Genomic DNA, 139,535 nt, shown 5'->3' with positions numbered 1-139,535 from the left:
TCATCTCTGCTTTCCCAGCCCCTAGACCAGAGACAGTCATGCAGTAGGCGCTCAGAAGCCGTTTAGCATGGCTAAACGGTGCTGCTGAGGCGAGCAGCTAGAGAAAGGGGTGAGCAAATGTGTGAGTGAAGGAAGGACTCAGCATCGCACCCTGGAGGTGTAGACAATCAGACGGGCCCGGGCCAGCTCTGCCCCTTGGCTTCAATCCCCAGAACCTCAGTTTCCCCCATGTAGAGCACCGCTGATCATCCTTAACATGCGGCCTGAGGAGTAAGTTTGGACCCCAAGAAGCAGCCTCGCTGGGCTGAAGGTCCTCAGCAAAGTGGAGAACAGTGCTGCCCTCAGAGGATTGTTTAGAGGCTCGGAGGAGGAGTTGGGGGCAGTGTGCTCGTAGCACAGTGCAGCGGGTAGTGGCGCCAGGTGTGTGCCCGCTTCATCCGGTGGCACAGAAAGAGCCTGTGGGTGCCTGAGCAGGCAAGTGTCCTGTTCTCCTGTTCTGCAGCCCAGCGGGGCACTGTGGGGACAGAGGGGGTCTGATTCACTGCCGCAGCCAAGGCCTCTCTGTAGAAATATCAGTGGGGTGAACATGCAAGATCTGCTGTTTTTCCTAACACAAAATCCCTTATAGACACAAACTAACCTCCCACGTCAGCAGTAATGGCGTGTGCTTCAGAACCTTTGGTGGAGGAGGAAAGTATAAAGCAAGTCATGCTGCCTGCGCGGGGACTTCAGCTTAATGGATTCCAACCTCTGAGCTCTGCTCCAAGGAGCCTTCTTAACATGTTCCTTTTAAGTTCTGAATCAAAGTGCTCCCTTCCACTCAGCAAGGTCGATATTGCTACGAGCATGGTTATTTCAGTTTTGTTTTGTTTTTGTTTTTGTTTTTTGAGCTCTAAGTACTAGGCAATTTGTCCAAATTATATGGTTTAATCCCTTTTAGCCCCATGACCATCTGACAGTCTCATCATTTCTGATGGAAGGAGACAGGCTAAGAGAGGTTGCCGAACAAGCCCAAGGTCGCCCAGCATGAAAGCAGAGTCAGGGTTTGAGTCTACATGAGTCTGTCTCCAAAGTCAGTGCTCTTAACACTGGTGTACAGTAGCATCAACAAGGGAGCTTTGAAAATGCTGATTCTGGGGTACAGGCTGGGACCTGGGTTTTAGAGAGCCCCCCAAGAAATCCACCAGGCAGCCAGGTTGGCAGGACAGGCCCAAGGCTCAAAGGAGCAAGTCTAGGGCAGACACATCAGACAGAAGAGGCTCAATCCATGTGGCATCTCCACTGCCCCACCCTAGTCCAGGCCCCCACTGCTACTCATTTCCTCTCCCCACCTTGCCTCCAGGCTCAGGCCCCTGAGTGGATTCCCCACCTACCTGAAGTCATGCATATCTTTTACAAACCCTCTGAGGCTCCTCCAGCGTCCTTCAGAGACCTGATCACCCCCAGCTCCGTCATAAGCAACCCGCCCAGCGCCTCCTGGAGCTGCCCAGATACTCAGGGGTTCTCCGGCCAATGAGCAAGCACAGGCCGCAGCCCCCTCCTCTGGCGACCCACTCCTGCTCCTCTTTCTGCCTAAGGCCTGGGGCCTTAAACCTCTTCCACGTGGGTCTCCACACACGACTCAAGCTTCCTCAGCATGCTGGCTGGACTCCAAGAGCAAGAGTCCTAAAGAACAGATGGGAGGCATGTTGCCTCCGTAACCAGCAGTGGAAGTAGCACCACATCACTCTGTCTCTGTCACAGGCCCCCCCATACTCCAGGGGAGAGCACATGTAGACCTCATTGTCAAAGCAAAAACATCAAGGTCACTCATAAGCAGAGCCTGGGAACACACCAGGAGGGTCTGGAGAGGGGAGAACCAGGGCACTGAGTATGGATACAGACTGCCCAGTGGCCTCCCTGCCAGCCATCAAGCCCTGGTAGCCGGTGGGGCCTGAACGGGCCAGGAGCACCGCTGGGTTCATCCAGTGTGTGAGGTGTATGCAGCTTTGATTTAGAAAGTCCTAAAAATCAGTGCTCATGAAAATTCCCCTGTGGTGCTGGGAGAGATTCGGGCCACTAAAAACTCCAAGAGGTTTGGGGCAGGAAAGATGGGGGGATTTTCCACATCTGTATTGGTCCATTAGGGGTCACGTCCTCTGAAGGTTATCAGGGAAAAAAAATCTGCCTGATACGCCTCTTCTGACCACAGCGAGGCTGGAATATTCTGAGAAGGTGTTGCCTGGGATCTGGCATGCCTACGCTCCCTGCAGAGACCAGCGAGGGGTGGGGGCAAGGGTGTTGGCCTACGCACATTCCCTCCTCTTTTTTTTTAAATTTTTTTTTTCTGGACCCTGCCTTCCTTTCCCCTCTAGCCAGCTGGGCCGAATAACCCAGATTTCCAGATTGTGGAGTCTCCTTCAGACCCCATGGTTTAGCCAACGACACCTTATTTGGCAGTGAGAGCTGTAGGGACCCCCACTGACTCTTGGGCACCATGTGGATACTCCCTGGCCTCAGGCTGCCGGAAAAGGGGAAGCTGTGTGACCTGGAGCACTTCTGCCTACCTCTCTGAGTCCCACCTATTTACACCCTGAGCTCCCGGACTCACACTCGAAAGTGCTTCCTGTCGGTGACCTGTGCTCTTAGCGCCGCTGACCAGAGGGCTCCTCTGCCCAGGCAGAGCAGGGCTGTGGGAAGAGAGAGGGACTTAGGGTCAGAAGGCATGGATCCTTCACCATCCCACTTGCAAGTGTGAGCCCATCTTGCATTGAGCACTTGTGGAGCCCCTACTGTATGCCAAACCTGGGCAGCACCAGGGACACACAGGCACACATCCGGCAGTGGCCCTGCCCTTGAGGGCACCGTCTGGACTGTCCCAGAAATGGGGACCCTTGGAGGAAGCCTCCAAGCAGGACTTGGAAGATGAAGAACTAGCCAGTCAGGGTGGCTGGGATGCTGGGAGCTATGCTTGGGAGAACCCAGGGGTCAAGGACCACGGGGCTTCTAGGGATGGTGGTGGAGGCGTAGGGTCTGAGGATGGAAGTGGAGCTAGAGGGAGAGTAAATAATAAGAAAAATAGATCAATAAAATTCCAGCACATTAGGAAGCGGTCAGGGCTAATGAGAAGTAAGAAGCAGAGGGAGCTGAGCGCCCGGGTGGACGTGGGGCTGTGTTTAGCCTGAGGGAGGCCACACTGACTGCAGGACTTTGGAATCAAGGCCCAGGAACCCAGGAAGTGAGTCCTGTGAGCATGCGAGGGAAGAACATTCCAGAGTGGGGTGCAAGTCTGAGAAGAGGCGCTCCCACAATCAAAGGGACATCCTGAGGCCTGTGCTACCAGAGCAGGAGCAGAGTAGGGGGGTGGGGAGCAGCAAGGTCCTGGAGGTGATGGAGGGGTCAGAGAGTAGTAGCTTCAGGGGCCATGATGAGGATTTTGGCTTTCACCCCAGTGAGAGAAGTAGGAGTCAGGAGGGGCATGCTGTTGAAGGGGTGACAAGAGTCAACTTAGGGTTTCACAGGATCCCTCTGGGCCCTATGAGAACCTAAAAAGGCAAAGTGAGGAAGGGAGAGGAGTGACCGTGGCTGCACCGTGGTAGCAGCAGCTGTAGGAAGAGGTAACTGGTTTCTGGATGTATTTTGCGAGTGGAGCCAACAGCAAGTGGAGAAAGAGAGGGGAGGGGAGTCGAGGGAGAGGTGGAGAGTAGGGGAGGGTACGGGAGGGGAAGGGAGAGGAACGGCAAAGCCAGGGCACACACCTCTGTCCTCTCCTGGGCCCACGACAGACATCATTGACTGAGCCGCCTTCCCACTAATCCCAGACTGATCCTCAGAATCCGCCTCGACCTCAGCCTACCAGCCATTGTTCCCACTAATCAGGATCACATACCCGGTGGGGCTGAAAAGAGGTCTGAGTTCACATAGGGATAGAAACCACTACTTGTGGGCATCTAGCTAGTTGCTTTTCTTCTAAGTCATTTTTAAAATTCATTTCTTTTCCAGTTTTTGTGAGATAAAGCTGATATGTGCTAGTTGATTTTCAAATTCTCTCATTTCAGAAAGTGCTCATTTCAGTGCAATATAAATTGTGAGGTTGGCATCAGCACCCCCGTTTCATAGATGAGGAAACGGAGGTTTAAGAAGTCCAGAGACTCGCCCAGAACTTCTCCGTTAGGGAGTTTGACACCAGAATTCAAACAGTTACTTATCCCTGTGCTGCCCTGGTTTCCTATAGGAGACCCCCTCCCCACCTTGCTCAGGTCTCACCCACCACACTGGGTGTCCTGGCCTTGCCAGGGCTGTACATTCCAAGAGGTTGGCAAAGGCAGGTGTAGGCAGAGCATACCTGGAGACTGAGAACTCTGCCCACCAAGCCCCAGGCATCACCAGGCAGGGTGGCCGGGAGGGGTGCCTGTGCCAACACTGGGAGCCAGGCGCTGGCTAAAGGCTGGTGCCGCCTAGTCCAGGGACTGCCAGCCAAGCCTGGCCAAGGTCGTCAGTCTCTTCTCTCCTCTGATGCACCTATGAGTGTAGGGCCAGGAGTTACTAAGGAAAGATACAAGAGAGAACATAGCATCATAAATGGCTGGAGGTGCCCCAGTCACCAGGAGGTGGTACTGGCCATTGTCACCTGAGCTACTGTCTTCCATTGAGGCTCCTTTCATGTAGTTAGAGAGTTAGATTTTTGTCTTTCCTGGTGGATTGTGGGCGTCTCTAAGAGCTTATGTGTCTCCCTCCCAAACATGGGCTCCTCCAGTACTGGCCTTGTCTCACTGACCGTCCTAGGGGATTCCAGAGCCAGGCAGCCTGAGCTCAGATCCCAGCCCTGCCACTTACCTACTGCGGGGCCTTGGGCCTCTACCTCCTGGCTTCTTTCCAGGTGGAAAGAGAATAGCAATACTATTCACCTCACAAGATGTTTATGAGGATTGTGGGTGGTAACACAAGTGAAACAATCAGCACCGGAGGTTTTCAGGAAGGTTAGCTACCATCACCATCATCATCATGGTCATCACCACCATTAGCTTTGTCATCATTCCTGACTCTGCAGAGTCTACCTGGGCCTCATCAAATGTCCAGTTCATCTGCAGAGAAGCAGTGACAGCCAACTTCCTCGAGGCTGTGCTTGGGGTGGGAATGAAGACTAGAGGGGAAGGGGAAGCTGGGCATGAACCATGTCAGCCACCACTGTGCTGTGCGAACTTGGGCAAGTCTGGCCCTCTCTGACCTCCACCTGCATCTTATTCAGATGCAGATGTGCCTACAGGCCCTGCAGTTCTGTGGCTTCTGTGGCACCCAGGGCCAAGTGTTTGATGAGGCCTTGAGATTGGACTTGGAGGAACCTTGGGACTTCCTAAGCTTCCCGCTCCTTGGCAGGGATGCTGGTTTTCCAGGAGGGAAAACTGGGTCCTGCTGGTTATTTGATCCTCCTCCCCCCATGCATGTGTCCCCTACCCCCTAGTAGGTTGAAGTTAGGGGGGTAAGCCATGCTCTCTCTCAGTGTTCTGAGCTCCAGCCTCTTGGTACCAGGACAGCTCCTCCTCCTTCCATATTCAGGTTGTCTCCTCCAAGAAGCCTTCCTTGATTGAGGTTGAGTTTACTGTCTCCCTGGGCTTCCCCCTCCTGTTAGATGGTCTGGTTTGGGGTCTACCTCCCTACCAGACAGCTGTCTCAAAGGGCAGGGGCTGTGTCTAACCCTTTGTTGTGTCCCTGGCACAGATAATGCCAGCCACAGTAAGCACAGAAGTCATGATGAGTGAATGGATGAGTGAATGAAGGCCAGGCCTGTCTCGCCCACCCAGGCAGTTCTGGCCCCAGCCATGAGAGAGGGCTGTCGCAGGTTGGCCTGGAATGGGTGGATCTGACCAAGTGCTGGGGTCTGAGCAGAAAAACAAGAGGCCAGGCCGCGCCTTGTCTGGCCAGTGACCAGCACCTCGGAGCCTCCTCTCATCACCAGTTAAGTGGGGACTCTCAGCGCCATCTTGAAGATTAAGAGTTGATAGAAGCAGAGTCGGGGACAGCCCTAAAGAAAACAGTCTCCTGCACGAGCTCTTTCCTTGGCAAACGGCTTCCTGCAGGGCTGGGGGCCTGGTGTCCCTGCCACTGCTCTTCTGTCCTTTCAACAAACAAAAAGAGGGTCTCTGGTCCTGAACTCTCCCAGGTAACGGCGTCTAGAAAAGTCAGTAAGCTGTGTTCCATTTTTTTTTTTATCCATGTTTTTGTAGTACCTTCTGTTTATAGCCATCATTTCTCAGGTATAAAATAACTCTTCCTTTTAGCTGCCCTGTGCACCGGTGTCAGGTAGCAGAGGGGTTAAGCCCAGGGACGCTGGGTGGTCTAGGTTCAAATCCCAGCTCTGCCTCTTTGCTGCTCTGTACACTCAGGCAGTTCTCATTGCCTCAGTTTCTACCTATACAGTATCAGGGTAGGTTCAGGACCCTCTCTGACCTTATGTGGCTTTTGCCCAGGGTATGCTCTGGGCCACCTATTACTGTGTTTTTTTAAAAGTGAGTTGACACCGAGCATGCATGTGAGTAAACCTGTTGACTTGCAGACTTCACGACCTGGGAAGCGCTGGCCTGGCCACCTGCTCCCCCCACCCCCCCTTCTCCAGGAGGCTTGCTGCTACCTGCCTGCCTTCCTGGTAAGCCCCGCAGCATCACCCTAATCTCCAGTCTGGTAAACAGGTGATCAGGTTTCCCGGCCTTTGTCCTGTTCCTTGGAGCAGTTTTCAGGCCCTGCTCCCACCAGCACCTACCCCCACCCCCCTGACTCAAACATCCTCAGGGCCCAACTCCAAGTCCTTTCCTGTCCCATTCCTCAGTGTCCTCATCTGTGAAATGGGCATGACGCCATTCTCCTATCACTGTTCTGATAAGAGACGGATCTGTTCATACGCCACAGACGTACACCCTGATTATTCCTGCTGACTGGCTCCAACATTTGCCTGCACAGCTCCAGAAGATTCTGCTGTATCTGCACCCCCTCTGCCCACTCGCACCTCTCAGTTTTCCCCAGCTGGGACCCACCCCTGTAATGCCCTCCCATCCTTTGCTGTTCACCTGTCTTCCCCAACCCTCCGAACAGCCCACTGAGGTGGAATTAAGGTGTCCCTGCTGTGCCAGGCAAGTAAGGAGAGCACAGGCCCGCCAGACCTGGTGACCCACTCGTGGCCTTGGGAAGCTCACCGGACTCTCCCGGCATCCTTTTCAGTGTCTTGAAAATGAGAACATTGCGCAGCCATGGTGGCTTCACTGATCATGAGCGTGGGGCTGGGTCAGCCTCCATGGCTGTGTTCACTGTCGTCCGCATGAGACTGAAACAGGCAGGACCTGCCTTCTGTGGGGGGGTTCCTGGCACCGTATTTGGCCTTAGCCTGTGTGGGAAAACCCACCTCCTCCCTCTCCTCTCGCACTCTCCACACACAGAGAGTAAGGGGATGTGGGGGCTCCGGGCAAGTCACACCCCCCTAAGCTCCACAGCCCTTGAGCCACCAACTCAGTCCCCCTGCACCGTGGCCAGCACATGGCTTCCAAACCGCATGTGGGGCCAGCTCTTCCCTCACCCTCGCCCCTTCGCAGCTGCTGCCTGGTGCCCACACTGGTGCCCTGGTCAAGCCACATGCTGTGTGAGCCTACAGATATAAGCATGCTTTCCCGACCGGGCCTCCAGCCCAGAGGCCTCTTGGACTAGCCCCATCCTGTCACCTGCTGAAATCTTACCCACATTCAGGCCACCTTCCTGGACAGAGCCTGAGTCCGGGTCAGCCAGGCCTGCGGGCACCACATGTTCACCCCTTCTGTGCTGGCGGATCTTGGCTAAATCACCTTTCCTCTCAGAACCTCAGTTTCCCTACCTGGAAAACAGGATCGTGTTGGCGATTAAGGGTAATATCATTTGTCAAGCGGCTCCACTGCTCCAGGCACCCAGCCAAGCATTTACCAGCGTGATTTCATTTTCTCTTCCCAGCTGCGCTGTGATGCGGTTAATGACTGACATTTATGAGCAATGACTGTGCCGAGCACTTTATAGGCTTTCACTCACTTAATCCTCAAAACAATCCATAGGAGAGGGGCTGGCTTCACCCCCATTTTACATGTGGGGGAAAGGAAGGCATGGGCTGGTGAGGTGACAGCCCAAGGTCACGCCCTAACAAAGGGCCAGGCGGCGCAGGCTGAGCCCAGAACACGGACTTAGCCACTTGGTGATGAGATCTCCAGACATACCCATCTCAGACGTGGCGCTGGGGACCCAGAGCAGAAGGCGACTTGTGAATCCACAGCTGGGAAGTAGCAGAGCTGAGCCCAAAGTTGATTCACTGCGAGCCAGCCACTGCCCTGCCCGGGCGAGCACCCCAGGCACACGGCAGATCCTCTGCAGGAGGGACAGAGCGGCCGCGACTAGGGGAGATTGTTCTCCTCGGGAAGCCGCAGGCTGTTCTTCGGAGCCCCTGAGTCTTTCCACCCGGGGTAGAAGTGAATTGCGAATAAGGACAATTCCCCTACCCACCTGGGAGCATCTTGACAAGACTTTGCCTCATTCAATCACCTGCCTACCTGCCCACTCCTCCTTCCATCCACCCACACTCAACAGGGCAGAGGGAGGGGCACCCCGCACCGCCAAACCTGCGCTTTCTCAACCGGTTCTGCCATCCACCACTTCAAGACCTTCACTAGAAAAGAATTTTAATACAATGAATGCTCAATAATTGGTGTGCAATGTTGAGAAGAGAGAGAAAGAACATAGGTTCCAAATCAAGCACCACGGCTACCCATCTCCTCGCGGGCAAATGCCCAGCCAAACAGGGTTTGCCTGAAGCAGGGCATCTAAGACACAAAATCCTGCCACAAATCTAAGGCACATTCTGGTGGGGGCCCATAAAGAAGCAGCTGAAGGGGTCAGGCAAGTCTGGAGGGAAAAGAGCAAAATCAAAATCAAGATAAAGGCTGTTTCTTTCAAGTGTCTCCTTCTATGTCCCCAACTCCCTGGTATGAGTCCAGGGCCAAGAAGCAAACATGGTTTCTTCTTCCAATGTCTTTCTGCTCCATGTACCTCCTCTAGTCTCCTACCTTCATCTCCCCCCACTTCTGCTGCTCCCTCAGTCCTTTTCCCCAGTCTCTTTCCTAGCTCCCCCCACGCCACCCTCATCCTCCCTTCCTTAGGGTGGAGGAAAGAACACGATTACACATCATCCATCCACCCATCCGTCCACCCTTCCTCTCACCTCTCCATCCATTCACTCACCCATCCCCCTGCCCATCACTGTACCTTCCTTTCTTCCTCCTTCCGTCATGTATCCAGCCTTCCACCCATCAGGCACCCACCAGACCTCTCTTGCACCAGGTCCTGTGCTGGCTGTGCTGAGGACTTGGGTCAATTGTCTCTAGTCCCTGTTATCCAGGACTCACTTCCCAATAAAGATCAACTCATAATTCAGTGGGATATGATGTGAAAAATGCCTTGTAACTGAGGGTCTATGTTAGACCAGAGAAAGTGAAGGACTCCTTCTAGGGATCAGGAAAGACTTCCTGAAGGAGGTGCCCTTTGAAGGTCCTCTGTATTAGTCAACACTCTCCAGAGAAACAGAAGCAATAGAAAATACATGTATAGAAAGAAAGATTGACTTTAAGGAAATGACACACAATTACAGAAGCTGGCAAGTCCAAAACCTACAGAGTGGACTGGCAGGCTGCAGACCCAGGAAGAGCTGATATGACAGTTCAAGTCAAAGGCCACCTGCTGCAGAAATCCCTCTCTTTCAGGGAAAGCCAGTCAGGTCTTCAACTGATTGGAGGAGGCCCACCCATATTATAGAGGGCAATCTGCTTTACTCAAAGTCCACTGATTGCAATGTTAACCTCTTTCAAAACTCTCACCGGAATATTGTTTGACCGTATATTTGAGCACTGCGGCCCAATGAAATTGACACATCAAAATGAAGGCCCATAGCATCTTACGGGAGAAGGAGGAACAAGGGTTAAAAACATTCCAGGCATTTGAACTTCTTCAAAGAAGTGTTCTGGGCTGCCCGCCCCATGGCCATTCCCCTCCCTTACCTCTCTCCATCCTTTCCCTCTCAGCTTCTCTGGCTGGTTGGCCCTTTTGCAGTTCCCTGTCTCTTTCTCTCTATCCTGCTGCTCTCTAGCTCCCACTCTGCCATCCCCTTGCCCAGGCACTGCACAGCCATGCCCAGCAGAGCACCACCCAGGGCCCTGGCCTCCCTTCTCCAGCAGTCAGCTGTTTGTCCTAGGGTCATTGGTGTGAGCCCCTCCAGTCTAGGCTAGGTCACACCCACCTCCTCCTGACCTCTCATCACTCACCCACCAGGCATCTCTTTTGTGCCAGGCTCCCTGCAGGGCCCCGCCCTCTCCCTCATCCAGTGGGATCCTACACCAGAGCGCAGACAGGATGCAGCATGCTCACGGGTGCACAGTTGGAGAGTGGCTATGCCAGGATGTCTAACTCAATTCCCAGTTGAGTTGAATGGCATTTCTCCATCAAGGATGGGTCCCATGTTCAGCCTGAATCTTCCTGAAGGCAGCGGGCATGTGGGAGGTAGGAAAAAGGCAGGCTGAAATACATACACCAATGGGGGCAGGGGTGGAAGGGACCAGCAGGGCCCTTGGCACTTGGCAACACCCTGGATAAGCTTCCCCAGCAGCGCCTGCTGTGCTCTGAGCCCTAGACCGTCTCTGAGGGTGACCTGAGCTGGCTCTTCCTGCCAAGTTCCAGTCTGTGTCAAGCCGATGCCTCGTGCCTGAGCAACGACGTGAGGGTGGGCAGGCTCCCCTGGCAGCCGTAGCTCTTGGCAAGATGGGTGGGGGCCGTGCCAGGCCCCAAGGGCTGATGGTCTTTGGTGGTGGGCAGGCGGGGCAGTTATGGAAACTCTGAGAAGCAGCTGCCTCTCCCAGGGGAGTGGGAGGGGAGAGGTGCGAAGGGGGAGGAGGAGAACACAGGAGGAGGAGGGGTTTTCCTTGGTCCTGTCCTTGGGGTGACACGCCTGCATGTCTGGGGCATGAGCTGACTGCCCAATTGTGTCTATGGCCGGCCGCAACCCAGGGCCTGCCCAGTGCAGGGACCATGCCAGTAGCCAACAGCTTGGGCCCCAGGATACTCACTGGTGGCCTCGAAAGCTTGCCTCTGCTGGGGCCTGGGGCTGTGTTCTGCCCAGGCCTGGGCAGGAAGGCGCGGTCATCTTCCTGTGGCCATTCGAAGGTCTAGGTACCTTACAAAGCCCATCCTACTAGGGGGAGGGGAGAGGCAGAGGTGCCCAGGGTTGAACAGTCAGTTCCCCATCTGTGACTGGAGCCCCACCAGCCACAGTCTGTGACTGTGTCCCCTGCCCTGTGCCAACTCCTAACTCGCAGTCACTGTGGGTCCTCAGTGCCCCATTTGGCATTTGATTCACAGCTGATGCTTAGGACATGCCTGATGAACAGATGAACAAATGAATGCACATATGCATGAATGAATCTGGACAACTGGAACAGAAGCACTTCAGGATCATTAAATCTCCGATGCTGTGAACACTGCTCGAGCCTTCCTCTGAGCAGGGCCAGTGAGTGTCCCCAAGTTACATATGAGGAGACTGAGGCTTAGAATGGAGTCTGGCTCAGGACTCCTGTTCAGCACCCAGGACAGGAGACATCTTCTGGAGCTACAGTCCACTCTGGCCTGTGTATTATGTCTCTGGAGTGGAGAGGCCCACAGATGAACGGGGCTGAGGTAGTTTCCAATCCCTGGGTCACTTTCCAGCTTGATGCCAGGTCAACGCCCCTCTCCTGGCTCTGAGAGCTGAGATGACCTCAAGGCTAGCCTAGCTACATGGTATCCTCTTTGTGCTCATGGAGTTTAATATAAAGAGATATGTGAGTCATATCATTTGGGGCACAGTAGGTTTTTTTCTGCCAAGTAGAAGCTGGCTGATCCCAAACAAGCTCCTTAACCTTTGAGTCCTTTTCCCCATCTATAATATGGGGGCCATATTATGCACATCTGGGCCAGTGAGAACAAAACACAGAACCAAAAGATTGAGTTGGAGACTTTCTGTGGAGTACTATACAGCTGTGAAAACTGAACAAATGCATCGACTTAATGAACCTCAGAAACATACTGCAGAGAGAGAAAAGGCAAGTTCCAAAAGAACTGTTGTGGTTCTCTTTATGAAAAGTGTAAAAACACACACAATTGGTGTATATTCTTATAACTACTACATATGCAAGTTTGTTAGTCAAATAATTGAAATAGACTGTGGGTAAGAAAAGCCAGTTCAAGACCTGGTTACCTCTGTGAAGCCTGAGAGGTACTGAGGTGTGTGTGTGTGTGCGCGCGCGTGTGTGTATATGTGTGCGTGTGTGTGTTTTCAGCTTTTCCAGGGTACAGGTTTGCTAAAATTTGACCTTCCTCAGCATCACTGTCCTAACTATATGTTTCCTGCTCAGTGATAAAGCTTCCAGGGACCAATGCGGTGAGAAAGGAAAGGGCGAGCAGGGCATTTTGAAGGTATATTTTGACAGGAACTTGCTTTGGGATTGCATATGTCTTTGGAAACTGACTTGACCTCACTGAACCTCATTTTCCTCATCGGTGAAGCAGGAAGTGCCCCAGACAGCAGTGCATGCAAAATACTCAGCCCAGTCAGTGCCTGGCTCATTCAACAGTGCGTGGCCTTAACCCCTGTGGTCCTCACCAGCTGGGGACTGGTGAGGGGAGGGGCCACTTTGGGCAGCTGGGCCTTGGGGCCCCCAAACTGGGGGATTCCCCCATTAACCCAAAGTAGACCAGGGCCTCTACAGCTCCCCCTATGGAGGGAGGTCAGGCCCAGAGTCACTTTACTCCAGAGAAATGCCTCCCCATGCCAACCATGGGCCCCACTGAAAGGGCAGTGGTTGGCCTTAAGCATAAAGGCAGAAGCATGCAAGTCTACACCACCTTCCCACTGCTGTGAAGCTCTGGGAGGAGGTGGGACTGTCTCCTGTGGATAGAAAAGAGAAGCCCAGACAGCACCTGCAACACAGAACATTCCAGAGAGCCAGGTTGAGGGCCACTGCATCCATGTCTGGCTGGGCTCCGGGTGCCACTTATGGGGCCTGGGAACAGGCCTGGCTCTGGGACCTTGGCCAATCCTTCCAGTTCTGAACCTCAGCTTACTCATCTGTCAGATGGGGTGTGATGCTGCCCAGTGTAGGAAGGTGATGCAGATGCACTGCTTGGCTGGAACGGAGCCTCCTTTATGGTTAGCATTACTCTGCAGTCATTTCCAGGCTCTGGTCCTGGCCCAGGGCCAGTTTTAAGCCCGTGATGTCTATTTCATGCTCTACTAGACAGCACAGGTCACATGGTGGGTGCATCTCAAGAAGTCCCCGGCATGGGCCTGAGCCCCATATCTGCCCTGCATCCTGTGTGATGGTGTCCCCCACCTGTCTGGTGCTCCTAGATGTCCAAACCACTCCCTGGGGCTTTCCACAGTTCCTTCCAGGCCAGGGAGCTTTCTCCTTCTAAGTCCTGCTGTCCTTCACCCCAATGTTCCCGGCATAGCCCGCTGTGTGTTGGCAGCTCTGGGTGTGTGCGATGCCCTTGATAAGGAATTACCATCAGACTTCAGGGGCTTTGCTCTTCCCTGCAGGGCCACAGGGCTCTGCACCCCTAATGCAGCCTCCGAAGAGATGGAGCTCTTTCTCTGCTTGGATTGAGGCCAGGCCTGCCTCCTTCATTCGGGCACCCAAGGCCTGGCACGGTGCCTGACACAGGATGACTGGGGTGGCGAGACCAGAGAGCTGTTCCCGTCATTGTGTTTTGTCAGCAGCTTCCAAGAGGGGTCCCAGTGGTATCACTTCTGATCTCACACCCTGTGCAGTTCCCTCCCACACCAAACAGGGCTGGCTGCGTAACCGATAGGATATTGCAGAAATGACAGTGTGTGACTTCTGAGGTTAAGTCATATGGCATTGCAGCTTCCGCCCTCCTCTCTGAGACTGCTTCCTCTGAGGGAGGCTGCCACCATGGGGGCCGCAGCCTTGCAGAGGGACTGAGGTCTCCTACCAAGAGCTGGCACCCACCTGCTGGCCCTGGAAATGGGCCACCTCAAAAGCAGAGCTTTCAAATCCAGTCAGGTTTGCCCAAGACAGCAGTCACAGCTGACAGACAGTCACCCCATGGGAGATACCCCCAATCAAGAAGCACCCACCTAAGCTGTTCTCAAATTCCTGGCCCACAGAAAACAAGAGACATAAACATGGGCTGTTTGTTATTTTGGGGTGACTTGTTACACAGGGCAGGTTGCTGACAGGCAACCTGGACTCCTGGGGGCCAGCAGGACTTTAGGCTTGAGCTTCCCCTGGGGGCCAGCAGGACTTTAGGCTTGAGCTTGATAGGCTTGGGGACAGCCTATCAGTTGTAGAGGACATACAGGGACTGACCCTCACTCCATGGACCACAGTGGGGAGGTATGAGCCCAAATCCTGGCTGGGGTGGCAGGGTCTATCTGTCCTTATCCCCAAACTGGATACATTCTGTCCCCAGGAGGCAGCTGAGACTGTTCCTGACATTGCTTGTCATGCTAGAGCCATGTGAACGGTGCTCCTAGCAGCGGTGGGGCCTCCCTGGTGATTCACACTGTTCAGGTAGGAGGGTTGCGTATGTGATTAATCAGAAACTGATGCAAGGCCTGCTGGGTAATCAGGTCAGGCTCTTGTTCTGTTTCTTTATTTTTATTGAGCATCAAACCTGAAAACTCACAGTTTCCCTGAATTCAGGCACACCCAGCCATGCTATGACATCCTCTCTGCCAGGCCCCGGGCTGAGCACGGGACTGTGGGCACACAACTGAGCCAGCCCTGGCTCTGCCTTCGGAACTCTGCTCAGCCTCCAAGGTGGATTGAGCACCTCTGTGTGGGGGTGGGGATCCCACAACTCCTGCTCCCTCCTTCACCACAGCTCCCGCAGACCTCGCTGTTTTCCCTACTTCCGCCCTGCCCCGGTGGCCCACTGTCCAATGGGACTCCGGGTGGTCTGCACACAGCAGATCTCATGGCTCCCATGCTCAAAAACCTCCACTGTAGAAACAGAAATTTACTAACAGTGGAAAGACCTGGGGCGATCCCCTGACCGAGGTGACATCGTGAATAGTGGGGCCACAGGGCACTTGGGGCCTCCTAGAGGGATATGAGCTGAGGAGCATAGACGTACCTGTGAAGACTCCACTCAGCTGGGCTCAAATCCCATTTTACAGATGGGCAAGTGGAGGATCAGAGGCAGAAGGACTCACTCTGTCCTGGCTGCTCTCTCCCTGCGCAGAGGCTGCAAGAGCAGGGCAGGCAAAATGCTGCCCTGGAGGGGAAGGGCCCATCAGGCTGGTAAGTGCACTGGCATTTCATGGAGGGGTCGCAGCCCTCGCCTGAGAGTGGAGGGGTTGCAGTAGCTGCTGGGCCTGGACAAGGTCAGGTATAGGGAGCAGGTGAGTGAGGACAGGAGGGGCAGCGGCTGAGGGCATCTGGGCAAGGAGAATGGAGCAGAGTGGAGGACAGGCTAGATTTCGAGGCCACAGGAGGTGGCAGAGGAGGCCTGAGTTTTGTTCGGCGGCAAAGTGCTGCTGAAGGTCCTGGGGGCAGGAGCACCAGGAGAGGGGGAAGGCTGGAGGGGTGAGGCTTGGCCATGAATCTTGGAAGGCTGGTGCAGGGCTGTTGGGGGAGAGAGGAGACTTGGTAGTGACTGGGGTGCCAGGGGCTTGTGGGGCCATTTCTTTAGGGAGAAATTTTTTACCTTCTGGCCTGTGAGGCCTCATCTGTAGCTGGCAGCTTAGTGACACCACCACCTTGTGGAGCTGGTGTGGGACTGAAGTCCTTAGCACAGCACCTGTTGAAGGGGTCTCTTCTTCCCTCGTACCTTTGAAGGTGCTGAGGGTCTTGCGTGGAGAGCTGTACTTCATGTGGCCCCGAGTGGACCTTCTGAGGGCTGTGCTATTTGAAGGGCCTTGTCCATGGCACACAACTCCAAGAAGGTCCAGCAGTGTCCTGGAAACCCAGCGCCTTTGTACCAACTGCCTTTGACCTCCTGGCCCACAGCCTCAGAGCCAGACCCGCCAGCCCACAGGTCACTGGGACCTGCAGCACTGCCTCGGATGACCCCTTCTCACCTCCAGCCCACCTCTGGGGCTCTCCTTCAGGACCCCATCCCTGCCTCTGCCAGGTGCTGACCCCCACCCCCCTCCTGACAGTGCTGCCACCTTCGAGCTGGGTACATGCACCTGCACCTCCTGGGGGTCAAGAAAATAAGCCCAATGCCAGGGGGAGGGCTGGCAGTCTCACCTGAGAGGGAGCACTGGGAGACCTGAGGGATTTGACCATTCATAGAGCAACAGGGCGCCGCCAAAAATGTTTTAGCAGGAGCGTGACATGATGAGCTGGCTTTCCCCAGAGGCCCAGGTGGAGGTGAAGCCAGTGAGGAGAGTCCTGCCTCGGCTTGGGCAGAATGCAGGGTCTAAGATAGGGACAGGGCTCTGGGTACACCCTATTAGACAAGGTTCTTTTGGGGTGCTGTGTGCTTGGGGCCAGGAACTGTTTTGGGTCTGACCAAAAGTGTTATTTAAATCCCAGAGAGGAAGAGGCCAAAAGACCCATCTTCTGGGTGTATTGAGAAAGCGGGGATGAACCCCCATTCGCACAGGGTAACCATGGTCCTGAGAGCACCAGGGCCCCAGACAAGTGTGTGGCCCCTCCCCAGACTGCAGTCCCCTGATGCTGGGCTCCGTGTGCCCAGGCAGGCCCCTCCCCCCGCCCCCCTGCTCTGCAGTCAGCTCGCAGGCTTCCACCCCTGCTTCTCCTCCCTGGTTCTGTCACGTGGGGGTTAGGTGGCTTCCTTTCCCTGTTCACAAATTGGGGGTGATCCCAGCACCCGCATCCCTGGGCTGCTGTGAAGTTGAGAGTACTGACAGAGCTCAGTAACTAAGACTGGGGACCCAGCCTTCCCTCCTCCTCCTAATCTTCCTTCCTGCTCCCACTCTCGCACACAGCACTTTCCACCACTTTCTTTTTCCCTCCTAAAAAAATACAGGCCTTCACCTGGTCAGGTGTGTTTTATGAAAACAAAAGGGATCAAACCTACAACTCCCTAGGATTTCGGGGGCCTGGGGAAGCCGCTCACGCCCACACCACCACCTCCAAGTGCTCCCTCCGGGGACCCTCTCAGCTCCTCTCACCAAAGAGCCTGAAGTATTGGCAACTATCACAGCTCCACGTATGGGTGAAGATGCCAAAGCCCGAGATGGGGGTCGCTTGCTCATGCTTGCACAGCTTAGAAGTAGCAGAGCTGGGGAATCCCACCCCAGAGTACATGTGCTGGGTCCCTATGCTATGTTGGTTGGGGAAGGCTAGCCTGTGGGGCTATGTAAGGAGATTTTCCTCTTTCATTTGTTCATTTATTCATCCATCCACTTTTTTTTTAAAGATTTATTTTTATATATTTATGCACACACTGGGGTACAGGCCAGAGGTGCGGGGGCTGAGAGGATTCACCAGAGACCGAGTGGGGAGCAGAACATACAGATCTACTGAAACACACTGCTGAGGGGAACAACAGGTGAGACAGAAGAGGTCTGCTGTGCCCTGTGGTTCACCTCCCTGGCTGGGGATTGAATTCATGCTGTAGTGGCTGTCAACAGCTTGATCATGCTAAGACTTAACCGCTTGCACCACCAGGGAGGCCCTCATCCACTAGCTGTATGTCCTCATGGATTTCATATTTCTTAACCATGTAGACTATTGTGCTTATGTCTGTGACCTCCAGGCCCTAGCTTAGGAGGTGCTCCTGGATGGAAGCTGAAGAAATGCGTACACAAAAGAACATGGCAAATGTACTATGTCCACACTCCTTGCCTTCACTTGCTCATCCTGCTCACTCCTTGAGCCACTGTGTTCAGGCTTCTATCCCCTGCGTGCCAGGGAATCCCATCTTTCCAGGTCACTGACAACTGATCCAGCGGTCACTTGTCAAACTTCTCCCATTGACATTTGCTTTTCTCCTCCTCAGTGACGCCCATGCTCTTCTCTTGGCTCCCCTGCCACCCTTTCTGTTTTCCTTCGACTCCCACCATTCCTTTTCAGGACCCTTTATGAGCTCCTCTTCTGAGACTCACTCCTTCAAAGTTGGGTTTTTTTCTCTCTTAACACACACTCACTTTCTGGGTGTTCTCATGAACTTCCTGGGATTTAAAATGCTGGTCAAGGAAGGCTTTTATGAAGAGCACTTAACTCCAAATTCCCAGCAGGAATCCCTCTATACCTAAGGCATGGAGAGGTTGCCAATCTCTGGTGAGATGAAAATGGTGGTCAAAACAACAAGAGGCATCACCTTCCTTGTTTTACCTTTGATCACTAAGCAGCATTTTGACACAGGAGTTGAAGAACTGCATTTAGTTGGGCACACTCTCTGTGGCAGGCAATTTCCAAACTGTAATCTTATCTACCCCTCACTAGCCAGAAAGGATTGAATGCGGGCCTCCCCGGGGGCGCAGCGGTTGAGCGCTGGGTTGCAAAGCTGCCCGTCAGCCTCTGCAGCGCCGGTTCGATCCCCGGTTCCCGGCGAGGGTCCCACATGGCGCGCAGACCTCTCCTGCCGCCCGCTGCTCCCCTCAGCAGTGTACTTCGGTCCTTCTGCCTGCTCTGCTCCCCGCTCTGGCTCTGGTGAATTCTCTCACCCTCCCGCACTTCTGACTGTACCCCAGTGCTTGTACAAATAAATAAAAATTTTAAAAAAAAAAAAAAAAGAAAGGATTGAACGGAATGTATTAGTTAGCTTTGCATGACTTTGCACAGCTGTTGCATAACAAACATCCCCAATATGAAGTGACTCAAAGTCTTAAAATAATGACAGGATTTGGGGCCTCTCTGGTGGCACAAGGGATTGAGCACCACATTGTGAAGAGGTCCACAGCCTCTGCAGCATGAGTTCAATCTCTTGCCAGCCAGGGGGCAACCCACATGGCGCAGCGGACCTCCCCTCAGCAATGTATTTCAGTGGATGCGCCTGTTCTGTTCCCTACTCTGTCTCTGGTGAATCCTCTCACCACCACCCCTACACCTCTGGCCTGTACCCCAGCTCTTTTGTGCATAAATAGATAAATCTTTAAAAAAAAAGATTTATCTATGTATCTGGGGTACAGCGGTCACTTGTCAAACTTCTTGCATTGACATTTGCTTTGACTTCTCCTCCTTGGTGACATCCATGCTCTTCTCTTGGCTTCCCTGACACCCCTTCACTTGCAGGATGAGCAAGTGAAGGCAGGGAGTGTGGACATAGTATGTTTGCCATGTTCTTTTGTGTATGCATTTCTTCAGCTTCCATCCAGGATTAATCTACTTATTTATGTATCTGGGGTACAGGCCAGAGATGTGGGGGGGGGGTGAGAGGATTCACCAGAGACAGAGTGGGAAACAGAAAAGGCAGAAAGACCCAAATACATTGCTGAGGGGAGCAGCAGGAGAGACAGGAGAGGTCTGCTTCGCCATGTATGTTGCCCTCTGGCCCGCCAGGGATCAAACTGTGCTGCAGAGACTGCAGATTGCTTCATAGTGTGGTGCTTTACCCCTTCGCCACCAGGGAGGCCCTACATAGATTAATCTTAAACACACACACACACACACACACACACACACACACACAATGACAGGATTTGGCTGACTATTCTGTGGCTTGGCGATTTGGGCTTGGCTCTGCTGGGTAGTTCTTCTGCTGGCTTGACTGGGCTCCCTTGAGACTCTGTGGTCAGTTGGTGGGCCTCTCTCCACTTGGTATCTCATCCCCACACCCAGCCTCCTTTGTAAAAGGGAGCTCATCCATACAGAGATTGGGAAATGGCCTTGATACTTTATAGCCTCCCCGTCAAGGAGTAGGGTTTGTGTCTACTGCCCCAAATAAGGGGTGACCTGTGACTTGCTTGGGCTGATCACATATGGTGGGAGTGACTGTGGATTTTCAAACCTGGGTCACCAGGTTTGAATACAGCCCTTCCATAGACCTGTGTGCCTTTGAACTCGGAAAAGCAGGCCTCACCCAAGAGGCTGCTCTGAGGGGTCTGAGGTAGGCCGGTGACAAGCAGGGGCTTTACTCAAGAGGAGGATTAAGGACACTAAATCCGTCCTTCGGGCTTGAAAGATGGCCAGAACAGCAGGGCACCACTCCAAGCGCAGCCTCTGTGGGGAGGGGAGACTAGCACAGTGCCTCCCCACCCTGGTACCTGGCTCCAGCCTTGCCAGCCTGTCCCTCTAGACTCTGCACACCCCCATGTATTGGGCCCAGCCCTGTCCCCAGAGATCCCAGCACTGGGCATGGGCAGGTACTTGCCAGTCTGAGCCTCAGTTTTCTTCTCTGTGAAATGGGATTGGCGACTCTGCTTGCCTCACAGGAATGTGATGGAGAGGAAGGAAGACCAGTACTTGGCAGGGCAGTTGTGACATGGTCTAGAAATGTCACTTCATTAACGATGGTCTAGAGTTCACAGCCCCCTCTCCTAATGGGATGGGGGGGTAGCAAAGCAAGATGATATATTACATGTCACCCCAAAGGGAGCAGCCCCCGGTTAATCAAATTGATATTTCTATAGCAAAGACAATGACTGTTCACAGTGCACAGGGCACATGAAACTTCTGTGTGGCATCACAGAATCTCTAGTTTACTCACCAAAGGAGTTTTTTTTATATATATTGTATATTTTAAAATATTATTGACTATGGGAACGACTGATAAATATTTAGTTGGATCTTTGTAGTTAATAGTGATTCTCAACTTGGGCTGCACATTAGGCTGAGCTGGGAAGCCGGGTTTAAGCAGACTCATGGGCCTCACAGCAGACCAAAGAAGTCAGAAACTCAAGAGGTGAGCCCTGGGGAATGGGTTTTTTATTTAAGAAAAAACATCAACAAAACCCAAAGTGAGGGCCTCCCTGATGGCACAGGCGGTTGAGTGCAGCGCTGTGAAGCTGTCCGCAACCTCTGCAGTATGGGTTCGATTCTGGCCAGCCGGAGAGAATCCCACATGGTGCGGCAGACCTCTCCTGTCTCCCCCGCTGCTCCCCACAGTCCGTCTGCCTGTTCTGCTCCCCACTCTGTCTCTGGTGAATCCTTTCACTCCCCACACCTCTGGTCTACACCCCAGTTCTTGTATGCATAAATAAATAAAATAAGTCTTTTTTAAAAAAGTGATTCACAATAGATAACAAATCCACAAAGGGATGAACCCCTCCAAAAGAAGACAGCTATGTGGGCACAGCCTCGACCCCTGGAGAGGCGGCGCCCCTGCCGACCCATGACCGTGCAGGCATTTCTTTCCATACCCTGCCCCTTTGCAAGGCAGCAGCAGCGGCAGCTCTCTGCCCACCTGTGTCCATGCAGGTGACTCTCTTCCTTCTCCTTTTCCTGACAAACCTGTCCTTTTAAAATGTAACCTTTGTCTGCCTGTGCCTGTGCAAACATCTTTGTCTCCCAGGTAAACTTGACATGTGCCGCCAAAAGGGGACCCCCAGTGAAAATTTTCTCAGAGGGCAGCCAAGGCCCCTGCTTCCTGAACCCCACATCTCATCCACACATCAGGTTGAATTGTGTCCCCCTCATCCCCCAAGTTCTGTTGAAGTCCTAATCCCAGGACCTATGCACACATCCACAATCATGACAGAGGGACCTTATTCACCAACGCTGGTGTCCTGGTCCCAGAGGCAATGGCTATGTGGAGTCAGGGCCAAAACGGGCCAGGCCGTGAGAACACAGGGCCATGATGGGGGTGCTGCAGCTGGGTTGGTGGAAACCACCAGAAGCTAGAAAGAGGCGAGGAAGAAAGCTACCCAGAGCCTCAGAGGGAGCTGGGCCCTGCTGATACCTGGATCTCAGACTCCCAGCTTCTGGAACCCTGAGGAGACACGGTTGTGCTGTTTTCAGCAACCCAGCCTGTGCTTTGTTGGCGCAGCGCTAGTGAAGGAGTGTATCTTCTAAATCATTTTTCCCCATCAAATAGACTCATTTTTAAACAACTTGCACACATTTTGTTAAAAAATCTCCCATCTCTGCTATAAATGGAAGACCATGATCCTTTCTATAAATAAAAGGCGCCTTAAAAAGAAAGTCAGTGAAAACCAGCCAATCTAGCTGGAGAAAGTGGCCTGGTGGCTTTGGTTTGGGGACATCTTTGTCAGGAAAGCAAGTGACAAGGGGGGTGGATGAGAACACACACCAGCAGAGACTCCTTGATCTGTTGGAGAAATGTCCGAACTGAAAAGAGAAAACGCTCTTGTCATCTGAAGATGTCCCATTCCGAGGTGTGCCCAGTGGCTGGGGTTTCAGGGGTGCCCTCCTCCATATCCATCCTCCTCTTATGTGTAAGGAAGTCAAGACACAGAAAGGTTCAGTGACTTGCCCTAGGTCACACAGCATCAGTGGCCAAGACTGTATTTGAGCATAACTCCTATGTGCTTTCCAGCAAGCCGCACTTGGGAGACTTCTCAAGCCAGTCCGCAGCCCTGGGTCATCACCGCACAGCCGTTACAGCCAAGCGAAGCCAGTGCCAAGTCATTACTGTGTGGCAAGGCAACCAGACCTGGGCAAAATTGGGCTCACATATCCTGTCCCTATAAGTGACGTGTGTAGTCACGTGGTAGACCTCAGAGGCCCTGGGCGCACCTCCCAGATCAGGCATCTCCTCATTCCAACCAGGCGGCCATCTTCTTTCTCCCTCCACTTCTCTCTTCTCTTCTTAGCTCCCGTTGCCTGCTTACCCCAGGTTAGGCCAACACCCTCTATATTCCCTTGCCCATCTGTTTAGATTTGCTCATTCCAGCTGCATTTGCCACCTTAGCAAAAATAATCAGAATAATTATGAGCACTCTGAGCAAGCCCTAATCCTCTCAGCAGCCCTAGAGGGGGCTCCAGCACTAGCCTCACTTACAGATGGACAAACTGAGGCTCAGCTGGGAATTGGTCTCGATCCTAAGGTCACAGCTTCAAGAAGCTGAGTCTGGAACCCAACAAACATCTCCCTGACCCCCGCACACCTGCCCCAGAGGAGGGGGGAGCCAGAGATGAGAGGGGCCTTCTTGACACTGCTATGTGCAAGGACAAGTCACTTTTCTGTGGAAGTGGCCTCAGAGGGCCCCTGGGGTTACCTAGAGCTGAAAAGTTCTGGGGTTCCAGGAAAGGAGCTGGGGGTGTCTGCAAGCCCAACCCATCTGCCCTGCTTAACTGACCAGTCCCCAGGGCCCAATCAGGCCAACCTTAGATCAGGCCATAAGTGGGAACAGAACAGTCAGGGAGCGCCTCCCTGGCTTTGTTTATTGTCTGGGAGCTGGGAATACTTTGAATTGTTGTGTTTGGGGAGGGAGGGAGAAATAACCAAATATAAGAAGTCAGCCCGTGAGTGGCCAGGCAAGCATGCAGAGGAATGAAGCCTGCTGGGGTAGGTCTAAGAGATGGGGGTGCTCCCAGCAGCCCAGCACCCCCTGGGCCAAGGAATCTCCACTCTGATGAGACATTCATTTGTCTGGAGAACCTTTTTTTAAAGTCTCATGTCCAATTAATTTAGGACTTCTGTGAGAATGGACACAAAAGGGAGGGTGCTAAAGCTTCTGGGTGACTCCATGGGCAGCCCAGGCTGAGAACTGGGACCTCCTCCAGCAGGGCTCAGGAGCCGCGGAAGGCCTATGAGACATGGTTGGGGTGCTCAGGGTTTGGGGATCCAGTCATCTAGGTGGGGCTTGGGACTGAGCATTTCTTACAGGTTCCCAGGTGCTGCTGTTGCTGCCACCCCCACCACGGCCATGCCACCGTCAGCACCTGCACAGAGACCACACTCTGAGACTCTCTCCTCCATACGCAGACTCAGTTTAGTGTGAGAACTGAGGGCACTATCTGGGGAGCTAATCAGAAATTCAGAATGCGGGGTCTCCCCCAGGATCTCTGGAGTTGAGGTTACAGGTGAACACCCCAGGGGGCCACTTGCACTGTGCAGTGGCGGGAAGGCTGAGCCAGATGACATCGCTAGCCTTTCCTGTTACAGATGGGGAAATTGAGGCCCCGAGAAGTGGCCCCTTAGGGTTACAGACCCCTGAAGGAACCTTCGAGATTGGCTCCAGGTGGGGAAGGGGGTGCTCCCATGGGTAGGACTGAGTGTGTAGTCTGGGAGAAAACTGGTCCCTTCACCTTCCCCGCCCAAGGACAGAATATTTAGTTTTGCAGTTTGTGGACACAATGCAGAAGGAGGTGCCCCAGAGGGGGAGGCAACTGCAGCTGCAGTCCATTCAACCAGCAGACACTGGCACCGCCCAGGGGCCAGGCCCTTCTCCCAGCCTGGGGTTGTGGCCCTGAGCTCCATGACACTGTCCATAGGAAGCGGGCAGCCTTGTGGAAGAGCAGAAGCAGGTCAACATAGATATGATCAAGACTTGATAGTTATCTGCGTGAGGGTGCAAATAAAGCAGGTGATGGCACATGCTGGGTGTGGGGGGTTCTCTGACATAGAAGAGGATGTGAAGGGCTGAGGGGAAAGTTCTCTGGGCTGGGGAACAACCAGAGCAAAGGCCCTGTGGTGGAAGGACCTTGGAGTTGGAAGGCAACCAGGAGACCAGGTGACGAGGGCGGGGATGGGGGACATGGGGAGCAGAAATGGGGTGAGGAGTCTTGGAGCAGTGAGGCCTACAGGCTCAGCGCCAGGGGGGTGGTAGTGGGGTTTAAATCAGGAAGGAGGGCCTCCCCTGGTAGCGCAGTGGTTGAACGCTGGGTTGCGAGGCTGCCCGCGACCTCTGCAGCGCTGGTTCGTTCCCCGGCTGCCAGCGAGGGTCCCACAAAAAATCAATAAATCAATAAATCAGGAAGGAGCTCTGAGGGTCTTCTTTTGATTTTTATAGAGGGCTAAGCCACAGCGTATTAAGCGAAGTACAGAGCTTGCAGGGCGTTTGCAGATGTGTGCACCTACCCGCAGGTACCTTCCTACCCCTCAGAAGGGCCTCTCAGGCTTTCCACCCTCCCCCCCACCGCCCAAGGCAATTGCCACTTCCAAGGCTATGAATAGACTTCTTGGCTTTGTCAGTCTCAGTGGAAGGTGCCCCCTCCCTGGGCCTGGAGTTTCGGGAAGGCCCCATGGTTTTGTGCAGCTCAAGGTTTCCAGTCTCCTGGGAGGGTCTCCCCGGGCTGTTTCCATGGTATGGCTGTCAGGAATAGTGCGGCCATTCAAATCCTGCCCAAGTTTTCACGAGGGCCTGTTTTCTCATTTCCCTTCAGCTGCTACCTGGGCAGATAGGCTAAGTGGATGTTTAACCATCAAGAGATGGTCGACTCTCTTCTGCAGTAGCTGTGCCTTCATGCACCCCACCAGACGGGGTACTGAATGGAGTTGGAGTGGGGCCGGGAGATGGGGAGAGGAAAACAGAAAACCAGGGAGGAGACCCCTGCTGTCACCAGAGGGAGGTGACTGCAGTCTGGCCTGGGGAGGCAGTGGCCTGGGGCCATTGTTGCAAAGCTGGAGAGCTCCTGCAGTGTTAGGGAGTAAACAAGGGAGCCTGGTCCCCCGGCCCCCCCCAAGCAGGTCGGGACCCCACTGCGTGTGACACCCTCCGTCCCTGGAGCAGACCTGCTGTTCCCTCCAGGCATGGAGGGTGGGCGAATGCAAGTTCCACGCCCACATGCCACGTCTGAGCAGGGCTTCCGGCTCCTCTGCTCTGCAGGCTCTGTGCTGGGCACTTGCTGGACTCTGGGTGCTGTCAGTTTGGAACTCCAAGTTTGGCTGAAATCCAGGCTGCTGGAGGGCAAGGAGCGCAAAGGGTTTGGGGGAGGGAACAGTGTGGGCAAAGGGCGAGGGGGGAAAGCCCAGGCACGCGTGTGGGGATGTCCGAGTGGTCACGTTAACGGAAGGTTAAACTCTGCCAGGCACCAGGCTCAGTGCTTGGCATCAGTCATTTCCATTTAATCCTCACAACAACCAGGGCAGAGGGTGACGACTAGTCTGGCTTTACAAATTAGAACTGAGGCACAGAGCAGTCGCACAATTCCCTCTAGGTCACACAGCCCAGGAGAGATGAAGAGGGGGTTTGCAAGCAGGCAAGAGGAGGGCAGGTAGGTGGGCAGCAGATTCCTGAAGGTTCAGGTGTTCCCATAAGCCTCTGGCACAGTCATCCATGTGCACACACTCAGAGCTCAGAGACCTGGCTACGTGGGGTGTGGCCAGGAGACGGTGATGGGACCAGACCCATCATTTGCTCTGTCACCGTCCGTCCCTTCGTCTCTCCTCAGGGAAGGGCTGGCCTGACAGTTGTCAATTCTCAGTGGGGCTTCCCTGCACTGCCCGATGGCCCAGTACAAGCAGCCCTTGGCAGGCACTGCCACAGGTCCTGTTGGTCAGATGAGACAGGCTATTCCCTGGCAAGGGACAGAGGGTTTTGTTCAAAGTCCTGGATCGATTTTATGTTATTGATGCCAGCTGCTGAAAAAAGCATCAAGTAGCCTTTTCAAACTCTCACTCACCCTCTTTAAGTTAAGAGCTGCAGACTGAAGCCTGAAACCTGGCCCTCTCTCCCCGCGCCCTCATGTGCTCTCCCTGACAATTGATTTTCATTCTTGAAATTGGAAGGGTTAGTCCCAGTGGAATTTCAGGCTAGTGGTTTTGGAAGGAAACCTCTGCCTGGGTTTCCTTGAAGTTCCCTCCTGGTTGCCAAGGTTCTCCATTCCCTGGTGCTCCGCTGTCTTCCTGGAGCTTCTGCCCCTGACTGCTGGCCAGTGGGCAGGGACAGGGCATGGACAACACCGAGGGTCTCCAACTCGCTCCCCTAAAGTGGCTTTGTAGGTGGCATAAATGAGTGAAGTAGCCAGGTGGGCACTGTGGCATTCCGGGGAGCCTGTGTCCCCCAACGTGAGGGCTGGCATTTGCCACTCAGCTCAATTGATGGTAGAGAGGCAAATAATGGGTTCCATCTTGCCACCTTTTTCCCAGAGAAACCAGACATTCAGGTTTCTAAAATGTGAGCTCTCCCAAGTTTTATGCGTGGTGGTGAGCTCAATGTATAGTGGTGCCAAAGAGCACAGCTGCGAGCTGGAAACAGCCCAGTCCCCCACCCCCCACCCCACTGGAGACCTCACAAGGGCTCGGTGACTCGGAACATATGATCACATATTACAGATGAGGAAACTGAGGCTCAGAGAGCTGACCAAGGCCAGGTCACACAGCTGGGAAGCTTCAGGGCTGGAAACACAGGGAAGGAGGAAGATCACTTCTACAGCCCCCTGCGCTGCCGGCCCTTGCCCCACCCCAGCTGCACACACTCCACCTCTCAGGCTGCCTCTGCTTGGGGTTGAGGTTGGAACACGTGCTGGCTTCTCTCCTCTCTATATTCTGTTCCCCGGGGTTTGGTTTTTGTCCCTGGTCTCCCCTCATTTAAAAGTGAGGCCTCTGAAGCCAGACAGCCGAGTTTGAATTCCACGTTATACTATGCGCAGGCTGAGTGACGCGGACAAGTTACTTAATTTCTCTGTGGCCCAGTATTGCTTTCTGTAAAATGGGGACAATTGGGCCTCCCTGGTGGCGCAAGGGGTTAAGACGCAACCTGTGAAGCTGTCCACAGCCTCTGCAGCACGAGTTTGATCCCCGGCCAACCAGGGAGAAACCCACAGCAGACCTCTCCTGACTGGCCCGCTGCTCCCCTCAGCAGTGTACCTCGATCAATCTGCCTGTTCTGTCCCCCACTCTGTCTCTGGTGAATCCTCTCACCCCCCACTCCTCTGGCCTGTACCCCAGCTCTTGTATGCATAAATAAATAAATCTTAAAAAAAAGTAAAATGGGGAAAATTAATAGTACTATTAAAAAAATAAAAGTGGAGTCACTCCAGCTAAGTTCATGTCTCCAAGCCAAGCTTTAATATCTAACTTAATTGTAGTTTCAACTCCTCCCAGGACCGGGACCAGTGGGGGTTGACAATGGCAGGTAATCTGCATGAAAAGACCTCCTGCCTTCCAAAAGGGAGCGTAGCCTGGCCTCAATCAATCTTTTCTTTTGCTAATAACCTCGTCCCACAGATGCCAAAATCTTCTGCTTGCACAGCTTCTCACAGTGCCTGCCTGCTTGCTGGGAGGGATGCTGCCCAATTCAATTGGGGACGCACTTCATAAAGTCAGCTAGATCTCTGTGTTTATTTGGGTGAATTTTGTTTTTTAACAGTATCAACCTCCTAAGGTTGTTGTGAGTTGACATAATAAATACACTGCATTGTGCTGGTATATTGCTAAGTCCGATCTCAGTAGAAGGGGTTTGTTAGAGAAAATAAATGCAACGATAAGGTAGCATATGCACATGTTGATTTTTAATGAAGTACACCTGAAACTTAGATAATATCACAATGCAATGTTACTTTAATTGAAAATTAGTAAAAATTAATAATGCAACAAGCATTTATTGCGTACCTACTGTGTGCCAGACCCTGCGATGGACCCCAGGACTAAGGGGGCACGAAGGGCAAGGTGCTGTCTCATGGGGCCAAGGGCGTAGAGGAGAAGCTGGCACAGATGATGGGATAAGCCTCGTCCTGCCGGTGCTGCCGCCATCTGCAGACACTCGCCTGCCTGAGGGTCAAGCATCCAATAGGTCTTTCCAAACAGTAGCCCTGCATTTCCCCCTCACTCTTCCAGTGGCCTTCACTGCCCGAACCCTGTCAGTGACATCACCTTTGCTTAGGGTCCCCACACCCTGGCCAAGGGGCCTTTCTTTGCACAGCAATTTCCTGTGCCTCCACACACTCCCTCACCCTTGCCCTCAGTCACTCAGTCAGAGCCTCCTGGTGGTTCCAACCTCAACCCGTCACTTCCCTGCACTATGGCCTGCCCCCTGGGCTCTGGGTGCAGTGATCTCCATGTTGGGAATCTGGAAAGTTTTTGCTTGGCCTCCGCTTCTCCAGCTCAGGGAGGACATTCCTTAAGCAGAAGGGCAGGGGTGTGGGCATGCACCCCTCCCCCCAGCTCTGGTTTCTTTATCTATAAAATGGGAGCAGTGACTCTGAACTTGTAGAGAAGCTGAGGTCCACAGAAGTGGATGTCATCTGGGGCAGTTAGGACCCCAGGGGTGCTGCCAGCTTCTGGGTGCTTCCTGAGGAAGGAACACAGTAAGGACCAGCAGAGAAGGGTGAGGGAAGCACCAAAGAAGGACTTGTCCCAGGAATGGTCTTAGTCTGGCCAGGCACGAGCCCAGTCAGGAGCAGGTAGGAGGTCTGGCTGGAGCCGGACAGAAGGTGTCCTTTTTTTTTTAAAAAAAAAAAACAAAAACCTATTTATTTATTTATTTATACAAGCACTGGGCAGTCAGAAGCGCGGGCGGATGAGAGAACTCACCAGAGCCAGAGCCGGGAACAGGACAGGCAGAAGGACTGAAGTACACTGGTGAGGGGAGCAGCGGGCAGCAGGAGAGGTCTGTGCACCATGTGGGACCCATGTGGGACCCTTGCCGGCGGCCGGGGATTGAACCGGCGATGCAGAGGCTGCGGGCAGGCTCGCAGCCCAGCGCTCAACCGCTGCACCACCAGGGGAGGCCCCAGAAGGTGTCCTTGACGTGGAAAACCGGGAGAGATAAAGTGTCACCTCTGAAATCCTGCTTCTTAGCATCCTGGTCCTCCCTGAGGCTGTCGGGAAGAGGGGGTTATGGAGTTCTCCAGGTGAAGATTTATTTATTTATTCACGCAAGAACTGGGGTATAGGCCAGAGGTGCGGGGGGGGGGGTGAGAGGAGTCACCAGAGACAGAGTGGGGAACAGAACAGGGAGATCTGCTGAAATACACTGCTGAGGGGAGCAGTGGGCTAGACAGAATCGAACTCGTGCTGCAGAGGCTGGGGATAGCTTCATAGTGCTGTGCTTAACCCTTGCGCCACCAGGGAGGCCATCTTTGATTCTTGGCCTGAAAGGTGGACGCCTCCCTGTATCCACAACAGCCTCCCAGAGGCAGGGAGGGAATAGGAGAGAGAGTGGGAAACTGGGGTTCAGAGAGGAGAAGGCCTCCCTGGAAGTCACACAGCACTTCCCCCTCAGGTTCAGCCTGGATGTGGATTAAAAAAATGGTCTCCAGGACCCACTAATGCAAATAAGGACAAGAATAATGGCACATTCCCCATTTTCATTTAAAAATAGTTCCAGTAGCTGACACTCACTTAGCACCTCCTCAGTGCGGGGTGCTGTTCTGAGCTCTTTGCACTGTTGACCTGGGATCTTCAGAGCAGTCAGAGGAGCTAAATTCTACTTTTGTTTCCATATTACGGATGAGGAAACTGAGGTACAGAGGGCCCGGTCCAAGCCCAGGTCACCCATTCAGCCGGGTCCAAGCCAAGCTTCACATCAGTCTCAGGTCACCCTCAGGCCTCCAGGGAGGCGGGGGTAGGGTGGGAGGCAGGTGTAGGGTTGCTGTGCCCATTTTTGGAAGGAGCATAATAGCAAGGCGCAGAGAACCTGGACGAAGGCCCAAAGGGTGCGTGCAGGGGAGGGTCTGAAGCTCCTCACTGCAGCCGCCCGGGGCCCTCCTGGGGGCCAGGTGGATTGTCAGTGGTGGGCTGGGTGGCTCGCAAGGAGAGGGAGCACGTGGGGTGGGCGGCTCTCCGGTGCTTCCTCCGGCGGCAGGAGGAGGCGGGGCGCGCTCTAGCCCGGCGCCGGGGTCTGGGGGCGCAGGCGCCGGGGTCTGGGGGCGCCGGGGTCCAAACGCGCCTGCTCCTGGGCGAGCCGCGGGCCGAGCGCTCGCCTGCGGCGTGAGGGCGTGTGCGCGCGCGCTCGGCGAGGCCGGGCTCTTTGTGTGTCCGAGCCCGTGCGCGCGTGCGTGTGAGCGTGTGTGCGTGCGTGTGTGTGCGCGTGTGTGTCTGTGTCCGCGTGTGGGGCGGGGCTGGGGGGCCCGGCCCCGCCCCGGCCCCGCCCCCGGCCCGGCCAAGCTGGTATTTTTCCACCCTGCAGGATGGGTGATGCTGAGCGCTGCCTGCTCAGACAACAGACACGCGAGGTCAGGAAGAAGCCGCTTATAAATTACCGCTTCCTCCGCGCCGCCGCCCGCGCCGAGCTCCGCGTCCCGGCCGCAGCGCCGCTCCCCCGCCGGCCCCGAGCCTCGAGGGCCGCGAGCCCAGACGCCGCGCCGCGCCGAGAAGGAGCCTGGAGCGCGAGCCCCGCGGGCCGGAGAGCGAGCCGGCGGGCCGCCCCGGGCGAGTGGAGCCGAGCGCAGCCGAGCGCCGGGCGGGCTGCGCCGCGGCCACCCCAGGTACCTGCGGGCGCGGGAGCCGGGCGCGCGGAGCCCCCTCCCCGGGCGCGCGGGGCCCCCTCCCTGCTCCGCGCCGCGGCCGCCCCGGGCGCCGCCGGCCCCGACCCTCTCCCCGCCGCGTCCCGGCGCCCCTTCCCCCGCGGGGCGGCACGGGGGGTCGCGCGCCCGGGCCCCCTGGCCGGCGGTTATTGTTCCCCGCGGAGGGCTCGGCTGCCCGTGCGGGCGGCAGGTGTGCGCGTCTGGCGGCGGCGGCGTCTCGGCCCCGTGTCTCGCGTGCCGCAGGGCTCTGTGCCGCGAGGCGGCTGCTTCTGCAGGTCCCCGGCAGCGTGCACGCCGTCCGGGCGCTGCTGCCGCTCCGCGCGCCTGCACCGTGCCGGCTCCGTGCCGGCTCCGTGTCCGCGGCTCCCGAGAGTCGCCGTCTTCGCATGTGTGCACCGTGTGCCCTGGTGTGCGGGGTGCGTGTGACTCTGTGTGTGTGTGTGACAGAGATCATGTCTCTGAGTACCTGCCTGTGCACGTGTGTGTTTCCCCGAGGGTGGCTGCGCCTCCAGCTCTTGGGTTGCAGGCGCCGGGGCGGTGTGTCCTCCGCCGTGCAGAGGGAGTGTCCCCGGTGCCTCGAGGGTCCCCAGGCCAGGGCTGGATCCTCGGGCAGACGCCGGCTGGGAGAGGTGATAGGGCGGTGGGGCTTCCAGAGGGATGCCCGTGCAGGGCGTGCAGGTGGCAGTGCCAGCTCCCAGCCATTCTGAGTGGTACAGCAGAGGCCCAGAGGGACAGCTGGGGGCCGGTGGGCAGGAATAGCAGGACACATCCCCTTCTAGACTTCTCCCTTTCCTTCTGGGGGTTCCTCTTTTGGGCAGGACCTTCTCATCCCCTCCCATCGGAGAAGTCAGAATCTCAGGGACCTCTTCCTGCAACCTCAAAGCTTTAGCTTGGACTGGAGGGGGACCTGTGGGCCGCCTTCCCGGGCAGTCAGAGGGAGGTGTGTGCTGGGCAGGGCCACGGGCTTGGCTATTTTGGTCACTGCCCAGCCTCTGCCAGATCCTGGCCTCCCCCAGGACCAGCCCCAAAGTCTTGGGAGGCAGCCGGCGCCCCCGTTTCCTGCCTGGGGAAATAAATCAGCTCAGTAACCTGCCCAGACACTTGAAGCGAGGGTCTCTGGGCCGAGGCTTAGTGGCACGTGGCTCCATTTGGACTGGGGCAGATTGGCCCACGCTTTGGCACTGCTCATGTTCAAATAAATGTCATGGAGGAGATCTTTTTAAAATTTCTTTTTAATTTTTTTCTTGGCTGGAAGGGAGGGGATCTCATCCAGAGTCTCCCAGCCAGAAGGAGTTTATTTTTATGAGAGAGAGCGGGTGAGCGCTTAGCAACCGCCTGCCTCTCTCTCTCGACCAGGGAGTCATCCTGGGGAGTGGGGTGGGCATGAGGAGGTGTGGGGGTGGAGTGGGGGGAAGAATTTCATCTGGATGGTGCTGGGGGGGCGGGCTCGGGTGGCCCAAAAGCACCAGCTGAGGACCCACGATGGGGTAATTGATGGAAGGGCTTGAGATTTAAGCCTGACTCAGCCCCCAGTTGACCTTGGGCAACCTCAGTTTCCTCATCTGTAAAATGGGCAGGGCAGTCTGGTTTGGGGGTCAGCAGGAGCTGGGAAGCAGGAGTTTGTCCTGCGGGAGCTGAGTTCAAGCACTGGGCCTCTGTCTTGGCAGTCGACCTTGGGCCATTCTTTCAGTCTCTTTCAACCTCTGCTTTGGCTGCCTGGCCGGCAAGGACACCAGGGCTGGCCTTACTGCGTCCTTGAGGGGATTGAGGGAAATGAGGCTGAATAAGCCTGTGGTAAGCTGTAAAACCAGGCTCAGCTTCAGAGCTGCCGATTAAAGGGTGTCATGAGGTCCCACCCAGGTCACTGTGGTATGTGGCAGTGGCCAAGGTGCACTCTCAAGCTCTTGTCCTTCGGGGATATTCTTGTAATGACCGGTGGTGCAGCTGAAATCGGCCTCCCTCCTACCTCACCTGCAGTGACTGTGTTATGTCCGCTTTGCAGGGCCAGGAGGCCCTGGTGGTAGTGCCCATTGTATAGATGGACAAACTGAGAGCCACTCAGAGGACTTTGCTTTATCCACTGGTGGTAGGATTGGACTTCAATGGCCTCCCTGGGCCAGCTGTGAGTTTTAGCCCCATGGAGCTTTAGTCACTGATGTCTTGGGAGTTGAAATTGGACCAGGACCTAGGTGGTAAACAAGTGACACGGGTGCTCCGGTCCTCAGGGTTGGAGGCTGAGTGTGGGGCACCTCATTTCTGTATCTGGGTGCCTATTTGCCCTTCTCTGGGGATGTTGTTTTCTAACTCTGATTTATCTGCCCGTCAGTCTGTCAAAGGATTTGGGAGCTGTGCCTCTGAAAGTCTTTCCAAAGGCCTCGGAATGATAAGAATAGTAAATGGGATGCACTGCGTGGAGTGCAGCATGGCTACACCTGGAGGGGTCTGGGCAGGAGTTTGGGCAGGCTTTGAAACCCCAGGGTCACCCTGGCAGGGGCCTGAGATCCGCCACTTCTGCAGGTCACACGCCAGATCAGAGTCTTTGGGGCTGCATCTCCCTCCACGTGAGACTCCTTGGCCAGAGCTCCGGTTTGAATCTGTGGGTCCCTCTGAGGAGCTGTGAATGTGCAGGGCCCAGGTGGCCTTTGAGTGTGAACAGAGCCCCATTAAGTTGGTTAGTAAACCTCGCTAAGGTTGGTATCGGCCTGCACTGGGTTGAGGTAGAATATTGGCTTTTGAGATAGGATAGAGTGGCCACTGCCTGACCGTGCTGTCCGTGGTGTGCTGCGAAGACTGGAACCGGGTGTGTGTGTTGACAGCTGAGTTAGAGGCAGGAGGCACTTCAGCTTCTTAGGCGAGGTGCTCTGGCAGTTGGCGTCTTCCGTCAGTGAAGGAACAGATTGTGTGGGTAGGGGGCATTGCAGGTGCAAAGGCATGAAATAGCCAAGTGTGGCATGAAATAGCCAAGTGTGTTTGTGGAACAAGCCTCCCTGGGGCTAGCTCGAGAGGAACCAGAGCCAGGTGGTGGAGGGCCTTGAGTGCCAAGTAAATGGGCATCGGCTTTATTCTGAGGGCAACATCGAGTAGTCAGTGTTGTCAGGCTGGGTCTGAGGGCAGTGGTGGGGAAGCCAGATGAGCCTGGGAGCCTGGGAGAGCCTTGCTGGTGGGTGAGGAACTACGCTGGGGTCCAGTAGATCGGCCAGGCCACTGCCGATCAGGGCACAGAACATTTCCAGGCCAGCGAGTCTTGCCTCGAGCTCTCTGTGTACACGAGGTGAGGGCTTGCACATGCTGTTCAACAGGCACACAGGCCATCAACTTCCCGACTCCCACCTCCCTGGGCGCACGCTCTGCCCTGGCCTTTTTCAGGTGAATTATGTGTGTCCGGAACAGGGCTGTGGGGTTTCCCTTCCCGCCTCACCTGGTCAGAGGCTTCATTTGGAAACCCAAGCTGAGGGGCAGGGCTGGAGAGGGGGGAGGGCAGAGAATGAAAATTTGTTTTTCCGTTTTTAAAGCTCTGTGAGTCAACCAACTCTTATAAAAACCCGGCATACAAACAACAAGTCACCCAAAAAAAGAAAAGGGGGGAGGGCCAGAGAGCAGGGGGTAGGCAGCATTAATAACTCTTGTCAGACATCAGAATTTGTTGAGTTACTCGACAAATTCAGATTCCCAGGCCCAGCCTGGATAGACTGAATTGGAATCACCAGGACGTGTCGCTTCCCCATGTGATTTTTTTTAAAAGAAGATAGCTTATAATTGAGGTAATTTACATAGTGAATGCAAAGATTCTGTTACAGTTTGACGAGTTTGGACCAATTTCTAGACCTGTGTAACCACCACCCAGCTCAGGTACAGAACATTTCCAGCATCTCCCTCCCAAGTTGTCTAGCTCCCATCCCCACCCCAAGGCAATGACTTTCTGACTTCTGCCGCTATACCTTAGTTTGGCTCAAGCTAGAATTTCATATAAGTGGATGTGTATAGCCTACACTCTTCACTTCTTTCTCCCAGATGTTTTGGAGATCTACGCATGCCACTGAGTGTATCAACAGTTCATTCCTTACATTGCTGAGTAATATTCCATTGCAGGGGTGCACCAGTCTAGTTTGGGCTACCAAATAAAGCGCCGATGAGTATTCATGTGCACATTGTTTTGTGGACATATATTTTCATTTCTTTTGGAATAGAATGGAATAGAATTGCTGTGTTGTAGGGAGGCTACTGTTAACTTTATGTAAAGTAGCCCAAGAGTTCTCTTTTAATTCCCAAAGTAATGGCAAGTCAAGTCATACAAAACTGTATCTTTTCAGGTTATTTAAAAAAAAAAAAGTGGTATCTACTCATTGGTCTGTCCATCTGACTGATAATCTGCTTATATCTCTTTTCTGTAATAAATGGTAGTAAAAATGATAAAGTCCTTTAAGGTTATACATTTCCCTCTGTATGCAGCTTTAGCTGTATCCCTTAGATGCTACATGGACATATATACTTTGTGTTACTTTCTAGAATGGTTTTAATTTCCTTTTTTATTTTCTCTCTGATGTTAGGATCTATTTAGGAAGCTAGCGGCAGTTTTGTTTGGTTGTCAGTGAAAACGGCATCACACTGTTCTTGGTTCTGCCACTTACTCTATTCAAACAACAGGCCACTGTGGAACCAGCACTTGTGAGAACAGACAGATCTGCCAGCCTTTCTGAACAGCTCATCTGTATTTAGGGATGACTGACCCAGTCTGGCCTGTCTTAATCAGCCTGAGTGCTGCCAGCTCAGGGAATGAACCTCTCCACCCCACTGACTTTGAACTTGCTCTGAAGGTGGGCAGAAAAGCAGCACCTGCTGGGGGGTTCTTTACCTATTAGATGAGTTCATCCAGGGTCAGAAAAATGACTTGGCCTCCAGCTCACCCAGCTGGGACGTGGGAAGGTGGTTGAAACCAGAGCCCCCCATCCCCTGGTTCCACTGACCTCAGTGCACATGTTTGTTGAGCACGGATGGCAGGTGTAGTGCCCAGGCCAGGAGGGCAGGACAAATAAACAACAGCCCCTGTGTTCAGGTAGCTCCCAGCCTTGCGGGAGGGGAGAAATAGCTGTATCAGGAAGAGGTTGGTGAACAACCTCAGATGGTCTATGCCAAGGGCTGGCAAGTCATCCAGACAGGAAGGTCTGTGGGGAGGGTTGCCCATTGGCAGTAGGCTGCAGGGACTTTGGGATTCCTGCCCACCCACTATTGGGAGAGCAGACTGAGGTCTGAGTGAGGCACAAGTGAACACAGGAAGATAAAGCCTTCAAAACGGCGATTATCACCAACTTGTGGCTTCCCCCATCCCACCTGCATAAATGATGATGTAAAACAGGTGAATTTAAGGACAGCTTCCCCAAGCTTTGGGTGATGGAAGCCAGCAGTACTCAGATGCTGATTTTAACACGACTTGTGAGGGGGTGAGAGTGCAAAGAGCTCCTGATTGGAAGGCTTCCTTAGTGTTTGGCTGCTTAGGAGACACCCTGGAATCAATGGGGGTTCTTGGGAAGCAGGACCCTCTGCTGGGCAGAGCACAGCCTGGGTCCTGGGACAGTGCTGGCAGCTCTGGAATAAACAGCTGCAGGGGTGGAAGAGCGAGGGCTGGCTGAGCAGTCCTGGACTGCAGGGCAAGAGTTCTGGTTCTGCTCACCTTGATCCTCTTGGTTCCCCGCTCCCCAAACTTCAGCCTCCCTATTGAATAGAGGTTCAGTCCACATCTCCGTGAGGTCCCTGCTGCTGGCTGAGCCCTGCCTTGCTCTCAACTCTCACATTATACACAAGTGCTAAGCCACTCACCCCATGCTCCCCCAAGTCTTTCCAGCAGAAAGTCCTTAACCCCTCGTGGCCTGTTGCCTGGTGGGGGTTTAGGGGTGCAGGGGTGTGGTTGGTCTGCAGATTTCAGCAGAGTCATGCTTAGTGGGTGAAGGGCACCCAAAAGGGGAGGTTCTGAGGGCTCTGCCCTCTTACCCCGTTGTCAGTCAGAATCTGGAGCTGGCTGCTCAACCCTGGTGGACTTGGCTCATGATTTCAAGGACATTCTATCACCAGAGGGCACCTCGTATCGCCTCTCTGGGTGGACTGCACCATAGCTCAAGACAGTAGCCTCCTCACCAGCCTCTCATCCAGGGGCCAACTCTCAACCTGTCACTCTCCTCTTCAAAAGCCTTCAGTGGCTCCCTAGTGCTTCCTAAGGCTTTGTGAAATCAGTCTAAACTTCTTAGCCTGGCATTCAGATCTCTCCATGAGCTGCCTCCTGGCCAGCATTTACCCACATCTGCTCTTTTTTTTTTTTTTAAAGATTGATTGATTGATTTATACATACATGCATACAAGCACTGGGTACAGTCAGAAGTGCGGGAGGGTGAGAGAATTCACCAGAGCCAGAGCGGGGAGCAGAGCAGGCAGAAGAACCAAAGTACACTGCTGAGGGGAGCAGTGGGCAACAGGAGAGGTCTGCTCGCCATGCGGGACCCTCCTCCGGTGGCCTGGGAGCAGCCGGGGATCGAACCGGTGCTGCAGAGGCTGCGGGCAGCTTTGCAACCCAGTGCTCAACTGCTGCGCCACCGGGGAGGCCCCATCTGCTAACTCTTTCTCCTTATGATCTGGCTGGCTTCTGCCCTGCACAGCCTCGGGCGTCCTTGGTCTTGCCTGTGCCCATGGGCCTGCACATGCCTCCACCCACAAGGCCCCTTCCTCTTTTCTCTGACGAGCCACCTTGAAGCTACCTGCTTCAGGAGCTCTCCTTGAGCCCCTTAATGGTGCCTGGAACATAGTAAGTCCTCAGGATTATCCGCGTCAAAGTGGACTTAATCCCAGCCTGGCTCTGAGCCCTGAAGCCCTTTGCTTCAGCTAAAGCCCAGACCTTTGTGGTATGCCCTTTTATCCATCCCACCTGACTGGGGTTGCTTGGAGGGAGCCGACAGATCTTGGCATCGAGTTCAGGCCTGCCACATAGTAGGTCCTCAGTGCACAGATGCAGGCTGTATGATTCCCTCTGCCTCGAAATGAGAGCCGATAGTTCGAACTTTTGTGTGGGTCCAGGTTTGGAAATTCTACACACCTATCACCATCCAGCCACCCAATAAATATTTGTCCTGCATCACTGGATGTGGCAGGTCAACAAGACACCCAGTCAGACCCTTAAGGAGCTGAATTGTCACTGACTCCCTTGGCCCCCAACTTGCTTGTATGATCTCAGCCATGCTTTTCCTCTCTGGTCTTCAGTCTTTAACCTATAAGGAAAATTTGTGTCTCAGTCAATCCCTTTTTTTCCTATAGGGGAGTGCATGCTGTGACACGCGCCCCCCATGGGGTGCTGCTCCAGTGGGCCCTTTTAAGGATGCTACAGGGGAGCAAAAATTGCATTTCCCAAGTAATTCTTTTTGGCCATAGGCCTGCTTCTTATGGGAGGGCTCTAAAGGCTGGGAGGGGGTGACCCTTGTGTAAGAAGTTCTCCCCTAGCAGGGCTATGGGTGGCTCCCTCACTTCACCTGGGAGACCTAAGTGCCTTACTTTTCAGTGGAGAAGGCCCAGCCAAAGTGCGCTATCTCCTGGTTGTTTGCTTGTTTGCTGCGCCTTCCCTGGTGACCCCCTGAAATCACCTTCCCCTTCCCCGCCCAGCCTTTGTCTTAGCTGCCTCATTTCAGTGGCCTCTGAAGCCTCTTTGCCACTTTTACTGGGTTTCTCCCGTGCATCCAGAGGTTGCATTACTTTTAAACTTGCTTTTGGCTTTTTTTCTTTTATCAGTCTGTCTGGTGCTTGTTTGATTATTTGTCAGCTTGGAACTGAGTAGGGTACAGGATGATTTCCTTTGCGCCCCAACAGTGTAGTGTTATTCTGTTGGCATTCAGGATGTCTTGGTCCTAGTGCTAAAAGGAGGCACCCCAGTTTGGGGCTGGAGTTCCGCAGAGCTATAGCAACAAGCTTTTACTAAAAAAACATTTCCTCGGGAACAATGTGGGCTTTTCCTCCACCCTTGGTAGAGGAATACAAATGAAAACAGACCTTAGGGGGAAAAAAGAGGACTTGGAGGAACAGATAAATAAAGTTTATTCACTATATGAAAAAGAGGAAAGAAAAACAAGACACTCCCTCCAAACCCGCCAGCCTCTGCTCCACAGTGCCAAGCGGAGTCTGTTTCCTCCTCTGTGCTCACCAGAGGAAGATGTTGAGTATAGTTTTAAAAGGAATCATGTACCAGGTCTGAAACAACAACAGAACAGCACCAAATGGTCTGGGATGGGGGGCGGGGAGCTCCAGCTACAGGTGTGTTTGTGTTGTGCACAGAGTTTTATAAATTTGAACCAATATTTTTTCAATGTGGCTTTTTTTTTAACCTGCAACAGGATGCCCTGGGATAATGTCATGAGCCCTGGGCTGGTGACCATCAGGGATGCTGGGAGCAGCACCTCCCAATACCCCTCCTTCACTCACCGCCCCACCGGCTACTTCCTCATTTGGGCCCCTGTCCAGCTCTGGAACCAAGCTGGGGAGGCGTTCCCGTCGGAGAATTCCTAACCTGAGCCCGCACTTTGCAGCATGAGAGGAGTGGAGAGCTTCCGTGTTACAGGCTTTGCACTGACAGCCCTTGCGTGAGGCCTTGGGCTTTCACAGGGGCAGTTCCAGGTAGAGCAGAGGAAATCCAAGGTGCCCCCCTTTAACAGGGTAGTCCCCAGGAAAAGGGAAGGTTCTAGGGTCCCTGCTTCACCCAAAGAGGGTGGAGCTGAACAGAGAAGAGAAGCTGGAAAGGAGACTGGAGAAGGAAGGAGCAGGATGGAGAGCCAGAGGAGGCCTGGAAGAGGCACATGCGGCAGGCACAAGCTGCACTGGCTTCCTGGTGCTGGACTGGGTGAAACAGATGTGGGTGAGAGACCCGTGGGGAGGTTAACAATAGCAGCTTTTACCTTGATTTTGCTTTTTCTCCCAGACTTGTCTGGCTGTTTTTGATCCTTTTCCATGGATCCCCGCCCGAAGGTGCTTTAGATTTGCAGCAGGCTTTCAGGCCTTGCTATGGGCCAGTCCTGTTTGGCTGGACATTTAGTCACGAGGGGATGGGTAGCTTCGGGTGCTAGGTTTGGAAACTATATTCTTTTTTTTTTTTTTTTTTTAAGATTTATTTATTTATACAAGAACCAGGTACAGACTAGATGCGCGGAAGGGTGAGAAGATTCACCAGAGACCGAACCTGGAACAGAACAGGCAGTCTGGTGAAATACACTGCTGAGGGGAGCAGTGGGCAAGACAGGAGAGGTCTGCTTCACTCTGTGGGATTCTCGCCGGCTGGCCGGGATAGAACTTGCGCTGCAGAGGCTGCAGACAGCTTCACAGTGTGGCGCTCAACCGCCTGTGCCACCAGGGAGGCCCTGGAAACTATATTCTTTGTCTTGTCTGTATTGCACACTAACTGTATTAAAGTTCCTTTCCATTAAAGGTCTTATATGTTTGTCTTGATGCGGTGGATGACAGAACCTATTTAGAGCGGGCAGGTTTGGGGGTTCTGGAGTGCCCCTCTCCCTGTGACATCCTCACACCACTCCCCCCTGGGAATGCAGGGCTCCCCTACATCCATCTGGGGTGCTCACCCTCAGAGGCAGCCTCTTTACCGACTCAATTGAGCTCCAGGCAGCATCTCCAGGCAGGGGGTGCATTTGCCTTCTGTAAAAAGTTCCTGTGGAGAGGAACAGAGGCAGCCCCAAAGTCCTCTGCCCAAAGCCCCAGATCTGAGACCTGGAATGTTTTCAGTATATTTTGTTGCTTTGGCAGCAGCTGAGGTAGATGGAGGCTGGGTTCTTGCTCGCTAAGTCTCTGGGGCAGGATGCCCCCAGGCCGTGACCATCAAGGGCTCTGAGTTGACTCCAGAGGATATTCTCTGCTCGCTCTCAACAAGTATTAGCCTCTCACCCCTTCTTGCCTTCCATTTCCCCCAGGCCCAGCTCTGTCCTGAGCACCGCCACCGCCATAACCCAGACTGTTACAGGGCAGCCCAATATAAAGATATAAAACGGGTTTAGCTCAGGACATCCTTTCTCCCTACCAACACCAGCTTCCCTCTTAGAGGAAGCTGGCAGATGGACCCAGAATCTAGTGTAAATGCCTTTTCCCAGCAGGAGGGCTAAGGTGGACCCTCTGATTCTGCATTTCTGATCCCCTCCTCCTGCTGGTCTGTAGATGCCCTGGAGCTAAGGCACACCTATGGGCATCCACTGCCTCTCGAGAGCCTGGCCCCTTGCCTTGTAAGCCTCAACTCCCTTATCATCACAAAAGAGGTCATTATCCTTATTTTGCATGTAAAACGGAAGTTGAGGCCCCAGAGAGAGCAGGTAACTTGCCCAAGGTCACACAGCTGGGAGCTGGCCCAGCCTGGGCCAGCGCCACCTTGGAAAGGATGCTGGTAGGGAAACCCTTTTTACTCCACGGTGTCTGTGGTCCAAAAGCCACAGGAGGCTTTTCAAGGCAGCCAAGTGGGATATAAATCAGGGGGAGCCCTGGGCCAACCAGGCCAGCACTGACAGCAGAGTGGCTCAAGGCAGTGTGTCGGGCCCAGGCCCACAGCGGGGCTTGGTGCTGGGATGGCAGCCTATTGGGGGCGGAGGCGATTCCCAGAACTCCTGGAAGACCCCAGCAGGGCCTGCAGGATCCCGGGAGGCTCCGTGTAAGTCATAAAGCCTCCTTATTGTTTAAATAAATCCCAGGTGGAGGGTTGTGAAGGGGGGCGGGGAGGGGGCAGCGGAGGGAATGGGCAGGAGCTGGGATCTCGTGCTTTCTTGTTTAAAGACTGGTTCCTCCTCCAACTCAAGGCATTTGGGAGCCTGCTTTGAGTACCGAGGGGTCACAAGCTCCTGCCTGGTTGGGGCTTTATTATTGCACTGAGCTCCTGACCTCAGCAACTGCGAAGAGCAGAACAGTCTGTTTTAGGTCATCAAAATGCGGCCCCTGGAGGTGCAGTGTGGGCATCACCTGGGAGCTGGTTTGAATGAGGAATCTGCTGTCTCAGGTGGGGTGGGGCCCCCATAACCAGTGTTTTCCTAGCCCTCCAGGCAGTTCTGAGGCAGGCTTAACTTAGAAAAGAGCTGATGTCTCCATTTTCGTCCAAATGCCCTGAGAGGGGGAAGGCTCAGTCCAAAGCTTTGCAACAGGCACGGTAGCTAGAGTACTGGGCCTGCCAGGGAAACCTCAGTGTCGTTTCATCTGCACCGTCTGTTCTGTTGGCTTGAATGTTAGACATAACATTCACCTAGTGAATTCAAGGCAGGGTGTTGGTCTGTATTGCTAAAGTTGTAAGCAGAAGAAGTCAATGAGTCAATGGTTTGCACAGATTCCTTCTGCTTACAACTTTAAGAAAACAGAGGAAGATCTACTGACTCCTTTAATGGCCCAGGGTCACACTTCCAGCATGGATGGCCCCAGGTGCTAAGAGATATCATCAGGAATTCTTCTATTTCTGGGCTTCATGGCCTTCCTCTGTTGGCCTGTTCTTCTTGGGGTGCCCCCGGCAGCACCAAGTATATCCTCTCCCAGTGTTGCCATCTCAGCCTTTACAATTTTTTTTATCCTTCACCCCACTTTTCCCCAATGTTTTAGCTTAAATTCATGTTATGGTAACTTGTGGTTGTCCAGGCTTGGGGATGTGTCTGTCCTTGAGCTAATCCTGATAGCCTTCTGCTTGGCTGGGCCCGGCCCACACCTGCCACCCAGCCCTGGCAATGGTGGGGTCTGCCTACCCAGAGCTCCAGGGACTGAAAATGGGTTTTCAGATAGGGACTGAAAATGGGTTTGCAGATGGAATAGTAGATGAGGCTGTGTGCAGAAGTGGCCTGGGTGCCAGTAGGCTAGAGCCACGGAATTGCGTTCTCCTGTCTGAGCTGGGCTGGCCGGCTAAGGGCTCTCCCAGGAAGAATGACACTCCCCTTCTCGTGGTCCCTTAATGTTGCATCGGTAACTGAGCACTGCCTTCCACTTTCCTTTTGTCCATCTGTCTTCCTTGGTGTAGTCCAGCCGAACAAGGCACACACCTGTCCCAGACATTACTAATCCAGCCCAGCCTTCACAGAGGCCAGCGTCACGGCAACCTGGAAGATGAACCCTTGATCACATCTCTGTTACTTGTTGCCTTTTTGGGGTTTCAGGCTCCTTCAGAGCCCATGTGTTCTCAGCTGTGTCCCCCGTGCCTAGAACAGTGCCTGGCACCTTGTAGATACTCAGGACAGGAACCTCAACCTGTGTTGCGGGCTCCAATATAGCAATGAGGTGGTCTGATTTGGGGGATGGGGAGCTCCGGAGGAAGAGTTTCTGGGACAGAGCCTTAGCACTAGGGAGGGAGAAATGAGGGTGAAGTAGTACCCATCTGAAGGCCTGGCTCCCTTGACCCCCCCCTCTGCTAGCCTCACTTACATTCTTCATGGGTTGTGAAATTCTGATTGACAGGCCCCGTTTTCTGGTTTTATCTTCTGGATTCACCAGGAGCCCTTTTCTGCATAGCTCTGCTGGTGGAATGAGAGACTCAGGTGACCTGCCCCTCTTACATTATTTCCCAAACTGAGTTCCAAAGGACAGGAGGCATTCTGTTTAAAGCAAAAAAAGCTGGGGTCACTCACACCAGGGATGGCAACTCGGTCAAGTTGAGCAGATCCCTTGGTGTGATGATCCCAGCCTGTCACTAGTTGATGAGCCGCGTGTTCTCCAAGAATCAGGCACCCCTCCCCATGCCTCCCCCAGGCCCAATATCAAGCCCTAGCATGTCCTTAGCTGGCGGGGAATAATTCAGACTGGGTGTGTGACTGAGCTGGTAGGGGCCCCCAGGAGTGTGAACTTTTGGGTGCGGCTGGGGAGCAGTGTACTTGTGTGCTGCCAGCTCACGCCCAGTACAGCGGGGGTGAGCTGGCTCACCTGCGACCTGCTAGAGGGGTGTGTGAACCATTGGCCTTGTGTGGGTGTGTGTGTGAACCAATGGGTCTGTGCGCTCGCATGAGTGTGCACCTGGGCTGGAGCACCCCAATTTTCCCGTCCTGTCCCTGCTGTGTTGATGTGTTCTGCCAGCATGTGTGCTGGGCACTGGGCAACACAGGGAAGAGTCTTGTTGAGAGTCACAACCTGATCAGATCTTCCCTTTCTATTTCTCTCGTCACAATAGGTCCAGAACAACCGCCTTTGCTGAGGAGCCTCCAAAACGTAAGTGATGTTGACCTCCTGTAACATAGGTTGTAGGTGTCTCACCTATGTGTGGCAGAGGCTGAGGATGACAGTGTCTTCCCCAAGCTCAGCAGGGTGGGGGGGCGGGGGCAGGGGCGGAGGAGACAACCCCGCGGCCCCAGGACCTTGTCCACACGTCACCCTGTGTGACAGGTTATTGGCTGGGCTTGGCTACCTGTGCCTACTTGTGCCAGGTAGGGATGTAGCCCTGCAAGTGTCCCTGCCTTAGGAGCCTGGGCCTGGATCCCATCCTGGGCCTGCCATTGTGCATGGAGCAGGGTCTGGCGAGGTTGAATTCTGAGGATTAGGGTGTGAGATGCCTGTGGAAGTGTGAGCTTGGCTTCCATTGTAGACAGGATGCTCCAGGAATCAGCGCTATTGTCCCCACTGTCTCTTTATTAAACTTTTTGTTTAAAAAAAAAATTGAAAACCTTCCAAAAGTGTGCAAAAATACATATTACCATGAGCTCCCCTATGCCCTTCACTGAAGTCATTGATCAAGTTTGCTGTGACTGCTTCATCTCCCTCTCTCCGCTATAAAAACACATTCATAGTCAACATTCATAGTCTCCCTTTTTTTGCTGAATCATTAGGGAGTCAGTTGCAAGCATGATGCCCCTTTAACCCGAATCCTTCAGCGTGTATTTCGCAAGAGCAAGGCCATTCATTCTCTTATATAAGCCACACCGTTATCAACCCCAGGACATTTAACATTGACACAATTCTGTTATCTAATCTGCAGACCTTAATGACATGTCCCCAATTGTCTCTGTATTTACAGAAGCATTTTCCCCCCAGCTCAGGGTAACAAAAGTGTTTTTAAAAGGCAGTCACTTCTGCAGATGTCTTCATCTTGATGAAAACATTACTACAGGGGCTTTTGACATTGTTTTCGTTGTAACCTTCAGTAAGAAATACATGTGTGCGCACACACATGAAACTGAAACCAACATTTCACAACAATGCTCATATCCTCACCAGCTGCAAGGCTCAGTTCTAGTCTGTTCTCTTATAGAATGATAGCCCTGATCGTTGTGTGTACCCCTGAAGCTATTCCAGTGCTGCGTGTCAGTCATGTGACACCACCATTAAAATAGCTGCAATCCTCCTTTTAGCTGGTTGCATGACCCACTAGCAGGCTCAGCTTTGGGGGTGAAATCCCTGACTGTCTGAGCAGAGATTTCTCAAAAGAAAGGTGGCCCTGGGCAAGCTTCTATGGTCCAGGATTGGGGTTTGGTTGACTTGGCGTCACCTAGGAAGCCAAGACTAGAAGACAAGTCTTTGCTTGGCTTGGTGCTGTCAGAGGTGGATTCAGTTTTATCATTGTCATTGTGCCCTCCCCCCCCCAATCAGGCACAGCCACAGCCCACCCAACCCCATGGAGGCCAGTTCTGTGTGCTGGCATGAAGGCAGGTGTGTCCCTGTTGGCTCAGGACACCTCCCGGAGCAGCTGCCAGGTGGGCATGGAGCTGTCCTGCTCCACATCAGAGCCTATCCTACTCATCAGTGTCAACAAGGATAACCTCGAAGATTTATTGACCCTCAGTAGTGTGCTCTGTGTGACACTGGCATTTTACTCTACAACAGAGATGGTGCTCCTGTCTTTGTAAGAGTAACAGATGTATTTATTCATATGTCCTTACAACGTATCGGGCACCTTCTAGCTCCCTGCCCATCTCACAGTACCCCTGGGAGGAGGGACACTGATAGTGTCTCCATTGCACAGATAGAGAAACTGAGGCTCAGAGATGAATTGACTCCTCTCAAGGTCACATCCTAGGAAGGATATGATGTATGCCGATACTGGTGTACATATCACCTAGCACTGCCTTCCCTGCCCCCAACCTTGGAGCTGACTCCTGTCCAGCCCCTTCCCAGGCCCTGAGCTGGTTAATGAGTAGCTCATGGCAGCTGCTGTGAAGCTGGAATGTGAGTTCTCCTTCTAGATAACGAGAGTCTTGTGCAAGGGGCCCTGGCTCCCACCTGGGCTGATGGCTTTATAGGCCATAAACAGACAGAGTCTGGCCACTGTCCATCTCTCCCTAGGCTTGCTGATCTGTCTGTTCTTGGGTGAGGCCCCATTTTACTGGAGAGGCGGCCGAGGCTGAGAAGCAGGTTTGCTCTTGCTCTCACACATATCTGACACCTCCTCCAAGCGGCCTTCTTGGTCTGCTCTTTCTGAAAGGGCTCCTTGGTCCCCTGACATAGCAGGCAGCAGGATTTGGAGAGAGGCATGTTTAGCAGATCTTTATTATTATTATGAAAGATTTATTTTCATTTATTTATGCATTTAACAACCGGGATGTAGGCCAGAGGCGCAGGGGTGAGAGGATTCACCAGAGACAGAGTGGGGAGCAGAACAGTAGGATCTACTGAAATACACTGCTGAGGGGAGCAGCAGGGGAGACAGGAGAGGTCTGCTATGCCATGGGGGTCAGCTCCCTGGCCACAGATTGAACTGCTGTAGTGGCTCCCGATAGCTTGATAGCGCTGAGACTTTAACCCCTGCACCATTGGGGAAGCCCTGTTTAGCAAATCTTGAATGAATAAACCACCCAAAGTCATTATTCTTCTTGACAGAGGACAACCCTTGGAGTGGCAAGTCGGTGGAGTTGGAGTTACATGGTCCTGGGTTCAAATGCTGGCTCTACTCCACGTCGGCTCTGTGGCCTAGAAGGGAGTCACTGAGCCTCCCCAGCTATGATGTGAAATAGCCCCCCAGAAGCATCAGACAGACAGGGAGTGTGGGATTAGGGTAGCGATCACTCGTCACAGTGCGGCTTTGGAGCACTTAATAGGCCTTGGAAGTCAGTCCCAAGCACCCCAATACAATTTTCATGTCACCCTCCCAGGCAGGACACCCTAGAGCACACCAGCACCCCTCGGTTGAAAGTCACCCTCCTGGGTGCCCAAGGTAATTTTAGGAAAAGGGGAACCTCTTTGGGCTTGTCATGAGAATCCCCATGGGGCCTCTCCCACACAACGCCCCCTAGGTTGGAAAATGGAAGGAAAGGGGGGAGTTTGTACAACCGACCTATGTGCCAAGTGTCTGTCACAGCACTCGCCCGTGGAAGGAACAGGAGAATGAGAAAATGCTGTTTATTATTTGTTTACCTTGCTTATAAGTCATGTTTTCTTAAAACTTGAGATGTCTGACACTGTGTAAGTTTAAGGTGGACATGTTTGTCTGGTCCATTCATACAGCAATGTGATTGCAATAGCTACTCCCTCTGCAGGGCTACATAATTATCCTTTCTTCCAGTGTCGAGAAGCAATGTTTTTAAATACAGAAAATTTAGATGGCATAGAATGGTATAAAGAATCCCTACCATCCAGAGATAAACATCTGACAGGGCCTTTATGAGAATGTGGGGGAAGAGTCATACATTATTTAATATTTCCTTCAGAAACTGAAGTCAGTAGAGCTGTGTCAGGGAACACTATTTTCTGACCATTTTTCTGCATCTTTCACCTTCTAAATCAGGAGTCAACTTCTTAGAGGGCTGGAAGGGAGGATGTGTTTTGGGTGAGATCATGTGGTCCCTTCAATGGCAGCCAGATATTGATAATATCCAAATGAATGGGTGTGGCTGTATGCCATTAAAACTTTATTTAGTAAAATGAGCTGGATTTGGCCCAGGGGCCACAGTTGGTGGACCCCCTGCTCTGATTTGTTTTGATTTGTTTGGGTAATACATCATTTATTTAATTAATTCTAGCAATGGGAGATGGGCGTTTGCAGTTTCTCTTTCTTGTAAACCACTCTGCTGTGAACATTTTTTTTCATTCTATTTTTAATTGTGGTAAAACACATAACATAAACTTGACCATCCTAACCATTTTGACGCCAGCAGTGGAATAGTGTTAAGTGTATGCTCGGTGCCGTGTGACTCACCTCCAGGCTCTGCCATGTTGAACACTGAACGTGCACCTTCACACTGGGGTCGAGAGATCAGAATTGCTGGCCAGAAGGGGTGTGCATTGTTAAGATGCCGGAACTGGTTGGCAATTCACTGTCCTTCAGAATTGCCCTAATTGACTTTGGGCATCAAAAGGGAGTATGAACACCTCCCTGGGGGAACTCCTGCTTTTCAGGGCTTTAAGATGAGGATTTAAAACTGCAGCCCTGTGAAGCAGCTCCCAGTCAGTCAGCTTTCCTGATTTGGGGAATAACATAAAATCCCAGTAAAAAAATGACTGTGAAGGGGCCTCCCCGGTGGTGCAGCGGTTGAGCGCTGGGTCGCGAAGCTGCCCGCAGCCTCTGCAGCGCCGGTTTGATCCCCAGCCGATCCCCAGCCGATCCCCGGCTGCTCCCCGGCCACCGGAGGAGGGTCCCACATGGCGCGCAGACCTCCCCTGCCGCCCGCTGCTCCCCTCAGCAATGTACTTTGGTCCTTCTGCCTGCTCTGCTCCCCGCTCTGGCTCTGGTGAATTCTCTCACCCTCCCGTGCTTCTGACTGTACCCAGTGCTTGTATAAATACATAAATAAATAAATCTTTAAAAAAAAAGTTAAAAAAAAATACTGTGAATACTGGGTCAGACTCAGAGTTTGAAAAATATACCTGTTCGAGGAGATTTGTGGTTGAGACCTGAGCTCTGGTTTCAGGGCCTGGGTGTGAATATCTTTCCATCTCTACCCAGTTGTGTGGCCTAAGGCATGTCGATAGCCTCTCTGGACCCCCAGGATCTTCTGTCAGAATGGACTTTGATGTCAAATGATATAGTTTCCCTTCTGGTTGATGTGTGAGTAACAAGGGAAGAAAAACCAACATTGACATTTCTTTAGTACAGTGACTGGCGCATAGCAGTCACGCAACGAATGGTAGTTATTGTATTGCTACTCCTAGTGCTACTGTGTTATTTTTGACACTTCCATCCCAGGGAAAATACCTGTATTACCTTCTAATGTAGTCATTACTCTCTCCAGGTAACAGGTGAGAAACGAGCCACTCCAGAAGGCGGTGGCTAGCTCGGGCCTGGAGCTGGAGTTTAGCTCACACCTTTGCCTTTTAGCCTTTACACCGAAGCAGCAGGGACATGGAGCCTGGGGCCACCAGGGCAAGCAGGAACCCCCTATTGTAGCTTCACCTGTGGTGGGAAAGCTTGCTTCAGGTAGAGAGAGAGCTCCTTGAGTGTATCTTCCTGTCTCCTGACTCCCAATTCCAGCAGGAGGGAGGGGAGGCTTTTTCAAGGAGAGGGTTTCCAATTCTACTGTGTGGGTGTTCCCCACACCACCAACAGTTCTCCAGCCCCAGCTGGGTATGTCCTACAGGTGAACTCAATTCCAACACTGTCGACCTGGGGGGCCTGGAGATAGCCTCCTGGCCCACAGGGGAGGCCTGTCCCTCCCACCCCCTTCAGATGCCCAACGCAGGTCTGTCCAGCCTGCCACCTGGGCTTCTCAGTGACCAGCTGTGGAAGTTTTAAGGACGTCCTTGTGAGAGCGGCTTCGAGAACTTGGGAACATTTGACTTGCTAGATCACCTGCTTAATTACAAAAGGAGAACTTGAACACTCTGTGGAAGATGGGCAGAGGACAGGCAGTTTCCATGCCCCCCAAATCTGCCACTCTTCCCCAGTCTCGCCATGTTCACCAACCTGGAAGTTCTCTAAACCCCTTCTTTTTGGGTTTTTGTGGAGGCTTCCTTATATAGACGAAATCCTTGTCCATTGGTGATTGAGCTCAACCTCCAGCCATTTCCCTCCCTGGAGCTCTGGGGTGGGATTGGAACTTCCAACCCTCTAGCCACAGGTTGGTTCTCCAGGCAGCCAGCCAGCCCCATCCTTGGGTGAGTTCTAACAGTCACTGTTAACATGTCAAAAACATCTTCATTGCTCTCCTGACTTCGGAAATTCCAGGAGTTTTAGAAACTCCTTGCCAGAAATGGAACTAAGACCGAATATATCTTTCTTCTTATAACTCACAACATGACAGGATTTTTTTCAGAAATGGACAGAGCTGCCCCCTAGGTGAAACCTGAGAGCGGTTTCCAGAAGGTTCCCATCTGTTAGCCAGTTCTTTGCCAGCAGATAGTCCAGGAACACAGGCTCCCCAAAGCAGGAGTCCCTGGATCTTGGGGCTGCAGCCTCTGGCTGCAGAAGGGCTGGCTCCCTGGGGCACCGTGAGGATGGGGTCCTTGGTCAGTGTTCAGGCCCAGCTGCCGGAAGGGTCCCCCTGATCTCTCCGCAACTAGAAGTACGCCGGGGATTTGAATCACCTGCTTCTTTGCCCCTTGCTCCCAGCCCCGTCTCGGCACCCACCTAGGCTTGCACACCCCTACCCCTCTTGCTGACCTCCAAATTCCTTCTACCTCCATCCTCTCCCCATCCCCAAGCTCTTGATCTGTGGAGTCCCGCCAGGGCCTAAGCCTCCCTCGTTCCCTCCACAGGGAAGGGGCATGGTTCTTACCGTGTTTTCAGGGCTGAGTGATGCTATGAGCTTGTGCTTGTCTTGCTGCCCCCCGCACACCCTGGTCTCTTCTAGGCGTCCTGCCTGCCTGGACCATCTCCAGTCATCAGAGCTTTCTCTTGCTTGTTCAGTAACCAAGGCCCAGAGAGACCAGGGGGTGGTAAGGAATCCAAGGCTGGGTCCTGACCAGTGGGAAGGACGCTGTGTCCATTAGCAGTGTCTGTCTGGGGCAGGCTTGGAGTAGATGTCGGGAGTTTGTGGACAGCTGCTTTGGAAAGTTGGAAACGGGGAGGAACCAAAAAGATTGAAAGGTCTGTGCAGCCACTAGGCAAGAGGCTGCCTCTGGGTGGGAGGAAAGAAAGGAGCGTGACTTTGGGAGAGTGCGTGACCCGTAAATCCCCAGCGATTGAATTTTGGTACCCAGGTGGAGGTTTTCAGACCTGGCATTCAGGGTGTGACCCCTCCTATTTCCTGTGCTGACCTCATTTATCCTGCAGCCCAGAAAGGTCATTCCCTGCAAATGGTGATTTCAGACAGGAGGTTTTGTCTTCACATATCCCATGATCATGGCGCCCCTTTGCCTTACTCTCTTTACTGCGAGGCTGTGCAGATCTGGGCTCATCCAAGTGGCAGAGGGGCCCACCTGCCAAGTCTGGTTCTGACGCAGGCACGCACATGAAGCACCTCCTGTGTCCAAGCCTGGAGGCAGACCTGTGAGCGCTCCGAAGTGGCAACTCATGCTGGGTGATGTCACCATGGCCACCCAGGGGAGGAGACAGGCCTGGCGGGCTTCTGGGTCTGGGCTCTCCCGCCTTCCCTCGCCTTCCCCAGGGTGCTATCCAGTAGGGCCCTGGCACCCTTTCCAGATTATTCCTTCTGGACCTTCTGCCATGCTATGATCTCATATCTGAATGGAGTCATTTATTTAACATCCATTTATTCACTCATTTGGTGAGCATTTATTGAGTACCTATTGTATGTATACCAGACATAGTGCTGGCAGTGGAGCTAGAACAGGAACAAGGCTAGAGGGGCTAGACAACATAAATGGCCATGCAGATCATTTATTTATTTATTCATACAAGAACTGGGATACAGGCCAGAGGTGCGGGGGCTGGGGGTAAGAGGATTCACCAGAGACAGAGTGGGGAACAGAACAGGCAGATCTACTGAAATACACTGCTGAGGGGAGCAGCAGGCAAGACTGGAGAGGTCTGCTGTGCCATGTGGGTAGCTCCCTGGCTGGCCGGGGATCTAACTCATGCTGCAGAGGCTGCAGATAGCTTCATAGTGCTGTGCTTAACCCCTTGTGCCACCAGGTAGGCCTGAAAGTGGGTTTTAAAGTGAACCCAGGGAGCAAAACTCAGTGTGTATGACCACAGGGCTGAGCCCTCTCGCGGTGGAGGAGGGAAATAGTCCGGGAAGGTGAGCCACCCCTGTTGCTTCTCATGAGCCTGTCTGCCTACATCCCCATCCATCCATCCTCCTGATGAGCTTCATAAGGCTCAGAGGTACAGCGACCTTCCCAAGGTCACACAGCACCTTGAGATGCTTAGCTTCCTCCCCTCAGAGCTATCCTCCCAGTCCTGGTGCTGTCAGAGGAGAGTCTGCCCAGCTGTTTCCTGGTTGCGGCATCTTGGGGAAGTCCCACCTGGGCCTCAGTTGCCTCACTTGTAACACGGCGATCCAAGTTTAATGGGCAAATGTGGAAGAGAGCAGTTTGGCAGATCACGGTGTCTGCTGCAGTTATCTTTGCATCTTATTAATGATGTCACACAAAGTGCTGTCAGGGACAGTTCAGTCACATTAAGCAATCCACACGTCAGCCAGGTTTAACCTAAACGGGGCAAAACTAGAAAAACCAGGGCTCTGGCCCGTAACCCCCCCTCCCCCGCCCCCCACCGGCTTCTCCGAGGCTCCTATACACCTGAGCAGGCCTGCCAGGATGTGTCTGAGGAGAAGGCTTGCCCTCAACTTCAGGGGTTGCTCACGTCTTGTTTTTCCCTTTGGCCTTTCCAGCCCATTTGAGAAATGCTCACGTTTCATACCCTCCAGCCCTGCTGAATTGGGGAAGGCCCCAGAGAAAATACTTGATGTCGGGGAAGTTTAGGGAAAACTTGACAAGCTTCTGAAAACTGAGAATTGAAACTCTCCTCATTCAGTCATCAAAGAATTATGGACTTTTCCTGTGATTCAGACAAGGATGGGCTCTGGGGCATTCTGAGCCGAGCCCAGCACTGCCCAGCCTGGGGACTCCCGAGCCAGAAGGGAGAACTACAAACCCAGGGTCCATGGGGTCTCAGAGATGCTCTGGGCACACAAGGCTCACCTTTCCCAGAGGCTTTGAATGAGAAAGTTGGCCTGCAAGGCAGGAAGGGCACCAAGAGGGAACCGCCCACCAGAAGGCAGGGCAGAAAGAGTGAAAGTGAGGGCGTCGGAGGCCTGGGTGTCGCCTTCCGGGGAGGAGAGAGGAGCCCACGGTGGTCTAGCCTGGTGACCCCAGGGCTCTGCTGCAGAGTGGTGGTCTTGGATTACTTAGAGGCACCAGCCTGGACCCAGCGCCCGTTGACTAGTGCCAGGCACCACCCCTTAGAGGTGTAGTGGCTGTTGTTTAGCAGTTTCAACAACTGGCTTCTGCTCAGGAAGAAAAACAAGAGGCCAGTCCCCTCCCATACCGCACTGGAGGAGAACCAGGTGCGTCGCAGGCACGGCCGGCCCTGAGCCGTCCACCTAGGTCTGCTGACTTGACTAGCGCGGTGGGAGCCCGTGAGGGGTGGCAACGGGCAGTCCCGCTCTGTCCGGCCACTGCTTGTCTGACTCAGGACACCGGGTAGAGAAACTGTTGTTTTGGTATTTTCTGTGGTTGACAGATCTGGAACTCGGGTGTTTGTTTCTGTCCTCCCAGCACTTACTGGGAGATGCTGTGTTCGGGGCATAGCCGGTGCTGACCGATTTGCCCTGTGAAATAAAGGCCTGATCTCTGTGGCAGGGGCTCTGTTTCTCCTGAGAGCAAATCCAGGTGTGTGTGGAGGCACTTTCTGGGACCCTCCCTGGTATAACTCGAGTCGACCCGTTTTACAGATGGTGCAACTGAGACCCCAGGGATGGTGACATTCTAGAGGTCCTTGCTGGCAGCTGGCAAGTGGTGGAGTTAGTTCCAGTCCATGAGACGCTGACAGGAGGAACCAAGCAAAGGGTGTTTAGGGAACAGAGGCTCCTGGGGTAGGCCTTTGGGGAATTCAGAGAACGCAGCTGGAGGGACTGACACTGTTGGGGAGGAGTTAAGTAGCACTCTGCTGCCGGGGGTCAGCTCAAACTGATTGACCAAATAAATAGAGGAGTCAATTAAAAAGGACAGATTTCTCAACTATTAATAGTTGTGACCTAAATCTCAGGTATCCTTGCCCCCAGGGAGTAAAAGGAGATGTTTTCAGATCTGCCCCCTGCCTCCCAGGCCAGTAAGCTGATTAAGTCCTGGGCTGCAGTGGATGGGACACCATCTGAATGGCTGGTGAGAGAAAGAGCAGAGGCCTGGGGCGGGGGGGCGGGTGGCTGAATAGGTGGGCCCAGAAAGCTGGGAGAGAGGGAGGCAGTTACTTTTCCAAAAATGGTGTGGGGTAGGGATAGAACCCCTAGATTCCTTCTTCCCCTCTTCTTCTTTGCTCATTGAGATTAGCCACAGCCCTGGTCTTGAGCCACCTGCTTGCTCTGGGCAGGCTGAATTTAAACTTTCAAAAGCTCTTCCTGGCTGTAGGGCAAGTAGTTACTCTCACTGCCCGGATGGTAGTAAACCGAAAGGTCCTTGTAAAAAAAATTCTTAGTGCAGAGCTTCAGCCTGGTGGGTGTCTGGTGGCTGCTTTCTGGGTTGAGACCACTGCTGCTAGTCCTGGAAGAGACTGGACCCACTGTGATCGCTTCTAAATCCTTGCTGATTAATTTGCAAAAGGACACCCCTACCTCCAGCCAGCTTCAGTTTCCTCCTGTGTCAGGTGAAGAGGGGGTACCTCCTGGTGTCAAAGGTCACAGTTGGGGGCCTCCCTGGTGGTCTCAGCACCGTCACCACTATGGTCTGAGTTTGATCCCTGGCCAGGGAGCTGACCCACACGGCACAGCAGACCTTTCCTGTCTCACCCGCAGCTCCCCTCAGCAGTATATTTCAGTGGATCTGGCTGTTCTGCTCCCCATTCTGTCTGGTGAATCCTCTCACTTACCCCCACTCCGCCCCGCACCTTTGGCCTACACCCCTGTTCTTCTACACACACAAAAAAAAAACAAACAATACAACAAAGGTTACAGCCGGAGTCAGTGGTTGAGGACCCAGGACTCTGGAGCGCCCTTCCTTTTCTGGCTGTGCAACCTTGATCATCAACTTCTCTGAGCCCTCATCTCTTAGAGTGGTTAGTTAGGAAGGCTGAGGTGCTGGTGAGTGCTCAGCACAAGGAGCTGGTATTCCTCTCTGCAACTGACTGGCTGGTTGGAGGATATCCCATACATTTAAGGCATTTCAAGTGCTTTTGTCATATCAAGCTCTCTGGAAAAGCAATAAAGTGTCATTTTCTCTGGATTAATTATAGGAGAAAAACAATAGCCATAATGAGTGAAAAGTGATTTAAGGAACTAAGAGAAATAGTTAACATGATTAAAAGTTCACTGTTGGCTGGAATTATGTTAAGTGCGCAGGACAGCGGCAGGCACGAGGTTTTAGCTGTAATCACTATTGTTTCCCGGACGGCCACGCAATTGGAATCAGAACACAGTAGCCTGGACCTTCCTCATTTGCTGCTTCTTGGGAAGAGGCGTCACCCCTGCCCTCCTGTGATCTGTATGTGACCATAGGAGGGAGACGTGATGATTAACTGGTGAGGGAGGAATAACTTCCTGCTGGGAACTGTCCAGGGCGTGGCCAAGGGGAGAGGGTTGTAAGGACCATGGCAATAAGGAACAGGAGAACCTCTGGCAGACTCTGGGTCATGTGGTTGTTGGGTTAGACCCTAGACTAACCCAGACTGGCAGAAACTCAGCTGGGCCCAGCCGCTAGGCTCTAGCACGGCAGGGGAGACTTTCCATGTGGATACGGTACACACCCTCATGCACCACTGCCAACCAGGCACAGTACTTTCGTTGGGCCATGGTGGACATTTCACCCAGCACCTCCCAGTTCATCAGGACCACCTTTCCTGATTCTAAGATGGGGTGAAAGGGGGAAGGAGGGAGTGGCTTAAGATTCAGACTCAGTTCATTGGTGGGGGGTGGGGGAGGGGAGACAGGCCTCTACATTTTCCCCCCAGAGTCACAAGCATTTCTGATGTTCATGCACATGTGAGGGTGGCCTTGGTTATCTACCAGCTCTCCCCAAGAGCCCAGAGACTTCAGCACAAGACAGTTTTACAGATAAGGGGGCCTGTTTTGAAGCAGGGCTATGTGGGTCTATATAGCCATCCAATAGGGTGCAGATCACTGCGAGTTTTCCACCTGTGTGCACAATTGAGGACCCAGGTTTAGGGAACAACAATAATGGGGCTATTTAACAAACGAGGAAACAGAGTTACTAAGGCACAAGTGACTAGCTCTCTCACCCCAGATAGTGTCCGCGGTGTTCAGGAGTCCCAGACAAAAGATTCCTCCAAGGTAGCACCCTCCAGGCCTGGAGTGCAAGGCAGACACAGGCAGGTCTGCTGAGACGCTGCAGCAGCAACCAGCTGGAGGTCTGGGCGAACAGCACTGGACGCTAAACAGACAATAGCAGAGGTGCCACACATGATCCAACAAAAAGCTCTTCGAGCACTGGCCTTGGGGGCTTTTCCCAGGTGTTTGCAGCGACAAGACCAGAGGCTGGCCCAGCCTTCCGGGCCCTGCAAAACTCTGGCTTCTCTGTCTGTGGATGTCAGCTGCTGGAAGCTTCTTTTTTCTTTTAGAGGCAGGTACAGAGTGCGACATGTCTAGGCTGGGGATTGGCGTCTCTGGATCTGGGGATCCCTCCTACCCTTCCTTATATTCCTTTTTCGGAGTCCCCCATCCCTATTGATACCTCCTAACCAGACCATTCAGTTTAACTCACTCAACCTGGTAGGTGTTGCTCGGGCAGGAACACCTTCCTGCAGCAGCCTTTGGCTGACCAGAGGGGAAAAAAACTCCGCATTTTCCCAACGGCTCCTGCTGCCCAGGCAAATGGCCACAAAACGCCAGTCTCGCCCTGTAGTTTACACTACAGGGCCCCGAAACAGTTGTACAGATGTAGAAACTGAGGTTTCCCAAGGAGAACTTTGAACTTTTTCCAGTCACACAGTTTTGAGACAAGGGCCCAGGTGGGGGTGACACAAGCTGGAGGAGGTGAAAGAAAAGGTGGGACAGGCTGGAAGGTGGTATTTGGCCCAGGTCTTCAAGGTGGGTGGGATTCACTGGAGCCACCTTGAGCTGAAGCAACATGGCTAGCAGTGGGGAGACAAGCTTGGCTAAGCTGGTAGGAAAGAAGTTTAGGGCATGACTCCAGGGAGTTTCCAGTGGTTTTCTAGTGGTTTTCTGAAGCTACCTGAGTGATAAGCCATAGGAAGCAGTCCCCTGGCCTCGGCACGGTGCTCTCAGTGGACGCCATTGGAGATGTAAGCACGATCCAGGTGAGGAGGATGGAGACGACCTGGGGCTTGCTCCGGGAGATGGTCCGCACTTGTAGGAAAGCCTCAGTTGAGAAATGTCATTCCTCCCTCGAGCCCGCTCCCCAACCGTGGTGTGGATTTTAATGCTGAGTTCACTTCCAGCTGAGTAGTAGCTGATGTTCAGCATCTTCTCGTAGCCCTGAAGTCACCGTGCCCAGCGCTGGCTGGGTTAATCTGGAGTCTGGTGTGCCCAGATTTGGAGTAAGAGCTTTCCTTTCAGCCTCGGGCGTCCATTGTATTCCTCTGGTTGGGGGCTCGAGAGCTTCCTTGACCTCCACACTCCTTCCACCTCTGTTTCCTCTCTGAGATGTGTCCCTGTGAATCTGATGGTCCATCTGTCAAAGAGGCAGGTGTCTCTTGTCCTGGCCTGCGTCGATCTGGGTGCTCATCTAGAAAGTGGGTTACACTTGCATGTGCCAAGACCGCTAAGGCCCCACATTGCGCCTTTGGTTTTGTTCGGAGTCCAGTGGCTCCTGCAGCACTTGGCAGCCCTGCCGGAGGCCAGGGAGAAATCACTTTAGAGTCGTTTTTGGAAGATGCTCAGGGAACATGTGGTTTAATGAAAATTGGTTTCCTAAAGATTTAGGGCTCATCTCTCAAAGGCAAAGATTTGTAGAGTTTCAACTAATTGGGGGTCCTTCTTCCGCCAGGACCCCTACTGTGTCCTACCTACCTGGCATTGCTCTTTGCCCTGGCACCCTCCTACATCAAGAGTTGCCAGAGCCCCGAGCCCTAAACATTCCCACAAATATTTGTTGTGTCGGGCCTGAACTACATGTCAGGAGTCAGGGCAGGCTCTGGGTGGACAGAGAGTGACGATAAGGGTGAGGCCAGAGCAGTGCTGTTGTCCCGGGGGCTGCCCAACCAGGCTGAGGTGTGAGGACAGCCTGTCAGTTACTCAAGGAACAGTGTGTCAGGTATAGGGTGTGAGAAAGCACAATGTGTGTTGAGTAGCCCCTGGGGATCCTGATGGTGGAGGATGCTTGAAACTCACTTCCAGATAAGTGGGACAAAAGTCTAGGCCACAAACTCTTTGTGCTGAAACGGCTGCAGGCATTACCAGTCGATCACCACCTCTGCCTGGCTAGATCCCAGGCTGCTGGATTCTGCAGACACCAAGCTCCCTGAGCTACATTTGTTAGTGAGGGTAAAGTAAGCGCAGAAGTAGGAAGGAAGAAAGTCCTTCCTCTTTGAGAAAAAACATGTTTAAAAAGAGGAACAATGAGAATTGGACCTTGTCACAAGCCTTTCATGAGCTAGGAGTTCTCATACACCGTCCACGGGACTTTCTGCCCATCTTACAGATGTTGACACTGAGGCTGGGAGGGGTGACTTGCTCAAGGCCTTACAGCAGGGGAGGCGTGGTCGCTTTTTCCGTGGAGGTGTGACTTCACAGAACCCCGGTGATAGAGGGGGGTGGCGGGCTCTGAGCAGGCGCTGCCGGGCTGCAGGCATGCCTTTAGCTAGCCTTGTCCCCTGGCCTGGCTCTCCAGTTTCTACAGCGTGAGGGAGGGAAGGGCTGCTCTGTTTGCTTCTCACAGCCAGTGAGAGGAGGGCAGCTTGAAGAGTTCTTAGAGTTTAAAAGAGGAAGTTTGAGGAAATGGAAACCAAGCCTTTCTTTTTTTCTCGGGTCTCTTTTTTTGTGGCCTCCAGAAATAATCCTGCGTTTTGCAGCCTCTCTCAGGATTACGGTTCACCCCACCCCACCCCCACTTCCGGCAAACCAGGCAGTGGGCTGGGGAAACTGACTGGTAGAGAAGAGTGACAGGCTTGCGGCTGGTGAGTCAGTGCCAGGAGGCAGTTGCCTGCTGACTCACCCACCCTGGGCATGAAAACGGGTCCCTGAGTCCCTCTCCCCCACCCCCCCCCGCCCCCGCCCCCACCGGTATCATGGCGGCCCTCCTCCTCCAGCTAAGCTTTGGTTACGGCCTATGCTGGAACTCTATTGAGTCCCCACAGACAGAATCTGAGACTGGACTGATCTCTGTGCTGGAGCCCCACCTTCCTCCAGCCAGCCAGGCTCCTGGGCCCAGCCCCATGGGTGTCATAGTTCCTCTTCTTGAAGCCTCATTCGCCCTTGACCAGACATTGTCACTCTCTGTCTCCCTGAACTTGTAGAATAATTTTGTTTTAACACAGCAAAGCCCCTCCCACCAATCTATGGACCCCGCACCTGAAGGTCAGGAAGGTGACCCTGTACCCCAGTGGTGGCCCTGGGCCAGTGTGTAGCAGTGCTCAGTCAGCGCAGGAGAGGTGGGCTTTTCCTCTCAGCAGTCCCTGCACAGCAGGGAAGTGACTTGTCCCGAGACAGGGCTGCACTGAAGCCGGCGCTGTTCTTTCCAAAGCCCTGGCTTCTCCCAAGAGAGGCGAGGGCTCCAGCTCGAGGCGCAGGAGCGCGTCCTCCTCTCTGTCCCTGGGGTTAGGGCCCTTGCCAAGGGGAGGGAGTTTGAGCCACCACCCTTGACTGGTCCCTCTGGAACCAAAGGGCAGCTACCTTTAGCCCATCCCATGGGTTTTTGATTTAAGATGAGAAAGCCAGGTGCCTCTCGGGTATTGGTATGAGGGCTTGGGTTGGACAAGCCCCTGGGCAAGTGGCTCCACCTCTCTGGGTTTCATGACCCCATCCAGGCAGGTACAGGGCCTTCCTGGCCGGTCCTCGAGGAGCTGCTGCCTGGGACCTTCCCTCCTCAGAGGACCTGGCCAGCCTGGTCCCTATTCCGTCACCTACACCTGATCCCCCTTGGTTGTCTTACATGCTGATCCCTGTCCCAAATATTTATTCTCTCATGTGTTTCATGTCTGTCTGGGAGACCTGTCTGGAATGCCAGCTCCTCAGGTCCCCCCTACAGCCCATCCCTATGCCTGCAGTGCCAGGCACCCAGTAGGGTAGGTTGTCAGTAAATATTTATCTAACTGTCACTGCTGCCAAAACTACCTGTGCTGTTTTACCCCTGGACATCCACGATGCAAAAGGGGAGTACTTGTCCGGCCTGACCCAACGAGCCGGAAGTTGACCCAATTCCTGACTCCCAGCCCACTGCCCTTTCCCCTGACTCGGCGGTCTGGTTGGCCAGTCCTGGGCAAAACAGTCCTTGTCTGTTTTAGACAAGGCATGTGCTCAACTTACCTTCACCTCAGGAGCAGTGCCTTCCCAAGGCCCCATTCTGCCACAGACCTGGCTGCTAGGCCTCTCCTGCCCCAGCCCCCACATCTGCAGGTTCTCCTTTGTTTCATCTCTCCTGGCCCCTTGTGACTCTCTGGGCTTTGGCTCAGGGTCTGCCACCTCCAAGGAGATAAGAAAAATATTCAGACCCAGCCAGTTGAGATTTTTTACCTGTAGACACTTTCATGGGGGGGAGGAGGACCAGGTAGTTGTACGTTGCTCCAGAGGCAAGTTCTTTGCAAAACCTGTTCACCTTTATCCACCTTTTCCTCTGCAAACCATTGACCAAAGTCCAACCTACTCTGGTCGACCGCTATCCAGAGATCTCCTCACCTCTTGCTACCAAGAGCGTGTAGTCAGGATGTGGGTACAGAGCCAGATGCTCCTCTCTCTGCCTTCAGCTTTGTGATCTGTGTACTGGGATCCTTGGGGAGAGATCAAGGGCATGAACCAGGCAGGTGCCCTCAGCAGAGGTGGGGTGTCTCTGAGAATAGACCTCCAGCTTTTGTGGGGTGCAGTTTATTATTATTTTTTTAAATTTTCTGAAGGAGTTTATGTCAAATTATTCTTTTTTTTAAAATAAATTCTATTTTTATACTCCCCTACAATTGCAACCCCCTTATTTTGACCCCTATCCCTCCGCTCCCCGCCCCCCACCCCCCATAGAGTGTTTCTGGTTCATAGTTTTTTGATTTTGATTTTCACTTTCTTATAGTTATTCATTTTCCTGGTCCCTTATTTAAGTTTTCTAGATCCCTGCTATGAGTGAGACCATCCGGTATTTTTCCTTTTCTTTTTGGCTTATTTCGCTGAGCATGATCCCTTCCAGCGCCATCCATGTTGCTGCAAATTGCATGTGTTTATCTTTTTTGAATGCTGAGTAATATTCCATGGTGTATATGTACCACATCTTCTTGATCCAGTCATCTATTTTTGGGCATTTGAGTTGTTTCCAAAGCTTAGCTATTGTAAACAGTGCTGCTATAAACATAGGGGTGCAGGTGCTCTTTGGAATGGATGTTTCTGTGTCCTTTGGGTAAATACCTAGGAGTGGAATTGCTGGATCCTATGGAAGCTCTATGTTTAGTAGGTCCAGAAATCTCCACACAGCTCTCCATAGTGGTTGGACCAGTTTGCACTCCCACCAACAGTGCAGGAGAGTTCCTTTTTCTCCACATCCTCGCCAACATTTGTTGTTGCTAGTTTTTTTAATATGTGCCATTCTCACTGGTGTAAGATGGTATCTCATGGTAGTTTTGATTTGCATTTCTGTGGGGTGCAGTTTAGATCAGGCTGGGGGGCCACGACCGTGGACACTGAGCCCCGGCTTCAGTGATGACCAGCTACCTCGAGTCGTCATGCTGAAAACAGTTCCCTCTAACAGAATTCACTTTCACTAGGGCCAGAATATTGTTGCTCATTGTTTGACTCTATTCCGAGCGAAACAATGCAGGCTTCCTGGATGACCTCACTGGGCTGAGCTGAGCCATTGGGCCTGTGAGGCCAACCTGGTCAGCACCTCCAGATCAGCCTGGCCTGCCCTCTGCTGCAGCTGCCATGGGTGTCCTGGGCAGCAGAGTGTCCAAAGAGGGTGTGGGATTTGCTTCCAGCCCACGCCGCATTTCAGAACTGGGGAGTATACACTACCCCTCATCTCAGCAGCTCCCCAGAGATGGAGGATGGGGCCCCAGTGGTCCCGGTGACAAAGGCACCGGGAGCCGAGGACAGCTGCCATCTGCCACTTCAGTCTCTGTCCCTCCCTGTTGTCTCCCCACCATCCTGAGTCCTTTGTGGGCCGCGTTCCTGGAGACCCTTGAGCTCATCACACTTGAGTTAACCATTCCTCAGGACTGGATAACCAAGACAGAAGCCTGCAGGCCACACGAGTCAAAGGATTATGTCTCATAAAGGTGTACCTTTTTAATGGGAAAGAAAAAAACCCTTCTTTGATTAATTTCTACTTTTCAAGAACAGCTGCCCTAGGTAGAGAGGGAGATAGTACTCTTGCCCACCCTGCCCCCACCCTTTTTGGGGGCTTAATTGTTAATTGTTAGTGGCCTCCTAGGGCCCACATAGTGGGGGGCGAGCATGCCTGTGCGGACATCATTGCCACTCACTGAGCCCAGCCTTGCCTGGAATCTGTGGAGATGGAGCCCCTGGGCCTCCTGGAGCTATGGGAGCAGCCTGGATGCCTCCCTGTTTGCTGAAGGAAGTTCGCGCATAGCAACATGGTCCACTCCCATGTCCTTACTTGGTGGCCAGTCCACCCACACAGCCCTGGGCTCTGCCTGCTCCCTAGGAGCCCCTTCTCTATTGCGTGACCCCTCACTTTCCTGTTCACCCTTGCTTAGTTCCCTAATTTGTCAGTCCCTAGGCCAGTGACTTAAAGGCACCAGACCCCATTTTACTTGGTGACCACATTATGAAAGCAAGTGATTCAAAGCAGCTGCTTCGCTGAGAACATGGGGTTTAGAGGCTGAAACAGACCTGGGAGCCATTCAAAGCTCAAGAGGCTTCAACTTGCTCTGTGACTCTGGGCAAGTGACTGCACCTCTCTGGGCCATTGTCTCAGCCGGGTTGGTGACTACACCCATGCTAGGAGTTAACTAAGACCAGGCCTGCAAAGCAGTTTGCACAATGCTGAATGAATGTGCATGAGGTCGGCGCTCAATAAATGCGGCGTACTTTCTTTTCCTCTTTTTTTTTTTAAAAGATTTATTTACTTATTTATGCATACAAGAACTGGGGTATAGGCCACAGACAGAGTGGGGAGCAGAACGGGCAGATCTACTGAAATACGCTGCTGAGGGGAGCAGCGGAAGAGACAGGAGAGGTCTACTGTGCCATGTCGGTGTTGTAATGGCTGGAGATAGCCTGGTAACGCTGTGTCTTTAACCCCTGTGCCAACAGGGAGGCCCTTTTCCTCTTTTAAACACTTGGGAGACAATGCCTGCCACACAGTGAAATAAAAGACTAATGTGGGCAACGATTTTCTTCGATTATGGCTAATATCTATTAATCACTATGTACCAGGCTCTATGTCAAACATTTACAGGCAATTTAATCTCAGGATGAGTTTTACTTTTACCCCATTTTGTTTTAACCATTGAGGAGATGCACAGAGAGGTTGCTACTTGTTCTGGGTCACACAGCTTCGTCGTGGCCTCAGTAGACCCAGAACACTGGCTCTGGAGCAGATGGGAAACAAGGCAGGTAAAGAAGAGGCTAGACCCCCGCTCTAGAAGGACAGTAAGGGGTCCAGGCCAATACTTGATGCCGCAGCAGGCCCACCAGGTGGTGGGGAGCCTTTAGGTTTCCTCACCTATAATATGGGTCAGTCATCCAGGTCTCCTTTCCAGTTCTTGGGTTTGGGAGCTGCTTGCCCAACCCCGAGGGGTGCTGAGAAACAGTAACTTCTGTCAGGCCCAGGAATTGAGGTTAGCAGTTTTCCAAGGAGAAACAAAGAAGTCCCTCCCTCTTACTTCTAAAAATGTTAGGAACTCACAGTGGCTAAGTCAGCAGCAGTGCGAGGTTGAAACCATTGTTCTCTACCTCGGACAGCCCTGTGAGAAACTGTGTACTTGAGAGGGTTCAGGTTCTGCAGGGGAGGGTGTAGCAGTGAACCCCCAGCTCCTGGAAAAAGAGTCAAGAGCTTGGTTCTCCAAAGCGTGGATGAGGAGGAAGGGCTGTTGTGGCAGCCTCTGCAGCTCAGTTCAAGACCCAGTGGGCTGATGTGTGGGCACCTGGGCCCAAGAAGGGGTGGAGGTCGCAGGGCACAACAGGACTCCTGGCCCTGGCCCTGCTCTGCCACTGGCTCTGCAGCTCCACTTGCCTTTGCTCCCTGGCACATCACCGAAGCCTCCCATCCATGCTTGGCTCCGGTGCCTGAGCTGGGGGTTCTGACTCCTGTCTCCTCCCCCACCGTCCCTCATTTTCCTGCTTGAACTCGGTTTCTTTCATCTATAAAATGGCATGAAAAGTCCCTTCCACAATTAGAGTGTTGGAGGAACAATACAAAGCTTTATACACAGCTGAGTACAGAGTAAGTCCTCAAGTACCTGGTAATTTTAAACGGGGGGTGGGGGGTAGTATGGGGAGGGGGAGGAGAGAAAAGAAGCATCTTATAAATCCGCACCATCGCCAGCGCGAGGCTGAATCTGTCCGCAGCTGTGTCAAAGCCAACCAGGTGAAGTGCGAGCCCGTCTCAGCGGGTTCTGGCCTTGACTGCTGGAGCAGAGACAGGCGAGTTTCAGCTGGGCAAGAAGGGAGCCTTCCTCTCGAGCTGCTGCATGAGCGCCGATGCTAATCACTCGTAGCTGTAATAACCAAAGAGGAAGCTCTTAAAATGGGGAATTATGTATCATGGTCGGCACAAAATAGCCCTGGGCTGGGCGCCAAGGAAAACAGCTCAGGGAGACGGCAGGACAGCGGCTGCTGGAAGGCCCGAGGAGGGCCTTGTTCCTAAGCACTTAGCGCACTGTGGGGCAGCCTGTCGGGGCGGCTGGTGAGAATTGATGGGCCTGCTCTCCCGTCTGCAGAGATGGACAGAAGGGCTCCAGGGGAGGTGTCCACTGAGATCAGGCTGGGCTGGCAGAGGGACAGTGGAGGCAGGACCGAGGATTTGGGTTTGGCAAGGTTGCTGTCACTACCAGCTATATGCCCCGGGAGTGCCGCTTGGCTTCTCTGCACTGCTCAGGGTCAAGGTGGATTCCATTACAGCTGTCGCAGTAACAGCGGAAGCTACATTCCAGATTCTGTTCTAAGCACTTTCGTATCCCGTCACCCCGTTCCGTGGGGGGAACCACATCCCTATGAGGTGGTACAGTTTGGTTTATTTTACAGATGAAGACACTGAGGACCAGAGAGGCTGAAACTTGCCTGAGATCATCCATCCAAAATCATGGCTTCTCGGGCAGGTCTCGGCAATTTCTTGCAAGGGTCCAGGCTGCCACCAGAGGGCCAGGCACAGCCTTTTCAGGGTACCCAAGCCCCAGAAGTGGGACAAACAAGAGCAGTTCTGTAGGGACTGTACTCCAAGGGGAAGGAGTCCACGCTGGGACCCAGTGGACCTTGGTGAGGAACATGAGTTTCCATCTTGGGGGTGATAGAACATTTGATCTGAACATTTGATCTGAACGTGCTCTTTATAAGTTGCTTTCAGCTGCAGTGTTGAGAATAGATTTGGGGGGGAGGGGTGGGCCGAGTAGCAGCAGGGAGACCCAGGAGGAGGCTGCCATGGATGCCCATGTGAGGGCTGTCGGGGCCTGGAGCACGGTGGTTGCCATGGTGACAGAGCTGTGGGTGGATGCCAGGAATGTACAGGAGGCAGAATCCCAGGGTCCTGCTGCAAGTGGGCTTTTACAGGCACCTGACTCGTCATACACTCCATAAGGGCTGGGATTGAGCCCCTGAGAAGGAGGTGGGGCTCTTGCACCAGTCTGACCTCATGCAAGTGTGAGTGCATCTTGGGTGGGGCCGTAGCTGATGGTTGGAGGGAGCCAGGGGCAAGGGCACTAACTTAAAGAGCAGGTGGGCCTGGGCTGGCAGCACCTACAGATGAGACAGGTCTGGTGCCAGAGGAGCACCTCCTGCTGCACTTGAGGAGACGCCCATGATGCCAGGGTCTCGTTGGGAACCAGAGCCTGGAGCCAAGGGTCTCAGGGAATTTGTTGCTACCTGGTCCATCCCCAGTGTTTCCAGTGGACCTGGGGATCCAAAGGGCAGAGCCAAGGCTCTTTAGGGAAGACGACAGGGAGCTCACCCCAGGCCCTAGAGGGGAAGAGCTTTCTCCAGTGCCAGTGCCCGCGTGAGCAGTAGCTGGCCACCTCCCCACTCTGGCCAACTGCCCCCCTCCCCCCCGTGCCTTCCAGTCCCAAGATCCTGAGACCCAAGGAACCCCCCAAAAGGCGGAACCGCCCCTCCTTGGTGAGGAGGCACAGGGGTCATTCCCTGAAAAACAGCTCCACTCGGAGGGAGTCGAGTCCCACATCCTCCAATTATGCTCCCATCCAGCCGGCCCACAATGGGCCGCTCAGATAACCATCGGGGGCTGCACAAATGAGTGCTGGAACAATGCTGGCTGCGTGGGCTATTTTTACAGTAGCCATACGCCTGGCCGGACCCCCGTGTCGCCCCCAGGGAGTGGGGCAAAGAAAGGCCTTGCGGATGCCGCCGCCGGTCTGCACTCCGGGAGACAGAGGAAGGGCTCCCGAGCCGCCCGTCGGCTCCAGGAAGCCTTTTCTTGGTCTGCTCACCGCCAGATAGCAAAACAATTGGGGTCCCCCACCCCGAGGCAGGGAGAGGAAGGAGGTGTGAGGACAAGGGGGGTTCTTTTGTGCCTCTGCTCCTCAGAGCACAGCCCCTGCTGGGGTCAGACCTGCCCCCACCTCACCTTAGACAGCCACAACTCACCCCTGTCCCTTGGCTGGGAAGTGGCAGAAGCAGGTCTGCACTTAGCATCAGCTGCTTGCACACGCGTTCTGGCAAACACTTCCAAAGTTCTAAGGACCTACTGTGCACCAGTACACAGCAGTGGCTAAGACGGGTCCTGTCCCTTGTCCGTGTCTGTGCCAGTGGAAGAGGAGACTGTTAACTGGAATCAAGGACATGAACAGACCTCAGATGGTGCTGCAGCACCCTGGCAGGACCAACGCTGCCTTCCTTATTCCTTTGCCTTTATCTATTCTTGACACAGGAATGAGGCCCTCCTGGAGACCTGCAGCTGGCGCAGGCATGGCTGGGTGGGAGCCATTGTTTTCCATGCAAATCTGAAATTTGGGGCGAGTGTCTGTTCATTTCTAGAAGCTTTGGAAGGTGCCTTAGAACTGCCAAGTTGAGGGGGGGTTGTATTTTGTGAGATGATGCCTGGTCTGAGATGGCTTCATACTTACCTGCCTTTGGGTGCCCATGAAGCCTCAGTCACCCAGCCGGCGCTTCTGTTCTGCAGGTACCCGGGGACATGGACGCTGTCCACTTTTGAATCTTACGGTTCCCGATCACCTAAAGGGGGGCTGAGTCACTCAGGATGTTGTCAGGGCAGTGGACAGAAGTGGGGATCGCAGGCCCCTGCCACATACCCGGGCAGGTCAGCGCCGGCCGGCGTGAGAGGGAGAGGTGGCGCCGAGACACGCGGCTGTCGGCTGCCCGCCCATCTGGCTGTCTTCTCCCCACAGAGATCCAGGAAGAGATGGCCACCAAGGAGAAGCTGCAGTGTCTGAAAGACTTCCACAAGGACATCTTGAAGCCCTCCCCAGGGAAGAGCCCGGGTACGCGGCCCGAGGACGAGGCGGAGGGCAAGCCCCCACAGAGGGAGAAGTGGGCCAGCAAGATCGACTTCGTGCTCTCCGTGGCTGGCGGCTTCGTGGGCTTGGGCAATGTCTGGCGTTTCCCGTACCTCTGCTACAAAAATGGTGGAGGTGAGCCTGGGAGGGGCAGATGGGTATGTGTGGGGGTGGGCAGAGCGTTGGTCCTCTCCAGGGCACCCCTTCACCCCCGCCTTGACTTCCCACCATTAAGCCTGTGCATCCCAGCCCCACCCACCTCAGAAACCAGACGGAAGCACGGCAGGTGGTGTCCCTCAGGGCTTTACCGTGCGCCTTTGAGCAGACCCCTTACCCTCTCTGATCATCCGCTTTGCCTTTTCTGAAGAGGGGTGTCGAGGCCAGGCCCATGCCTGCCAGACCCCAGCCCACCGCAGGTCCCCTCATCTACGTGTCTCCGCCTGGCAGTATGCGCGTGCACACTCCTAAGGCTCCTCGCGGAGCAGCAAGGGCAGGAGGACAGGCAGGCAGGGGGGCTCACCTGCGGCTGCCCAGGGTCGAAGGCGTGTCTGTCAGCGGACATGGGCAAACGCGGTGCCAGCCACGTTAGGACACACTAATGTGGGGGGTTCTGCCATCGACTCGGCTTCTTAATTGCCGGTGGGGCCAGGCAGCTTTGGGACTTTGCACGCCTAGACACTCCTCCAAACAAAGCACATGGCCCAAGTCACCCACAGTTTCAAAGGATTTCTTGAGCTTAGTGGACAACTATTAGGAACCCTTACCCTCACTCTGCCCTGTATTCCTTGGCTCCCACCCTCTCTACACTCCTGTACCCATCCATCCTAGCTAGTTTTGAGCTTCCTGCATTGGGCAGGTGAAGGTGAAGGGTAGGTGAAGTCTCAGCAAGGAGGTTGTATTTGAAATGCGGCTTAAGCTCTGACTGGTGCTGACTCAGGGTGGATGTGAGAAAGCAGGCAGGCAGGCAGGCATGCGGTGTAAGCAAAGGCTTAGGTTGAAAGCACCTCGTAGATTTCAAGGTGAGGGCACACTGGCGATCGGATGCCTGCTGCACAGGTGAGCTGGTCTGGAGGATTTTCAACCTGGTCTAAGAGTTTGGCATTTATTCCTCACCATGCCCCCCTCATTCTCTGATTCCATCAGTCAGCAGCCCGGGAGCTGGTGCCGCAGTCGCTGAGAGCTGCAGCCTGACCCTCACCCACTCTGTTCTTTCTGCAGGTGCATTTCTCATACCGTATTTTATTTTCCTGTTTGGGGGCGGCCTGCCTGTGTTTTTCCTGGAGGTAATCATAGGCCAGTACACCTCTGAAGGTGGCATCACCTGCTGGGAAAAGATCTGCCCCTTGTTTTCAGGTAAGTACAGGACAAAGGTCACCTGGGGCCTAGTCTTCTATGGTTTGGCACATTTTTATTGAGCAGTTTTTATTTGCCAGGTACATTGGAGCCTCATGCCGGTCACTGGGCACTGTGCCTGAGCCCAGCGGCCAGCACAGGGCCTTCGTGACGCTGCAGCTCACCCCTGCTCAGTGTGCGCTGGCTCCCCCGGCTGTCGAAGGGCAGCCTTGCTGGCCTCTGCTTAGCAGCTCAGTGTGGCCCTGGAGACGCGCTGGGAGTAAGGACCCTCCATCTGGGTTTCAGCCCCACTTCCTCCTCCTGTTAACTCTTGTGACTTTGGGAAAGTCACTTAATCTCTCTGTCTCCATTTCCTCATCTATGAAAAGAAGTGACGTGCTTCTTAGGGTTGCTGTGAAGACAAAATGACATATGCACGTAAAAGTGTTTTGTCCACTTGATAGTAAGCACCAAATTAATAGTTGCTATTATTGCTTTTATGACACAGAGTCCTGTGCCTAGTACCCAGTATGCACTCACAAAGGAATACTGTTGTGGGTATAATTGACAGAGGCGGGAGTTTGTGTCACCCTAGTCATTGTCTTCCATATAAATCTATCCTTCCATCTGCCCATCCATCCATTGAACCTTTATTCTACTAAGCTAGTCAACAATTAAACTATCCAGCTACACGTTCACTCATTCATCCATTTATAGACCTCACCTTCTGACTAATCACTATCTATCTACCCACCCAACAAATCAGATATTCACCGATCTTATCAGTCCATCTAACCATTCTTCTAGCCATACAACCAGCCAACCAACCAACCAGTGATCCATCTGTTAATCCATCTAATCATCCATTAATCTACCCCTCTTCCACACATCTGTTGACTCATCCACCTAGCCCATTTATCTGTCCATCCATCCATCCATCCATCCATCCATCCATCCATCCATCCATCCATCCCATCCATCCATCCATCCATCCATCCATCCATCCATCGTCCAGTCATAGTACAAGTATTGGCCGGTCACTGTTGAAGGGCCCTTCTGGCCCTTGAGTGTGTAGCCGTGTGGGTCTGGCCTCCCTTCTGATGCTCATCTTGCTTGCTCATATCCACAGGCATCGGCTATGCCTCCATTGTGATTGTGTCACTCCTGAATGTCTACTACATCATCATTCTGGCCTGGGCCACATACTACCTGTTCCAGTCCTTCCAGTCAGAGCTGCCCTGGGCACACTGCAACCACAGCTGGAACACACCCCACTGTATGGAGGACACCACACGCAGCAACCGGAGCCTGTGGGTCAGCTTCAGCGCCAGCAACTTCACCTCCCCTGTCACCGAGTTTTGGGAGTAAGACTGGTCTCACTGCTGGATGGAGTGGGAGGGCCCGGGTGGGGGCTGAGAGACAGCTTGTCCTCCATCTTTCCTCTAAGGCTGTGGGAGTCACTAACTTGGGGTAGTGGTCGGGGAAGGGTGGTCAGACAGGCCTGGAATTGAATCCTAGTTCTGCCATTTTACTGGCTGTTGACCTTGGCAAATCACTGCCCCTTTTTGAGCCTCAGCTTCTTTAACTGTCAAATGACGAGAATGAATTGTCCCAGTGCCCATGGATGGGATCTCCATGAAGATTGTTTCCCAGAGGCAGGTATGTCATGTCTGGAAATGATCTAGTTTGCTTAATTATTTTTGAAAAAAAATGTAGTTGGCACATCGAAACTGTTATTGCAGAGAATAATGCATATATGAGCTGAATTAGTTACTCAAGGGAAAAGCTTAGTAGATAGAGCCAAAAATATCCATCCGTTAGCTTTTGCTGCGTAACAACCACTCCCCACTTCAACAGCAGCTATTTCTTTGGCTCCTGGTTCTGTAGATTGGCAGTTTGGGTTAAGCCTGTCTGGCAGCTCTTCCAGGGATGGGCTGACCCCTGGCCAGGGTGCCAGGGGCAACTGGTCTACATGATCAGCACGCAGCAGGCAAGCCTGGGCTTGTCTGTAGGTGGCTCTGCCTTCCAAAAACAAATGGGAAAGCCCCGGTGCATCAATTTTGTTATCTTCCCACTAGCCAGAGAAAGCTGCAGACTAACCCAGAGTCAAGAGGTTAGAAATGAAAGGACAGAGAGTTGTGGAAACGTTTGCAATCGGCTGTCGTCAGCTGTCATTAACTCCAGGAATCTACACCCAGGGCAGAAAACAGAAAGGTAGAACGGAGGCCTGAAGTTTGGGTAGCTGTCAGCTGACAACACAGGAAGGCTAACCCTGTGTTTGGAGGCTGACCAGAAATACCTTTGTGCCTCCCTTGCCCACTCTTTGTGAACGGGGGCAGTTGGGGCTTCGGCTGGGGGTGGCCCTTCTGATCCTGGGGCTAACTGGGAACACTTGCGTGAGGTTGAGAGCCAGGGCTGGGACACTGTTAAGGAAGGGTGGCCCCTGATCTTCACGAGATGAGAACCCCTGACTTTCGTGTGTGCCTTTGCCATTTCCAAGTTGTCTCCACCTCTTAGAATCCAAGCCAGGAGGAGCAGGCCCACAGGAGAGGGAATCGCCTCCTGAGTGCACCTGCCATACATGCTTTTGAGGCCAAGGCTGGGGAATCGCAGTCAGGAAAGGGTCAGTGGGTCTCACAGGGTGCAGGGGCCCTTGTCCCTGTCCTGACCCAGGGTGAGGCTCCTGGGTCCCCAGACTCACTTGGACTGAAGCTTTTTCTGTGGTATGTTCTCCCCTTGTACACAAAAGAAGGCATTACCAGCACATTCGTCATCCTTGAGCTCCCCGCCCTCTGGAGAGCTGAGTTTACAGACAAAGAAATGTGGGCACTTCATTCTTCTCACTTGAATGGGGCCTGAGACCACAGCCCTGTCCTTTCTCTGCTGTTCCTGGCACAGCCTGACCACCCAGGGCCTGCCCCACCCAGGACGCTGGCATCCAACCAGCCACTCAGGCGCCCGCTGGGGGCGTTGCCTCAGACCCGGCTGGTGGCCCAACTTCGACCCTCGCTGCCACCCTGTCTTGGAAGGTCCTTTCCCCTCTGGGCTTCGGTGTGCTCATCTCCATGTGGGGCCATCCTGGCACTGCCCTCCAGGCTTGTAGGGTTGCCCCAGCTGGCAGTGCCCAGGCAGGAGCTGCCTGGAAACCTGCTCAGTAAGTGTGGGCCGTTGTTACTACTGTCCTCGGTGGATGCGTGGTAACCGTCACGCGCTGGGGAGGCAGTAAGAATAGCCCTACTCAAATGCCCTTAAGGTCCCCATATTGCAACAGGGACTTCATCCCTGCCCGTCCCCAGACTGGCCTCTCCTAGGAGATTCTTGGGCTGCTTCCCTTCTCTTGGTCATGAAACCCGGAAAGGAGAGAGAACTGGCATGCAGTCACTGACTCCCGTGAGCACTGCCAGGGACTTGCCCCTGTCATTTTGTGTCATCTTTCCAGAGGCCCTTTTAATTAGTGAATGTCTAGGAATCCTGCCAACGCCTTTCTTCCTCAAACCTCATGTCCAAGTCCCAGGTCCTCTCACTCTTCCTTCAGGGTATAGCCAGAGTTTGAGCACCTGCCCCACCTGCACAGCTGCCCCCTTCCCCCCCCCGACCCGGTACCGCCAGCACTGGCTTCACTGCTTTCTCTGCCTTACCCACCCATCTCCAATCAATTGTGAATCCAACATGTCGGCTCTCAACCCAGGTTGAGACTCTAGTAGGTTCCCCCATGCTGTTATCCTGCCTCACCAGAGAGGATTCTCACACAGCCAGAACATGCTCACTGGGTGCTGATGCTTTTTATTAATTACGTACCCACCTTCACTGGACTGCCTGGAGCAGCAAGTTGCTGCCTGGCCTCATTGAAGGGGTCACATGAGCTGGACATTGAGGGATGAATAGGAGCTCACCAGGCTGTCAAGCAGAGAAAACAGATATCCCGAGCAGAAGAAACAGCCCACAGAGAGGCATGGCATCCCGAAAGCACCTGCACGTTTGGGAACAGCAACTTGTTGGTTTGGCCAGAGCATAGGACACAGGAGACCATGGAAAAGGATTGAAAACCTCAGATACTAGGTCGATGAGTCTGAGCGAGGAGGGCTTACCTTGGAAGGATATAAGAAGAACACTGGCATGATTAAATCTGTTTTCTAGACCTTACCCAGGGAACATGCTGATGGGAGAGAAGTTGACATGTCCTGAGTGCCAACTGTATACAAGGCCTCTGAGGCCTTAGCCCTCAGTAGTCTAGGCTCCCTTGGCAGTGAAACTTAGTTGAGAGAATTTCCCCTGAAAATAGTCACTGGCTCTGTGAGCACCTTTGGAGTTTCCCTGGAGAGTGACTTGCTGGGATATTACTGAGCTGTCGCTGGCTGGTACCAGTTGAGGGGGCAGAGCAGTGAGACTCTCAGAAGGGGGTCTCTACGCCCCTTGTGCCAAAGCCCAGCCACAGCCATTGTTTGCCTTCGCTTCTCTTACTTGCTGCTGACAGTTGGGTCCCTGAGCTGTCCTTTCTTTTGGCAGAAGGTGCCTGACGGGTGCTGCGAGCTCCCTGGAGCCGGAGATAACAAGGCTCTGTGGGAGCCCTGACTTCCTCCTGGCTCTGGACCTGGCAGGGCCTGTTGATCTCCCTCTTTATAAGAGGAGGCAGTGGGTACAGTGGGTGGTGCTCCTGGAGGGCTGACTGGCTCCCACCCAGCTGCATGACCTGCTGGGTGGGCCTGGCACCTCAAGCGCTAAGGCAAGGGGTGTGCTGAAGACGGCCTCCAGATGCCAGGCGTCTGGTTAGACCCTGAACACCAAGAGGTTAAGCATCTTGTCCAGGGTTACACACGTCACTAGACGGAGCCAACCCTGGATGCCACCCAGTCCACTTGTCTGTGTCCTTACCCATCACGGCCCAGGGCAAGCCCACCATCACAGGAAACACTGTACCATGCATGCATGTGACCCCACTGTCAGCTTACGAGTTGGGTTTTCTCTTGGCCTGGACCCCTGGGCCAAGCTAAAGCTGCAGTCTCAGCGCAAGTCTGTGCGATGCCCTTTTCCAGATCCCTGGGAAAGCCACCGGGGCCCATGAGACGGTCATTTCACACCAGGTTCATAATTTAACTGCCTCGCTCCATCCCTGCTCTGGGGTCAGCTCTGTCCCCAGGGTCCTGCTTCCCACCCAGTCCTGCAAGACGGGCAGGGCCAGCTCTGGCCAGTTGCCCTCCATCAGGCTGGAGCCGTGCCTTCCTCCCCAGTTCCTCTGGAGCCCCCTGGGAACTCGGCACGTATCATTAGACGTTATTAGAATCAAAGAAATGAGTCATATTTGCAAACAAGCCCTGCTCCGCCAATCTTCCCCTGCAGCTGTCGGCAGGGGGAGGCGCTGGGGAAAGACTTGCGCGGCCCCATGCTCAGGCGGATGGACTTTTTTATAATTGTTGCCTCCGCTGGTCTCCAGGGAAGAGCCATCGCCAATAAATGGCTGGCCGGGAGTCAAAAGGAAACGATTTGGCCCACTCGGAGGACGTATTTACATCTCTGAGTGCCGGCTGGACGGCAGCGGGGCGGCCGACTCAAAACAGACGTCCAGGCGATTCTTTTTTAGATCCCACCCTGGAATGAATCATTACTATTCTTGGACAAGAATGCAGCTCACCTCTGGGTCTCCTCCCTCTGTTCATGATGCGGAGAAGCCTGGGACGCCGGAGGCCCTCTTGAAGGGCAACGTGGGACCCAGCATACGGTGGCTGGTCCCCAGGGTGGCATCAGAAAAAAGGAACCAGGCCAAGGTTGATTTTCAGCACAGTGATTTCAGGAGAATACCTGAACCTCTGAGCCTCAGTTTCCTTGTCAACCAAATGGCTAATAATAGTTCACTCAACTAATGTCTGTTGAGCACCTAGTGGGTACCAGGCACTATTTTGGCTCAAGACAGACAGAAGCCTTGCCTCCACAGAGATCACATTCTAGGAGAGACATTAAACAGTAGCATAAGTAAAATTGTACTATGACAGCCATGATAAGTGATGAGAAATAAAGCCAGGGCAGGGGCAGGAGAGTAGCCAGGCATGCACTTTCCATAGCCCGGCCAGGTAGGGCAGTCCTGGCAAAGGGGCATTTGAACTGAAACCTGAAGTGGGTGGGTGTGGCATGTCATGTAATGAGTAGCCAAGGGGATAGCCAGTTCAAAGGTCCTGAGGCAGGCACAGAAAACCAGTTCAGGGAACGTAGCAGAAAATAGTGTGGCTGAAAGCGGAAGTGAACAGGCAATACAAGAGTGAGGTCCCAGTGTGTACATCCAGTTTATCCTAGATACATCCCATTTACACCCTCTGCTTCCTTATTAACGCTCCCCCTCGTGCATTAAAGTGTCTGGGCTGAATGATATAGATTATCTGCCTGCCCTTCAGGGAGGCCAAAAGGAGGGCAGGTCAGGAGGGCCCTCTTGGCCAGGAAGGAGGGAGCCTTGAGAGGATGTGGTGCAGAGGAGGGCCTTGCCCTGACTTGGGGTATTGATAGATTTCCTCTTAATGAGAGGCTATAGAGGGCGAGAATGGAGGTTGTAAGACCAGTGAGGGGGCTGCAGAAATAGTCTGGGGAGCAATGGGGGGGCCCAGACAGGGATGGTGTTATCGAACAGATATGGCCAGATTTGGGGTCACTTATGCAGTCTTCTGGGTGGTTAGAAGGTGGGGGGGGCAGTGCACTCTGCTTTATTGACCACTCCTGGGTTCTGCAGGGGGAGGGCTCAATAGCTCCTCTGCTCTGGCCGAGGCCACCGGAGTGCGACACAGAACGGACTTATGGAGGGTCCTTCAAAAATGGGTCCCCTGCAAAGCAATTCAGGCGGACCCGCACTGCTGCCCTGAGATGCTTTTGGAAAGGATGTTGGTCACTGGCACGCAGCCCGCATAGGGCTCTGTTATGACAACCCCAGACTGATGAGACACAATTCATTCCATTCCTAGGACGTCTGCACGGCCCATTACAAACATTTTCAAGAATTTAAAATAAATTTTATAGAAGTGATGTGTGCACATTATAAATATGCAAACAGTTAAAAATAAAAGCTAACTGGTGCTCAAGTCCCCTCTGCCACATCCTCACCAGGTGCCCCTCCCCAGCCTCTTGTGTATCCTGCCAGAAATAGTCCTCGGTTTATTCAAGTCCCTGTGCACCACCCCTCCCCTCACACAATGGGGAGCGTCTGTGGGCGCCTTGCTTGGTGCACCTACTTTATCTCCAGGCTATAGCTCCTTATCAGTACACAGGGAACTTGTCGTCCTCCTGTTTCTCCGGTCATTGCCGTGATGAATAGCTGGGGTGCGCCCTGTCTTGAGCCAAATGTGATAGTTGTAAGAGACTAGAGTCAAAAGTGGAACTGCTGGGTCAAAGACACAAGTCTCGAATGTCACCCATCGCCGCAGTGGGGTTCTGCCAGGGACTGCCATGGTGCAGAACCCAGCATGTGACACTGGATGCATGTGGTCGCCTTCACTGGTCTGCTGCCCACAGCCAGCCAGCCAGCCTCCCATCTCATGATGGGGGCACCTCCTCAGCACTGGCTGAGCACCTACTGTGTGCATGCCTGTGAGAGCCTGGGCTTGGCTGTCCACAGTGAGGGTGCCAGACACGACCTGCGGTTAGTCTGGAGCACCAGGGTGCAAGGTGGGGAGTGGAAAGGGCTCCTCTGCCACTGCCACTCTGCTGGGCAGCCATGGGCCTCATGGGAGGTGCTGAGCTCTGGAGGCACACAGGCAGGGTGCAAAGCTAGTACAGGTGCACCCGGGAGTTGACTGACCGATGGCCGCCTCCTGTGTCTCCCACATGACCTGGCTTGCAGCAGAAACTAGAGATTCTTTTTTTTTTTTTTTTTTTTGTGGGACCCTTGCCGGTGGCCGGGGAATGAACCGGCGCTGCAGAGGCTGCAGGCAGCCTTGCAGCCCAGCGCTCAACCGCTGCGCCACCAGGGGAGACCCTTGAGATTCTTTTTATGATTGAAGCTCTATTTTCTCTCTTCATTGGTGTATTGAGAGCACTGGCCTGCGTGTGGGGTTTCTGCCGCCTGCTAGACTGTGTGTCCATGGGCACTTGGACCCTGGCCTCGACTTTCCCCACCTGTAAAATGGGTGCATGATCGCTGCCTGGACTAGGTGAGCTGGCAAGGCCTGTGCCAGGGGGCCGTCATGGCCCTTGTATTGTTGATACCACTGCGTGCACATGCCATCCGAGGTAGGGACGCCCGCCCATGTCTCATGGGTTGATCCAGAGTGACAGTGAACTTGCCGTTCATCCTGGTTGAGGTCTTTCTTTCACTCGTTAGGTACTTATTGCACCCCTACTATGTGTTGAGATCATAGCAGTGAACCCGAAGAAAGGCCTTTCTTGAAAGCCAGTTGAGATGGGAATCATGGTTTTATTCAAGATCCCCATGTGGAAGTTTCTTTGAAACAAAAGGGAAAGGAATGAAAAAGTCTTGATGTCATGGGTGGTCCAAGAACCCGGATTCGACCTTGGGGATCATCTTGCCAGCTGGCTGAGAGTGAGATGGTCTGGGCTGCTTTCCCAAGCAACATCGTGGGGCAGGATCTCTGTTACCGTGATTTGCAGAAGAAGAAACTGAGGCTCAAAGTTCCAGTCCCCTTTCTGAAAGAGTGGTCTTCAAATAGTTTCCTTAGCAAGAAAACCAGCCCTCCCCGGGAGAGCCACTTCCCCGTCTTCCATAGTCTGGCCTGGAGACGCACTGGGCAGGCGAGTATCAGACTCGGGGCAGGCGTCAAGTCCGTGTGCTTGCCCTTGGGCACGGCTGTAGCAGGCATAGCTCTGGGACAACAGGGACAGTGTCTGGGCTTTAGGTGTCATGGTCCCTGCCCTGGTTTCTGATGCCACTTGCCCTCGGGATGTGTCTGAGTAGGTGCTGGCATGCAGTGTGTGCTGGTCACGGGTTCTTGACTCCAAGACCTGGACTCTGCCGTGCAACGCTGCGCAGGGCTGATGGCTGCCCTGGGTTCATTGTCCGTCAAGCTACTGACCGCCTCCTTCCAAGACCTTCCCCACCCTGGCCAGGAGCAAGGAGAAAACCAGCTCTGCTTAGGTGCCAGCTTTGCGCTGGGAGCTGTCCTGGCCTCCTTGATGGCAGGAGGTCACAAGGACTATGTATGTCAGTTTCTGGCCACGCCGTAGTTGGTGCTGACGTGGGTCTCCTAACAACAGTTCCTGTGAAGAGGTGGGTGGGCGAAGTGCAGCCACGGAGGGAACAGACACTATCTTCTTGAGGTCACATAGTAGTGAGAGACCTAGATTAAAAAACAGGAGCAAATAATAAAAGAGGTATGTATGGGGGAGGGTTGTTGCCATTTTAGAGATGAGACCTAGGTCTGGGAGGTGGGATAACTAACCCAAACCAGTGATGGCACAGGGAAGCTGAGTTGAAACCTCATGTTTGGTCAAAGAGGGTACTGAAGAAGGATCCCCAGTCACTCAGGGCTCAGGACCCTTTTGACAGATGAGGAAACTGAGGCTCATGAGTTCCTTAACTTGCCTGAGGCTTGGCCGAGTTGAACCAGGTTTTCTCGTTGCCATGCCACACTCTGACATGAGGTGAACTGTGCCCCGAGAACAACGGGGTTCCAGGGCTTAGAGTGGCCAGGTGGCTTGGCTAGGGGCTGCCCAGGCCTTGGCTCTACCCCCGCCGGCCTGACTGACCTGTGCTCTGTTTGCTTGAAGGCGCAATGTGCTGAGCCTGTCCTCCGGCATCGATGACCCCGGCTCTCTGAAGTGGGACCTGGCTCTCTGCCTCCTCTTCGTCTGGCTGATCTGTTTCTTCTGCATCTGGAAGGGCGTCAGGTCCACGGGGAAAGTAAGTTGTCCTTCTGTCCCTCCCCTGCCTCACAGGAGGCCTTCTCCCAACTGGCCGGACCTAGCGGGGGACTTGTGCTGACACATCAGTCCTCCGGAAGCACTTGCCCGTTTCCTGGCCAAGATTCTCTCCCCCATGTCCAGTGACTAGCTCTGGATGTTTAACCAATAGCTCGAAAAACTCCCCTCCACCCAATTTGAGCTGCACTCACTGGGGTTCCCATAGAGGTGCTGGCAGTTAATGCAGACAACAAAGGTTGAAGTTGTAACTGACAAATTAGCTGGGAACTGTTCACAATAATGTGGACTCCTGCCTTGCAAAGTTAGCTCTGACTTCATTCACCTTCTGCTTCCTGGGGAGCTTATTAGAAATGCAGAGCCCTGGGCCTGCCCCAGGCCCACAGCATCAGCATCGCTGTTGAACAGCATCCCCCACGACCCACATGCCGAGACTGGAGAAGCACTGCGGGGATTTGCGCTGCCAAGTCAGACTAACTGAATTACCTTACAAGTAAAATTTTATCTGGCAGCTAAGATGTTAGTTATTAAGGAAACTGTTCAATGATAATGAAGTCCTTCGCTCCTAACCAAAATGTTAGTTGTTAACTAAGAGTATTCACCATCGCTGAAATATTTGCTGCTGATTAATATGTTACACGGTGACTAGGATGTTAGCTATTAACAAAGATGGTAGCTGATAATTAAAATGTTAGCTTGTCATTAAAGTTTTTGGTAGAACTGGTATATTGGCAATAATGAAAATGTTTGCCTATAAACAAAATGTTACTTGTTAACAGAGCAGAACAGTGGCCTGATACCCAAGACACAGGCTGATGTTGGGGTCACTGAGGACCGGTCGGTACAGAGGGGGTCTGCTAAGATAGGCGTGACCCTGAGCAGAGCGCTGAGCTACAGCCGGCCTGCCTTTACAGGTCCTCTCTGTCCTTCCCCCATCATCCGTATCTTGACGGGGGAAAACTCCTTAAGATGAAAAAGCCCAGGAGTCCAGTTGTATATTAAGGTGGCGTTGGGAGTGAGGTCGCTCGGGAAGGGCCTTGCATGTGACTGAGATCAGCGTGAAGGACCGTGTTCTCGCCTGTGAAGAGTCCTTTGGCGAAATTATGGGTCTGAACAAATCGTAGCATTAACTGCTGGCCACTGTGGGGCAAGATCTGGGATCCCAAGTTGCAGAGGCAGAAACGGGGAGCACTCCTGGAGGGGGCCTGCATGCCATGCTCCCAGCAGTCCTAAAATGCAGTCTGGGGAGGAAGCAGACTAGGCTTCAGAACCCCCCACGTCCCTCCCAGGGACAGTGGAGGTGGAGGGCGTGTACCCCACCTCCTTGAAATATGCCGTCACCTGTGTCATCCCATTTCCTCTTACCATTTCGTTACCTTGCTCGACCCACTTCATTGCCTTTCTTTAAATGATGAGGGAACTGAGCTCAGTCAAGGGCAAGTGGCTTATCCAACATGCCTCCATTTCCTCGCATGGAAAATGGGCAGTAGTGACGGTTAAGGTGAGGGGTATGAGGGACCTAGCTTAGGGCAGAGCCCGTGTAGTGAACACCAGCTCCTTCTTGCTGCCTCCATTTCCCCACTTAGGTTAAGTGTCAGGAAGCTTCTAGAGCACATAGACCCCAGCTGTGCTGGAGTCACAGTCACCCACTCTGCGCTCCTGTGACTTGACCTGCTGGGTGCTGATGGATGGATGGGGCCAGGGACACACAGACGACGCAGACAGTCCAGGCCAGATCCGCTGGCTTTGCCAGATGAGTGTCTAAAATATATAGGAGTCTGATGGTAAGACCGATGGGAGAAAAGAACATGGCAAGGCAGGACAGGGAGTTCTGGTATAATTATAAATAGGATGGTCAGGAAGGGTCACCACGAAGGCCATTAGGGGGGTACAGCTGTGAAGGCAAGTCTGGAGGTGAGCCATGTGGATATCTGGGAGAGAAGAGGATTCCCAGGAGAGAGAATAGTCAATGCAAAGGCCGGGAGGTGTATGAGCAGCCCCTTGTGAAGGATGGAGAAGGCCAGTGTCCATCAGGAGCAGTGAGCCACGTCTGAGAGGGGTGTGAAGGGACAGAAGAGGCTCTAAGGCAGGAGTAGGGGGTGCTAGGCTGCCACTGTGGCCAACGAAGACGTGACTTGACAGAGGTTCCCCTACCCCACCCCTGGAGACAGCCTCCTCCTCAGGCGGCTCCAGGCCCCTGAGGGGCAGGCGTGGTTCCCAGAACAATAGCAGGGCCTGGGCCAGCTCTGAGAAGCCAAGACAAACACAGCTAGGCTCAGCGGACTTCCTCTAGCCCCATGGCCGGCCTGCCGCCACCGGCCATGGCTTCCAGCCCTGGCACGGACCAGGCTCACTTACCCCGTGGGTGCTGGGCCCACAGGCAGCAGCAGGACAGGCCCCATGCTGGCCAGGGCCCTGCTCCAGTGGCTGACACTTGTCCAGCAGGGGCTGGATGGAGGGAGAGCCAGGCCTTAGAGACTCAGGACACAAGTTCAAGTGTTTCTCTGAGTCTCAATTTCCCTTTTTTGTGATTTTCAGCATTCCAAGGGCCGGAAACTTGGCCCAGAACATGCTGTGGCTTAATTCATTCAAATAGTGATAATGGCCACAGATGCTGTGCAGCACACGAGTGCCAGGCCCCTCCCTCTCAGTGCTGTTGATTAGCTTGTTTAATCCTCATGATGTTCTGTTGTGTGTGTGCTTATTGGTCCTGCTTTACACACGCGGAAATGGGTGCAGAGAGGTTAATGAACTTGCCCAAGGTCACACAGCTTGTCAGTGACCAACTTAGGATTTGAACCTGGGCCATCCAGCTCCTGACCTTGGTGCCTTTTGCTTTTCCAGCTGCTGGCTGCCGCCTGTTCTGTGCTGGCCTGGCCATGCAGTGGGGCACGATGCTGGCAGGGTCCTGCTCTTGCCACTTGTGACAGGAGTTCAGAGCCTCACACAGGAAGTGCAGCTCCAAGGGGGTACATTCCTGGATGTGAGCACAGATGCTCTCTTGATCACCAGCCTCTGGGCAGGCTCGTCCTGTCTGTGTTTAGAAGCCAAGAGGTGGGGTCCAGCCTACAGCCTGTGTTCTCCCCTGACATGGGGGTGTCTGAGATCTGCTGGGCCCTGCCTTGGGGCCAGACATAACCCATGATCCCTCATTGCTGGGAGGGGTAACCCAGCTGCCCAGGCCTTCACCCCCAGAGGAAGCTGGGGCGTCAGCCCAGCTTCCTCCTGCCTCGAAGGCCACCTTCTCCCCATATCTCTAGGGAGGAGGAAGAGTTGTCCTTGCAAGTTTCCAGAGCAATTGGGCCACAGGGCTTTTGGGTCGAGGGCTCAGAGGAGCCACGGAGGCTCGCCAGCAAGAGTGGAAAAATACCATGTCCCGTGGCAAAGCCTGCTGGGCCAGCGCCAGAGGCCCACTGGCGGCGCCTGGCACCAGCCTCTCCCTCGAGGATCCCAGGGGAGTCACGGAGAAGTTGAGAGAAGGGCTCTCAGGGGCTCAGCCTTAGAGTGGAGAATTCTGCAAAACAAGGGCAGTTTTCCAAAGAGGCAGCTGAGGTGGTGGGACTAGCTGGGGTGTTCTGCTCTGGATTTGGGGAGAAGCAGCGTGCGCACGCACGCGCGCGCACACACACACACACACACACACACACACACACAGAGGTTGAGGGGTCTTGAAGCCAGGAGGCCTAGATAAATCCCATCTCTGCCACCTACTAGCTGTGTGACCCCAGGCAGACGACATCACCTCTCTGGGCCTCAGTTTCCTCCTCTAGAAAGTGCATGTAATAATAGTACCTATCTCCTCAGGTGCTTGTGAGGATTACATGTGTTCAGGCTCACAAAGCTCTTAGTGTCTGGTACACAGTAAGTGCTACTGAGTGCTTGTTAAATAAATTAAATACATGGAAACAAGGAAGCCACCCCCATCCCCAAGAGGTGTCCGGTGTCCCTGACACAAAGCCCTCTGGCCACAGTCAGCCTGGTTGCCCGGCCTGTGGGTTGGCTTTGAAGTGGCCGCCCTCTGGGGAGGGCCTGCTGTCAGCAGCTATTGTTCAAAAGTCCCGGGTGTGGCCCACTGCAGGGTCCCAGAGGTGGGAACATGTCGGGGGGCCTGTCTGCAGGAAGGGAGGAGCAGCCTGTGGGGCAGGCAGGTTTGCTTTCTTCTTTCACCCCCTCTGTGGCTTCCTGACCTGCCCCCACCCTACACGCTGCTTTCTTGTCCTGGGGAAATCATGAGGATTTTTAGCTCCAAGGAGAAGGAAATAAGGATGGAAATAAGTTGGCTGTGGAAACAGGCCCAGAGGGAGACGGGGTAGGGGTGGGGACACAGGCACTGCAGAGGCATCTATGGCTCCTCATGTGTGGCCAGCGAGGTGGGCACATGGGACAGGTAGACAGATGTGACACTGGGAGGTGGCAAGGGCAGGACAGACCCAACCCTGTCTGCGCCACCTGACCCCCACCCCTTGGAGCAGAAGAACTGGAGGGAACCTCAGCCTCATCTGGCCCCTGCTCCCCGTCCATGTGGGGAGATGAAGCCCAGAGAGGGGCAGGGGCTTGCTCGAGGTCTCCCAGCAAGCCTTTCGCTGAGCTCGAGCTCTTACCCACGCTCCCTCTGGCCTTTGGGAGGATTTGAATCCATTCTCCTCCACGGTCATCATCAGAGCAGGACGGAGCTGCTCTGCCACCCAAGTGTCAGGTCACCTGGGCAAGCATTGTCGCTCTCTGGGTCTCTGTATCCTCACCTTCAAAAGGCCGTGAAACTACCTCCCAGGCTTAAGGCAGGACCAAGTGACGTGAGTTGGTGCATTTGAATAGCCCAGGTACACAGACAGTGCTTAATAAGTGCTGACTGGAGGTGATGGACTGGGGGCAGCAGAACTGGAAAGACCTAAGAGCTTCCTCCCCATTTTGAAAGTCCTTGGCTGCTTATTCCCACTGGAAGGGACAGTGGTCACGGAGAAGGCTGCCTGTCTCAGTTCCTGGTGTCCACGGGCCTGGTCTGCCGTGCCCCTTCCTCTCAGCAGTGCCGCCATGCTCCTCTGTGCTCTGGTCTGTTTCCTCGCCAGTGAAGTGGGTCCCTAAGACCCTCTGGGAGTCAGAGGCTCTGAGCAGCTGAGCAACTTAGGTGGACTGTGCTTGCTGCGAGATCCTCACCAGCCAAGTACCGTCCCTGTACCCATGCTCCAAAGGATGCGCCCCCGCGGCTCTGGTGCAGCCAGCCCTCTGTAGAGAGGCCCCTGCGCCTCTTTGAGTGACAGTGTGGGGCTTGTGCCTACGGAGGCCTTTCTCAGCTGGTGCCCTGCTAGAAATTCCAGCACCTGTTGGTGAGGCACCTTCAAGATTCCCCCTCACAGGGAGAGGAGGGCAGGTCTTTGGGGTTGGAAAGGCCAGCCTGGTCCTCTGGCCCCCACCTCATGTCTGACCTTGGCCTGTCTGGGATGGGCTGCCTGACCCAGGGAAGCCTGGGGGCCTGCCTCCCAGTCCCCAGGAAGTGGAGGGCCTTTCCCAGGCAGGCCAGGGGGCCCTGAAGTTCCCAGGCAGGCCCGTGTCTTAGTCCCTGCATGCCGCTGCTGTTTGAGTGGTGCCACAAGCAACAGCCTTGATGAGGGCTGCCGTGGTTCTTACCTCCTGTTTCACACATGAGGCTACAGGCCAAGGAAGGTTCAGCCTCATGGCTGAGGTCGCACGGCAAGTGAGGGGACAGAGCTGGGGTCTGCACCCACACTGATGCACTTAGCTGTGCATCACGCTCACAGGTACAGGGTTAGCTGATGTGATCTAGGGGCCAAGTGCCAACCTCCTGGCTAAGCCTTTCACACACACACGTGATAGTTCACTCTTGTTTTGTATTTTCCTTCTCCACCCTTTGGGAATGTCAGTTCCACGAAGACAGAGCTTTCCTTTCTTTTCTGTCCACCGCTGTCTGTGCAGGCCCTCCGTATTCAGCAAAGACGTGTAGATGCTTCTCATCCAGTCTCAGTAAATCTATGAGGCCGGTGCCTAGGTGACAGGTGAGGCAACTGAGGCCCGGAGAGATTGAGCAACGTGTCCAAGTGACAGAGCAAGTGATAAGAATCTTGGTTCCAGAGCCGTCTCGGTGCTCGGTGCCGTCTTGGCACCCCTGACGTCCTGTTCTTCCTCGCAGGTGGTCTACTTCACAGCCACGTTCCCATTCGCTATGCTCCTGGTGCTGCTGGTGCGTGGACTGACGCTGCCTGGTGCGGGCGCAGGCATCAAGTTCTATCTGTACCCCGACATCAGCCGCCTCGAGGACCCACAGGTACCGCGGGGCAGGCGGTCCCCTCCCCAGGGCTGGTCTGGGCAGGGTGTGGCGGGAGCTGGCAGCACCGTTCAGAGGTTCTTGGGTGCAGCATCCAGCTGGGCCGCCGGCCCTGGTACTTTTCCACTGGGCTGTGGCGGGTTGTTCACGGCGCTCATGGACCTTCCAGCTGTGTGTATCTTTTCACGTTGAGGCCTCCTGAGGCCAGCCAATTATAGTGTCTGCTTTAGGCATGGCGCCAGGTGAGAGAGAGAATCTTTCTGAGCTGCTCTTCTCCTTGGACCTGGCCTCTGCCCGCACCGCTGGAGCCCTGTATCGTGGACATTGTAGATTGGCTGGCTCCTTGGCTGAGGATCGAATTCAGAGTTGGTGACCTTTTGAAGGTCAAGGGGCAAACACCAAAAGTCCACCACCTGGCATGCAGCCACATCCCTGCGGGGGGCCAGAGAAGCTCTGGAAGGTTTTATTGGCACCTTGAGGACCTTTTGTCCCCAGGAGCCTCAAACTCGTTGGAACCACGCCTGTTTGGGTTGGGCCTCCTCCCCAATGTCCTTTGCCCTCAGCAGGAGGGGGCCAGCCTTGGAGGACAGCTGTCAGGCAGCTTTGTGGCCCTCAGGAGCTTCTTGCTGAAGGTTCTGGAGAAGAGTGTCGCTTCCACAGGTCCATTAGAGAGTTCCTCCCTTTCTTACTCAGGGGTCCCTAGTCAACAATTACATTAACAATGGCAGCTTTGACTTAGGGACTTACCACACGTCTGGCTGAATCTTCACTCTTTGAACCCACAGGATAGCTCTGCAGGGCAGGGCCATGGAGCACATTTTACAGATGTGCAGAAGCTCCAAGAGCCCTGTTACCTTCCCAGGGGTCACACCATGGTCGGAATCTGTGTCCATGTACTTCAAGAGCCCAGTCTCTTTGCACTGATGCTTCATTCTTGGGAGGTCCTACTTCTGGGGTTCCTTCTAGCTCAGTGTTACCCTTGAAAGGCAACTTAGATTCCCGTGAAGATGCTACAATTGCAATTGAGACCCTGTACCTTTCAATGGGCATTCCCTGCCAGATGACCAGGGACCCTCGCCTCCTCCTCCTCCAGGAAGCCAGCTCTGATAGCCCTTCTCTCTCTTCTTGCCATCTCCCACCCCGTACCCCTAGGTTTGGATTGATGCAGGGACCCAAATATTCTTCTCCTATGCCATCTGCCTGGGAGCCATGACCTCACTGGGGAGCTACAACAAGTACAAGTACAACTCATACAGGCAAGTGTCGCGCCGGCGGGCCTGGTGGACCTTAGAAATGATGATGTTTAAACAAAAAAGAGAAGAAGTAGGGAGCGTGGCTTCCTTGTGTTGTGAATTAACTTGCTCCCTGACATATGTGTAACTTAGGGACTGTTTGCTGCTGGGATGCCTGAACAGTGGTACCAGTTTTGTGTCTGGCTTCGCAATTTTTTCCATCCTGGGCTTCATGGCACAAGAGCAAGGGGTGGACATTGCTGATGTGGCTGAGTCAGGTATGGTGGTATCGGTGGCAGTGGTGGTGGGCACTGCCACCTAGTGTGTAAGCCGAGTACTGCAGGCATGAAGCCAGACCCCAGGGTGCTTGGGGGGGCACGAGCCTGGTTTCCAAAATGGACCCCCCCCATCAAGATGTTTCCCAAGTATCAAGAGTATATAAAGCTAAATTTTAAGTACTTTCATTGCAATTTGGCCCAAGGGGCGGCAGAAACATGGGGGTTGGCTAAGTTGGGGAATATTTAGCTACTTTTTTGTGGTCTTCCCCCTTCCCCCACCTCCCCCAGAAAACTCCCGGTTTCAGCAACAGCCACCAATCGGCGTTCCATCACCACCTTCTCAGCTTTGGTTTCTGTATTTGCACTTTGCTCCTCGCGCCCCCTCTAAGTGAGCTCGTTCATTCATTCCACCTGAGTTTCTACCCTGTGTCAGGCACCACCGTAGGCACTGGGTAGGGGAGAGGCAGTGGGCACGCAGTCTGCCCTCTGGGACACTGACAGGTCCAATTTGGGGCCATCACATTACCCCTCAGCATGTGAGCCCTGTTGGGACGCTAATCCTGGCACACCCGCAAGAGGAGGGGAGTCTCAGAGTCAGTCTCTGCAAAGCCTGGGGTCTTGGGCTGGGATCCTGGAGCTCCGTCAAGATGGTTCTGGAAACAGAATTACGAGGTCTCAGAACCACAGAATCTCAGGGACCTAGATTCTAGCATTTGCCATGGATCCTCTAATCCTGCACTTGTAGCCGTCACACTGCAGGGACTTAATTGTGGGACTTAGGCCCCCAGGCCCCTCCCCTATATGACCGCCCTTTTGGCTTCTCCACTCTTCCCCAGCACTGCCCAACCCACTTGCAAGTTGGGGGGTCAGCTGCCTGCCTCACCTCCTGATTTCTCATAACCTCTTCGGGGCCACTTGGAGGCAGGCAAGGGTCCTGGACTGACTCTCTGGCCCCAACAATAGAGTAAGGTCTTAGCTCCAGGCACCAGTACAGACCAGGCTCAGGCACAGCCAGATCCCCCAATTGGTGTCATCCTTGCCCTTGCTTCCCCCAGTTCCCCAGGCAGAGAGCCCTAGAATTGGGGAGGTATGGTCAGGGATAGAACTGGGCTCTGGGACAGTCTGCCCAACACATGCTGGGTGGGTCCTCTGACATGAGGATGTACCCTCTCCGCCTCCCCATCAGCCTAGACACTGACAGCCTCTGGCCTTGCCTGTGTGAGGACATGTCTGGACTCTGACCTCAGAGGCCCTGGGCTCTGCTCTGCTTAGGCAAAGACACTGCTCTGGGAGCAAGCCAACTTGTACCCCAGGCCGCAGGACCCTCAGCAGGTCCACACCTCGGCCCCACCAATTTCTCCACTGCCCCAGTCCTAAGCCGGACCATCCGACATAGTTTTCCCTCCCGAGAGCCCCAAAAGGTAGGCCAGAGACTGAGGACACAGAAAGTCATTCCAGAAATATCCACGCCCACTTGGGAGTTGCATAGTTAGCATGACACGAGGGCAGTGTCTACCACCCCCACAGGTGGCTTTCTTTAATCAAGGGCTCGCAAACCCTTTTGGATTGACTGGGAATCAGCAGGACCATGGGCCAATTTGGCGGAGGGCGATATACCTTGATTTATATCAAACCGATCTTTCTCTGTGGACAACTAGGTCTTTTTATATCTGTGTCTCTATCATCGACCTGAGTGGCTTTCTTCCTCTCCGTCCACTTCAAAGGCCTTGTCATTTATTTCCCACGGTGATGTCTGAACAGCCAACACATCCAGGGTGATTATTTCTCTAATAAGCTTTTAACAAGCACCATATTGAGCGAAGTGCATCTGAACCAGAGAATTATTTAGCCGAACGGAGTGCACACGAGACGTGGAGTGCGCGTCCCCGCGGGGGAGAGGCTGCAGAGGGGCCGGGGCGCCGCGTGCTCTCACACGACTTCTCTCTCTAGTTCCCCACTCAGACCCTCGTCCTGAGAAAGGCAAAACTGAAATACAGAAACGAGCGCCTTGAGAAACTTGACCAGGCCCCGGCGGGTGGGGGGTGGCGGGGGGGCCCCATTTTACATCTGTCTCGCAGTCGGCTGGACTCTTCCTCACGCAGCGACCTGGACCCATGGGGGCCAGAGGTCACGTGTTGTGGGGACGGGGTCCCGGTCCAGGAGGAAACTCGGCTCTGTCGCAACTTGGACTCCTTTCCCCACGTCACGTGGAATTTCCTGCCTCTGCCCCAGTCGGCTTTTCCTCGGGTCCCATGGACTCTGGGCCTCAGAAGGACTCGCCCTAGCCCACCACGTTTGTGGTGAACTCCGGAGGGGCTGTGGTTTCTGGCTCCCATGCATTTCAAAATTTTGTGGGATTTTTTATTTTCCAGCCCTAAAACATCCATTTGGAGTCTAATAGCTGCTTTAATTTAACACGCCTCTGGCCCTTTTTGTTTCACATTTTGTAGACTTTTTTTTAGTTGTGAATTTACTTCATTTTCTTGGCACAGGTCTTTGAGGCCGCCGTTCTGACCCACCACAGGCCCCACCCAGCTCAGCTCCTCCCCGGCACCTCCTCTCAGCGGCGGGGTGGAGACGTTGTCTCGGCAACTTTTGCAGTCAGTGAGGCAGGGCTCCTGTCTCCCCGACCCTGCCCCCAGATTCTGTCAGCCCCTCTTTGGAAACCAGAAGCCCTTTCCTAAGGAAGTGGTATCGGCATGGAGAGTCTGCACTGACGGCTCCTTGGGAGTCATTTCCGGTGACCTGCCCCTCATTTCTCAGGGGAAACTGAGGCTCTCTCTGGAGGGCGCGTGGCGATGTAATTGGAGATGGCAGAATGAGAACTGAGGGTGCCTGGGGGTCTCCGGACCTGGGGTCTTGCCCGGTGCTCTCTTCCCCTCAGCTATGGGTGGCCCCAGCCTGGCCTTTGGGGCTTGGCGTGACCCTGCCCGGTGGGTACGCAGATGCATCCCTGGAAAGATGTTTGCCCTGTGGGGTACGGTTCAGGATTCTTTTTTTACTCTCTACTCATACAATGAATGTTTTCGTCATCAACTCAAAAAGTAGAAACCTTTTCTTTGCCATCGAGGGCTTCAGAGTCCGATAACCAGAACTTTCCCCTTTGCTTCCTTCCAGCAAACATGGGCATGGTTACTCTGGCTTGGGGGGCTGGGGAGGTGGGAGGAGCCCTCCTTTTCCAAGCTGCTGACTGAGTCCAGGCTCAGTTCCGTTTCCCGCCCCACATACCCAGTGTCGGTCTGGATTCTGGTATGTGAGGAGGCCACTGTGCTGCTGCCTAGGAGACAGATGCTAAAACGGGGCCCCACCTGAGCCCCGGTGCGTCCCACCCAAAAGTGAGACAGGCCTGGTCTCTTCCCCCAGCAAGAATTCAGACCCGGCTCCGCCCTGCATTTTGGGTTTGGGAGACCCGTCTCAGACCCAAGTGTCTTTGTGTGAGCTGGTGTCCTGGGTAGCTTGGTCACTGACGTGTCTCCCCCTCTGCCCCTCCCCATTTTCTCTTCCCTCTAGGTCCCGGCCTGGCCTTCATTGCCTACCCAAAAGCTGTGACAATGATGCCGCTGCCCACGTTTTGGTCCATTCTTTTTTTTATCATGCTTCTCTTGCTTGGACTGGATAGCCAGGTATGTAGCAAAGAAGGGGACTTCCTAGGGTGCGACTCTCCTGCCCACAGGGAACCTGGTTCTGGAAAAGCCTCCTCCTCTGAGAGGTAGTCACACCCATTCCTGCCCTCACATCAGACTTGCAGCAGCTTCAGCCAGTGAGGGGGGCCCTCCAAGGCCTCAGAACTGGGGAAGACCTCAGCTCCATAGGCAAGGGATGTGCCTCAAAGATCAAGTCTCTGCTCCCCCCGTGCCCCTATTAAGGGAAATGGACATGAGAGATGTGGTTCTAATGAAGCCTCAAGTAGGAACAGGAGAGCAAGTAGGGGATGCCCTGTGGTGAGGCTTCTGAGGTGACGTGGGAGGGTACCCCTGTGTGGGAGGGCCATCTAGGCAGTGTGTCTAGTCCCAAGAACTGCTGGGACCACCTGGGCTCTACTTGAGTTCCTGTGCTCCCTCGGGCACGTGGAAGCACATGTTGGTCCCCCAGTGCTTTACACACGGAGGCAGGCTTGGGGAGCCTCGCCCAGCCTGGCCCTGATGCTGACCATACTGGCTCTGCCCTCCGGAGGTGGTGTCCCCCCTCCTCAGCAATGTGTTCCTGTGCTTCCGGCCCCCTCGTGCTATCCCTTTGCTGGGTGTGTCCTTGGGAACCAAGGAGAGGCTGAGACCAACTTGGGGGCAATAAGGTTCCAGGCCCTCCATGCTGTTCTGTGGCACTGGGCACGTTTCCTCCTCCTGAGCCTTGGTTTCCTCATCAGCCAAGCAGGTGCGATCAGACAACCTCGCTCTGCAGGAAGCGGCGGGAGCAGTGCCTGCTACGCGCAGTCCGTGGTGCTGGGTGCTTATCCTGAGTCTCTGGCCCCCTTTTCCTGGAGTATGTGCCTTCCCACAGGGTCCTCTCCACATGCAGCCCAGAACCAGGTGTGACTGGCCCTGTGTGAGGGCCTGGTCAATAACAGCCCTGTGGACAGTGCCACTCGGGCCCCCCTCTGAGGTCAGTCACTGAAAAACAGGCATTTGCAGCCTCTTATGTGATCTGGGGGTCCAGCTGCCACAGGCGGAGTCTTCAGTCAGCTGGGACCTGTGAGGGTGGGGCCTGCGGCCAGTTCTGGAGCTTTGCCACTTCCTCTGGCCCACAGCCTCAAAGTCAGTACCCAGGGCAGGGCCCTGGGGACTCCAAAACAGATAGGAGGAAAGTTTTAGAAGGTCAGGCAGAGGAGAGGAGGCGTTCCGCTGGCAAGGTCAAGAACGAGAGAGAGAGATTTGGCAGAGAAGGGATCAGGATTAGCAGAGACAGAATGGAAACATTTGGGAGACTGAAAACAAAATACTTGTGCAGTTGTTGATGGACGACTTGAGCTGCGTAAACAGCAAGAGGGCTCCATTCATCATCCCTCGTTAATGAGTTTGGCCTTCAGGGGGCCCAAGCAAATGGCTTTATCGCTTCTTCCAGGGCTCCGAGTGAAAGCAAAGAACAAAAACAGAGAGAGGTTAAGAAATGATGACGCATGTCATCTCCACGGGCCCAAAATAGGCCTCTTGGGCTAAGCTGCTTCCTGGGAGGCAGGTAGGATTTGGCTGGAGATGTGCACCATGATCAGGCCCTGGGGTGGCCTTGCGCTGAGGGGGCCCCTGTGAGCACTCCACGCCAGCCTCACCTCTGCTGCAGAGTCCACACTCAAGTTCAGAGCCCAACAATAATGCCCACAGTGGGCAAGGCTGGGACTTGAACCGAGGAGTTAGAACATGATGTCTTGGCAGTCAGGGCAGAGGGCAGAACCCCCTCCCTTGCACCTGGGAATGGAAGGTTTGCTGCTGCCGCTGGCGGCTGCCTTGCACACACCAGCTCCGGGGCCAGGGGCCAGGGGCCAGGCGCGGTGCTCACATGAGCCAGGCTTCAGGCCAGGCTTTCCATGCGCCTGTGTGGGGTAACCACACATGACATAAAATGGGCATCTTGACCGTTGTCTCGTGCCCAGTTTTGTGCATGCATATTGTTGGGCTACCATCATTTCCAGAACGTCTTCATCTCCCTACACTGAAACTTAGACCCCATCAGACACTAACTCCCCAACACCCCCTCTTTGTATACATCAGCTCATTCATCTGCAGTGTCCCAGTGCTGGGTGCAATGGCTGCCCTCTAGGGCCAGGGAAACTGGGTTGGGCCAGGACCTGGGCCGTGCACACTTGGTAAATGGGTAAGGCACCTGGCCTTGGCTTGTCCTGGCCTTGTCCTGCTAGTTTGTTCCCATTTACTGAGTTCCCCCCAAAGCTTCCTCCACTGGACGTGCAGACGTCCACAGCCAACCCGAGGCGGGTGCCCTACTGGCACAGATGACCTCACACATCAGAAGGGCCTCTCCCAGAGTCCTTGGCATTTGGGGGGAGCACCCTCTTGGCTCAGCACCTTTGTACCACAGTGTTTCTTGGTGAGATGGGACAGGTTGTCATGCATGAGGAAGCCCGGGGATATCAGGGGCACAAACAGTGAGAGCCTTCTGGGCGCCCCCCCCTCTCCCCCCCCCCCCCCCCCCCGCCCAGCAGAGCGCACCCATTCTGCTCCCTGACGCAGGTTAATCACCTCATTGCCAATCACCTTTAATAATTTGGAGCATTTCTCGCCATAGTGATGAAGAGGCCAGACCCCTCCCTTATCAGGGAGGGAAACTGGGCCGGAGAAGCCAGGGTCGTGTGGCCATGAAGTGAGGGAGGTCGAAGAAGCTGCGGGGGTGGAGGGGGGCATTCCCCAGAAGTGGGGGGAGCATGGAAATGAAGCACTGGCTGGGCCTGGCCCTGAACACCCAGTGTCATTTCCCCGACTCAAAAAAGGAAATGTTTTTAGCTCCTTTTGCAGCTTCACATTGATCTGCTGCTTTGCAATAGGTCAGTGGCTATTTGGGTTTACAACCCCTTTGGCTGACACCTCAATCAGAGGTCAAGACCGGAGCCGCTTCTCGTTGTGCCCCCTGGGCGAGCCTCTTGGACATTTCCCAAAGCCGGCAAGAGTATCATTCCCCCGCCCCATTCATCACATGAAAGGGCACTTTCTCTGCGTGGTGCTCCGTGATCCTCTGGTGCGTCCCCAAAGAGAAAGCGGTTGGGTTTGTGTGACGGGTGTGCCAGGGACGCGCCCTCTGAAAGCCCCTCCTGGGGAAAAGAACAGGCGGGTGGAGGTGGAGGGTCTTCAGCTTGTAGAGAGATTGGAGCTGTCTGGAGGGTATATTGACCCGCAGGGCCACCGGGCCGTAGCCATCTAAGTGGACAGCTGGTCCGCGTACCCTTCCCCCCCGAAGTTGCGGTTACTGTGCACATGCGCCCAACACTGATGCTGAGAAGGAGCCTTGGGCCAGGTCTGTGGCTGCAGAGGGCTGGGGCCTCCAGTGGAGCACTAAGAAGGGGGACACTGCGCTTGTCCCGGCTGGCTTGTCCTCAGCTCTCCATAATGACATGGGACTGTCTCCAAGACTAGTGAGAGTTACCTGTGGAGGGGCCTTTCCAAGTCCGCTTCTTTGCCTTGGGGAGCCCTAGAGTGGGTTCCCACAGTTACCTGCAGCGTTCAATTCACACACACACAGGGTCACGTGGGAGTGAGGCAGGCATGCAAAAGCTGTCTGGGCCCATGATCCCCAAAGGCTTAAAAACCACTGCAGGAATCCGATGGGGAAACTGAGGCCCAGACCTGCTCTGGGTTCCCTTTGCCTAGCCCGCTGGGCCGTATTCTTGGCTTCAGAGAGGGTCAAGACTAAAGAAGAAGCTTGTGTAGACAGGCAGTCGCTGAGCCGACCCTGTAGGAGGAGGGTCCAGCATCCTCTTGTGGGGTGAGCCTGAGCAGGGGTGCACAGATGCCCATGCTGGCAAACTGTCCCTGTGACTTGACCAGAATGAGGTCTGGCTGCAGGAGTGGCAAGTGGGTCTCATCAGCCCACAGCCCACAAGATCAGCTTTGTGAGTTTGGGCCGGACCTCGCAGACCCCTTAGCATGCGCCAGGGCTCCTCTCCCGCCGAGGGGTGCTACTGGGTGTCTTCCACTCAACCCTGTCTTTTCTTCCCCAGTTTGTTGAAGTCGAAGGACAGATCACGTCCTTGGTTGATCTTTACCCATCCTTCCTAAGGAAGGGTTTCCGTCGGGAAATCTTCATCGCCTTCATGTGTAGCATCAGCTACCTGCTGGGGCTGACGATGGTGACGGAGGTAGGTGGCACTCACCTGGCATGAGGCTCTTGCAGGTGCTTCTGGGGCCGTTCAAGGCCACATGGTCTCCTCCCCTCCTCCCACCCCATAGAGGCAGCAACTAGGTAAGGACTAGGGCCAGTGATCTCCCCAGGCCTGTCCAATTAGGGGTCCCCCTCTGCCCAGGGGACTCAGCCTAGACTGGGGGTTGGGGCAAAGAGGGGGACCCAGCAGTTGACCTGACCTCTCCTGCCCCTTTTTTTCTGTAACCATAGAAACTTGGCCACCTCTGTCCCTCCCTCATCCAGCAAGGCTTGGGGAAGGGATGCTTTAGCTGAAACCATTTTAGCAAAGCTCATTCACTCTGACTGTCCTGCAGAGAAGAGAGGGTGTTGGTGCAGGCCAGTGCAGATCATCCACACTGGCAGCAGCGCCAACCTGTCCACGTAACAGGGAGTGTGCACTGTTCAGATGGTGGATGGGGCAACAGGGAGGTTCCATTTAAAATGGAAAAGGGAGCAAAGAGGGGGCAGGAGCAAGAGTATTGACGTAAGAAGCAGGTCTTCTTGCAAAATAATGCAGGGTGGCAGCCTGCTGTGCATGTGTGTGCCCCTGCACCCTTCCCCACCCATGTCTCCAGTTTCTCCAACAAAACTGCATTTGCCCCCAAATTCAATTCAGGGTTGTACATCACCACTTTACTGGAAGTAAAATTTTTCTGGAAGTGTCTATAAGAATCCATTCCCCCAACCCTCCTCCAAAAAAGAAAACAGCAGATCACCCACACACACTGAGCAGCTACGTATCCCTGGAGTCTTTCTTCTGTGTTGACTGAAGTTGGTTTTACAAACCTCTCTTGGAAGCAGGCTTCAGCGAACCCATCATTTTTTGCTTACATGCTTCTGTGTATGTGTTTTAATTTGTCATATGAAGTTGAGCAACATTTTACACATGTATTTGGTCATCATAGCCTCTGCTTATTTTTCTATAAAGATCTTTATTTCTTATTGCTGTACTAGAGCTCTTTATATATGAAGGGGATTAGACACAAAATGGCATGTCAACCTCTGGTCTTCTCTTCACAGGGTGGCATGTATGTGTTTCAACTCTTTGACTACTATGCAGCTAGCGGTGTATGCCTTTTGTGGGTTGCATTCTTTGAATGTTTTGTTATTGCCTGGATATATGGTGAGTACCAATTTTTGCATGTCTTTTCTCAAGTCTCTTGGGCCTCTAGAAGCTTCAGAAACAGAATTCTAAGGGGGATTCTTGAGTTGAACGCGAAGGCCTTCCTACACCATGATATCCTTATACCCACATTGCAGAGCCTCCCTGTGCTGAGTACGAGGCATGGCTATCTATGTCTTGGCAAACCTAGCACTTGGCTATGCAGGGTCTGCCACGCACCTGGCTAGGAGTGGTTCGATTTGACCTCCTGGAAACCTTGGGTTGACCATGCCAGGATTGGGGATCTGCCTGAGGTTGCCAGAAAAATACAGGCTGTCTAGTTACATTTGAAATTCAGATAATTTGAGCTGAGCTTGGGCTGTACCCTTGGGGCTGTGTGGTGTCGAGTTGCAGGGACTGGGATGAGGCCCCATTCTCCTGGCCCTGAGCCTCTGCTCTGCCACCCCACGGCAGCGGACGCCACATCACCATATGTCTGCCTCCATCTCTTGTAGGCAGTGATAACTTCTATGACGGTATTGAGGACATGATCGGCTATCGGCCTGGGCCCTGGATGAAGTACAGCTGGGCTGTGGTCACTCCAATTCTCTGTGTTGTAAGTTCTAGCCTGTCTGGCGGGGGTGGTAGCCTGTACTCCCTGGGGCATGCATTCTGCTTTCAGCATATGCCAAGTGCTGGCCCAGACCCAGCCTAGTGACAGCTCTGCTGGGAGAGGCCGCTCCCCAAGGTTACCTGGAGGTGACTGGAAGATGAGCAGGAGCCTGTCGGAAAGAGAAAGCAGGAAGGGCATTCCTGGCAGAGGCCAGGTGTTCTGAAAGAGGAAGGTGTGCTGGGTGTGTTGACTTTTGGGGAGTCCACGATAGGGGGGCCTTCCTTGAGTTGAGTTGGGTCACTGATGAAGTTGAGAGACCTTTGGGGCATTGGAGACACTGGAATGTGGTGTTTCCATGGCAGATTGGGGTGGGTGGCTGGAGAGGGAGTTCCTAAGAGGGGCAGACGGAGCCACCTTCCTCTTCCCGCGAGGCTTCCCACCCACCACCTTGGAATGTGGCCTCAGAGGGTGCCCAGGCACCTCAGGTCCTGCTCTGAGGCTCTGGCAGATGCGGAACCTCACAGTGTTTGAAACTAGTTGTGAGCGTTGTGTAGTTGTGGGGAAGACGTGTGCTCTGCTGTTCCCAGCTCGTGCCGCGGGAGCGCCAACAGCATGCAGCAGCCAGGAGCTGAGGACAAGGGCATCCTCCCCTCTGGGGCCTGTGCTCCCAGGCCAGAATGAATCAACATGACACTAATGCACTGTGCAGCCTTTAGGCTCCTTCCCCCCAGGGTGGGACGTGAGTGACAGCCGGCAGACTTAGGCTGTTATTATTTAACATTTATTACTTAAGAGGATTGTGGCCTTGTCCTTGAGGTGCATCTTTCCCCACCAAAATAAGTGCCCATAGCAGCCAGGAGCTCCAACAGTTGATAGTTCATGGGTGGGGGTGGGCTTAGTTGGTTGAAAAACCCATGTCCTCTTGCTCCTCTGCCTGGAGGCAGACGTCCTGGCCTTCCCAGCAGCCTGACCTGCTCTCCGGGAGAATGTGTGCTTTGCATGGGCTTGGTGGCGCAGGGCTGACTCTGTCTTCCCTCCTACCCGCTGCTCATGGACGCTGGAGGCCACTGTGGGCTCCGGGCAGGCCACCCCACAGGGCATGGCCCACATGCTGTCCCTAGGGACACTAGGGAAGGAGAAAGGTGGTCAGTAGCCAGGGTGGGGAAGACTCCCAGGGCAGCATTTATGGCGCATCTGTTGTATGCACCCGGAACTGCAGCGGGTATTAGAGAAATGGGAGGACCAGGCAGGCATGCCCTCTGCCCTCACTGACTCGGCAAGTGGGGGTGACGGGTGCCCAAGAAGCAACTGTGGCCACATGCCCTGGCTGACTGGGCAGGATGGGAGGAAGAGGAGGGGCAGCGAGTCCCATCAGAGGGAACGGCCTGGGTAAAGGCTTCTGGGCCAGTGGCTGAAGGGCTGGGACGAATTCAGGGTAGCTAGAGAGAAAGGGGAGGGAACGTCTCCTGGCTGACGTTGGCAGAGCTCGTACTATATCCTGGGGTGCTGGGGAGCTCCAGCAGTTTAGAGGAGGGAAACCTTGGTAATCTTCGCACTGGGGGAGAGGAGGGTGTCACAGTAGCAGAGCTCAGGGTGTGAGGCCCTCTGGGGGGACCCTTGTACCACAACCTGATGCCCAGGACCCTCCTGACTGCCTCCTTCTCTCCACAGGGATGTTTTATCTTCTCTCTCGTCAAGTACATCCCCCTGACCTATAACAAAGTCTACGTGTACCCCAACTGGGCCATTGGGCTGGGCTGGACCCTGGCCCTGACCTCCATGATGTGTGTGCCCTTGGTCATGATCGTCCGCCTCTGCCAGACGGAAGGACCGTTCCTCGTGGTGAGCTCACAGGGCCCCGGGGCTGGGTGGTGGGGCATGGCTGGAGGCCCAGCATCTGGCTGACAGCGGCTCTGGATGGCTGGCAGAGGCCTCAGGCTCTATCCTGAGAGCAGTGAGCTGTGTTTCCGGAGACCACGGACGAAGAGCCCACAGAGGCTTCCCTGGCCTGGAGCTGGTTTCTGATGAGTCCAGTCCAGGCGGTGCCCCCTCCCCAGGCCTGTGCCTGACCCTCAGACCATACGTCTGCTCAACATAAAACCTCTGACCTCCAGGCCTCTGCCTGCTGGTCTGCCCTTTGCGGCAGCCTCCCCACGGCCAAGTTCCTTTGAAATTCCTCTAACAATGGTGGAGATTCCCAGCCCTGGCAAAAGCTGGGGCTCTTTCCAAGAAATCCTTTTCTTAGAATCTCCCTTAACCTTTGGGCTTGGGCCGGCTCCAAGAAAGCCCTGTTTTGTTCTGGCTGTTTTTATTGTTATTCTCTTAAAAATCTGGAGCCAGGATATCCTGGGGCCCTGGCTCTCCCCTGGCCTGGGCGGGTTTCCTGGTGGGCCGCGGGAGGCCTGGAGGTGTTGATTGGGTGAGTGGGGAGGCGGGCAGCATGGGACCAGCCGTGGGGGACAGGAAAGAGGCAGGGGTGTGTTAGGTGGGAAGCACGAAGCTGGGGGCTCTCTGAAGGTGGTGTTTGGGGTGTCCCTGCAGTAGGGGACAACACAGGCAAGGACCCCAGCATTCAATAGGAATTCTGAGTGGCCATTTGTAAGATTATGGGGCCCAGGGACAGGTGCTCCCCACCTAATTTTCTAGGTCCAGCCACCCCCTCCATAGGAATTTCCAGAATGTTGCTACTACCCAGAAATTACAGGGTCAGATGTGGGTCCAGCAGGAGGCCTAGGAGTTCTGTTCTGGTTGGTCAGTGTCCACAGCCGGTAATTACCTGTTTCATCCGTGGAGGGGGCGGGACCACACCCTTGACAGGTCACTAACTTGTTTCTTTCAAAGCCTAATCTTATAAGATTTTTCCAACCGAAGTTTAGATGTTTAGTCAGAAAGGGGTTGGTGTGGGGGATGGAGAAGGGAGTGGGTGAGAAATCGACTCCACCCCAAGCTTGTCCCCCATCCTCACCTATAAGCCTGACCGTGAGTCATCACTCACCTGAAGGCAGGCGAACAGCCACGTGTCGGTCTTTTCAGTATGTTCCTCGGGCACCCATCTGCGCTGGTTGCTGCGGTGGCCTCCCAGCCATGAGCTGGACTCAGTCAGGTTCTGCAAGCCCAGAGCTCTGCTCTGGGAGGATCCCAGTTGCAGCCACGCCACCTGTAGGAGCAGAGCCCCCAGGGGGCAGAGGGCTGCCCAGTGGCGTTTGCCTGCTGTCCCCCTTCTGGGCGCACGCCCCACTCTATAGATGTACAAGAGGAAAAGCCATAGCGGGGCAGCTGAGCCTGCCCCCTCCTTCCGGGGCTTCCCCCTCCCCTTTACCTGGGGCCCCCAACCTGTTCCTTCAGGGCCCAGGCAGGCAGCCCCACTGAGGGCAGCCTTTGTGGCAGACCAGGAGTGCAGGGGAGCAGGTCGTCCAAACCCACAGCAGGCAGCAGCCACTCCACGGTGGGCACTTGTTATGCAGAGGGGACGTAGGCCTGGAATTGCCAGATCTTGTAATTTTTCAAGAGAAGATAGAAGTTTGGATTTTCAAATGAAATAGTGTCACTTTCAATAAGCAGCTTTTAAAAAATCAACTAATATGTTTAAATTGAATGTGGATGCCCAGATAGAGGGCTTCTTGTTTGCAACTACTTCTGTTGAAGTCTGAGTGGACCCAGGGCAGGAAGTGTCTCGGCAGGTGTCCCTGAGCCCCAGGGATGGGCCCCAGAGTCTACAGACACAGGCGCTGTGCTGATTCAGGCCCTGAAGGCACTGACCAGGGGCATCTTAGTTCAACGACTTTGTTTGCCAGGGGATGAAATGGGAGGTCCAGAGAGGGTTAGTAGTTTGTCAACGGCTGCACGGCACGCTGGCAGGACCTGCAGGGGGCAGAGGGAGAAGAAGAGAACCAGACTGCCTAACTTTTCTCTGCTTGTACCCCTTCCTTCTGCAGAGAGTCAAGTACCTGCTGACTCCTCGGGAGCCCAACCGCTGGGCCGTGGAGCGCGAGGGGGCCACGCCCTACAGCTCCCGCCTGTCCATGAACATGAACGGGGCTCTCATGAAACCCACCCACATCATAGTGGAGACCATGATGTGAGATCTCTCGGGTCGACGGGGCTGCTTTCCTGCTGTTTACTAACATTAGATTCTCATAGGACCAGGTTTACAGAGCTTTATATTTGCACTAGGATTTTTTTTTAATTGTCACAGAAAATGTTACCGTGTGCGTGTGTGCGTGTGTGTGCAGTGTTGTGCGTATGTGTATATTGTTTTGATTTGGGGGGATATTTTGTACAAAAAGAAACCCACGGGCAGATGTCCGGGGAGAGGCAGAGCTTTCATACTGAATTAGATGTATTTTATGGGAACTTGGTAAATTTTTCTTTGTACTTTTTTTTTTTTTTTTTTTTACATATAACTATATATACACTTAGAGATTGTCGTACACTTTTACCACTTGAATTGATCTTGCCAGCAATAGATCTCGTTTTCAAAAGCAATCCTTCGGTGCTTGTGTAGCTGGCATAAAGTTCTTCCCCCCAAAATGCAGGGTGGAACTTTCCTGGGACAGCAGACCCATTTTAAAGGTGTGGTACCTTCCGAAGCCTGGTTCAAATTGACACGAACAGCAGGGAGAGGACCCCACTAGCTGGCCAGACCCCCTGGGGCCTGGGGAAAGAAGGGCGGTGGGAGATGCCTCTCTACACTTGTCTTAGCCAAGAAGAGAGATGCCAAAATGATGAACCATGCCTGCCAACAAAGGGGCTGACTTGAAGCCAGCAGGTGAATCTCAGTCTGATGCTAAGCAGTAGACTCCACTGCACCAGGAGCAACCCCACCTTTTATTTTGAGATCTTGAGGGCAGGTAGGGAGCTGGACCCTCAGAACTGAGAGGGAGCCGTGCGAGGTCCGAGAGTGCTGGTAGCTGGCCACTGGGTTTGCAGCCCTCGGGGGTACTGCTCAGCCCGAGTCTTCGAGCATCTGGCCCAGTGGGCAGTGGTGTCAGGGCTTCCAGACCTCACAGAGGGGTCTGCTGGATCTGAGTACGGTGGTGTCAGGTTCTGGCCACCTTCTCCCCCCGCCCCTCCAGGCCTCTCAGCGGCCTGTTGGAGGGAAATGTTGCACTTGTTGAGGGCCGAGGGCTAAGCAGTGGGCCCGAGGATGTGTCCCGAGTCCCCAAGGTCCCGGCATCCCTGAGGGGTGCTTTTCTTTCCTCATTCTCCATCCTCACCTTGGTCCTCATCTCCCAGAGCCTGGGAAGCTCCTGGCGAGTTCCTGTGGAAGGTCCCAGGACAGGGTCACCCTAGCTCCTAGCAGGGAGTGCCAAGGGCATCCTTGGAGGTTCACCAAGTCCTGGATTCTGGTGAAGGGTTCCCGAAGTTCAGGTCAGGCACTAATGCCAGCCTTGGGGTGACCTGGGAAATGATAAAACTCTTCACTTCAGAAACCCTGCAATGGCTGGTGTCAGATATTAAGTATGTGGGCATGAGGGAGAGGAGGTAGTGGACCATTTTCTAGAAGGTTGGGATTGTTCACGGGGGCTGTCACCCCAAGACCCCTTATGTAGAGCGGTGTTCCTTTCTGAACCAGGAGAGAAGGTGCCCCGCTTTTAAAATCTTGAGTACTATAGACACATACCCCCAGTCCCCACTTGGACCTAAACTGTGCCATTGAAACAGTCACTTCCAAGTTCAGAGTCTAAACTAAACCAAAACGTTGTCACGCACAAAAGGCAGTGACTGCCTGGGGGGTGTGGGCTCTCTGAATCCTGAAACCCCCTCCGCAAGTTCCGGAGCGGGGAGGAGCCTTTGGGGTTCCCCCTCCCTAGGGGCAGAGGCCATTCTGAACCTCTTGTCTTTGGCAAGCACCCCATTTCACTGTTTCCAAAGCATATACTCTGCCAAACACCCGAGCCTACTCCAAACTGGTAGCAGTTCTGACGTGTTCCCTCTTAGGTGTTTATGGTTGCCGCTGAGTCTGATTTGATCTGTTGAGGTTTTTTCCCCCCTAATTTTACCGAGTAGCAATGTGACCTGTTTTCCCTCGTCTTATGGGACTTTAGCAAACTAACCACTGTCGATGACTGGGGTAGGCGAGGGGTGAGGGCAAGGGTGCTTGGTGAGCTGTGGCTGCCTGGGCATCAGGGGTCACGCAGGCTACACCATCCACCCTGCTGGGGCTCAGACCCCAGGTGGAAGACCCTGCACTTCGGGTTTGTAGGCAAAGGGCAACATTCTGGACGTGGCCCATGGAAGGCGTCTTCTTCTAAGATTTCCAGACCAAATTCTAGACCAAAGACAAATGCAGACCAAGTCCCCAGGCTCCACCTGGAGGAGGGTCAGCCACTGTCCCCAAGCCTGCGCCTCCATAGTCTCCGGGGCACCTGTCTCCTATCGCTACCCTCCCATGTGAGCTCCCTGCTCTTGTGCATCCGCAGAACCCGGCTCTGGGTGCCATGCGTCTCGAAGCCCGCCTGAGTGTCACCACGTAAAAGAAGGAGTATGCACGCCCTGCGTGTCCCGGGAGTTGCAATGCCCACCCACAGTCCCGTCAGCCAGATCAGGCAGGGAGGTGCAGAAAGGGTTTGTAGGGCCCCCAGGGGAACCCAGCCCCCAGGGATCAGGAGAGCAGTACCTCGATCTCTGACTGTCCTCAGGCCATTTGGACTCTAGGCTGTGGCTCAGTGGGACAAGTGACAGCCTCTGGGAAAAGTCAACCCCCTTTCGCCCTGGCCTGCCCAGGACCCCTGCAGCTTTCTCCGAGCTCCTTTGGTGAGATCCATGACACCTGAGGAAGCTGAGGTTCAAAGGAGCCTCTTGGTGTGCCACAGGCCAGGCCCTTAATCCAGGCTCATGTAGCCGGAGGCCATGTGGGGAATTCCAGGTGCCTTCTGGAAATCCCTTTGGACAATGTACACCTCTCTGTACTTCTGGCCCCCATTCTTGTCCTGGACCCCCAGCATTCCCCCAGAGACAGGGAGGAGCCCTAGGGAGCTGCAGCCCCCCCCCCCCCTTGCCCTAGTACTAGGCATCTCAAGGCAGTGGTCTGGCCAGCACCCCCACTCCGCCCTTCTACAGGAGCCGCTCTGGGCAGCCAATGCTGATGCCGCCGACTAGGCAGGAAAGGACCCAGGAGAACCCCTTGCAGGCCACCAGTTGCCCACCCAGCCCTCAAACCCAAGGTCAGGCAGCCCCAGGCCTGGCTGGCCTGATATGCTGTCATACCACTGTGCAGAGCCCCAGGCCACACAAACCTGGGCAGCAGGGCAGGAGAGGGTGCGGGCCCTCACCCCCCACCCATGCCTGGCCCTAAGTGTGTTCCCTTTGCTGGGGAGCCTGTGTCATTGCTCTCATGTGGGTGTCACTGCTGGCGTGTCCTGGCATGGTCCCTGAGGGATGGGGCATCTTGTTATAGATTTGGTTTCAAATTGGGATGTTGGCTCCATTTTTTCTTTTTTTTTACCCAATTAATTTTCAAATCCCAAGCAACTGTGACTCTGTATTTAGCACAAAGGAAAGCTGAGAAATGTGGGTCTTGCCTCCTTCCAGAAATGTCTGGCTCATCAGGACTTTTTTTTTAAACTTCAAAATATTTTTAAGATATTTTAAACTTTTGTAAAAAAAAAAAAAATCAACCAACAAGAGACTCTTCTGAGGAGGAACATTTGTATTTGATAAGATCTTTGGTGTGTAATCAGTCTTGCAGTATCCAAGCTTTTGTGTATAAATGTTTTATGACATGAATCCCTGTATTTTGCAGGGCTTTTCTTTTGCTTTTTAGATAAATACGTATATCAAAATATTTTAAATTCATCTTTGCTTTTTTTTTAGAGGAGTTTGTAATCACCCTTCAACATGAAAATAAACATTTCCTTTTTAAAATCCAAAAGGCTGCAGTATGTCTTGGTGAGGCTGTTTTCCTCACGTTTGGCCAGCACTTCAGTTTGTAAAGTGTGTGCCCGGTACCCGCCAGGATGCTCCAGGTGCATCGAGCTGGGGCCGCCTGATGAGGACGGGTGGTTTGCTCCAGGGCACACGCAAGTGTTGGCGAGGTCTCATTGGCATCGGGCTCCTGGGTCTGCTCACGCTGGCTCTGCCCCTTGTGCCCGTCGGGGCCTACCCGCTACACGCCCACTGCTGAGCTGCCTGGATAAAGCGCCACCCCTTCAAGGCTGTGGGTGATTAGAAGCCACATCACCTACCAGGTCCTGTTCCCCCCACCCCCCGCCGGAAGAGGGTGGGAGGAGCCGCCAACCAGAGGTCACAGGTGCGTTCAGTTACCAGCTGATCCTCTAGGGCAGGTGGGCTGGGGGTGGTCAGCCCCGGAAGGGTAGAAAGAAGGATGATGCCAGGTCTCTATGCCCTCAGAAGGGAGGTCGCTCAGGACCCAGATGGTCCCGCCATAGATACCGTCAAGCTTGGGCATTATGCCCCCAGCCTCTGATAGAGACAGGGAAGCTGAGGCCAGGCTCCACAGCGGCTTGATATGTAGGCGTTCCTCCTGCCTGCTGGCCCCCACCACACGGGTAGGCAGGGCCAGGGCAGCCTGCTGGGTTCTTTCCCCAGCTTCCTAGACCAAACTGCACCTCGATAGCTGGTAGAATAAAATCTCAACCCCCTTTCTTCCTTTCTGATGGCCTCTGCCTGTCTCTCCCTCCCCCTGTCTTAGCCATATGCTTGTGTTCAAATTCTGGTTCTATCCCTCGCTCTCTGTGACCTTGAGCAAGTTATGTAACCTGTCTGGGCCTCATTTGCTCTTTAATGTTGGGGTGAAAATAGAGCCACCTCTTAAGGCTGTTGGGAGGATCCAGGAAGGCACAACAGTGGCTGGCACACGGCCCGGCCGCTGGGCAGGGCTGCCTGTCTTAGGTCTGCGTGGCCAGCCGACCGCTCCCCATTTCTGAAATGCCCAGGACCATCACCCAGCACTTGGGAGAGCAGGGTCCCCTGGACAGCCTCAACCCTGGTGTACCTGGTCCAGCCAAATAAAGGTGCCTGGTGCCATCTCGTCCGTCCCCTCTGAGGGTTCCCACTGCAGCCTCCATGTCCGCACAGCTGCGGCTTCCTGCAGGCCTCGCCTGGACTCTGGCTCTCCACGGCCACCCTGGGGAGACCCTGTCCCCCAGGCTGAAGGGGCTCTGGGCAGCGGCCCGTCACTCACCTGCCTTAGTGACTTTCCCCGCCTAGGCAGGATGTTATCAGGGGGCCCTGTGATCTCCAACCCCACTCTCCTTCCAGGCCCCTTCCCACTTCAGCGCCTTTGCACTGGCTGTACCCGCTGCTTGAGATGCTCTTCTACATCTCCACAGGGCTACTTCTAACAGGTACTTAAGGGCTCGCACAAATGTCACCCCTTCCTGACCCCCAAACCCTGTCACCACCCCATTACTCTGGCCTTCTTCATTGCACTTTATACCTTCTGAAAGATTTCCTTAGGATTTGCTAGAATGATGTGTAGTAGCAGCAGACTTAGGAGTGATGGAAACACAAGTTAAAGCAGATGAGTGGTCATAGGGTCAAACAGCTGCTGCTTGCCAGCCCGTGATTAAGAAAGAAAAGAAAAAAAGCAGCTGATATCTACTCCAGGTGCATTTAGATAATTTTATTTTAAAAAATTACCCCAACAGCCCCCACCCTCAGCTCCCAAGTCTTTGCAAGCCCTGGTGGGAGAGGTGTACACGTGGGCCCCACGCTGACCCCAAATGGCCTTTGTAGTGCAGCCCCTGGGCATGTTGTGCTTCCCAGAGCCCTAAGAAAACCCCATAGAAAAATACTTTACAAGGAATATGCTCTAATCTCAGCCAGAGAAAAATACAGCTTTTAGGGGGTAGACGGGGCACGTCGCAGGGGCTGTACCCAAAATGCATAGGCAGGCAGGACACTCACTGGGGACAAGGGGTCGGGAAATGTCAAGTGTGGGAGGAAGAATCCCCATGAGAAGCCAGAAATATTGCATATGAGAAGGCGGCCTTAGGCCTGGTTGCATACGTTGTGGGGGAGGGGGAATGGCAGAGGCCGCAGCCTGAGGAGGGAGGGTAGCGTTGGGTCTGGGTCAGGAAGCATCTTCTCACCTGCTGCCTGCCCTCAAGGCTGTTTTCCCATGTACAGAGGCCCTGGGAGTGGGTCTCACTGGACAGGCACAGCAAGTCTGGGCCACTCGCCAAAAGTTGCACAGTTAAGGCCTCCCCCAAGCCAAGGGGGTGGCTCTTGCTTGGTGCCCCTGTTGTGGGTGGGCAGTGCCCCTTTACCCGGGGCAGATATTACATAGGAGTCCAAGAGACAGACACACCAGCAGTCCAGCCAAGCTTAGGAGGTTCTCCAGCAGATGGGCGGACGGGCAGGGAGGCAGGCCCAGGGGTGCCAGCAGGGTGCTGAGGGGCCTTAGCAAGCCGAGGTGGTTCCAGCTGTGACAAGGAGCCTCAAAGACTGCCCATTCCTTGATTGTCCAAAGGGATTCTGACTCCGAGGGATCACACAGCAACCGAGCAGCAAACCAGGGCAAAAGGAACTGGTCCCTTGAGTGGAAGAGCACTCCCCTCCAGGGGACACGGATGCAGTGGGGGTGGGTGCCCTCTGTTTTCCTGGGAACCCTGTTAAGAGTTGGGTGGGGCCGGCAAATCCCCAGACCTGGCCAAATGCCACCTGACCTCGTTCCAGGGCCACAGCCCAGCCACCAGGTGGAGGCACTGAGCCCTTCTCAAAATCAAAGGGGTTCTGGCCTGTGGGAATGAGAACGCAATGCTAAGGGGTGCAGGTGCGTCCAGGTTTCAAGTGAAGCCAGGCTTGGACACTCGCCGCTGGTGTGGGAAGGAAGGGCCTATGTCCGCTGCCTCCCCTCGGTCCCTCCACCCCGCCCCTCTCTCCTCTCTGTGCTGATTCTCCCCACACAGGGGAGCCCCCCCACCCCACATGCCATTTCCATGCTTTCCCATCTCCACTGATGGGAAGGTGAATGAAACCTCCTGGGTCTTTTGTCCCCAAATGACTCCTCCCCAAATGAGGGGCAGGGTCCAGGGGGTGTGCAGAGGGGCCAGTGGCCAAGCATCCAACCAGAGGCTTGAGAGTCCAGAGCAGCCATGGAGCTGCCCAGAGGGTCCAGCACCGCAGGCTCAGCTCATGGCCACTTCAGACAGACACGCCCACAAGAATCACTGACTTTCGGAACCACAGGGATTCAGAAGCCCCAGTTCAGCCTCCTAATCAAGGACCACGAACCATAAACCCCAGAATTCTAGGGGAAAGGAGGCAGCCTTTGACCCATAGGCCCCACAGCCCTTTGGACAGTGCCTCCCCACCCCACCCCCCGCCTCACCCTAAATACTCCCTGTCAGGAAACGAAGCATCAGAGCCCATCCAAGGACTCATCTCTGGATGCCTCACACCTCCTTCCATGACGGTGCCAGGGCATCCGGCTCCTGCCTGTTCCCCTCCCGTGACAGGGAACTCTCCCTGGCAGCCCATTTGCGCACCATAGCTCTGCTGGAGAAGGCGCTCCGTATGCGGAGCTGGGCTCACCCCACACCATACATCCTCTCAAGAAACCGTAGAGGAAACTGGGGCCCACTATTCAGCCCCTCTTCTCCCCGCCGAGTGGCCCATCCTGGCCCGCTGAGTGAGGCAACTCCAGACATCCTTGAGACCGGACATGGAGAAAGATCTAGATGTCACTTCCACTGGGGCAGAGACCTCACTGCCTGGCACCCAGGTCACCCCAGAACTGGGGAGCAGAGACCATATCCCAGCGGTGGCGGCCCAGGGCCTGCCAGACCAGCTGATGGGTGAGTGGGTCGCCACTTCTGCTGGTTCCGGGTCTGGGAGCCGCATCTGCCCCAGATACCCCCGGGGTGTCTGGACCACAGGCTGACTTCAGAGCATCCGGGGGCTGCTGGGGCCTGGTGCTCGTGGGGCTCGGCCACTCTGGGTCAGCGGGTTCCGGCTGACGACCAGCTGCAGGACGTCGCCCGCCTCGGCCAGGAGCGGCACTGCCAGGCAGCAGTCGAAGTCCCGTGTGCGAACGTGGTTGACCTGCAGGGTGCAGCCCAGGGCAGGCCAGTCAGCTCTCCCAGGCGGAAGGTACGCGTCCCACAGTGGAGCCCTGTCCCAGCCCAGACACAGGCCGCACGGGAGCATGCTCAGGAAGCCCTTGCTCACTCATCTTCTCACACCCTTCGGTTAGGTTTGCCCAGAGACAGTCCTTGGGAGGCCCTAATCTCCTGGCCACACCCCTAGCACCCGACTTCCCCCCCTCTTCAACATGAAAGAGTGGCCACGCCTCAGCCTCCCCTCCCCCGCCCCTCCCCACCCTGGTTAATCGTGTGACTTTGCTTTTGTTTCTATTTTACATTGACCTTGTATTTCAAGCCAGGGGGGCCAGATTTTCATTCCTAACTGAGGTGACAAGTTTCCTTTTAACATTTAAAAAAACCCAACTCCATCAAGTTAGAGAAGGTATCTACTCAGTAAATTCAGCACAAATGTGGGAAAAACCACACCGTAGCAGCGGCAAGGGAGAAGTGGCCCAGGTGTCGGGGCCCAGAGGACCCACAGCTGCCCTCTAGTCCCCTACGGTCCAGGTGGCACGTGACTGGTTCTGGCCAATAGGCCACCAGCACCGTGCTAGGCAGCTGCTCTGTTTTCACAGGGAGAAAGCTGGGGCTCAGGACGGAGAACCTATCAGGGCCACTGCCTGGGGCTAGGAAAGGCCACTCCATCCTGGCGCCCCTGCCCACATTACCTGAAGGACCCTGTCAAAGGGCCGGAGGCCCCCATGTTGAGCTGGGCCGTCGGGGCGCACGGTGTGGACGTAGACACCCTTCTCCAGGAGACCATCTGAGACGCTGAACCCAAAGTCATTCCGCAAGGTGTCCTTGTACAGGGTCACCTGGTAACAGAAGAAAGACCCGGGAGCGCTGACTTTTGCCTCCCACAGTAGCCCAAGTCCCTTATTCTGGCCTTGGGACTAGCCCCACCCTCATGCAGCTCGTACCCCCTCACGGGCCTCAGCATCCAGCCCTGGTGCTCGTGCACACAGTGGCTCTTCTGTCCTCGTAGGCCCCTCCGGTCATAGCGCCAGTCAGGACAGAGGCTGGAGGAAGGCTCTTCAGTCCTCCCGCTCCCATCAGGAGACAGCCTGAGGGGTTCCCACCACACTCTGACACTTGCTTGCCTCCCAATTCACCAAAAAGCTGGCTCCAGTCTAGAGCTTCTGGGAGCTACAGGTTAAGAGTTTCATTTTCTCCTCCTGTGTTTAGTTTTTCTATGACGTGACCTTTAGATGGCAGGAGATGCATGTGTGTGTGAGATGGGAGTTCTGGAGAATTCAGCCTACTATAAAAATCTCTTTTCATGATAGAGGAGAATGAAGCCCGGAGCCCAGAGTCTCAAGGCACCAGGACAGGGGTCCTGGCCTCCTGTGGCCGCCCCCACACCCACCTTGTGCATCTCCAAGGGAGTCGGGAGCAGCTCCTGCCTCTCTTCAGGGAAAGCGTGTACCTCCCGGCCCCTGCGCCAGGGCCGGGGGCCAGGCCTGCCTTCGAGGGCCACACTCTGCACGGTGCCCGTCATGATGGATGCCTGTGGGGACACAGCCCGTCACCCAGATGCTCGCTTGCTGGCTGTGCTCCCCGTCAGCATCTTGGGACACATGCCAGCCTCCATGGTCAGAGAGACAGGGAACCCAGTGACATGGCCCCTGCCCTCCTGGGACTCTCGGCCCGAAGGCAGGGAGCAGTGACCACTGGCTCCCACAGTCGGACCGATAATCACTGGCCCTGCACTACTAGCACATCCCCTGTTGGGCTCAGTTGTGAGCACCTCAGATACAGAACTCACACTATTCTCAAAGATTCTCTAAGATGTTACGATCAGGTAAATACTATTATTTCCACCCCCTTCCCCTACCATTTCATAGATGAAGAGACTGAGGTTTACGGAGAGGACGACTTAAGCCCAGAGTCTGGCTCCAGAGTCAGGGCTCTTAACCACGCTGCTACCTCAGCAGCCGCACAACTAAACAAGATCAAACTGTGCGCTTCAGGACTCGTCTGCGGGTTCAAGGCAGGAGCGACACGAGGGGAGCGCTAGGACCCAAGCTGGTCCAGGGGGAGGCAGCAGGGAAGCTTCCCCAGCTGACATCTGAAACCTAAGCAAGTGGAGGGAAGGGAACAGGGCCCCTGGAGGCCAAGGAACAGCAGGGGCCAAGCCTCTGGATGGGTGGAAGAAGAGCCTGCGGCTGGGGTGGGGGTGGGGCTGTGCGCGCCGGCTGGCTGGAGGGGAGGGCTCCATCCCAAAGCGCTGAAGCACCTTGAGCGCCACAGTAAGAAATGTTGACTTTATGCCAGCAGCAACGGGGTGACTAAAGGGCTACGAGGAGCTGGGGCGGGGGCGGGGGTTGGCAAGATCAGAATCATGGACTTAGAAGTGTCTTCTAGCTGCTGGGTGGAGACTGGGCCTCAGTGATGACCATGAAGCCAGGAGGTGGACCAGTTAGGGACCATGTGATTGATTGTCCAAGCAAAAGACGACTGTGGTCTGGACGGGGTGGTGACAGGAAGGAGAAAAGGAGCAGAACTGGGACTTGGGTCCAAGATAAGTGACCTTTGGTGCTGCGGGGTTGGGGGTAGGGAAGGGCAGTCTTGAGGGCAGACACCTGAGCTGGCTGGGAGCAGGTTTGTGCCCTGGAGGGAAACTCATCCACGTTCAGACTGGGAACTCTACAGATGAGAGGGTGTGTGCTGGGCTGGGAGGGTGTACCTGTACACGTGATTGTGTAAATTCTTTCCTCCTGTCTACCCAACACCTGAGTTTCCACGGTTGTTGACACGCGTGGAGGGTTGGCTTTTCTGGAGATCCCCTAAGGGAAGGTGAGCATGAGAACAATTGTCTTGGGGCCTAACTGTTGGGCTGGGGTGGGCACAGGGGGGGAGAATACTGAACAAGGAAGCACAGAGCTAACACAGCTGGCCCTCACCTGCCTGGGCAGCCAGGGGTCCAAAAGGCAAGACCAGACACTCAGAATCCTGGGAAAATAGAATCACTGAAAAATAAAATCAGGGGCTCAGGGGTCCTGGGCTCTTTGACCACTAGAAAAGTAGAATTCTAAAGCTTCCAGTTAAGATGCAGACCGAGTTGCTTCTCCCTCCAAATCTGATGGTAGATCACATTTTTAAAAATCAACCGAGCAAGGAAGAAAGATCCGGTGATAGGCATGAGCAGGTACAGACCCATCTGGCCCAGGGAAACAGACATAAGTTGGGCATTGGGGTACCCATTCAGGGAAAGTGAGTGATATCTCAAAGCAGAAACTGGGAGCACCATTCATTGTGGACCAGGGACTAGGTGTCCGCCTACCAGGCAGGGGCGCAGAAGGACCGGCTGAGCTGGGGAAACCACTTATGAGAAACCCAGAACCTTTCTAGGGCGGCTCCCAGGGCTGGGGCCAGAGCTGCCTGGCACAGAGAGCAGGAGAAACAGTGAGCTGGGACATGCAAGTCAAAATCTGGTCTGGAACCAGTGGAGCTCGAGAGCCCCCGCAAAGACGAAGCACGGCCTCAGCGCTTCAGGGGCACGGAGGCCCCAGCGGCCGGCGGGAGGGCCTGGAGCCACTGACAGCAACTGCACTGGTGAGACGAAGCCCAGCTCTCATGTGGACGTGGCCAACAGACAGAGCCCACAGGCAAGTTCACACCCAGGGAAGTAGAAAAAGAAATATCGTGTACATGCCTGACGGTAACTTTTTTGCGATTGTAACGTAAGTGCTGTGCTGACGTTGTTTTTGATGCTGAGGTGTCCATCTCACCCCCAGTAACCCTGCACAGTCAGAAAGGAGCCAAGCAGCCCCACTCATGAGGTTCCCCTTCTAGAAAGCCCTGCGGGACCTAGACAGCTGACCACTGAGTGACCCATGTAAAGAACACCCAGGCACGCCCAGCGTGCCATGCCACCATGCACGCAGTCACGCTTGCCCCTGCGTGCTCTGTGGGGGAACCCCTGGGGGGACAGGGAGCAGTGCTCGTGCACACACCAGCATGCACGGGGGGGGTGCCCCAGGCGGCCTACAGAGTGGGCAGCCGTACCTCCAGCTCCCTCAGCAGCTCTGACTGACCGCAGGACTCCAGGTCTTCCAGGGCTTCCCCAAACGCGCGCCAGAAGCCCTCCTCGCGGGCGGGGCCAGGGGCTGGGCTGTAACGTAGGAACCAGAGAGCGTCAGCTCCTGGCGGGCAGGTGGGTGGGCAGGCGGGCGGGGGCCTGAGGAGTCTTCGGGGCCTCAGGGCCCAGCGTTGGGCTCAAGGGGCCATTGGGCAGGTGGGCGGGCAGGCAGGCGGGCGTCCTCGGTGGCAGTGCTGGGGCCCCAGGGCAGTGGTTGGTGACACGGAATGGGGGAAAGACGCAGTTAGGGGCGACCAGGACTGTCGGTGGCCAGTTAGAACAGGGGCAGATGAGACGGGGTGGAGAGCGATGACACAGGACGCCTAGGAAGAGAGACAGACGGACGGACGACAGACAGACAGACAGAGAGGAGAACCATGGTGTAGCCCCAGAGGACGGCCCCTGGCCCCACCCAGACACATGGCATCATAGGACAGTGACAGGGACAGCTGGAACTGGCAAGGACACAGATGAATGGAGAGGGTGGGATATTCATGCTGGGGACGGGGCCAAGACCCGTATGTCGTCCATCCCAGTGTGGAGTCTCACTGGACGGCAACAAGTCAGCTTCACTCATCACATGGCCGTCTGCCACCTCCCACGGCCTGGTCATTTATGGAGTATGCTTGGTTCGGACAAGGCTCTCCTCTCCTAGGGAGCCGGGGGTGAGGGTGTGAGCAGCTGCCTCCTTCCCTTCCCATTTTACAGATGAGAAGACAGAGGCTAAAGGCCATTTACTTCATTCAGCTCAGCTCTGCAAACTGGTCAGGCCCGCCCCAGGGCCTGGATCTCAGGCAGGGGCTGGTGGGGGGTGGGGGTGGGCCTGGAATCTGACAGAGCCCCTGCTGGGAAGGAGCTGGAGAGTCACTCACAAGCATGTGCAAGCACCCGCTGTGTGCCAGGCCCTGAGCTGGGTCTGCTAAGTGGAGGAGACAACGGCCAGGCCAATACCCAGGCAGGTGCAAGGTGGCCCGAGCCCCTGGGAGGTTCAGGCCGGCAGACGGAAAGGGTGGGAAAGCCCTCTGCCTGAGGTAGGTGGGAAAGCTCCCCAGAGGCAGGGGATCTGAGCAGTGCTGGCAACGACCAGCAGCGCGGCCAGGAGAGGAGAGAGAAAGGCATTCTGGGCAGGAGGAACAGCCTGGTCAAAAGCACAGACGTGGCTGGACCAGAGGGCACACATTCCCCTGAGAGCCTGCTCTCCGCGGGAGCCTTTTCCAGGGGCAAGGCTGAGTCCCTCAAGGCTGATGCTGCAAACACCAGCAGGTCCACAGCCCAAGGCGGTGCTTGTCACCCCAAGGCCTTTAGTGATCTGGGCTAAGGCAGGAGAGTTTGGGTTCCAGTTCTGAGTCGGCCCTTCTGGGAACGGAGGTCATCGGACTTGGCACCTCTGCCCCTGCCATGCCCCGCACCATGCAGGCCCCTTCCCAGTCCTGGCGGCTCGAAGGGCTCCACCCGACTCTCCTCTCGCAGGAGCTGCGCCTCCTGCAGGCTAGACCAGACTCCTCCACAGCCACCCTCACCCATCCTAGCCGAGAGACCAGGCCTGTCTCCTCCTTCTTGGCGCCCCCACCACAGACCTAGTCGGTGGCGCCCAATCCTCCTCCTCCTCCTCAGGGAAGCTCTCATCAGCAGGCGCTGGCGTGTAGCTCGTCCTCCGGGGCTCTGTGGGTGGGGGGCTGCTTCTCAGCCTGCTGGGTCTCCACTCGTGGGAGGTCAGGCCCCGGGGCGCCGTCTGGGGAGTGTAGGAACCTGGCGGGCCGAGAGAGGCATCATCTACATGCTCGTAGCATCCTCAGCTTGCCCTCCTTCCTGCCCCATTTCCAGCTATGCTAGGTGACCCCAGACAGGTCTGGGGGCCTGCATGATTTTACCCAGAGGCTCCAAGGGCACCCATGTCCCTAACCCAGATTCCCCCAGATTTCCTAATCATCCAGCAGCAAGTGTAAATGTGGGCATCTCTGGGACCCTGGCCCAGTTCCACTGGGGTGGGCCTGACCAAGCCCAAATGAGGGAGACAGATTTCTGCCCTTGCCTCTGGCCCACCTTGAGAGCCTGAGGGTCCAGGGGGTGAGTCTGCAGGGGCTAACCTAGTGCTCCCAATGGGGACCAGACCCAGGGTGGGAAGACATCCAGCGAGTAGAAACCTGGGCTCGGGTTTACTGAGGTCACCTAGAGGCCTCGCTCCTCTTGTTCTTCGGAACCCCTGGGATTCAGAAGCCCCAGGTCACCCAAGGGCCTCAACATGCTTAAACAGGGGAATGTCTGTCTAGGACGGTGCCTGGGGGGTGTCCCTCCCCCTCTGGGTCGTGTAGAATGGGAGGGAGGGCCTTCTGCCTCTCTGTCCTCTACTGGATGGGTGGACATGCACTGAGCCACTGAGCACCTGGGTGTGCTAGGCATGGGGCTAGGAATGAGGAGAAAGTAGAAGTCAGCCTGGACCCTGGCCTTATGGTGGGAACTGAATAGCCAGCACGGTGCGGAGCCCTGTGGTCCTGCTCCCAGGAGCCAGGGGCCCCGACAGTGGCCAAGAGGCCCAGTCAAGTCTGCATTCAAGAAGAGTCCCTGAAGGACAGAGCTGGGAGAGGAGGAGGAAGACAGACGAAGCAGCGGGGACCCCTGCAAAGGCCTGGCAGGTGGGGTGATCCAGAAAAGCATGTTGCTTGTCTGAGGGCCCCGAGGCATCACCTGGGCCCCCAAAGCCAGCCTCCGTGGCCGAGCTGTCCCAGGATTCCACGGCGCTGTCCACACTGGGCACAGCGGGCGAGAAGCGGGCCGCCAGCAGACCTCCTTTGAGTGCCTCTGGTGGGTCCTCATCTGCATCACTGGCCTCGCTCAGGCTGCCCGACTTGAGGGGTGGGAGGGGGCCTGAGAGGGGAAGGGGATATCACTGCCATGGGATTCTGACCTCAGAGCCATAGAGACCTTTGATGAAGCCTCAGTTTCCCCACTGGTTTGGGAAGTCACGGGACCCCTGCCCCGCCCCCAAGCCTGCTGCTGGGTAACCTGCCACATGGGAGATGGCACACCAACAGCAGATGGGAGAACTGAGACTTGGGGGCTGAATAGACTCCAGATAAAGAGGAGGACCCCAAAACTTAAGCTTCTTCCATCGCACATGGTATCGTCCTACCACGGCATGGGGCACAACTTCAGGGGAAACTGAGGAATGCACAGGCACAACACACAAGAGACAGGTGATAAAGAGCATGGTCCAGACCAGACTGCTCCATGCCAGCTGGGCAACCCTGGGCCCATCACGCCCCTCTTTGAGTCTTGTCTCCTCAGCTGTTCCACATTTCCTCCCAACTCCATAGAAGTTATCGAGGATTCCATGAGATGGGCAAATGCAAAACCTGGCACAGAGGACTCTCCCTTCCTAAATGGGTTGAATGGCCCAGGACATGGGGTGAGGCTCACGGTCTAGTTGTTTCTTGATCTTCAGTGTGACAGTCTCGCCAGCCACCTGCAGCAGGTGGATGGCTTCACTCAGTGGCCGGCCCTTTAGGCTAACACTGTTGATGGCGAGAATGCGGTCCCCAACATGGATAGCGCCTGTCCTGGGGAGGGGGCACAGGGTATGGGATGAGAGTTAGAAACACAGAGCATATGAATTGGGGGATCTGCCATCAGGGAACTTGGGAACTCCAAGGTACAAGCCTGGCTGACCCAGTTAAACCTAGTTGCAAAAAAAAAAAAAAAAAGTAATTGTGATCTTGGGTTGCATTAATAGAGGTATAACATGTATAATCTGGGGGAAAATTATCCCATCTTACTCAAAATTAAGTTCTAGAATGAGTTTCCAGCATGAGTTCTGTGCATGAATTTAATCCCATGAAGTAGATGCCAAATACTAGCTATGTGATTTGGGGCTAGTTGCTTAACTTCCCTGAGTTTCACTTCCTTTTTCTATAAAATGGGGACTGAAGACTTATTTTATCAAATTACAATTGAAGGATAGATGGCTGGAATGGATTCATGCTTCCTTCCAGCAGTTCATGGGGTAGCATTTCTCTTTCCCTGGACCTCAGTTTCATCACCTAGAGGAAGAGCATAATCCCCAGGGCCCAGCTGACCTGACAAAGGGTGGTGGGGGCCACCGCCTGACAAGGCCAGGAAGCAGCACTGCTCTGGCCCAGTGGTCTCCTACCTGGAACTATCTGAGGTACTTTTTAGAAAATGCAGATTCCTGGCCCCCACCCCTTACTTATGAATGGTATCTCTGGGGATGAGTGGGGCTAGGGAAATAATTCCCAGCAGCAGGCATGATGAAGGTGAGAGAAGCTGTAGTGGGTACTGGGAATGCACCTGACCTGGATGGGGAAATTTGCACCCCAATGTCCAGGTCATTCCCAGAAGAGCCTTCATTGGGTCCATCCCCAGATTGCCTCATGCCTAGCAAGCTCCTGAGAGCCGGGAACTGAGTGAGGGAGGGAATGTTGGCCTCAGGGAGTGGGCAGCGCTGGCTGTCCAGAACAACAGCCACAGCCGCACCGAGGACTGGGCCCCTGGAATGTGCTGAAGCGAACTGAGATGTGCTGAAAGTCTAAAATAAACAACGGATTCTGAAGACTGAGTAAGAAGAAAAGAATGTAAAATATTTCATTAATAATTTTTATATTGATTTCATGTTGAAATAAGCATATAATTTAGGATCCATTATTTGTCTCTTAATTTTTCCAAGGAGGGCTAATAGAAAGCGAATCATTCAATTGTGGCTCACATTAATTATATTACAGCTGGACAGCACCAGCTGGGGAAGGGACTGCCTGTCGTGTCCCCACCACCCAGAAGAGGCGGTACCGGGTGAAAGTGGGAACTGAGGAAGACGACACTGGAGGTCAGAACCGTGCCCACGGTCCCTGCAATCTGCCAGGTGCCCAGCAGGGGGCGCTCCAGGAGCGGGCCCATCACCAGGGAGCCTCAGCCTCTGAATGCCTCCTGCTCCACCCCACCAAGCTGTGTCCCTCCTGAGCTGTGTCCTCCTCCAGGGCCTGTTCTGCCCCCTGGCCTGGCCAGGCTCCCCACTTGCAGCAGGAGAGCTCAGCACAGGTTTCAGGAGAGCTGTCTCACCCACACTGGGGTTGCTTCTCTGGGGCCCTCGTGTGGACTCTTTTCACCTCTGGGGCCCAGATCTATCTGCCCACGTTTATTCCCTAATCCAGTCTGGGACAGTCTTCTCACAGCTCCCTTTGTTGCCAGTTTTGGAGACCATCCCCATAAGAAGAGGACAGCAGGGGCAGCCCCCACCCCCAGGAAATACCCCGCACTATGCAGACCCAGCATTGCCTGTGTGAAGCCACCCAGCAGATGCTTCAAAAAGGCCCACAAGGTAACTTTCCAGAAATCTCCAGGTTGAGAGGGAGCCGAGGAGTTAGTATACATTTATCCAGCAGTTATGTGGAGCCAGGAGGTCTGCTGGGAGCTGCCCTTCTCCGGCTGCTGTGAAACTGAGTTGAGGGAAGGGACAGGCCGACGTCACCCAGAGTATCAATGTCAGAACAAAGATCAGAATCCAGTTGGGCTGATCCCAAAGCCAGCTGCTGCCCCACAGGAGTCCTGTGCCTACCCTGTGTGTCCCCACAGAGCCCCCGCTCACCTCTCAGCCAGACCGCGCTTGGTGAGCCCTGAAATGACAATGGGATCAAATGGCTCTTCTGTGCCTGAGATGGTGATGCCCAGTGGGCCCCCGTAGCGCTTCAGCTCCACCGTGTAGCTGATGGCACCCGTGGTCTCCTGTTCATCTGCAAAGTGGCACCCGTCAGGGGCAGCGTCCCAGGGGCCAGGCCCCCTGAGCCCTGGTGTGCTGACTCACATTCATCATCATTCATTCATTCACTCATTCACTCCTGCCGCACGTGAACCAACCAACATTTAAAAATATAATTTTCACAGACCATACAGAAAAACGTGATGGTGATGATAACAATTATAAGAAGAAACCAGATTTCCAGCTTTCCAAAAAAAATAAACAAGAATCTGTCCACAAGCGACCCTTTTTTCAGGGAAGAAGTTGGCTGCTCAGCTCCTCTGAAAAGGGATTCACTCTCCGTTAGCCACAGTCCTTACCCCTCCTATTGGCTCCCCAGTTTGCACCATTTTCTTACTTTCTGTCCAGTATAATCACTATGTCATTTGACCTCAAAGGTGTCTGAGTTTGCAGCCTATGTTGACTCACTCATACAGCCATGCGGTAGTGCACCCTTCTTCCCCTCAACGCCCACCCACTCATCTGCTCTCAGTTGCCCCTTGTGGGTCTCCTTCACCAGGCTTTGTGCCGGGCATGTAGGTTCCAAGCAGTGGCTCAAATCCCCACAGACCTCCCAAGGGCCCTGGGGGGCCTCAGATGCCAGGGACAGTGGGCGGCCCCTCCCTGTCCATCTACCTCCCTCCTTCTAGGCCAGAGGGAGCCCAAATTGCAAGTTGGCAGGCTGCGGGCCCAGAGGGTGGACCTCGAGAGGTGGCAGTGCAGGTGAGGGCCGCACCAGAGTTGTCCTCGTCCTTCCGGATCTTTAGCTTCACCAGGTCCTCGCATTGCCGCAGGATCTGCACAGCGTCCTCCATGGGACAATTGTCCAAGCGGATATTGTCGATGGCCAGCAGCTTGTCACCTGGCTCAAGGGTTCCAGTCCTGCGGGAGCAGAGGTGGGGAACAGAAAGGCGCCTGGCACATGCAGGCACCACCCACACCCACACCCACCCCACTGCAGCCTCCCCAACCCTGTGCCCAGGGCCCCCTACCTGTGGGCTACACTGCCTTTCTTGATGTCAGAGATGATCAGAGGCTCCCCTCGCTTTCTGCTGGCCGCTGGAAGGAGAGAGGCCATGAACCTGTCCTTTGATGGCCCCAGCCTCGGGGGGCCCAGGAGACAGGAGATGGACTGGGGGCCCCACACCCTGCTCCACTGCTTCCTGGCTGGTGGCCAGAGAAAATTCGCTCACCGACCTGTGCCTCAGTTTCCCCTCTGTAGCATGGGGTGACACTGTAGACCTCGTGAGGAAGTCATGACATTAAACTAGATGGCACGGGCTGAAGCCTCGTCCCGCTCCTGGCGCACAGTAGGTACTCAATCCACATCAGCCCTTTTCTCCCCCTGTGCAGCCCCCGCCCCAGCAAACCTGTGAGCTCCGTGAGGGACTGTCTGGCTGGTGTCTATGTCCAGCACCCGGCCCGAACTGAGCAACCCTCCCACACCCAGTTCTTCCTCCAGTCACGGGGGTGCTGGCGCTGCCCCTCTCTGGCCTCGACCAACAAAACAGCAACACCCCTCCTGGCGCTGGTCCACCAGCAGCTGGCACATGTGGTGGGAGGCCTGGCTTCCCGCTTCAGCTCAGGGCCACCTCCAGGGCCCCCAGCTCTGGAGCTCTCGATGGGCTGAACCCGCAGCTGAACCCACACGGTAGAGGCCAGCACCTCCCTCCGCCCCGACCTGCAGCCCTCGCCGCTCACAGCCATAGGAGGGGGCGGGAGGCTCCTGTGCTCAGTCTTCTGCCTTTCTTCTCTCACCCTTGCTTTCCTTTCTTTGACCAAGATGAATTAGGCACCTACTGTGTCCCAGGCCTCTTTGGGCCCCCAGAACGCAGAGGTAGACAGCAAGCCCAGTGTGGCCATGTGTCTGTACCTTACACACCACTTACCTCCCCCGGGAGGCCCCAATGGCCAGGGAACTACGATGTACAAAACGGGAAACTGAGGCTTCGAGGCTCGGATCTTGCCCTAGAACACACTACTGGGCGTTGCAGGGGGGACGGGACAGGGCCACCCGCTGCCCCCCAGCGCCTTGCCCCTGGCCAGGTCGTGTGCCGCTGCTGTGGAAATGCTGGGGGACCCTCCGCAGGGGGCGCTCGAGGACGGGGTGGGGCAGCTGCGGCGAGGGACTCACAGCTGATGGTGATGCCCAGCTCCACACCGCGCCTCTTGGGCAGCTTCACGTGGAAGGTGCCGCTGCTCGGGATGACGGACTCTGGGCACAGACAGACGCAGACCAGGTGAGTCCCGGGAGACACCACACCTATCTGGTCCCGACGGGGACCCTAAGGAGTCACCCCCCCCCACATCCTGCTTCTCCCACCTACAGAAGAGGAAACTGAGGCCAGATTTCCCCAAGACAATCCGCCCTCTGGGTCAGCGCAGAGCAAGGACTGGATCGCACCTCACAACTGCCAGCTGTTGGGAGGGGGTTCCAGGGTGCCCTGTAGCCCGGCCCAAGCAGACTGGGTGTGTCCACGGGACTTATCTGACCTGACCCTTGGACTAGAAGGGGGATTCTAGTCACTGCTTTACATTTGGGGAAACTGAGGGTGGGGGAAGAAGTGTCCTGTCACACGGTGTTCCAGTCACAGAGCAGGATTCTAACCCCAGTTGTCGCTGGCGGTTCCTGGCCCCAGGCCTGCAGAGGAGCTTGGGGTCTGTTCAGCTCCCCTCTGCCCCCCAAGAATCCCCCATAACTCTCACCACAGGCGTGTGCTTCCTCCTGGGGGTGCTCCCCTCCCTCCCTCCAGGTGTGGGCACTGTCCCCGGGAGAAGGCTTGGGACCAGGGAATGGGACAGGTGGAGGGGTGCTTGCACCCACAAGGGCAGGACATAGCAGGTAGGGGGCACGGGTCTTGCACTGAGGAGGAAGCGAGGACCATCACTCACCCGCCACATCGAACTCAATCTCCAGCACGACCTTGTGGGCCAGCGCGGCATCCCGCAGCAGCTGGTTGGCTTCCTCCATAGTCCCGTCCTCGGTGGCGATGCCGTTGATGGACAGGACGCGGTCCCCCACCTGCAGCAGCCCACACCTGAGCCCGGCAGCCCGGCGGAGGGAAGAGGCGCCATCACCACCATGGCTCCGGAGGGGGAGCCTCAACCTGGTCCCACCCCCGCCCTCAGGTGTGACTGTGCCCTGGGCCAGTGACAGACCCATAGGTAGTGGCCGCCTGGCCAGGGCTGTGACTCTGCTGGGCCGCTGTTTCTCTGTCTGGTGGAGGGGGCCACGCCTCACAAAACGCCTAGACCACGGTCTCTGCCTGCAGACGGGGCCTCAAGTCTGGGTTGTTTCCCAGCTGCATAGCTCTGGGCAAGTCAAGCCACCTCTCTGAACCCCCACTTTCTCACCTGTCAAATGGGGCTGGTGACGAGCTGAGGTGCCTCAGTGAGGTAGGTTTGTGAAGGGCTCGCCTGACTCATTTCCTTGGCTTCCGGGAGCCCCCTGCACTGGAGGGGAGCGGCCGGGGTGGGCAGAAGGCTCACCCCCTGCACTGGAGAGGGAGGCCGGGGGCGGGCAGCAGGCTCACCTCTGAGCCCCCTGCACGGGAGGGGGGCGGGCAGCAGGCTCACCTCTCGGCAGGGCTGTCGGGCTCGATGAAGCGCACGAGGGGCGGGGACGACAGGGTCTCGGTGGCGAAGATGCCGCCCTGGAGCTGGAGGCCGAAGCCGCTGAGGGGGTCCCCGCAGAGCACGACCTCTGTGGTCTCCGTGTGCACGATCTGCCCGCCCGGTCCCACCGTGCTGGAGGCCAGCGACACTGCGCGGGCGGGCGGGCACTCAGGCGGCTGTCGGAGAGGCCCAGTGCAGAGCCACCCGCCCGGGCGAGGAGCCGGCATCACAGCCACAAAGGGTGGGAAGCCTGACCCGGGGCCACTGTGAGCCCTGGCTCCCTATCTGTCCGAGGGGCTCAGCCAGCCCAAACGTGAGGTGGGGGGAGACCACAGCTTACATGAGCTCTTGTGCTCCCTCCTTCGCTGCCTCCTCCGCCCCATGGTGGTGCGGGGGCTCATGGGCTGGGGTCCGCGGGGAAGGGTGCTGGGGTTGGTGCAGGGAAAGGCGTGGTTCATGGTCGGCGAGGAAAAGGGAGTCGAAGACAAGGCTGGGAAGACGAGAGCACAGCCCTGTGAACCCCAGCTGGGCCCCTCCTCCCTGCCACAGGGTAGGTGCCAAGAAGATCCGCAACCACAGACAACGGGATGCTCCCCCTTTCCTCCCCAATCGTCGCCGGCTGAGTCACCTCAGGCAAGTCTCTCCCTCTGGACCCCTGAACTCACAGTGAGAGCCAGCTGCCAGGAACAGGGCCCATCCCGTCTCTGACATGCGAGGTGACACGGGCAGGCCCCCTAATTCCCTGAATCTTGGTTTTCTCCATCATAAAAGAGGCATCAGCCCTCCCAAGCCCCAGGAAAAGGGGAAGGAAACCAGCGAGTGACCGCAGGGCGGGCGCATTACATCGAGTCTGGTCCTGGCCGGCGGGTGTGGCCCAGGTGGGTGTCCTGCAGCGGCCAGGCCGGGGGCTGTGGCAGGAGGGCAGGCAGGGGTCCCAGCGATGAGGCTGCTCGCTCCTCTGCACCTTCACTGTGGTGGCCACATTGGCGGGAGAGAAAGGAGCAGGCGTGAGGGGCTGGCGAATGGGACCCGGTCTCTGCTGGAGGCTGCACACCCCTCTACACGTGTGGCTGGGCTGACTCTGGAGCCAGCACCATGGCCAAACTGCCACTGGCCAGATGTGCAACGGGGGCAAGTCACTAATCCCCTCTGTGCCTCCCAGTCATCTCCCCCCCAGGGAGACAGCGGGCGGGGGCAGCTTAAGTGAAGGCTCTGCCTCCCGACCCCTGGACCACCTGCTCCCTCTGTCCTGGGAACTGACTGGCACCCAGCTCCCTGCCCCAGGTTGGAAGAACCCAACTCACAGTGGGGGCTTCAGGCACTCCCCGATCGCCTGGCTGCATTTTCTGGACCCCCTAGAGCCCCAAACTGAGCCCTGGATCCAAGTTCTAAGTAGCACGGAGCACAGGACTGTCCCCTCCCTCATTCTAGCCCTTACATTTCTATTAATGCAACCAGTGATGGAACTAGGCTTGCAGGCATCTATCCCAGCAGATTGTCAGCTCAAACCTTCAAGTTGTTTCTCTATCCCATCTTCCCCCCTGCTACTCTTTTGAGTTTGAGCTTCCCTGTGGGAATGGATAACCTGCTCAGGGCTTCCGACTTAGGCTTCCGGGGCTCGTATATCCCTCCCTATCAGCCCTCAGGCTTGAACTCGGAGACCCACCAAGGGGACCCACCTGCCTCTGAGGGTTTCAGGGGCCGCCGACTTTGGGGAGAAGGCAGGATCTCCAAGCGCACTTTCTCTGACACACTGGCCAGGAGCTTGGTGGCCTCGAGCATGGAGCAGTGTTCAGTGCTGGTGCCGTCGATGGACAGGATGTGGTCTCCAGCGTGCAAGGCCCCGCTCCTAGCCGGGCACGGGTGTGAAGGGGGAGGCTGGTCTGGCGGAGCAGAGTTCTGGGCTGCCTGTCCCGCCCCCCCACACCCATCTCCCGCCCTCCTAACCGTGGCAGCACCCAGATATGCCTCACCTGTCCACCACACTGGCTGGTTTGATGCGGTCGATGGTGATGACCGGCTTGTTCCGGTGGGAGCCAGAAGCAAGGGAGATGCCCAGGGCGGACCCTGGCGTCTTGGTTATTTCCACTATCAAGGGCCCGGATGCATTGGCCACTGTGTCTGGCATATGGAAGGCGAGAACCACAGTGGTCACTACGAGCCTTCCCCAGCCCAGGAAAGGACACCCCCGTGAATCTATCCAGTGGCTCAAGAACAAAACCTAGCTCCTTCCACTCTGCCCCCCCTACTTCCATGCCCTGCATGTCAGCCAATCAGGCCAGCTCGACCTTCATCAAATTTCCTGATGCCAGGGCATCAAGCGATACCTGGCACACGGTGTTTATTGCCCACAGAGAGGCTACGGACCGGCCCAAGGTCACAGCCTCCACAGTGGTAGATCTGTGCCCGCTCTCCCTGCCTGCCGCCCCAGCCTCCTCCCGGCGCCGTCCGAGCCTCCAGGCCCCCAGCTCACCTGGGATGACCACATCGTACTCCACCTGGAAGAGGGCCTCGTGGCTGCACTGCCGCAGGGTGGCCAGGGCCGCGGTGTGGCTGGCCCCATGCAGCGGGATCCCGTCCACGCTGAGCAGCCTGTCACCCACCTTCAAGGAGCCCTCCCTGCCAGGAAGGACCTGGTCAGCCGCCTGGCCCAGCGTGAACACAGCACAGTCCTACCGGCAGGGGCCCCCCGGGGGGCGCCGGGGACAGAGGCATGGGTGTCGAAGAAAGGGGAGCACGGTGAGCGAGGAGACACCCATGAGGGGGAGCAGGATGGGCTGGGAGTGGGCAGCTGGCCCGCTGGAGCATCTCCCTCCTGCCCCACGCGGCGTGTTATAACTCCCTAGTCTCATCTTAACCCTAGGACGGCTGAGCTGGGGGTGCCCTTCGAGGTCGCCTCTTTCCTCCTACCCCCAAGATGGAGGAATGCCAGAGTCCAGAGGGGACGCCAGTCCTGCCAGGGCCACACGGCACCGGGGGGCCTGTCACAGAGCCCTGACCCGGTCTCTCATGGTGATTTGGCCTGGTGGCCTAAGCGTCTATGAAGCGATTCAGCGGGGAATCTTAACGGGGGGCCAAGCTGGGGTTCCCCTAGGTTTGGGTCAAATCCCCATCCTGGAATGTCTGTCCCAACAGGTGGTCCAAGTTATTCTGGGAGATTCTATGAATAGTTTGTCACAGGGCCCTGTCCCAAGGACAGATTTAGATTTCTGACAAGGCCATTCCAGGCTTTTCTTAAAATGGCCAGGAATCTGCCACTGGGGCAGTCAGCGGGCTGGGAACTGGACATATTCCTCTCCCACATTCTCTCCTTCTGACGCTTCTGGGCTGGGCCCTGGCAGGGCCAAGCTAGGCAGTGCAGCTAAGGTTGTGTGTAGGGTGGGGGGGACTCTGAGTTACAGAGGGCCACAGCAGGGCCCTCACACTGCCCCCAAGCCCCTCGAAGCAACACTTAGGGGCTGCAGCACCAAGCCCTTTCCACAGGCAGAGAGACAAACTAAGGAAGGGGAGAGCAAGATGACAGCAGGTTTCCAGCAAACCCCGCGCCCCGGAGACAACAGGAAAAGAGCTTGGGCCATCTGCACTGAGGATGCCCTGAGTGACTCTGGGCTAGGGGTTGCCTCATAGTGCCTCAGTGTGCCCATGAGGCAGAGTACAGCTTCCAGCTCGGCCTCCGCAGGGTAGCGGGGATGTGGAGGCTCCCCTAGGGCAGGCTCACCTGTCTGCAGGGCCGCCGGGGCGCACGTAGGTCAGGACAAGTGGGCGGGACTTGTGCCCGTCTTCATGGGCACCTCCTGGAAAGAATTCAAAAAGAGGTGGGTGCATCTACCTACTCTTTCCCTGATGCCCAGAGGCACGAGCCCAGTCCTAAGAGGCTCCCTTAATTCAGCCTGTTTGAGGACCCAGTCCTTGCTATTTGCAGGCCTTCTAAGGAAACACCATTCGTAAATCTCCCCCAGAGCTGGGGCAAAAAGTATGAACATGATCAAAGTCCTCTCTGCTCAATGACTTGCTTCCCTTCCTGTGATTTCATCCTATTTCCCTTTTTGCCCTGGCTGCTAGGCAGAGCCAAACTTTGGTCTTAATCTCAGTAGCAGATTAGTCAGATTTCACCTCCATTTTCTGATACAACTCTCCCTCTCACTTCCTCCAACCATGCCACTTGATTGCTTGGCAAGTCTTTCCATTTAATACTTGAGTGAGGTTCCTGGCGTCTATAAAGTCAGAATATGATGGGGGCGGGGAGGAGAGAGAGGGTGAGGGAGGGAGAGAGAGGCCCAACACATTCCTTAAAGCAAAACAGAACACATGGAATTATCACTAGCTGCTCTCCCACCCCTGCCCCCCTCTGACTCCAAGGTCAACTCTTACACTGACCTCTGAGGACAAAGCCAAAGCTGTTGCCCTCCTTGTAGAGGGAGACATCCACTGTCTTTGAAATGATCCCTGGGTTGTTCTCAGGGGCTGGGGAGAAATGGAGTGTTCCTTTGAGTCTCTCAATCACATTGCCAAGCCAGCAGACGTCCCCAAAGCTCATTCCAGGACAACTGGGTGGCTGGTCACAGAGACTGCAGGGAGGGCAAACTCCTCCCCCACTTTACAGGTAGGACACGTGAGTCTTAGGAGAACCTCTTCCCTAATGCCCACTTGGTCCAGCACTCAGAGGGGCAAGGCCTGTCCATGCTCATACAGAGACCATGACAGAACTCAAGCTTGAGTCCATGGCTGCTGGGCTCAGGTCTCATGGCTGAATTTCAGACAGTTGCATTTCAAGACTTTAGGCCAACTTTGAAGATTCAGAATTAAGCTAAACCCTAGGTCACTGTACTTATTAGTGCAGGGTGATAGGGAGGGGAGAACAGTAAGACAAATCACCCAGCCAATGTTCCCCAAACCTCCCCAATTAAAGGAAAAGACATCTGGAAATTAAATATGCAACAGGACACTGAGTTCCAAACAGGGTCCTGCCACCTCCTGGTGATAGCGTCCAGCTGTTGTCAGCCAAGTCCCTTGGTGAGGCATGGATGTTTGTGGCCAGTCTCCAAGTATCACCCACCCCAGCTGGCATGATCCCCACCACCTAGACCCTGGTGGGGAGGCAGCTGAATCCACCCACAACCAAGGCAGTGGAGAAAGTTCCCTGTCCAAGGGCACCCACCGGGCGGGGGCAGCTCATACTCCACCTCCAGCACCACGCGCTCGCCCACGTTCTTGAGCAAGGTGATGATCTCATCGTGGCGGAGCCTAGTCAGGTGGATCCCATTCACTGACCGGATGTAGTCACCCACGTTCAGCAGGTCACTCCTAGGAGTGAGGAGGACAGAACCTACATATGGTGCCAGGTGCCAACATACACACCTACTCTCCCCTTAAACCTTTATGATCTCTGGGTCTCCAGTTTACAGATGGAAAAGCTGAGGCTCAGAGAGATCAGCCATTGTCCAGATCACACAGTCAGTGGGTAGCAGAGTATAAATCTAACAGGCTGACACCTGGCCTGGCCGCTCCCCCGGTGCTGGTCTGCTGGTTTTTAACTCCTGCTGGATGTTACCCCCACAGTGACGGCTCTGGTCAGCCCCGGGCGAACACAGAGTGGGCAGCTCACCACCTCCCTTGCTACTCCCTGACCCTCTGCTCGGCTTTCACTGCTAATCCCCACTCTGCTCAACTGGGCATGTGTCAGCGCTGCGCTGTGTGAGACAAAGGGGCACCCATGAGCAGCTCTCTCCCAGGTTTCAGGAACTCAGGACCCCAGGGAGTCACAGACAAAATGGTGGGGGAATCCAGAGCAGTGTGTGAAGCAGCAGTCTTGTGAACAGAGCAGAGTCGTTGCCTCATTCTGGGGCTGGGATGGGGTGTGGGGGCCGGGAGGGATGGGGTGTGGGGGCCAGGAGGGCTATGGGATCACAGAGGCAGTAGGGGGATGCCTCTGTGGGCATCCAAGTGCCACCTGCCCGGCTGGCATGTGGGGGATGAGCAGGAGTTGGACAGGAGGATGCCGCAGGCAGCAGACCTCCTGAATTCGGGGACCGTGTAAGCAAGGCCTGGAGTGGCTGGCAAGCCGGGGGTATCACGCAGGCCGCCCTGCTGTACAGGAAGAAGCTGGCTCCCTGGGAGGCCGTCCCTCTCAGCTCCCATGTTCTTGGAAACAGCTGCCTGACTGCTTTGCTTAAGACCCCAGCCCATTTTCCACTGGCCCTGGGCCCCTCCTGCTGCCCCCACCAAGCCCACTTCTCACCTGGCTGCCAGCCCCCCAGGTCTCAGGTTGGAGACCCTGGGCTTCCCGTCCTTGTCGGTGCCACCGGAGATGGTCAGGCCCAGCGTGCTGCCTTCTTTCTTGATCAGCTCCACCATGGTGACCCCCCGGAACTCCTCTGCTGACAGACGGGGGATCAGGGGGCGGCATGGGGCAAGCTGGACCCCAGCTCCAAGACAACTGAGGCAAATACTTGGTAAGCTGGGCACTTTGCTGCCTTACACTGAGTGAGATCATCTTTGGGCAGCAGAGGATCGGAGAGGTCAAGGAACGGGTCTGAGCCCACAGAGCAAGTTACCAGCAGTCAGGCCCCACCCAGAGCTCCCTGAGCCCCCTCGGGACAAAGAACAGGAAGGACAAGGAAGCATTACCTGGAATGCTCTGTCTGCGGCACGCCAGGGTGACATCGGCCCCACCTGCATCCTTGCCTCCTTTGGAGTAAGGCCCATCGTCTGCAGGTGAGAAGGAGAGAAGGCCTTGAGTTCGCTTTCATTTCCATTTGGGCAAAGCCCTTTTGCTTTGGGAACCTTTCACCTCATAGGTGTAGCCTCTAAGAGGGGTTCCTTCCCGCCACCAGCTCCACCTGAGTGTCTGCTGGGGAGTCCTTGCGGCCGCCCCAGGGAGGCTCTGACTCTGCCCTTGGGGCCATGATGGTCTACGTGATGGTCTACAGAGCACCGGTACAGCCACCTGGGTGTCAGTGAGTAAATATGCAAAGTGTGTACAACTGTTTACAGTAAGTAGATGTTGGATAAATGACACGGAATGACCTAGTGGGATTTTCAACACAAAAATCATGACATCTGACAAGGAGCTTGCATGTAAAATGTATAAAAATTTAGTAACAAGAAAACCACCCAATATAAAAGTGGGCAAAAGTTTTGGACAGACACTTCACCAAAGAAGATAGACAAATATGGGTGACAATAAGGAAAAGTATTCAGCATCATTAGTCATCAGACAGTGGCAAATTAAAACCACAATAAGCTACCTCTACACGTCTATTAGGATGACTAAAATTAAAAAAACAGTCTAACCCGAACTTGTCACCCGGTGGCGAGAAGTGAAGCGTCCAGAGCTCTCTCGCATGGGGAGTGGGTGTGCAAAACAAAGCATCCACTTGGAAAAAACAGTTTGTTTACAAAGTTAATCTGGATCTCACCATATGACCCAGGATCCCAGTCCTGGGTACTGACCCAAGTGACATGGAAACACGTTTAAACAAAAATCCGTGTGCACGTAGTTATTACAGCATTATCCTCAAAAGAGGGGAAAAAAAGTCTTTCAGCAGGTGAATGTCTAGACCTACTGTCTAGACCATCCATACAAAGGAGCCCCATTCAGGAACAACATGGATCAATCCAGAATGACTATGCTAAGGGACAGAAATGAGATTCAAAAGCCAAACTGCCTCATGATCCCATTTACATGGCTTCCTAGGGAAGGCAACATTACATAGAAAGAAAAGAGGTCAGTGCTTGTGGGGGGCCTTGGGACTGGCTACAAAGGGGTAGCAAAGGGGAATCTTCTAGGGTTATGGAAATGTTCTAACACTTGGTTGAGGTGGGGGTTAGGACACATTTCCCAAATATGTGTCCTAACCTGAACTGTCCTAACCAAATCTATATCAGTGCTGAAGTATTTTACAACAAACCCTGGATATAATAAAAATTATACCTATAAACATTTTAGTATTTCTAAAAAAATTTTTTAGCATTTCCTTTAAAAAAGGAACATATATATTACATAGCAAAAAATCCCAAAATCATGCCTTACAAAATTAAAATAATTCCTTCCTTATTAATTTAATCCCCCCATACTCCAAATTCACCCCAATTTCAATGACTTTTTAATTTCAACAAGTACACTTTTGGATTATAAAAGCTCTTTGGTCCTTTTGCTCATTTTCTCATTCTGCTCTTGTATTTTGCTCTGTCCTTTTATTATTGCTTCTCTATCTCTCATAGTTATAGATCTTTTAAATTGATCTACATTATTCTATTTTATATTATCTCAAACTTTTGAAGGGTGTTCCTGCTGTCTGGAATGTCTGATGACCCCTCCCATCCCCGTGGATGGGTTCCCAATGCACTTGCTAACTGTTGGATTGTGAGCTAATCAATCATGTGACTGGATCTGGTTGAGGGCAGGTTCCCCCAGGGCCCAGACAGTTTGTGATCTCTTCCTATGGGTGCCGCCAAGGTACTGCTATACTGACACTGCTGTTTACATTATGTTCCTGGAACTAGGATTCTAAAACCTGGGGGTTGTATAAATGATAACAGAAACATGGAGCCCAATTCAAATTACAGATTCTCAAAGGAGACCCCCTGAGAAGAGGCCTTGCCAAGACAGACAAGCTTTTGTTTAGGCCCCTAATAAACAGGTGGATATTTTCCAAGTCTTCCCCTTTTACTGAGGGCATAGCTCTTGAAAGGCCCTGACTTTATGCTGGGATGTCAGTTCTGACAGGAAAGATGTGGGGCCTCCTCTCCTGTAGCCCTGAGCTATTAAAACCTCAGACCAGCAGATACCCCCATCCTGCCACCAATGCAAGGGAGCCTCAAAATCAGCTTACACTCATCCTGCTGATTCCCATTTTCTCCTCATTTTTTAATGGGAATCCATGGAATTTGCAGATCAATTTGTGGAGAACTGACATTTTTACAATATTGAAACTTCTAATCAATGAACATAGTATATTTCTCTATTAATACGTTTCTTAATTTCCCCCAAGAACGGTGTGTGCTTTCATGGCAAAGGCCTGGCATCTCTTTCATTAAAAGTTTTCCTAGCTAGCTGAAGTGTAAAGCTATTGTAATTAGATTGCTTTTCAAATTTCAGTTCCTAATTATTTGTTGCTGATATATGTTATTACTGGTGATTCTATATTTTGACCTCTAAGACCTATGTACTAATTCATCTGTAGACCCTTTTGTCATCTGTGACACAAACGTTTTCCTTCTACTTTCTTTTTTAAAGATTTATTTATTTATGCATACAAGAACTGCAATACAGGTCAGAGGTGTGTGTGTGGAGGAGAGGATTCACCAGAGACAGAGTAGGGAACAGAACAGGCGGACTGACTGAAATACACTGCTGAGGGGAGCAGCGGGAGAGTCAGGGGAGGTCTGCTGCACCATGTGGGTAGCTCCCTGGCCGGGGATCAAACTTGTGCTGCAAGTGCTACAAGTGACTGCAGATAGCTTCATAGGTTGTGTCTTAACCCCTTGTGCCACCAGGGAGGCCCTCCTTACTTTCTACCTTCATACTCTTTATTTCCTTTCCTTGCTCTATTGTCTTGAACAAACCTTCAGCACAAAATTGGTAGAAGTGGGACGATAGCTTTTCTAGCTTACCCTCTTCTTCCCCTGTGAGTTTCCCTGTGCACCTCCCAGGAGGCTGAGGTCCAAGGTTTGAGGTGACCTGCTCTGTGGTGAGCCAGAGCTGCCCTTGTCTGACACTGGGCGTGCCCTGGATTCCTCTCCTGTCCTAACAGGAGGGTCAGGGGACTCATCGGCCTGTGCTAACCCGCCACACAGTCTCCTTCTACCCTTTACTCTCAGTTGCAGCCTCTGGCCACTCCTCTCCCCAGCCCCCAGCAAGACCAAAGTCACAGGACCCATCTCCCTGCTTATGCAGGCTTGAGAAAGGAGAACCTGAGGAGAATCAGCCCCAGCAGGGGGCAGAAACCCCTTATCCCACCCCATCCTTTCTGTGAGGGGGAGGATGAGATTAGGGGTCAGCCTGAGTCAGGGTCAGCACTCAGCCTGGCCAGGTCACGGCTCACCTTGAAATCAGGGTCAGGGCCCAGCCAGGACCAGGAGCAGGTGCCGGGTGGGTGAAATTGATCAGGCTTTTTTGCTCCATTGGCCTCTGTGGCTATCACCTGCTGCCTTGATCATGTTGATGCACAGGCTGCTTGGGGGCGTGGGCCTGATTGTGTACACCTGGCGCATGGGTGGGTACACATGCGTAAGTGTGCACACCTGAGCCTGGAGGTCAGGGCTGTAAGGGCAGCGTGACTCAGAGATGGGGAATAGCTGCGAGAGGACAACCCGCGTGACTGCAGAAGAGGTAAGACCGTGAGAGAACACCAGAGACAGCCCAGTGAGAGAGAGCTCAAAGATTTGCTGGGGGCTGGGAGGCTTGCCAGCCTTCCCGTCCCCCGGCTCTCCCCTGCTTTGCCCGCCCTGCACCCACTTGCCCCGCAGCAGCAGGGTTCCGTGGATATCAGGGTTCCAGGAGCCGCTTCTCAGCCTCAGCTGTACTGACATTGTTGTTGGATGTTTGACAGACTCCCTGCCCTTTAACCACTAGATGCCAGTAGCACCTCATCTCAGTCTTGACAGCCAAAAAGTCTCCAGACATTGCCGAGAGTTCCCCCAGGGGAGCAAGGTGTCCCCACTGAGAATCACGGCTCTGAGAAGGAGGTCTAGCACGAGGGGGCTGCTGGGCCAGAGGCTGGTTGGAGGCAGGTTCGGCTTGGGTCAGGGATGCAGCACATCCTGCCTAAGGAAGCTTGGGAACCTGACCACCGGGCACTCAAACCACTGAGAAACTACCCTTGTTCCCCCCTCTGCTGTCCCAGGATCCTTTGCTTGCCAGAAGGTGGTAATAACAAATCAAACAGCAGTTAAGCCCAGAATCATTTGCAGGGCCCCTAGAGCCAGGCCCCCAGCAGCCTTGCTCACTCCCTTCTCCCCCAGGCCCCTGGCTCACACCAGCAGCCACCCATTCGGCAACACCCCATTGAGTATAATGCCTCCCATTATGGGTCCCTAATTCGCACTTCATTTAGATTCAACAAGATGTTTCTCAGCTAATAAAATTAAAAAGATGGGGTTTTATCAAGTGTCTGATGCTGAACAGCTCTGGCACTACACGTGCACAATGCTGCAATTAAAATTTGTCTTATCCCATGCAAATTAGGTTCCACCACTAGAAAATCCCTCTCCTGGGCTGTCCTGAGAAGACCAGAGATCAACTTGCTGGCTCCAGGTTTACCAGTCTCACAGAAAGGACCCGAAAACAGGGCCGCATCCACCTAACTCATTACAGGATCCCAAAGAACAGAGGGCAGGACAGCTGAGGGTTAAAGGTGGCGTTTTCAGCTCTAAATCTAGACTGCGGAAGAGTGGCCCCCAAATGCTGGATTCTGAGGCAAAGGGCGGAGGACGATGACTGCAAGGGGAGGGGGTGTTTGGGGGGTGTCTCTATGGTTGCCTCCGACTCCTCACTTTCCTCACCCCAACATTCAGATTTTACTCCAGTGAACTCCATGAAGCCAAATTGGGCCTCAGGGACACGCTGGGCAGTGGGGGGCAGTGGGTTTGTTGGTCTCAACCCCGAGTGGCCCCAACCCTCCCCCACTTCTACAACGTTCTGCTGGTTTTGGGCTCAGACATTTCCCCCAGCTGTTATGTGGGTCTGACTTTGCTGGTAACCAAGATTCCTTCAACTGTGTGCAGACACAGTCAGTGGGCAGCAAGCGAGGATTTGAGGGCCGTCTCTAGGGAGGCTTGTGAATTTAGGGGGTAGCGTGACGACCTCTCTCGGGCATTACTCTTTTGACCATTTCTCTCTCGAGACACCACCCCCCCTTTTGTTGGATAATTCCATGTGGTGGGGGGCGCTCTTCCGCAGTGTAGGCTGTCTACACCTCATCCCTTGGAGGTCATCAAGGCCACCCTGGATGCATGAGTTGCCAGAAAAGAGGCTCCTGGGTATCTAAGGCCTCCTGCCACAATGTTTACTGATGTTGGTTCAGAGCGCACGGCAGCACCCTTGGGTGGGGGGGAAATCAAGGCAGCATTCCAAGCGAGAAGGCAGGTAGGGCCAGCATGGCCAGCTGGCTGGTTGAGTACCTATTTCCCCATCTGTGCAATGGGGTATATCCCTGCCCCCACCGCGGCCGGCTCCCGCAGCCCAAGCTTGAGAATTTAAGGAAATTATTTTATTTATAGAAAAGCCCTCGAGGGTTTAGACCCCAGCCCTCCTGCCTCAGAGAACATGCTTGCTTTCTCCTGCTCGCTCTCAGTTTTTGTTCCGGGACCTGGTAATTATATGCTTAGAGATGAAGGCTTTTCAAAAAACATCTTTCCCACCAATTTTCAGCTGGAAACGTGCATAAAAAACAGAGATATTTTTATCCGCATGTTTTTTTCTTCCTGTCTCCTCCTTCCAGCAATGGGCAATTATGAGCTTTTGCCTTCAGTCAATCCGTCCTGTAAAAACTCGCTACAGAGGGAAATTCATTTCCGCAGCGATGCCAGGCCACGCCGGGATGTGGCGGGCGGGAGGCGGGGAGGCCTGGGGGGGGCGGTGAGGAGCGCAGGCCCGCAGCGCACCTGGCCCCGCCCTGCTGAGGCCTGGGTGGGCGGGTGGGTTTCTTTCCTATTTTACTTCTCTTGAAATCGTTGCTAATTTGCCTTCATTATCTCCATCTCTCCGAGGCCCCAGGGAGCTATTGAGTCTCGACAAAGGGAAAGGAAGTCAGCCCCCGGCCAGGCTGCCTGTGCCAGGGTCCCGCCTAAGCGCACCAGAGAGAGGGGGCCGGGAAAGGCTGGGACTTGGCCTTGAACCCCACTTCCCCTGCCTCCGGGAGGGGGCATTCAGCGTCTGAGAGGGAGCCACTGGAAAAAACAAATGGCCAGAGGCCCCACTTGGGACAAGCTGTTAACACCGCAGTGACAGGCAGTGACCGGCCGCCCAAGCACCTTCATGTTCCAGTGGAGAGAGGGGGGGGGTTCCCCATCTCCCCAGGCCCAGTGGTGCATGGTGGGCCGGGACCCACCGCCCCCTGGCTTTGTGGCTACAGCCCTCCACCGAGACCCAGTGATGGCCACGGGCCAATCCCGCTCCACGAACCCCAGGGAGCAGTGCTGGCCATGCAAGCGGAGGCTCTGCCCAAGGGGGGAGGCAGAGGCAGAGTCGAAAGCTGCCATCCAATGGCCCAGGCATGGGGGACAAGGGGCTTTCCTCCCAGCCCCCGGCCTCCTTCCTGCACCATAGGCACTGGTCCCCACCTCGTGGGTCAGCAGGAATCGTGTGATAATGTGGGACAAAGCATCATGGCTCCCTCCTTTACTCCCTCCCGCAAAGGTTTTCTAAGTTAGTAATGGTGGCAACTCCTGTTGGTTAAGCGCTAGGTGTTGTGCTACTTGCTTCTCAAGCATTATCTCATTTCATCCTCCCGGCCTTCGCCACGGTATGATCCTTCTCCCCATTTCTGAGATGGGGCAACTGAGCAGTTAAATCACATGGTAAGGAGTAAGGGCAGGATTTGAACTCAGGTCTTGTTTTGTTTTATTTAAAAAAAGATTTTATTTATTTATGCATACAGGAACTGGGCTACAGGCCAGGGGTGGGGGAGGGTAAGAGGATTCACCAGAGTGGGGAACAGAACAGGCAGACTGACTGAAATACACTGCTGAGGGGAGCAGCGGGCAAGGCAGGAGAGGTCTGCGTGCCCTGTGGGTCAGCTCCCTGGCCAGGGGTCGAACTCATGCTACAAGTGGTTGCCAATAGCTTGATAACGCTGAGACTTTAACCCTTGCCCCACCAGAGAGGCCCTCAGGCCTTGTTTTGAGAGCTTGAAGGTCATCTAACTTTATCCACATGATAATCTTATCACACCCATGTTACAGAGGAGGAAACTCGAAGCACAGAGAGGTTAAGGGAACAACCCAGGGTCACACAGCCCCAAGTGGCGGGCAGGTCCCACCAGCCTGTTCTTCCCTCCCCATGGCTGTCCTGGGGGGACTGGGGATAATGCCTGTGGCCCTGCATCTTCTCTGGCTGGGGCCCCGTTGAGTACTCCCTCCAGAACAGCACCCCTCCCTGGCCCCTCCGCGGGCCCAGGGCAGACAGCTGGATGGATGGCTACAGGGCAGGCTGACCTGGGAATGCAGCCCAGTCCCCAGGGCCACGAACCTCAATGGGGTGGCCGGAGGTGGACGGGGAGGAGCTGGGAAGATCAGGTCAGCCTCAGAGGGACTCTTCATCCTTTTCAAGCATGTGTTTAAGGGAAACAATGAGAAATGTGTGAGTAGATTTAGAAAGTAAATATACTGGAGAGGATGGGGTGGGGGAGAAGGGGGTGGGGAAGTGAACATTTTGGAACTAGCCTTCTTGGAGGGTGAGTGAGGCCGCGCGGCTGCACGTAGGGAGGCGTGAAGTTGTCCTTCCCAAATTATATAGCTGTGTAAACGATTGGCAAATCAATAAATTTGGGGAGAAAACAAAGACCAGGGAAGGCTCACAGATGACCCGCATTTTACAAGGGAGGAGACAGGCCAGAGCTCAGTCCGCTGGCATCAGGTTTCTCTGACCCCCAGTAGACCACGTCTTCAACCCTGGGGTCTCTCCCTCCAAACCCAAGGATGGTGGACTCCAATGAGGGGTAGCTGGGAAGGCCCCGCTTTAGGGCACAAGCACCCACAGGCTGGGTCTGTCGGGGTTGCCAGGAGTCATGGGCATGACAGAGAGAGGTGGGCAGTCCTGCTGCCCCTTTCCTTAAGATGGACAGCGCCCAGGTGAGCGGCACCGAGGGCCTGGAGCCACCACTGTGGCTGGCCCAGGACAGGACATGACCCCATCCCAGTTTTAGCCTCTGTGGACCTGGGGTCACCCTCATGACCAAAGCTCCCATGGCACAGTGAGGCCTCCTCAGAGAAGTGGGCAGCCCAGGCCATGCCAAAAGGACCCCCTCCACACACACCCTGCCCAAGCCTTCCCAGGCGCTGGGAACAATGATCCCTTTGTGAGGGGAGTCAGAGAGAGTGATGCACCGCAGGGGGTGGGGGGGCACTTCCTGGTAAAGTCTGTTCAAGCCTACTGTGTGCCCAGCCCTGGTCACATCCCTTCCTGCAAGGGCTCAGGGATAGTGGGGGCTCTGTGGGGAGGGTACACGAAGCTCCCAGTACTAGGATTGGGCATGATGGGTGTGGCCTGAGGAAGGGACTCAGAGCAGGAATCTGCTGGGGGCAGAGAAAGGGCACTGGGCTGCACATTCCACAGACACCAACCCAAGCTAAGCACCCACTGACGGGCACAGCGAGCAGTCTGACTGCGCAGGGCCTCGGCCTTCTGTGCCAATGTGGGGGTGTACAGAGTGGCTACCTGTTGGTGCCTTCAGCCCCCTGCTCCAGGGGAGGCCACATGACTAGGCCTGGCTGCCCAGTCAGGGCTGGTTCCACGAGTTGGCCCTGGGATGTTTGCTGGGACACTTAGAAACAGGTTCTCTTAAGGAAGACTGAGCTGCTTGGTATTCAGTTTGAAAGACCCTTTAGACACTTCAAGGAAAGGACAATCTGCCTGAAAACAAATATCTGCAGAGAAGTGGAGCGAGAAATGAAGAGACCTGGCCTCACGATGTTAACTGAGCACCTGGATCCCACTATGCCTGAAGCTCCATCTTTGGACTTTTCTACAAAGAACCTCACTGCTGACATCAACCGCAATGGAGGTAAGGTTCTACGACTAGGTGGGGAGACAAGGCTGCCCTGATCAGGGAGGTAGTCAGGTCATCGAAGAGAGAAAAAAAACCAGGGAGGCTTGTGTGGAGCCTTGAGTGATAGCACCAGAGCTGTGATCAGATCTGAGTTTTAGCCAGTTTCCTTCCATGGCAACATGGAGGCAGGGGGTTAGGGGGTGTGGAGCTGAGGAGGCCGGGGGAGACAGGCAGAGCTGAAGGAATGCTGAGGCCTGAGCCCAGGTAGGGTCCAGAGCTCTTTGGGAGGGGGAAGACAGCTCCCTGGCAGCGCCCCAGGGGAGGTCTCTGGGACATCACTGCCATTGTGGCTGGGACCTCTGCAGGACAGAGTGGCCCCCTCCCCTGGGGCCTCTGGTCAGGAGAAATGTGCCCGGGCTGGGAAGGCAATGCCTCCACCTATCGTCCAGTCACGGGGGTCGAATCCCGGCCCTGCTACTCTGGCTGCGTTGCCCAGGACAGGTCACGTATCAGCTCTGCCCCTCAGCTTCTTCAGGACACCAGCCCGGCTCACAGCGCTGTGAGGAGCAAATGAGAAAAGGCAGAGGGGGCTTGGGATGGAGCCCAGCCTGAGCAGGAGCGCCCAGTGGCCAGCTCTGCCTGGAGGGACCGGGTCACTGGTCCTTGCCAGGGTGAGAAGGCGGCAGCCAAGTTGACCGGGACCTGGGAAGCAGAGTCGGGCTCTGCCGCAGCTGTCGGGCCCTGGCCTGGCCACCGCCCGCTCCGAGCACCCTCATCTGTGCCCCAGGAGCACAGTCCCCGCCCTTGGAGTAACATAAGGGCACCTCAACAGCAAGAGTGGAAGAGGGGCCACAGGGGCCCCAGCACCAAGGGAAGGCTGGGCCGGCCCCTCGCTGGGGAAGCAAGACCAGTCCACCAGGAGGAGCTGGGGCTGGGGGACCAGCAGGACATAGCAACCGTGCCTGCCCCAGAGCCCTTGCCAGGTCCCTGCCTGGGCCCACCCCGGAGCGCGCCAGCTGTGTGACACCCCTGCTCACCATCTCCCGGACCCCAGCGGCGGCTGGGACTTCTGCCCCTGCCCCAAGGTCCAGTCCCTCCCACGGGACACAAAAGCTCCCTCTACACCACCCGACCTTGGCCTGGGCACTCACACCTCTGGGCAGGGAGCTCAGTCCCACCAGCTCACGGCAAGACGGGACTCTCCTCCCCAGAGGCTGAGCCAAGCGCTGCCCTCCAGACCTGCTGCACCCCGCGCCTGCCCCCCGCGCCTGACCCGGACAGCCCTGCCACCCGGCCCCCGCTGCAGGACGTGCCAGCCAGCCAGACAGCCCCTCGCCTGCCCACCTCGGGGTCCCGCCCGCGTGCTCGCCCAGCCCCGGTCTCCGTGGAGTGGCAGTGCCCGTCTGAGCTGCCCCAGCGTCCTGCCCCCGGACAGCAGCTCCAGAGGGGCCGGCAGGTTCAGTCCCATCACTCTGCATATGGGACCCCCACTACTCACCCGACTCCCCAGGGGTCTCCCGGCTGAGCCCACACAGCATGTCTGCTATTGTCTTCCTGCTGCTGCCCACCAGACTCTCACTCCCCCGGGAGCCACAGCCACGCTGCTCGGCCCCTCCCTGCCTCCCCCGGGAGGGGCTGTGGGAGGGAGCCTCAGGCTCCCACTGGCTGGGCCCCGAGTCCACCCACTGCCGCGGGCGGCTCTCTGCTTAAAGGGGACACGGCCCTGTCACAGTCGGCTCCTGGCTGGGGTTCAGCGCCGTCCACTCCCACAGCTACAGGCTGAGTGAGGATCTTGGAGACACGCCTCTGGGGCTTGCCCGGGCCCCTGGCAGGTGAG

General features: G+C 54.8%; 2 protein-coding genes and 1 long non-coding RNA gene across 6 annotated transcripts; 1 reads left to right on the top strand and 2 right to left on the bottom strand.

Moving 5' to 3' along the window:
* The first annotated feature begins 31,166 nt into the window (after window positions 1-31,166).
* SLC6A6 (solute carrier family 6 member 6) lies at window positions 31,167-104,388 on the top strand. 2 transcript variants are annotated; one of them, XM_037523652.2, is made up of 15 exons: window positions 31,167-31,217; window positions 44,404-44,441; window positions 67,861-68,103; window positions 69,187-69,321; window positions 70,430-70,664; window positions 79,000-79,132; window positions 85,295-85,429; window positions 86,582-86,685; window positions 86,815-86,939; window positions 90,450-90,562; window positions 94,600-94,737; window positions 95,802-95,904; window positions 96,399-96,499; window positions 98,168-98,338; window positions 100,432-104,388. In XM_037523652.2, the coding sequence occupies exons 3-15, from the start codon at window positions 67,875-67,877 to the stop codon at window positions 100,576-100,578; spliced, it is 1,869 nt and encodes a 622-aa protein (XP_037379549.1). In that variant the 5' UTR covers window positions 31,167-31,217; window positions 44,404-44,441; window positions 67,861-67,874; the 3' UTR covers window positions 100,579-104,388. The 2 variants fall into 2 exon arrangements, with proteins under 2 accessions (XP_037379549.1, XP_054555971.1); XM_054699996.1 differs by lacking the exons at window positions 31,167-31,217; window positions 44,404-44,441 and adding an exon at window positions 65,990-66,142.
* Window positions 63,681-64,322, bottom strand: LOC119255994 (uncharacterized). Its single transcript, XR_005127602.1, has 3 exons — window positions 64,194-64,322; window positions 64,011-64,087; window positions 63,681-63,876 (listed from the first exon to the last, which is right to left on the bottom strand). It is a non-coding gene; the product is annotated as an uncharacterized LOC119255994 (long non-coding RNA).
* A 3,392-nt stretch (window positions 104,389-107,780) lies between the features above and the next one.
* On the bottom strand, window positions 107,781-139,298 carry GRIP2 (glutamate receptor interacting protein 2). Of its 3 annotated transcripts, none has more exons than XM_037523612.1 (24): window positions 139,197-139,298; window positions 128,616-128,696; window positions 128,227-128,365; window positions 127,147-127,292; window positions 126,366-126,452; window positions 125,707-125,782; window positions 124,462-124,607; window positions 123,962-124,109; window positions 123,668-123,837; window positions 122,832-122,957; window positions 122,329-122,478; window positions 121,950-122,136; window positions 121,266-121,411; window positions 120,508-120,588; window positions 119,366-119,432; window positions 119,110-119,255; window positions 118,224-118,368; window positions 116,045-116,184; window positions 115,313-115,492; window positions 114,205-114,376; window positions 112,555-112,660; window positions 109,913-110,053; window positions 109,215-109,361; window positions 107,781-108,505 (listed from the first exon to the last, which is right to left on the bottom strand). In XM_037523612.1, exons 1-24 carry the CDS (start codon window positions 139,234-139,236, stop codon window positions 108,347-108,349), a joined length of 3,126 nt encoding a protein of 1,041 aa, XP_037379509.1. In that variant the 5' UTR covers window positions 139,237-139,298; the 3' UTR covers window positions 107,781-108,346. The 3 variants fall into 3 exon arrangements, with proteins under 3 accessions (XP_037379509.1, XP_037379529.1, XP_037379519.1); XM_037523632.1 differs by having other exon boundaries at window positions 127,147-127,289; XM_037523622.1 differs by having other exon boundaries at window positions 128,227-128,362.
* Between the last annotated feature and the right edge of the window lie 237 nt (window positions 139,299-139,535).

Source organism: Talpa occidentalis, unplaced genomic scaffold, assembly GCF_014898055.3.
Source record: "Talpa occidentalis isolate TD23 unplaced genomic scaffold, MPIMG_talOcc4v2.1 talOcc4.10, whole genome shotgun sequence".
In the NCBI taxonomy this organism is placed as follows: domain Eukaryota; kingdom Metazoa; phylum Chordata; class Mammalia; order Eulipotyphla; family Talpidae; genus Talpa; species Talpa occidentalis.
This window is presented reverse-complemented; position numbering and strand designations above follow the sequence as displayed.

What these genes read in the sequence shown, in the direction of transcription:
- SLC6A6 (XM_037523652.2), top strand. Translation starts at nt 67,875, where the DNA reads ATGGCCACCAAGGAGAAGCTGCAGTGTCTGAAAGACTTCCACAAGGAC. An exon ending in GGCTGACGATGGTGACGGAG is followed by an intron (nt 94,738 to 95,801) that starts GTAGGTGGCACT and finishes TTCTCTTCACAG; the next exon opens with GGTGGCATGTATGTGTTTCA. An exon ending in TGTTATTGCCTGGATATATG is followed by an intron (nt 95,905 to 96,398) that starts GTGAGTACCAAT and finishes CATCTCTTGTAG; the next exon opens with GCAGTGATAACTTCTATGAC.
- GRIP2 (XM_037523612.1), bottom strand. Translation starts at nt 139,236, where the DNA reads ATGCTGTGTGGGCTCAGCCGGGAGACCCCTGGGGAGTCGG. An exon ending in GCTGGGCATCACCATCAGCT is followed by an intron (nt 119,433 to 120,507) that starts GTGAGTCCCTCG and finishes CTCTCCTTCCAG; the next exon opens with CGGCCAGCAGAAAGCGAGGG. An exon ending in GAAGGACGAGGACAACTCTG is followed by an intron (nt 118,369 to 119,109) that starts GTGCGGCCCTCA and finishes GCCACTTTGCAG; the next exon opens with ATGAACAGGAGACCACGGGT.